This window comes from Cyrtonyx montezumae, unplaced genomic scaffold (genome assembly GCF_038088225.1).
Source record: "Cyrtonyx montezumae isolate F1298 unplaced genomic scaffold, pur_monq_1.0 scaffold_12, whole genome shotgun sequence".
Classification (NCBI taxonomy): Eukaryota; Metazoa; Chordata; class Aves; order Galliformes; family Odontophoridae; genus Cyrtonyx; species Cyrtonyx montezumae.
In genome coordinates this window covers 4,887,514-5,009,409 of record NW_027071848.1, presented here as the reverse complement: position 1 = coordinate 5,009,409, position 121,896 = coordinate 4,887,514, and the positions used below count along the sequence as shown (strand labels likewise).

General features: G+C 44.9%; 5 protein-coding genes across 8 annotated transcripts; 2 read left to right on the top strand and 3 right to left on the bottom strand.

The window, feature by feature from the left end:
• Positions 1-1,276: 1,276 nt before the first annotated feature.
• RAB30 (RAB30, member RAS oncogene family) lies at positions 1,277-38,355 on the bottom strand. The gene is made up of 5 exons (XM_065729964.1): positions 38,279-38,355; positions 10,455-10,555; positions 8,896-8,979; positions 6,187-6,370; positions 1,277-3,520 (listed from the first exon to the last, which is right to left on the bottom strand). The coding sequence occupies exons 2-5, from the start codon at positions 10,545-10,547 to the stop codon at positions 3,270-3,272; spliced, it is 612 nt and encodes a 203-aa protein (XP_065586036.1). The 5' UTR covers positions 10,548-10,555; positions 38,279-38,355; the 3' UTR covers positions 1,277-3,269.
• Positions 38,356-61,041: 22,686 nt separating this feature from the next.
• Positions 61,042-81,185, top strand: PCF11 (PCF11 cleavage and polyadenylation factor subunit). 3 transcript variants are annotated; one of them, XR_010621831.1, is made up of 17 exons: positions 61,042-61,545; positions 65,949-66,074; positions 68,342-68,530; positions 68,950-69,141; positions 70,003-71,111; positions 71,382-71,571; positions 71,656-72,298; positions 72,783-74,230; positions 75,274-75,361; positions 76,040-76,159; positions 76,677-76,782; positions 77,083-77,266; positions 77,643-77,795; positions 78,715-78,807; positions 79,051-79,236; positions 79,488-79,523; positions 80,109-80,162. XR_010621831.1 is itself a non-coding variant. In XM_065729944.1 (16 exons), the coding sequence occupies exons 1-16, from the start codon at positions 61,357-61,359 to the stop codon at positions 80,316-80,318; spliced, it is 5,076 nt and encodes a 1,691-aa protein (XP_065586016.1). In that variant the 5' UTR covers positions 61,043-61,356; the 3' UTR covers positions 80,319-81,185. The 3 variants fall into 3 exon arrangements, 2 of the variants coding, with proteins under 2 accessions (XP_065586016.1, XP_065586017.1); XM_065729944.1 differs by lacking the exon at positions 79,051-79,236 and having other exon boundaries at positions 61,043-61,545; positions 80,109-81,185; XM_065729945.1 differs by lacking the exons at positions 65,949-66,074; positions 79,051-79,236 and having other exon boundaries at positions 61,044-61,545; positions 80,109-81,185.
• Positions 81,186-83,450: 2,265 nt separating this feature from the next.
• On the top strand, positions 83,451-98,140 carry ANKRD42 (ankyrin repeat domain 42). Its single transcript, XM_065729962.1, has 12 exons — positions 83,451-83,495; positions 84,448-84,611; positions 86,145-86,252; positions 86,531-86,650; positions 87,231-87,366; positions 91,275-91,475; positions 92,455-92,580; positions 93,746-93,851; positions 94,442-94,617; positions 95,009-95,135; positions 96,278-96,422; positions 97,573-98,140. Exons 1-12 carry the CDS (start codon positions 83,477-83,479, stop codon positions 97,666-97,668), a joined length of 1,524 nt encoding a protein of 507 aa, XP_065586034.1. The 5' UTR covers positions 83,451-83,476; the 3' UTR covers positions 97,669-98,140.
• A 1,596-nt stretch (positions 98,141-99,736) lies between these two features.
• LOC136044606 (coiled-coil domain-containing protein 90B, mitochondrial-like) lies at positions 99,737-103,886 on the bottom strand. The gene is made up of 7 exons (XM_065729966.1): positions 103,785-103,886; positions 102,142-102,243; positions 101,497-101,538; positions 101,343-101,414; positions 101,207-101,260; positions 100,349-100,463; positions 99,737-99,824 (listed from the first exon to the last, which is right to left on the bottom strand). Exons 1-7 carry the CDS (start codon positions 103,803-103,805, stop codon positions 99,763-99,765), a joined length of 468 nt encoding a protein of 155 aa, XP_065586038.1. The 5' UTR covers positions 103,806-103,886; the 3' UTR covers positions 99,737-99,762.
• Positions 103,887-106,110: 2,224 nt separating this feature from the next.
• Positions 106,111-111,875, bottom strand: LOC136044590 (coiled-coil domain-containing protein 90B, mitochondrial-like). 2 transcript variants are annotated; one of them, XM_065729940.1, is made up of 7 exons: positions 111,792-111,875; positions 108,516-108,617; positions 107,871-107,912; positions 107,717-107,788; positions 107,581-107,634; positions 106,723-106,837; positions 106,111-106,198 (listed from the first exon to the last, which is right to left on the bottom strand). In XM_065729940.1, exons 2-7 carry the CDS (start codon positions 108,594-108,596, stop codon positions 106,137-106,139), a joined length of 426 nt encoding a protein of 141 aa, XP_065586012.1. In that variant the 5' UTR covers positions 108,597-108,617; positions 111,792-111,875; the 3' UTR covers positions 106,111-106,136. The 2 variants fall into 2 exon arrangements, with proteins under 2 accessions (XP_065586012.1, XP_065586011.1); XM_065729939.1 differs by lacking the exon at positions 111,792-111,875 and adding an exon at positions 110,159-110,260.
• Between the last annotated feature and the right edge of the window lie 10,021 nt (positions 111,876-121,896).

Here is a 121,896-nt window from a genome sequence, read left to right as displayed (position 1 = left end):
TCATCCAGCTAGGTGCTGGTCAGAGATGGAGAGATGATTGTCAGATAACTGGGATTTGTATTTTTAAGACTCCTCTAATTTTTCAAATCTCTGATCAATCTGCTACAACACACGTTGTCATTAGCAGTTGAAAAAGCTCCTCTTCTGATTGCAGAGCCTTCAGCGGGGCACCAGATTTGAAAATAAGCCCTCAGTGCTGGGTGGAAAGATGGGCTTTATGTCCCAGAGAGATGTTAGAAAGTAGAGAAAAACACTCCTACAAAGGAGCTGCTGCAATGAAACATCACTCCTTGAACCAGTACTGTGTTTGTTAACTGCACAAAAAAAGCCATTTTGAGCTACAGCTTTGGCTTATTACTTTGTAAAATCAAACACATCACCCTTGCTTCCTTTCAATTTCTTAACAGTCTGCATAGAATTAACTTTGAAAGGAATCACTTCAGATTTGTCCCTGGAGAAGTCAGACGCAACATCGGCCCCACCACAGCACTCCACCTCTCTGGAAGAGCACGCTGCTGTCTGGAGGTGGAGGTCTTGCACACAGATTTGCTACTAATAAGAACCAATGCTTGGAGGTTAGGTAGCCAGCCTCCAAAACAGACCCCTACAGCTTAGGAAAGGACCAGAAAAGGGACCTTGCCTTCTGGAAACCCCTGAGAGAAATCTCAAGAAAGCAAGGTTAGCAGCTTCTGCTGTTTGACTGGTTCAGCCATGATGATGTGTTAAAGAGCACAACCCCCAGAAGTGATGCGAGAAGCATTTGAAAATGCATTGATACTGATATTCAATGAGATTTAGCTGCCCAGCTTTGATGGTTTTGGGAGCCAGGCTGAGGAACCCACTGCTATTTCAGTGGGCAGATTCCTTCCTCCTCAACTCACTTGACCAAAGAGCCCTGCCCTTCTTCTCCATTATACACTATCAAGCCCAACATCTGGAGAGTAAGAACTTTTGTAAATTAAACACATGAAATGTTGATTTTTAACTCAAATGTTACCTTACCTGTAACACCCAGAGTCTTGCTATAAACAGCAGCAGCTGTTTTGGAGTTGTGTGGTCTGCACGAGCTCAAATAAGGCCAGATTTGGCCATCTGGGGAATGCTCAAGAGAAATAATGCTCTTCTAAGCCGTACCACACAACTCAAAAGAGCAGAAGCCATGACATCCCCCACATTTCTAAATCCTCTAGATGAAATCATGAGCAGAGACCAAAAAGGACCACTGCAAGCCAGCGTGTCAGGTGATACTGCCCCAACATGGAGTGCTTGCAGCAGCACTTTGCAAAGCGTTACCTCAATGACAAGCAAGATTTGTACCACAGTTTCTACTTCTTCATTTTTAGCATTAGTCACAAAAGAAGAAAGTGACGTAAAATTAGCAAGAAAATATGAAAAATGGCTATATGGCACAACTATCCCCTCTCTCTCAAAGACACATATCACCATTACTGATCAAAGGCACACCATGATACAACCCAGGAAAATGTGAAAATGCATTTTAAAATGCTACTTTTGTTTTTTTATTATTATTTTCAAGAGGAACTTACTGGCAGCTTTTATGTCGATACAAAAGCTCTGTTATAGCCTTCAGTAAATGCCAAATGATATTAAGGTGATTAACTTTAAATTACAGCACATCACAGCCATGTAATTGCCGAGGGAGATATATCCAAATCAGCTAAACTGAACTCAAACTTCTACAGATCATCTTCCACGTGTGCATTCAATATCTTCCAGTTTTGCTTTCAAGTCAGCGTGTCAATTTGCACCACTCGCATATGGCACTAGAGGTGTAATACAAACTTAGTCACAATTCCACTTCAGTTCTGTAGAAAGAAGTTGCCTAAATAGTTACACATAGCTGGAGTCTGAGATCAAGAGCACTAAGCATCAAGTAAATTAAATGACTCTGCAGCCCTGGATGGGAAAGCTACTCTAGCAGAGAGGGGAGGTCAAGAAGATGCCTTCAATAGCTTCTCAGGGAACAGTTCACAGAATCACAGAACTGTAGGGGTTGGAAGGGACCTCCAGAGATCATCGAGTCCAACCCCCTGCCAAAGCAGCTCCCTCGCCCAGGTTGCACAGGTTCCATAAGGTGACCACCAGATGGGTCAGACACAAAGATGCCACCTGCAACCTGCTGCTACTTCCATTTAGCATTAAAAGAAAAGGAAACCTCTACAAAACGGTATGCCTGCCTTTCCAGCAGGACCTTTTATCTACGAGCTTTATTTTTAACCCAGACATATTGCAGGCTGCCACTTCAACTGTGCTCCCTTTGAACCCTCCTGCACAATCAGCGCACTCAAAACATTCTGGTCACGTCTGGTGCACTTTTTCAGTTCCCCCAATAACATTTCCCAGGGCATATTTCACTTTTGGACATTAATTAGTGGAGGGGCATTTTCTTATTTACATGTTTATTATATTTCTGGGAAATCTTTTCATCCTGCAGTGGATACCAAAGAAGCACAGTTGTTTCTCGCTGTGTTCAGGTCTAGAAAAAGAGGTAATGAGATTTTAATGAACAGTGCTTATTAGTGTTGTTTTCCAAATCAGTCCAGGTTACACATTCAGAGGACAGCAATGTGGTAAGACTACGTTTGGTCTATGGAATATTTGCTGAACTGCTAGCACCAAAGGGAGCAACTGAGCTGTATCCACGTCTTCTCAAACTGCTGTTTGGAAATGTTGAGATATATAACCTTTTATTATTATTATTATTATTATTATTATTCCACGTTCATGAAAGTGCCTGTAGATGAGAGACATAACACTATTTCAAACACCTTCCTCCACAAAGACGGTATATACACGCCCCAGGAATTCACTCAGCTGGCAGCCCGGATGATTGCCAGCACAGTCCTGGGTCAGTGCTCATTGTTGTTGTTTTTTCTTTTAAAAAGGAACAAACACGTTGTTCTGTAAGAGACATTTTGACCTCTTCCAAATCTTCCCCGAGAGAGGCTGCTCTAATCTCCCCCAGAAGGAAACGCGATCGCTCATTTTCTGCACCACGTGAAGCGCTCGTGCAACTCTCCTTTCTTCTATCCCACTCCAGAGACTGCAAGAAAAATTAAATTTGAACCACGTTATATTCTGCTACGTTGCCATGCAGCTGGAGCTGTCAGCCTGCCATGCTTCTAGGTCTGCGACCTGACTGCGAGGAAGGAAGTCAGATGGGTCAAGGCGGAATTCCCTCCGAGGAGACGAATCCCGGCGACGAATCTTCGGGGCCCACGGCGGATTGGGAATCACAAGCCAGCTCTTTAATTAAAATTACAGCAAGTCAAATAGCTGATACTTTTCCCCTCTCCTGGTAAGGGGGATGAGACATTGTTCACCAGGGTGTTCTGCCGTGCCTCGCTGATCAGCCGGCAGGCTAAGTCCAGGAAGAGTTTTTCCACATTATCCGACTCTTTTGCTGAGGTTTCCAGATAGTACATGTCCTGCGCCTCGGAGAACTCTGCTGCTCTTTGCTGGGAGACTTCCCTCTTATCAGCTAAATCAATCTTATTACCTGCATTGATAGAAGATCGTAGAGACGGAATTAATTTGACCTTCTAAACAAAATGAGCAGAAGTTCGGGACACTTTGGAACAAGGAAAAGTTTGGTGCTACATTTATTTCCTTTTGGTATTTAAAGGGGGGCTGTAAGAAAGAAGGAGGCAGACTCTGCAGCAGGATCTGCTGTGACAGGACAAGGGGAAATGGTTTCGAACTGAAAGAGGGGAGATTCATACAGTAAGAGTGGTGAAGCATTGGAACAGCTTGCCCTGAGAGGTGGTGGATGCCCCATCCATGGAGATAATCAAGGTCAGGCTGGACGGGGCTCTGAGCACCTGATCTAGCTGTGAATGTCCCTGTTCACTGCAGGCAAGTTGGAATAGATGGCCTTTAAGGGATCCTTTCAACGCAAAGGATTCTCTAATTCCACAGGCACGGACAGTGCTTTGATGAGAAACTCTCAGTGCTCTCCTTTCCAAGTAATTGGTTCCCTGACTCAGGGTCCGGGTTCATTCAATATCAGTTTATTTAATGGAACATGCCCTGTGAACATCCAAGTCAGTCAGCTTTAATTTAGTACCAGTGCATTTGTTTGCTGCTATCAACTGACATTAAAGGACTTCCATTTTAGTGTCTATTGAAAATTCTCCTGTTCTGGCTCTGAGGTGCACTTAAACTGTCAATTACAGCATGTGAGATGCTAAGTGTGATATTCCTCATGTCATTACAAGCTTTAAGGGAGTCTGGTGCAGAAGGTGCTCTCCCAGTTTAATTAAATATCCCTGAGAACAATCTGGTTTGGAGCACGAATAGGCTCAGGGCACTCAGAGCGAGGTGGGGCAGGGAACCATCCCATCCCCCAGAGCTCGTTTTAACAAGGGGTTGATTAATGTCTCCACCCAACATCCAATATGATTATAGCATTACTGACCACTTCAAACACCATCTTTGTGCCATAAATCCATCCTACAAAGACGATAACGAAGCACAGGATAGAGGGGGCTGTGCCAGGTTACTCAGCAGGTTCAGGAGGAAACCTCTCCCAGCCCTGTGCCTGGAGCTGGTGTGAGCACCCATGGGAGAAGGCAGCATTTCCACTGACAATCCACCTCCCACTGCCTTCCTGCCATCCAATATCCCTCTTCTTTTCTGACCAAGCAATTTTTGGACCCCCTCTATGCACTGAAGTTACAAGTTCTAAACAAATTGTCACTCAAAGAAGTTCATGGGTGTTACCACCTTCAAAGTGGGTGCTTATGGCAGTCGTCATTTATATTTTATACAGCAGATGCAGATAATTAATGTAAAGTTCCCTAAAAATTAATGTATACATTTGCTAGTCAGTAATTATTTCTGTGTCATTTGTACATGTGCCACACTCTTCTTTGGAGTATAATGAGTTCCTTGCATGGAAGCTCCTTAAGTCCCAAGGCTCACTTGCAACACTATCAAGGCATGTAAAATTCAAAAGATCTCTAAGGATATGTTGAACATATTTTATAATGCTCTAGATTTTTCTTGTAAACAGGAAACTACTATAGGAAATGATGGCACTTCAGTATGAAACTTCCTGGATTCCCCCAGGTTACACTCCTATTTCTCTTCATACATTCTTGGACATTTACAAGTCAAGTCCTGGACTATCAGGAACAGAAAGCAGAGAATGGAGAAGCATGGGTAAGCAAAATCACCCTCCTTGTAGCAGACAGATGGCCTGAGGTCTGTTTCAGCTTGAACTGAAGCTGCTATAGATTAACATGCCATTCAGTATTTATTTTTAGGGTCCCTAAAATCCATGCAAAAAATACCCAGCTTTCCATCTCTGCTTCACCCATAAATGCTAAGATGCACACAGCTATTGCATCCTGAGCTGGTTCCCACATCTGAGCCAAGACTACTCTGTCCACAGCCATGGGGAGTATCAGCCTGCACACATCAGCAGCTTGAGCACATCCTCAATTACATGGAGAGATCCAAACTGGGAGTCACAAGGGATAAGTTTGCACTCTTAGCTCTGTAGAGCTGCACAACCAACACTCCAGTGCTTTGTGGGACTGACCCATGGGAATTATCCACCTCTGTGTGCAGTAGCATTATGCTTGAGACAGCACATCCAGAGAAGGGCAGCAAGGATGGTGAAGGATCTGGAGCACAAGTCTTATGGAGAGCGGCTGAGGGAACTGGGATTGTTCAGTCTGGAGAAGAGGAGGCTCAGGAAAGACCTTATCACTCTCTACAACTGCCTGAAAGGAGGCTGTGGTGAGGTAGGGGTTGGCCTCTTGTCCCAGGTAATAGTGATAGGCCTTAAGTTGTGCCAGGGGAGGTTCAGATTGGACATGAGGAAAAGTTTCTTCTCAGAAAGAGCGATAACTCATTGGCACAGGCTGCCCATGGGGGTGGTAGGTTTACTGTCCCTGGAAGTGTTCAAGAGCTGTGGTCGCGTGGCACTAAGGAGCACGCTTAGTGGGCACGGTGCGGATGAGCTGACGGCTGCACTACAGACGGTCTTTTCCAACCTTAATGACTCTACACTGTGACAAACAGCTGTAGAGTCCATCAGCACCTCAGGCTCATCCGCAGGAGGAACGACCCACTTGTGGGTACAGCCCTTCCAGCAGAGGCCACCTTTTTGCCCCCAAGCACCCTAGGTGGCAGCTCAGCCCCCTCCTGGCCGCTTACCCACTAGCACGGTGATGACCTTGTTGCTGGCGTACTGCTCGATTTCCCGCAGCCACTCAGGGAGGCAGCGGAAGGACTCCTCGCAGGTGATGTCGTAGGTCAGTATCAAGGCGTTGGCGCTGCGGTAGTAGCTCTGCGTGATGGAGCGGAATCGCTCCTGTCCCGCCGTGTCCCAGATCTGCAGCTTTTGGGATAAATGTGGGGGGGGGGGGGGGGGTGAGGAGAAAAAATGAAATGTAAAGGCACTGCTTTGACCTGAACGCCTTCCGGGTGCACTGCTGAGAAAGTGCTTTGCTCTTCTCCCCTTTGGCTTCCCATCCCCCAGCCCTTTTTTTGTTTCCATTTCTGCCTTTGCAGATTGAAATGCAAGGCACAACGTCAGCCGGCATTGCTGCCGACTTCCCTGCAGTGCTCGTGGGGCTTTCATGGGGACAGAGCTGCTGGCTCTGCTGGGTGCCTGGGTGATGCAGGCAGCAAGTCTCCTCCTGCCCTGTGCTGTGACCCACAGCAGGGTTTGTCCCAGCAGCGACAGGAAAGCCTCTCCTCCAGCTCTGAGAGTAAAGCAATTTAGTCCAAGATGATGCACTGGAGGGTGGAAAACACAGGGCGGACAAAGCTGAGATCTGCAGGCTCACGGAGGGACTCCAGCACGTTTCCTTCAGATGTCCCACCCTGCTGCTGGCTGCCTCCCTTCCCAACGTGACCCCTAACTGCAACTCAGAGGTCACGAGCTGAACCGCTGCTTGGCAAGCCCTCTATGTCCAGAAAAACAACACTCATTTCCCAATATGAATTGAACTCAGGCCGTTTTCCTAACCTGACCCTCTGACAGCTTTTGGTGGGACACCAAAACCACAACATTTCAAAAAGGCAGCAAAGAAAAGCATTCAAAACGAACACATCTCTGCATAAAAGCACACTGCTCTGCTTCAGCTTCTGGTTTTTAAGCACCCCTCTTAAATATGTGGAACTTAAATATGTGGAAGGCTGATTTTCCAGCCAGAACCCTGTGTACTTTGGGAAGAAAAAGTTAAAAGTATTTGAGATTTTTTCCATATACTCAGCAGCCCACAACAGAGGAAGCCTTTTTCTAGCCCAGTTCCAAAGTCAAACTATGTCAGCTACTCATCACAAATACATTAGCCTGAAACAAGAGCCCCATGAGCAGCTTTCAGATGTGGGGTATGAATTTGAAAAAGTACATTTTTGCAGAGAAAGGAATTTGTTGCTGGCTCACAGCTGCTGGCAGCCTTGGGCTTAATCCCTTGGCGTAGCTGTGTTTAAGTGGCACCTGCAGATAAGGGCCACACAAAATCAGAAGTGACATTACTTGCATATGGGATTCAGGTTATCAACGAGTCCCCTTCAAAGCAAATCCACCTCCAAACTCTGCAGATGGAAAAAGTACTGACAACTTTGTTACAGTTCCTGTCCAGTTATTTCCCACAGAAAAATACCTACAGATTGGCCTAGTGGTTTCCCTTAGTAGGTAAATGCTTTGCGTTCATCGAGATCTGTGAGCTCAAATGTACTGCTTTAGTGTAACACTGGAAATCAAAAGTGGCAGACGGTTTGTTGCTGGCCAGGGATGACTCCACCTGCAGAAAATCCAGTTACCTGGATGTTCACTTCCCGAGAGGCAGCTGATGCTTCCCTGTGCCCAACATTTTATACATACATTCAGCTTCCAGCACACAGGGAAGTGCAGTAAGATCACAGGTGCAGGCAGCAGAGCTGTGTGTTTGTAGCAGCGAGGATGATTATTGGTGACTGGCACTGCAATTACTACCACACTTGTGCAGTCTCTCAGAGCATACACTGCACGTGTATTTGGTTCAGTCAGAAATGATCAGATAGATCAAAAGCCCCTAAAGGCTGTCTGGGGGTACCTACCAGCAAGCAACCCTTAGTAGTCTCCCATATGAAATAGCCTGCATGCTACTCACGCTAGCAAGTCCCTCGCCACTGACATTCCAAAGCAATTTTAAAAGCTAAGAAGTATTTTCCCCAGAAATTCATTTATATGTAAGTCTGAAGACCTTGGTGCATGGCTCTCCTGGATCCCAGAGGCTTTGCAGGAGATGCCACCTGGCACAGAGGCACTGATGGCTCGGGCACAGCTCCATGAGCTCACAGAAGTGCCTCACTGCACTGAGATGTCATTTTTTCCACTCCATGCTGTGAGTCATCCCCGCTTTTCCTGCTCGTTAAATGTTTCTTCTCCCTAGTGCTGCTTGGTCAGAAAACCTCATCTACAAACTCACTCCCTGCCTGCACCAATGCAAGAGGCAAACAGGAATCCTTCTGCCTTCCAGCAAGACCCAATGCTGGTGACTTCTGCTAACTTCAGCCTTTCAAAACCTGGACCTCAGACAGAAGCGAAGCTGATGGGGTTCCATCAGCAGCGGGCAGGACACACAGATGGAGGTTCATACTTCTCTCAAAGGACTTGAACACCAGACAGGTACCATCTCAATGCCTACTGAGCAGGGACAGAGCTTTGCAAGACCTCCCCTCTCCATTTTCTCCCTTACAGTAGGTTCACTGTTACGATCCTGATGAGAGAGGTGCAAATACTGTATCACACAGTATGTCTGGAGCCATGACATGGAGCCCTACAGCCCACGGACCTTCTAGCAGCAGGAGGGCCGAAGCAAGAAAGCCGAACTATCATGCCACCATGTGAATTTATAACCATCATGTTCCTACCTTTACTTTTTCACCATTTATCTCCACAGTTTTAATCATAAAGTCAACCCCAATCGTGGCTCCTTGGCCTGGTGGGAAAAGCCCCTGAAAGAAAACAGTTTTGTTGAAGTTCTGTAGCAATGCAAGACTCCCTGCCCCTCCCTTGCCCAGTTCCCCCAACACTTATTTCCACCATTTAAACAAAACACCCTTGAAGGAGCTGCACTGAAAGGTGCAACTGCTTTCTTTGCTGCCCCAGGCAGTGGGGAGAGAGTCCAGAGAGCTCTGCATGCTGACCCATCCCCACTGCAGCCACTGGGAGAAGCCACAAAATCCACTGCCACCTCTCACGGGAAGTGAACAAAAAATGACATCCCCCCAGCTTTGAATTTGGGGTGGTCCTGTGTGGAGCCAGGAGTTGCAGTCCCTTGTGGGAACCTTTCAACTTGAGATATTCCGTTACTCTATGATGCACAAAGGGAAAAGGAGAGGGGAAAATCCCTTCTGCCTCTTCTCAGTGCACAGAAGAAATGGAAAGGTTTCTGATCCAATTTTCCATTGCCTTGAAAGAGATGAGAACCTGAAAGGAGTGCCTAGGGCATCTGCAGCAGCACCCAAGCAGCTGGATCCTGCTCCCAGAGCACAGCCTGCAGCTGGAAATTCTCAACTTCCAGAAAGGAAGACAGCCAACCAAACAGAACTAAGCAGAGCTTTTTCATTTCTGGTGTCCCAGCTTGCAAAGCTGTGTTGGTTTTGGGGCACAGCCATCCACTACGGCAGCAACAATGCTGCCAAAGTGCGAAGAGTAGCAGCAGTAGATTTTGCAGTTAACCCTTCTGGTCTGACCAGCTTCGTTGCCATCAGCTAGTACAGGCAATCAGAGTGCATGTTTAACGTTATTAGCTTTAAAACAAAACAAAAAACCCCCCATAACTTGTATTTTAGAGCACATCATGCAAACTGAGTTGACATTACAGACTCCTGATTCCTTCCCTGCTGTTCTGTCACCAAAAAAGCAAAGACAGTCCTCCAACCTTTGCACTTTCAGCAACCAGGCAGGTATTGTCTCACCAGCCCCCACTGATACTAAAAGGTTTTTGGGAACTGCTGTATAAGCCAGAAACACAGGGAGCACAGATTTTTTGCCACAAGGCCTCATTTTCCTGCCAGCACCATTTCTCACCGCTTCAATTCATTAAGTGCCCCCATTAACTCTTCAGGTGTAAACCCTAAAGGGTGTCTGATGTTAACAGCAGACCACGGGCTGATGGATAGCCCGGGATTCAGATTAATTAATCGCCTACTGATGGTCAGTGCTAGAGGGAGCTCAGTGCAGCAGCTGCTTGGCCTAACCTAGAGGGATGAGAAAGTTCACGGAGAGAGCATCAGAAGGTCCTTACAGCTAAAGCCCCAGCAGGACCACGTACTGCACCAGGCACGGCTGTAATCCTCATGCTGATACCTCACAGTGGGTGACACAGGGCCACAAGCATGGACAACAAAACCTGAGGAAATGCAGTGCTGCTGGAAACACCCATGCTCCCACCCAACGCCCCGCATCAGCAGGTGCCCAGCCTTACCTGGGTGAAGCGTCGCACCAAGCAGGTCTTCCCCACACCGGCGTTGCCAATTAAAACAATTTTGAAGAGGAAATCATAATCTTCCATACTCATTTACGCAGCTGCAAGAGAGGGAGAATGACAAGTGTGAACCAGAGTGGTGGCTGAAGCGGTGTGCTCACGTTGGCTGTGCAGCTCTGCTGAGGGACAGCTCTGACTTTTGACTCCTTCCCGCTGGGGGAAACACTCTTCCTTTCCCACTGGACTTTATTCCTCCAACTATCACAACAAAGGTCTCCTCAGCACGTGCACACTCTGTAGATAAGGGACACAGGGCTGTCCTACGCTGGTGGCACTGCACAGGCAGAGTCCATGCAGCTCCAGCAACGTCACCGTGTTGCTTCAGCCAGCTTCTGGTTTCCGTGCCATCCTGTGAGTCACTGGTGCTGCCTTCAGCCCAGGGCACACAGAGCTGGGATGGGAAGGGGGGTTGGGGGCGGACAGGGAAACTGGATAAAAGTAAAACCAAAACTTGGTGAGAACAGCTTGGCATAAATGTCAAATGGGAGGAGGAGAAGACAGAAGAGGTGAACGCAGCACACCCACAAGAATCCCTGTGCAGCCCCTTACCTGGATGCTCACACTGGGATTTTGGCACTGTCACAGGGCTGCCTACATGGGGAAGACCTACAGGGCTTCCTTTGGTCACTGAAAGCATGGGAATGTCCAAGCACAGATGCAGGGCTTGGCCAAGCAAGCGATGCCAGACCCACAACTCTTCTCCAGTGCACCCAAGGGTGCTGCTGGAGCCATGGACAGAGAAAAGGGTTTTCTAGAAAATGCAGGTATTGCAGTCGGTGGCAAAAACCTGTCCTCAAGATAACAGCATAGAAGACTTTGGTAAAGGGACAGGTCCACAGCCCGGGTTGTGGTGTCTGAGTGTGGTACCCAATCTACTGGCACACTGAGGTTGTGGATGAGGAGATGGAGCCAAAGATGGGAAGCATGGGGGATGGAGGGTGGTGAGAAAAAAAGATTAAAAAAAAAGAGAATTAGGGAATTGTTGTTCTCTGTCAAACCCCATATAGCTCACAAGGCTGAGTCAGCCTGACAGAGCACAGCATCACCTGATGGACCCAGAGGCCGGCAAGGTGAAAGACCAATGCATCTGCTCCCTGTTAGTGTGACCCCTGGCCTCTTCAGGAGCCTAAAAAAAGGCTAAGCACCCCAGTTAGTGACTAATGATCTGCATCACGCCGGCGGGCAGCCAGGAGGGTGCGGCTGAGTCACTGCACGGCCACGTCACCACTAAGCTGGAGCAGCCCTGAGGATGCTCCGACCACACCTTGCTCCAACACCCAGCGGTGGGACCTCAAAAAGCAGGCCTCCAGATGCTCTCTGTTTGTTTCCCGGGGCTGCTATTTCATATGAGAGTTATCCAGGCTTTATCCAGGCTTCCCCTCGATAATGCAGTGTTAAGAAGGTGTCGATGCTCCTCTTCTAATCAAGGCTAAGGTATTGCTCCCAGCTTTCAGAGCAGCCAGCACAAAGAAAAATGTGATCATCTACTAAAAGCTATTTCAAGACCGTCCAGACTTACTCAGCACTGGATGATTATCCCTGGGATTCTTCAAATCCCAGAGGGCATTGCTACCCTGGAGCGATTTCGTTCATATTACTTGTATTCCAAACAACCCAACATTCAAATTTATCTTATCAGGATCCTTAAAAATAAACTTCCTCTGCAGATTTTTGAGCTCAGAAAGGCTAAATGGTTCAGACATGGCCCAGAGTTATGTCTGATCCCCTTCGTTAGGTTCCAAGATTAATCATATGTGATAATGACCCCCGAACCGGAGCTGGAAGAGAAGCCAGGGAGGTAAAACAGTGTGATGAGGAGATTAAATGCCAGAACTGAAGAGATTAGGGTGGGCCTGGAAGAATTGGAGGGGAGAAAAAAAGGACAAAGAAGAAATCCAGAGCGGGGCTGAGGTTGCCCATCGCTCCCCTACATTCCCCACCTACAAGGACTGGTGTTCCTATGTGCACACACACTGAGCTATCAGTCAGCACTGAACACGAAAACACTGCAGCAGTTTCCCTTACGAAATCTTCTCCTTTACAGCCCAAACCTTTCAGCCCAGTGACCTTTCCTGCTGACTCAGCTGCACGCAACGCTCTCGCTCCCTAGGGAAGATCTCTCAATCCCTGCCTGCTCTCGGCAATACATCACACATTACTTTTATTATTATTTAAAGCATATAACTCTTTTTTCTTCTTTTTCTTTTTTTCCTATTTTCTGTTCTTTTCTGTTTTCTTGTGTTTGCAGGCACAGGGCTAAGCCTTGCATCACTGTTCTGCTTTAGGGCACTGGGGCAGCAGCTAAAAGGAAGGGGTGGGATATTCATCTGCGCCTCGATGAGCCTTCCCCACCCAGCACATCTGTTTAAACCAACACTCCAATCACAAACCCAGCCAGAAACAAGCCCTGTGATGGCATGAACCAGTGGGGTCCAACAGTCCTTCCCCCTTCACCCAGGGTCACACCTACAGAAGCCATTCTGTATTCATGGTCAGCAGGATCTGACCCTCTGCTTTACCCTGTCATGGGCTCTTCGTTGCCTCTAAATGTAAAACTGCACAGGTGATGGAGGAGATACACTCCTATCTGCTTTTGTTCACAAGGCAAGTAGTTTCTCTGTAGCAAACACATGCTTTCGGGAACATCATTTCCACACATTTTAGTTTATTCCCCAGTGTGATGTCCTCTCCCTGAATTTGCTCTGCTTATTTTCCTTGGCCCACTTCAGTTTACTTCACAGTGTTCACCACTGCCCTCCCTACCACCTGAAATAATTACTTTATCTTTTTCCACCCTTTACCTTGGATGGGCACAGAGGGCCATATCTCTGAGTGGCTTTGACCACAGAATCACTAAGATTGGAAAAGACCTCAGAGATCATCCAGTCCATCCATCCACCTCCCATCAATATTTCCCCACTATATCATGTCCCTTAGTACATCTGAACGTTTCTTGAACACCTCCAGGGATGGTGACTCCAACTCTCCCTGGGCAGACCATTCCAGCACCTGACTGCTCTTTTGGAGAAGAAATTTTTCCTAACATCCAACCTGAATGTCCCTTGGGTGCAACCTGAGACCGTGCCATGCTCAACCTCTTTGAGTAACAAATAAATGGAAGAAACACAGGACAGAGGATCAGAAACCATCTGGGAAGTATTAATGGCTCTGAAGTGATTGGGTTCTCCTTCAAATGGAGGCAACTTCTACCCTGCACGTCCCTCACCAGCTTTCACAAGCCTCTGTAGTCCCTGCCCAAAACACGCAAGTATGAATGAGGTTTCGTGATGAAACATCTGGCACTTCTCTCTTGATTCCTTTGCTTGAGGATAACTCTTCATCTCTAAGCCTGATGAGGGCAGACTCTATGATGGTTTTGCCCGTGTTGTTTTGGCCCACAAGAAGAAGCATTAGGACTTCAGAGGAGCAAGACTAACTCGGCTGACCTCAAGGTGTGCCAACCTCTGCACACCAGATCACCAGATAACGCATCCTCAGGGAACGTGAGCCTCCATCTGAAGCCAAAAATCTCTTATGTCTGAAAGAGTGTTTCAACACCTCTGTTTAAGAAGAACAAAACAGAAACAAACTTCATGTTTCTCCACTCCTGAAGAATCTCATTTGTCCCTTCTGAGTTGCAGAGGCTTTTGAGCCCATGCTCACCTCTCGTGGATTATCAATTCCCACAGCCTCAGGAGGTGTCAGAAGGTTTCACTGGCACATTCCACTTACCAGCCATGGCTGGGGAGCACTGGCCCCAAATCAGAGTAGGCCTAGTGCCATGCACGGTCATGCATGACTATACACAGCCAGTTCAGTCCACACTGCAGAGGCTTCTCCACATTTAGGAATAAAAACTGAAACTGAGGCACTAGATGAAGCCAATAACCCCAATAATATGCATTCCAGTCTTACCTACCTTTCAACCCCACGGTATGTGTTAATAACCTACTTCAATTAGATGCAGAGGATCTATAGCTATAGCTAACCACTAGGGCAGGGTGCATTTTGATGTATTTATACAACTCAAAGAACAAAGCTCTTCATCATCCAACAGCCATAAACAAATTTACCTAAATAACTGAAGTTCAAACAGCAGCAATTATGTGTACAGATATCACACTGAATGCACATGCTGTATAAGCAAGGAAATTCACTGCTAAGGCTAAGATTTCAAGCAGAAAATTATCCCTTGCGGGCCAGAAAATTGCAGGGGACTCAGCTCTGGACATGCTGCTGCATTACATAAGGCAGGATAAAATATTTCCATTTCCAGAGCACCTGCCAGCTCAAGCAAGTTCCTGTGCCTGCCAAGCACAAGCCCAGCTCATGTCCTTCTGAGAAGCAGAAGCCTGGATCTCCTCCTGTGCCCTTGCCCACATTCCTGTCTCCTCACCACAAGGCTGAACTTTCCTTTCACTCAAATAGAAAGAATTAAGAGAGATTTCATTCCCATTAAAGCTAGCTGTGTCACAGCCCTGCTCTGTGCTGGTGGCAGCAAAGCTGCCTGCAGGTGGGATCCACACACTTGCTTATTTGGGACCTTTAAACTCCAGGGACATCTTTCCCAAATCCAAAGAGACAGATTTATTGCGTGCACGTGGGGCTGCACAGCCTGGCATTTCCCATCTCCTGCCATTACACTTGCTGTTCCAGGGGAATAGCATGTAGCTGCCTGCACACTGCCAATCCTTAACGTGCCTCTACACCAAGGTCAGTCCCTCACGTGCAGAGAGAAGGTTCTGACTGCAGAAATTCCATACCTTGAAGTGTGATTTCTCAGCCAAAACACAGATGTATATATTCCACGCATGCGTTAGCTACTACATAAAGCACTTCTGTGCTAGGCTTGCCGTGCACTTGCCACCACTAACGAACTCTGTCCCAGTAAGTCCATCTGATGTTCCCAGGAGGCATTAAGCTGCCATACACAGCACAGAGACGTGCAGGGCTGCCCTGCACTCTCAGCCCCATCAGCACTGCATACAGAGTTTCCAACTGGAAAAACTAGTGTACTGTGAAAACCTCAACCCTACCCGAGGATTCTGTTTGGAGAGACTCCTGTTCCTCACGCCTTTGTTCAGGATATTTCCTCTCACAGAAACCAAGTGAAATAAGTGGCATGTCCAAGCTCTCGTGTCTTACAGATGTTTCTGTAATCAATAAAAATACTAAAGCTGAGGGGTTTTGCATCACTCACTGCAGAGCACACAGCTCTCCCCCTTACCACTTCTGCCATGAAGAACTTGCAGCTTCCTGAGCTATTTCAATTGGGTCATACATTCCTTGGCCTCAAGAAGTACGTGCAAGTAACACCCCAGCCAGTGACTTATGTCTCACTAGGTAAATCCAGTACCAATATCATTCCTTAGAAGAGGCCAGAGCAGGAGCTCTGCTTCACTGGGCAGATGCTCAGGAGAGCAGGATGCTCAGATGCCCATGCTCACAACACCAGAAGGCCCAGGTCTGGCACAGCCCGTGAGCAGATACCAACTTCACCCACTTCCACAGACAACGAACTGTAGACTAACCTCTCCATCTGCCCTTTCTGCTTAATGCTCTAGGTTGCAGGTCTCACATTAGGAGCAATTTCTGGATTTTCATGCACTCTTGTTGTTCCCTAATGGCAAAAAGCCTCTGTGTAGATGATGTCCAGTGCAGAGTGAAGTCTTGTATTTTGGATTGCCTTGACCCAAGTGCAACACCTTCCACTTGGCCTTGCTGCACCTCGTTAGGTTCACAAGTCCACTTTTCCAGCCTGTTCAGGCCCCTCTAGATGGCATCATATCAACTACACCTCTCAGCTTGGTGTCATCTGCAAACTTGATCCCATCACCTATGTCACTACCAAAGATATGGAAGAGTATAACTCCCAGTACAGACCCCTGGAGAACCACTCATCACTGGCCTCCACTTGGACATAGAGCCATCACTAACAACCCTCTGGCACTGACAACAGCCTCCCAAACAAATCCTTACCCATGGAACAGTCCACCCTTCAAATCCACCTCTCTCCAATTTAGAGACAAGGATGTGGTGCCCCATCATGTCAGACGCTTTGCAGAAGTCCAGGTAGATGACATCAGTTGCCTTCCCTCTGTCCACCAATGACATCACTCTATGATAGAAGGCCACCAGATTGGTCGGGCACAGTCTGCCCTTGGTGAAGCCACGCTGGCTGTCTCAAATCCCCTGCTCATCCCTCATGTGCTTTAACGTCTTCCGGGGTGCTCTGCTGGCACCAGCAACAAAAGTGGGATTCATGTACTCCATTAATCACTTTTTGTTGGGTGGTTGAAGGATGGGTGGTGCTTGAGTTGGGGACATCACTGAAGATCTCAGTCTCACCAAAGGCTCTTCAGGAGAGATCAGACAAATCAGTACCTGTGGTCCAGAATCCCCACTTAAATCTCTCATCCTCTGAAAAGTTGATTCTTCTTTTTTTTTTTTTCTATCACCTTCACTTTCAACACTCTTTGGCATTAGGAATGGCCACAGAAATGCATGACCCCTCACACAGAAAATAAGTTATTTTCCACCATATTTGAGGACAGAACTGTTCATGATGATGCTCCTCACACAAACAGATGAACTCATCTAATTTCTGCATTACTTCAGAAAAATCACACACATACTACTCGAAAATTAAAAAAAAAATTACAAAATAAATCATTTCTTTAAGACTGAAAAAAAATGCTGATGTGTGCGCCAGTCACTCCGGAGACCAAACTGTGCACTGCACTGCAATGCATTTTTGCATGGAAGAGGTTAAAGAATCAGCCAGCACAGCAGACAGGCTGACTTCCAAATGTGGAAAAATTGCATTGCCAGAAATCCAGCCCAAAAATGCTGTTTTAACCACTCAAAACAGCAGCCTCTTCCCAAATGAAAAAAAAATTTTAAACCACAGCCAAGAATTAACTGGATCACGCTTTGCATGGAAAAGCCAGGAAAGCTTTGTGCATCCAGCTCTCTGCAACAGGGATCAAAGCTGTCCTTCACAGAGCTGTAATTTGGGCAGCTGCCATTCCACCACAGGTAAAGCAAAGGGAAGAGTAGCAACAGCAGCTATGTTACCCATGTCTGGGAATTCCCAAGGGAAACAGCCTTCAGTGTGGTGATACCAATGGAGGAACGATTCAATTTTGATGCAGAAGAAAGGTATGTGGGTACAACACAAAGAAATCCCAAGGTGCATTTGTTCAGGGGGTTGGCACGGGTGTGAACAGCATCACAGTTACACGTGGATATGTTGTCACAGGGTGACAACATTCCCATTAAACATGTGATGGATTAGATTGTTTGACAGCAGCATTCTTGATAAGAGAAAGCTACCATAACTAAAGATCTGGATATCTACAGGAACATCAAATGAGGTCACAAATGCAGAAGTGCTGTGTTTACTGTTAACCAATGACAGAAGTGCCATAACTGTACTGTGAAATATGACACTTTCCTGCTCAACCTTCTCTAGGGAACCTGCTTTATGCAAGGGTTGGACTCTGTGATGATCTTCAGAAGTCCCTTCCAACTCCTATGACTCCATGACATCAGATGGCTTTGTGTTATAAAAGCACGTCCAAGAAAACTTTCTTGAGTTTTAAAGACAATGACATAACTGCCATTCATCACTGGGTTTTGTTTGTGTCAGAGATTGTAGTGTGACTTGTTTTTAATTGCTAATAAGTTTTTGTTTCATAAGATGTTTATGGTGATAATATGTTTGTTTTTTTAATAATAATAATAAAAAAGTTATTTTAACCTCTTGATTTCCACCAACCTGTGGTTTACATCACTTCTCCATCAAACCCAGTAGCAGTAAATTAAACTTCATCTAATCTTGCTTTCACATGTGGCTGAGAGCATTTACTTGCTGTGGCCTGGGCTGCAGGCTCCACGGTGCAGTCAGCTCCTGTGCCATGCTCTTCCATGCCACTCATGTCATGCCATGCTGTGCCAAGCCACCAGCAAGGCCACTCTGGGCCAGCACAATGGTATCCCACAGTTTGCAGGACTTCCACTGATCTGATGGCAATGCTCTGCCTGATATCTCCTCTGCCACTCCTCCCAGTTTTGCACCACTCCACTGATCATTGGGCCCTGGGCTTGGCCAACAGGACAATTCACCTTGCTGTCTGCCCACCCAGCCCATACATCAACAGCTTATCTATGGGGCTCTTAGAGATGTCAGTTTTAAAGGCCCCACTGATGTCTATGCAGACAATATCCACTGTTCCTCCCTCACCTACCAGGCCTGTAGTTTCATCACGGAAACTTAGCAAGTTGGTCAAGTGTGACTTCCACCTAGTGAATCCATGCTGACTACTCCTGGTGTTCTCTCATACTTAGCTTGTCTGGAAATGGTCTCCAGGATTAGCTCTTTCAACAGCCTCTCAAGGACCAAGGTGAGGCTGACCAGCCTCTAGTTCCTTGGCTTCTCATTCTTGCGAAGCAGAAGTGACACTCTTGTATTTCCCCAGACTTTGGGCAACTTCTTCCAGTTGTCATGATCACACAGATGTCCACCTCAGAGAGACAACAGGACCCTGATCTTTGCTGAGGACGAGCTTCACCAACCTCTACTGGGAAGAAACAACAATTCAGCAACACTCCGAAGGCAAGACAAGGCATCATTAAAAAGCTTTGGTAACAAAAACAGAAATTTGGGGTCATGGTAGGTAAATGGAAGATCTTTGCCTATTTCAGCAATCAAAAAGCTATCTGCTGTAGTAAGATGAAAGTTTGCCACTTGCTTAGATCAGACAGCAGGATCCACAAAAAGCTTGGGCTCCTGGATCAGTTGTTCGGGACAGATACACCTGACTTACCAGTAACATTTCCAAGATACAACAATAAATCATCAATATCAGCAGTAAGGGGAAGAAGAAATAAGCAAGAAAACAATCCTCCTTGATGCCACACTTCATCCACTGGGTTACTGTTATTAACATTCAGACAGTTACACCTCCTGAGGAGCAGACAGTATCCTGCTACTCATTTCTGCTAGGTTCAGTCTGCATCCTGTATCACCAGATCTCAGAAGAGGAGATGTGTTCCCTCCCACTAGAGTTACAAGCAGCAAGGCTCAAAGCCAAGACTGCAAAAGCCCAAGACACTGCAGCTGCAGTACAATCCATATTAAAAATAAATAAATCAGGTTTCTCTGGAAAAAAAAAAATAAATACACTGCATCCTCCTTATTTGAACAGCTAACACTTCATGGAGGAGCTTGACTCCTAAATAACATCTCATACATTTTGTCACAGCCCAAAGAGCTATGTCAGCCTTCCCAAGGGCTTTGCTGCATTTTAACAGAATATTTCCAGAATGTAATACTTTTTGAACATGAAGTGATGGAGGAGTACAATAAAATAAGAGTTCCAGACCCCTGTTAAGATGGCAGAGACAATGCAATAGCATCAGTTACCAGAAGCAATTCATAACCCTCAGTCATTTCCACCCAGGAAGCACATTTTACCTGCACCATCGTGTATGTTCTTGCACACACAAACCTCTGCTTCGTAACTAAACCACATGTCCAGCACAAGCATTTTCCCCTCAAAAAATGCTCCCATTTGACAACAAACCTTCAGCTGAGCTGATAAGGAATACACAGGCAGCTGTGCACTTATGCAAAGAAAGGCTCCAGAATATTTTTAACAGCAAGAATCTGCCAGAGCAGCAGATGTTTCAGGAAAACAAGTTGTTCAGAGAGGGAAGAAAGGGGAAAAAACAGAGAGCTGGGCGTAATTTCACAACTGGTTTAAGCTGATTTAAGCCATGCTGCCTCCAAGGGAAGGTCCTAGCTATCCCCAAGTCCTTCCAGCTGCGACTCAATCCTGGGAAGGATTCTGGGGATGAGAGCAGAATGAGATCTTACCCAGCGCAGCTCTAGGCTTCAGGTGACTTCATGGACCCAAATGGCACTGGGATCCCAGGGACAAAGGACAGGCAGCAGCTCCTGAATGTAGGAGAAGACTTTTGGGATCACCAGGTGCAGCCATCAACCTGACCTAAGAAATCCACCACTGAACCACATCCCTTAGGCCCCATCCACGTGTCTCTTAAATATCTCCAGGGCTGAGACTCCACCACTTCTCTATTCATTTTCTGGCCAAATTTTAGCAAACGTGTGGGCAGCTCTCAATGCCGCTCAGACGTTCAGATGGTATATGGGAACTGCTGAATCATGGCCTGAACCACTGACTGATCACCTGAGACAAATCAGCCACGGGGGGCACAGGTGAAGGCAATGCACCTGTGTGACCAGAAGGGGTGGAGTCTGGCTCCACCTCTCCCAGACCCCATTTAAGGGCTGACCACCACCAGGGAAGGATCTCTTGTTGGAGATCCCTCTCTAGTGGAGTCATCTACACACCTTGACCATCGTAAAGGTGAGCCTTTTCTTTTCTGGTAACTTGTGTACCACCTGTATAAAGCCATACGGAAATGTACCGTCCTCCGTGCTATTCCATCTGAATTCCTTTCTTTAGAACTATTCGCTCTACAGACAGTGACAGTGCTTTTCACGTATCCAAATGCACCTCTGAGTTGCAGTTACCCATCCATGGTGGCTGGCTGCAATTCAAGAGCCTCTAGGGGATTAAACATTAAAAGAAAACCTCGAAAGTGAAAACCAGCTCGCAGTGGAAGCCTTCAGCTTCTGATCTCCCACCTGTGCAGACGTTGTTCTAACAGCTTCTGACCAGTATCCTTCCAAAGGGGAAGGGTCCTTCAGCCTCATTATATAGAGCTGGAGCAGCGAGTGGTACCTTGAGGACAACAGCATGCAGAAGCCCACAGCTCCAAGCTTCTTGTGTGTGTGTGCACATGCTGAGTACAGCACCTGTCATAGCAGTCTGGCCCTTATAAATCGTGTCTTCACCTCTGCTCCCAAGCTCAGCTTCTCCCCATCTCCAGCCACCCAGGTAATAAATTATTGCAGAGATTTGCTGATAGAGTTTTGCATTTGCAGAGAACAAGGCGTCACAACTGCAGCTTCTGCAGCAACAGTACTCACTCTCTGGATGCTATCAGCATGTGACAGCCCTGTGACATAGCCCAAGCTCTTCCAAAGCACAGCATGTGAACTCCCTCTGCTCAATGGTTTATTTCTATCACACACAATCTCCCAGGGCTACTCCAACAGAGATACTGCTGGGCTATGTATAAAAATCAACTTAAAATTCAGAAATCATGCTTTCCTGATCCTGATCTCCTGGCAGCAACCCACTGAAGTTTTGACCTCTGTGGAGCTAATATTAGGAAGCAGAAAAATCATTTATGTCTTTACTTACAGCCAACAGGAGGCAGCCCTCTGTGGGCACCAATGCCCACACAATGCCTGCAGCCTGGGAAGAGCTGCCACTGCCCAGAGACAGAGCTCACACCAACACACAGCCACAGAGATGCTGGGTGGCACATCAGCTCCGTGTGTGTGACCATTTTTCTCTATTCCTTAGCAACAGAACAGCCCTGGGGGATGTTTTTTCATGTACTATATTGTCAGGGTTTTTTTTTTTGTTTTTTTTTTTTTGCTGTTGAATCTCTATTTGGCACCCTGGGGAAATTCCTCAGCAGAAGATAGCAATTTTTAAAAGAGAGGATAAATACTGGCACTCAATGATCCTTATGGGTGCCTTTCCAACTTGGGATAACTCTTATGAATCACGGAATTATCAATATCCCCAGCTTTCTCTGGCTCCCAAGCAAACGTGCAATAAAATGCTGCCTAATCTACATGAGAAAAACAAATAGATGTTTCCCAACTCAGTCAGCAATGTGGCTTTAAAAAAAAATTAATCATAGGAAGGAAGGATAAAGAAATCACATAGCTCTGCACTTTCATTGGTTGTCATGGCAAAAGAAAATCCCCAACTCTCTGACTTGTGCATTTTGGAGGAAAGGAAACAACAAAAATGCCTTTTTTTTTTTTAAGCTAGAAGGGAATGTTTTCCTACTAACTGCTCACAGACCCAGGCACTCAGCAAACCCTGCACGGCCAGCAATGCATTCATCTTATCAGAGCAGAATTTCTGAGGTGAGCAGAGGTGGGAGCTCCTTTGGCTGCAACTTCAGGAGCAGGCCCCCAAGAGCTGGCTCCTTCCAGCTTGCTGCTCTCCATCGCCCCTTTCACCACCACAGCCTCTCCTGCCCATTTTATTCACAGCCCTTCCCCACCTGTAAGCCTTCCTCTGCACTCTGCTCCAGCCCTTTGTCTGGGAGGACCCTGAGGGATCATGTTTGTTATAAGCTGCTGGAAGTGATGCTCCTCTGTGGGCCAGGCTCTTTCCTGCCACATTTCCAACCCCCATCCGCTGGGACTGAAGATGTTGCACAATGCACACACAGCTCACTGGAAAGCAGCTCTTTCCCTAATGCAAAACACAAGCTCTCAAAAAAGCAACTGGGTACAGAACTGCAGTGTCACGCTCAAAGTCACCATGTGTGCAAGAGTCACAGGCAGGCAATGGGATGGCATCACTGGGCATCACCACAAAGCTCTGCTGTGATCAGGGGTGCACATCAGCTAAAGGCAAGAGGACAACTGGAATCACAGAATCACAGAATGGGTTGGATCATCCATTTCCAACCGACCTGCCACAGGCCAGCCACTAAACCAGGCACTACATCAGGCCCCGAACAACCAGTCTGGATCCTTCAGCTTTTGTATACGAGGCTCATAGGTTTATAAGGTTGGAAAGGACCTACAAGATCATCTAGTCCAACCATCCTCCTATCACTATCTCTACCCAACTACTAAATCAAATCCCTTAGCACCTCATCTAAACGCTTCTTGAACAGCGCTAGGGATGGTGCCTCAGGAGGCAGGAGATTCCTCATCGTCCTCCTCTGCAGGGACAAGCTCTGCTCATAGGACTGAGCCTCAGATCCTGCGGTATGAACACAGCAAAAGGAGGTTACTTTGCACCCACGATGGGATAAACAGATTTCCACGACTCTTTCATCTCATAAACACTGAATTGTAACACAAAAGCTGCGGCAGAGCAAATACGTTTCATTCTGGCTGGGAGACTTTGCCCTGAGGCCACTGCCAGCTAGTTACATTCACAGCTCAAGATTTTGACACACACTGCTGAAAGAAAAGTGTGTTTTGGTTACAAGAAACCCTGCATTATCAGCTTCTTAAATGAATAAAAGACTTTGACATTTTTCTTTAGGATACAGCTTGTCAGAGGAGATGGCATGAGATGAACAGTCTGTGCTTGTGCCTCTGTGTGGGTATGGAACATCTCCCATTTGTTCCTTCCTCACCATTCCCTAGCTTGATATCAAATTATTTGGACTGACACCATTCATTCTTCAACAGACGAGCAGACTACCCAACGACAACAACTGTAACTCAAAACTGAACATGAGGCCTTTTGATTTAGTCAATCGGTTTCCCCTCTCAGTGTTTCACAAGGAGACCGCTCAGCAAAGCTCTGTGTGAGGGACTTCTGCAGAAGCATCACCTTAAGACTGAAGTTTGAAGGCAGATTTACAAAGTCAGCGTTTGTTCTCCTCCCCAGAGCCTCTTTGCAGACCGTCTGCAAAGCCTTCCACACACACACTGCAGTGAGCCAACTGAGAACAAGCAAATTCCAGCCCTGAGCCACCCTTCCAAATTCCTCTGCTTTTCCATCTTGCTTTCCTCCAAGGGACGAGCCCAAACGCCCACTATTTTCAAGATTGGCATCTTCACCACTAACATGCACTGCTGCTCCTTTTTAGCACAAGCACCTCGGTGTCCCTGCAACAGTCACATAGGGAACAACTGAAATCCTGCCAGCTTGAAGAACTGGATACACGCATGACAAAAAGCTTGCAAAACTGGGTTCATCTGGATTGCAGTATTTGCTTAGCTGAAAGTACCTGGAACTGCTACAGATTATGGGGAAAATAAATATGTTTTAGCTGTAAAATCTAGGTTTAAAAGAAAAATAAAGTGTTGGAAAGAAACTGTAAGGCAGTTTCACAGACACAGCAAGAGCCTCTGGTTGCCTCTGTGCAAAGGCAGAAAATGCACCACTGCCAAAATTACAAAGCACGTGCATATTCTGGCGAAACTGTACTTCGTGTTTGGGAACCTGAATTCAAGGCAGCACAAATGGGGTCGGAGTGTAAATCTTAGTGCCAACCATAACAGGAGTCACCACATCCTACAGCCAAGCCATGCATCAGTAATAAAATACATGCTTTTAACTCACCGATAGGCTTTTGGTTTACTGTCAGAAGCACAAAACAACACCAAGCAATCATGGAAATTCAGGCATGAAGAGTCAAGTATCCCATTTGTGGCACAAAACAAGGAGACTGCATTAAGTGCCATTTGGGCACAGAAATGTAGGTTGGCTTCCACATCAGAAAGATGTGGGAACACAAGAAAGCATATTTAGAGCAGAAGCTGTGGAGCAGGATAAGCAGCATGAGAAAGGAAGGCTGAAAACCAAGGGCACTCCTGAAGGAAAGGAAAACAACTTTAAGTAAGCTGTGTGATGGCAGACCCCAAGTGGAGGAAGAGTGTGTGGCTTGGAATGACTCATGGCCCTGACCAGATAAGTGCCTGCATGCACGGTTAAGGACTGATCTGGAGAGTATTCTGTTGACATGTAAAGATGGGTGGGAAAGTTACAAGAGAAAACTTGTGAAAGTATATAAGGGATGTTAAAACCTGTAATAAATGATTTGGATCCTCCACATCTGAGTCTGTGCCTCAGATGCTGCAGAAAGAGAAAATAAGAAGGCTTTTTGTAGTCTTTGGAGTGGAGAATTTCATTTCCAGTGAAAAAATCCAGGATTTCACTGGGGCAGGTATGTGACACCTTGTGCTTGCCCAAAGCCAGCAAAGTAGAGCTCAAGTATGGTTACGAACATCATCCCCATCATCCTTAGCACAAAAGCATTTTTATCTAGATCCTCACTGTGATGAGCGTGCAGGAAGCCAAAACTAACAATATCATATGGCACTGAGGTTAAATTATTCATACATCATGTTTTTACAACAACCAGCAAGTCAAACATGAAAGAAACTTGAATGCCAGCACGGTTACTTCAGAAAACAAGAGCAGTGTTACAGGTCCTTCAGTGTGGATTCACTGCTGGTCCCACTCTTCAGGCTGTCCTCGCTTTCTGTGCTTGTTGATGGGTTTTATCACAATGTGCACAATGCAAACTTGGTTCACACCAGTCTCCCACATAGATCCCAACACCACAAAAAGGAGTTCTGCTTTGGAAGAATATACTGATGTTCTGGGGGGCTGTTATGTTGGAAGAGCCCTCTAAAAGGTCCAAGGTGCCATTCGTAGAATCAGAGTCCCCCAGGTTGGAAGGGACCCATAAGGCTCATTGAGTCCAACTCAAAACCTTCACTCAGTGTTCAATTTTTGCGAGAAGCGTACACTTTCTATCCTGTATATGTGCCCACGTGGACATCCCTCAGATCTGAACAAACAACTAGGCTATGCACAAACTGTGTGTATGTTTTTCCCCTTTCTTCGTAATTAAGGGTAACTTCTAATCTGTACAGTGATAGCACTCAGTGATCCAAGCCAGGCTGATGACTTCACTGTCCTCCCTACTACACAAAAATCTCTTGGTGAGCTTTTATTTTCCACTTCAGAGCTCCTGGTACACACGAGTAAGATGGGAAAAAGTAACAGATGTATTAGCCCAAGGTCAGACATTTGGAAGCAGCCTCCATGTAGCCAGATCTAAGTCCCATACTCTTTGATAAACTATTTCACCTCTACAGACTCATTCCAACTCAGCTTTGCTCTTCTTAACCATCCATGTACTTTTTCCTGTCTTTCATTCTGCAGTTGTGGCACGTGCCTTCCATTGCCCTTGTGTCATCCTCCCTATACGTACTCTTGCCTTGCTCTGTAACTGCCAAGAAAGGTGTAACAGGGCAAGCATTTTTCTCTGGAACCATTCTGGGTTTTATACTCAGGAAATGTCCCTTCAAGGAGTAACCTTTGTATAAACGTTATTGCTACCAGCACCAAGCAGATAATTATTTCTTCTTGCCACTCTCCTTGCCCACCTCCAGGTGCGGGAACACAGAGTTAAATGTGGCAGCACAGTTTTTCCTTCATGGTCTTCATTGTTGCTCCAGGTGGAGAACTCGCATCCTGCTGCTCTCCAGCTGCCTACATCCTTTCCTCATATCCTTGTGCCATTCCCTTCCTTGGACCCCAGAGAAAAAGCTTTCAGTCCTCATGTAATGTTCTGCAAGCAGAAGATATCAAAAAGATAGTACTTATCATAGAATAGATTTGTAATGGTTGGAAAAGACCACTACGGTCATCTAGTCCAATCATCAAACCACCAAGGCCATGCCCCCTAAACCATGCCACTCAGTACTTCTAGAGGTACAGACATTAGACTTCTGGGTTGCTAAAGCAGCCCTGAAGCTCCAAAAGCTGGTGATACCTCTCTACAATTTCTCCAGCTTAAAATGGTCAACAACCACCTCTTCTTAAAGCCCAAAGCTCACATTGCTCCAGAGGACAGTTGTACCCTCTCCATCCAAAGCCTCACCAACTGGCAGCTCTGGGGCTCACCTAGGTCGTTTGTTTGAAGAACTGGCTTAAACTCTGTTGGCAAGAGAGCTCCCCCACGCCAAGTACATCAGGGAATCCTTTTAAAATGAAGAAATTAATAAATAAAGGATTGCTCCCATTCAGCATCCCCTCACACCTCAGATACTGTGATTGCCTTCTCTGGCCTTCACAGATCTCATCTTGGTTCACTGGCATCCACTCAACAACAAAACTACTGTTAAATGACAATGTTCCATTTGCAACTTCAGGGCTTCTTTTTGTTCTCCCATCCACTGGTTCCCTTATTATTACTTTTCACATTAATTTCACACCCCAGTGTACATAAACCTCAGCATTTATCCCCAGTATAAGAGTGGGCAGACCTGTGCAACAAGCTGTCCTGCCTGCAACTCACCTTTGACCGCTGCAAGGATCTCACTGCTGCTCAAAATGAGTCCATTCCCTGAATTTGTGGCCGTGACCTGTTGTCACCAACCAGAAAACGTTGAGCTTTGTCCAGTGGAAGCTGTGTTTTGTGTTTGCACAGTTCCTCGTCAAGCAATGACAGAAAACACAGGCTGTAATGCACACAAGTCCTGCCTGGTGAACCAGGCCTCATTTAAAGCAGCGAGGCTCCCTTCTTGAGGCCTATTACTCCTAGGTGGAAATGTCAGGTCACTACTCATGCCATTTATTCTGCTCTGGGTCTAATGCACAGAGGACTGCAAACCAACCCTGCTCCACCAGGATGAGATGCTGAGCCACATGCTTTAAACTCCCCATCAAGTTTCTTGGCAACTGCAGCCATGTAGGGAGCTACGGGGGACATGAACAAGTGACATAAGATGCATTTTTTATATTTACAGGGGTTTCTGTGCTGTACATCAGCACTTCAGTGCATTTAATGAGAATAACCCACATTCCCAATAACACAAGTCTTTCACATATGAAATTCAGCTGGTTTCAGAGCACAGTATTTTCCAGTGTGTTCCTGTATGTCACATCACATATTAAGACCCAATTAACACATTCTCACTTTCAAAAGGGCGTACAAATTACAAGCTCTTCCTTCCTAGCAGGAGATGGATGCTGGTTACAGGAAGGCATATCCCATAATAATTCTCTTCCTAAATCACATCACTTGCCCTTGTCCACCTGAAATATCAGAACAAAAAGGCCTCTGTTATTTGCAGTGCCAGAACTACTAGAAATCAAAGCTATTTGCATACTGGACATGTTATCTTTTCCTGCACTGCACTGCTTGAATCCCCATAACACTTCCCCAGACAAAGCTCCATTAACATGCAAATCCCTCTCCTTCATTTTGCACACAAACAGCAGGTCCTACTTGAGATAATATGGTAGGTAACAAAAGGATCAAAACAAGATAGGGTGGTTATAGGTGCCACAGTAACACTTGCAAATCAGCCTCTCCTCTAATTACTAGAGCACTTCTAGGAGAGATCAATTACAACAGTATGGCTGAATGAGATCCTAAAGTTGAAAAATGTACTATATTAAACATGAATGCAGGCATTGATTGCCATCAATACATGTATTTAATGAGGGGTGGAGTTTAGAACTCTCTATGTTCTTTCTATATTTTGCTAAGTATCTAGAAAGACCAGAATCCATGACTCAGAGGCTTTAAGAGTCCCAGCAACACAATATACCCCAAATTTAAAATCACTCAGCAGGCTGTAATTACTCTTCGTGTTTTGTTTTTGTGGTAAAGTTCAGCGTATGCATATGTAACTGGGAGGCACAGGCAGGAAGCCAAGCCTCAAACTGTCCTTTATCAACTGTTGAGGTCTCTGTGAGCCATGGGATGATGGTGCTCCAACCAGAAATAGTAGTTTGCCCAGACCAAGCCTGAAGATAATACAATGCGAGCTCTCCTCCACACCAGGTAAGCTTTGATTGAACACTGCCAACAAGCACCTGAATTTAACAAGCTCCTCTTTCCTTGAAGCGTTATGCACACTTTATTTTTACATGGAAAGCAGTCTTTCACAATCCTGGAGCTAATGACTAGCTAACAGAATCAGAGGGCTCCAAAGAAAAAGCTGTTTCAGCAAGAATTACAAGAAGAATCCGATTTCTACAAGTCTTGTGATCAACAGGCAAGCAAGAACGAGGCCACATTCATGTCTGCATTGCAATGAAGGTGGGCAGGCTCTTCCCATTCCTGTTTGGCTGCAGATGCATGGTTACTTAGGATATTCATCCCTGTCCAACAAAAGCACACGTAGCAGCAACACATTTCTTCCCCATGCTCCCACTGCAGATTCCAGATGCAGCTACTAATTCGTATTAGCCACTTTCCAACCTCCCCAGGCTGACTGTTAATAATTCTGAGCTCTTTAAGGTTCAGCATTTGGCCAAGAGTTCAAAACCTCTTTGACATGTGGTCTCAGATGGCAAACACAAAAGCTGATGAACCTCTCATTAATAAACAATTCGATAACTCAAACCTCGTGTCAAGTTTTTAAAAGCAGTAAGGTGTGATACTGCTCTGGCAGATTACACCACACTCAGTGTGGTTTCTTCTTAAGTACCTTTAAGAAGCAAATGAGAACATCTCACAAAAGGTCCAGATTCCCTATCTGATCTGTGAATGGGGTTAACAGAGAATCTACCACCTCTCTCCTGTGACAGTGTTTGGGACCTACAACAACAGTTGACTTCAGACAGCCCAACCTTGGTGCCTACAATTCAGAGAAGAGGACAAGGCTCCATCACTCAGAGAACAGAGCCAATCAAACGTAACAAATCCTCACCAAACACCTTTGCAAAGTGATTTACACTACCAAAGAGGATTTAGAGTTAACGGGATTCCAGTTTGAGTGTAAATTCTCTGGGCTGCACTTCCAACTCTTTTGGACGTACAGAGCAAAGTCCAAGCGACTGTGCCTTCCGCCTCTGTAAGAAGAGGACATGACATGCACTGTCAGCCAGGCTGAAAAATCACCAAAATCGCATTTATGTCCCACAGTTTTGGAATGATGATCTTCAGAAGTACACACGCTCAGCAGGATGGAGAGCACATGCTCTGAGAGCAAACAGTGCTCTTTCTGCTTGACTGGGATTGAACCCACACTGCCGTGCAGTGGGACTACAAGAAACATGTCTCATTTTGCCTGACAGTCACTTTAGCTCCAGGAATCCCAGATCAACACAAAGCTAAGTCACAGCTCTGGCAGTGATAGCTTGACTCCTCACTCACCTGCTCGTGCCATCCTCATCACACACAGCATTATTTCTCTCTTCCTCTCCTCTGCACACTGCTGCCAAACGCATTACAAAACCCATCACGCAGCGCCTTGCCAAGAGCTCGCATGACAGTTCATAAAATTCTTTGGAGTTCTTCCAAAGGAAATGCCCTGCATAAGCTGGAGTTATTATTGTCATCTACAGATTAAGTCCAGTTCAGAATTTGCTAGTGCTCTGTGTGGAGACCGAAGATGTCTGAAATATTGATCACCACGCAGCAGAGGCTGAGCTATAAGCTTCATTAACATTGCCCATAACGCTTTCCATCAGAGCATACAATAAACCACTGATGAATATTCAAGGCATCCCTCTGAGGTTATCTCCATCTTACAGATGGAGATGACCAGGAGACAGAAAGTTTGGGAGTACCTCGCCTTTAACGATGAAGCAGTTAGAGGGGGAGACCGGGGTTGTTTTGCCCCAAAGGCCGTCCGGAGAAAACTGCAATACAGGTTGTTCTGCAGTGAAACTAAAGAGACTTCATTCTATAAATCACTACTGCTGTTCCCCCACACCCCCAGGTACAGCACTCCTTACTTTTACTACCACAGCACCAACCAGCTGCAGCCAATCCAGAGTCTCACAGTGCAAAGCAGGGACTGACAGAAAAAAGTCTTATCTGAAAGATCTGTGAGTGTTCAGTCTGGAGAAGTGAAGGCTTAGGGTGACCCTACTGCCCTCTACAACGGCCTGAAAGGAGACTGTACTGAGGTGGGAGTCAGCATCTCCCAGCAATAGGATGGGAGGTAATGGCCTCAAATTGCACCAGGGAGGTTCAGGATGAATGATCTAAGGAAAAGCTCACTGTCAGAAGGAGCAGTGTGGCATTGGCACAGGCTGCCCAGGGAGCTGGTGGAGTCGACATCCCCAGAGGTGTTTAAGAGAAGTGCAGACGTGGCACGGAGGGGCATGGTTTAGTAGGCATGGTGGGAATGGGCTGATGATCTTGGGAGTCTTTTCCGACCTTACTGAGTCTACAGCCTTACCTCTGGAATTAGAACCCAGCTGACAAACAAACACAGGAGCACTCAAAAAAAATGAGTGACTTAAAAACCACATCAGAAATGAAACCACGGGCATGGACCACCCAACAGTGACCACTGAACAAGAGATATTTTCACAGCATCCCAGCATCTCCAAGAACTGACGTCGACAAGCAAAATAAGGAACATCACGAAGGATGCGGCGACACAACAGAAATCACTTTTAATGCAGTTTCACACATTTTTCTGCAAGGAGTTTGACATTGAAGTGGAAAGTCCTGGGTACTAATGGCCATTCTGCAAACTGATGCAGCGAGTTCACCGCCGTGCTGACTGACAGCTGAAGTAAACAAACATTAATTCTCGCCAGGTTTTTCATCCCTGTGGCGACAGCTTTAGTAAAACTGCACAATTTAATGAGACACTTTATTTAATATTTATTTCACAATCAGCCTCCTTTACCCGAACAGGATTAGCCTCAGCCTGCAGTGAATGCACTCCTTGGTTATTTAGCCGTGCGTGCCAACACTCAGTTTATTCTGATGTTCTTCCATTTATCAAGAGCAAGCATTGGATTCTGCACCTGGGATGGGACAAACCCATGCACATACTGGGGGATGAGAGACTTGATGATCGCTGTGGGTCCCCTCCAATTTGGGATATCCTATGGTTCTATGGATTTCTAAGTAGAGGAGGCTTTTGAAAATTAAAAACCAGCTAAGCACCTGTGTGGCTGCAAAGTGAACTGGAGACACTGTTCCAAGAAAGCTAACTTAGCAAAAATATAAACTAATAAGAAAAAAAATAAGATTGCATTTAACAAGTAGTTTCCTAATCCAGCTACACAACAGGTTAGGGACAATACCAATACAAACGGGATGGCCATTGACAAAAGACTGAAGGTTTATGGTGTGTAAGACCAAGTTATTAGTGGTGGAAGCATATTGGTGCAGCAGCTCCATGAGGAGCTTTAAGAATTCCCCACATCAGCAAGAAAGGGTCGGTCCCCACCACGAGGACCAACTACCAGCACAGCCAAGTGCACATGTAATGCAATGTGGCTTTTCTAGATGATTGAGACAGCTAAACTGCTTAAAATATACTATGTACATAAATAATATATTTAATATATTATATAGCATACAATAATAATATAGATATGTATGTAACCAGAAGAACTAAAGAAACCAAAATAACTAACAAAATTAGCTTCCAGGATCTGCAAGCACAATTGGAATATTGAGAATTACCTAAGGATCACAGCACGGACATAAGTTGGCTTTCCAGTCTGTGGGGGAGGTAGACAAGAATGGAAAGCAGGGTTGGGTCCTACACCACATATATGCCATATCCATAAGGGGACATGGTTGGCACTTGGCAGCACCCAAGAGCACAATAAATAACCTTATTCCTACAGACATCACAGAGCAGCTCCCAACCAAGCCGCACACTCATGCTCCTCTGTCATAAATAAGTCGACCACTATCTCTTTAAGAGCTCATATCCCACAGTTCCCATTTGGCTGCTGAAATTAAAGAGTTAACAGAAACCTGACATTATTTGGGGGCTTCTGATTTGCATACACACACATCCATCTATTTGAGCAAACCACTACTACCATATTTTTGAAATGTGAATACTGCTGGCTGGAAGAAAATGGGCACTGTTCCCTTTTTAGAAGGAACAAACTGTTCAGAACAAGGCCAAATGCAATAGAGAAATCAGGCACCAACTCCGCTTCTGATGTTTCTGGTACACATAGCTCAGGAACTGCTACAGGATTTTTTTTTATATACCCAGCACTGTTTGAGAACTGCCCCATAACAGTCCCTGGAGTAAATATTTACAGCCGGACATCTGCATTATCAGATGCATATGTAAGAAGTTAGAGCACAATGCAAAATTCTGTTGGTTACAGTATGGAGAGACTCTGGAGGCAGCTGCTGCCCGGAGGAGTTGAGGATGCTATGGATACTGACTTCACCTGGGCAGGTGTAGGATAGGTAACAGGGAACTTGCTGCCAAGTGTTGAAACTGCCCCTTGGTAGTGGAATCCCTTCTCTGTATTCATGCCACAGAACCAGAGGGATTACAGAGAGGAGCAGCAGAAGCCATTACCCCGCGGGTTGAACTTGCAGCCTACAAACCTGCAGGTGCCCCCCTTTATCACAGGCTGCCCAGTCCATGAATCCAAACACTGAGAGCAGACATCCCAGGGTCCTCAGGAACCCAGAGCCTGTCCCTGTGCCCTTGTGAAATGTACACATCACTTCTGTCTGTGTTGGGGGTTTTAAATGAATTCATTTCTGCAGCTTTATCAGAGTGAATACCTTTTCTCCACAGGATGTGACACACCACAGACTGCAGGGGAGACATGAGAATAAAACGGCTGTTATTTCTCCTAACTTCTTTCTCAAAGATGAACTGATATTCTCATGGTAACTTCAGAACAACAGGGAGAAGCTACCTGAGTCTCATATCCAAACATTTTATTCATCTCAGAATGGAATAATCCCATTTCTCTCATGGAAATACCACATAAATAGTGAAAGCTTTTTTCTGGCCCTGCCATTTACTTTTCAGGTATTTTAATTAATAGCTATAGAGCATGAACCAAACAGGATTCCTTTCAGCAACAGGCTCTTCCTATCTCTGATCCCAAACCTCCACCGTTAGGGAAGGCAGAATTTAAAATCCCCTTCTGTTATCTGTAGGCAACAAGAAAAAAAGGCAGCAAAGAGCTCTGTTTGCAGCACAGAGACCACTTACTGGATTTGTTGAGGTCATTAACGGGAAATCAGGTTGTCCAAGAAATAAGTTGCATATACAAGTTTGTCTTTGTGTGTTTCTAAGAAAGGAAGTTATTTGGAGGAAGTATTCCCAGTGCTGCACCCACAACTGCCATTGAACGCACCACATATCAGACCCTGGGTGCACAGAAGATAGCCCTACAGAGAACCTCTCACTGATTACAAACGAAGCTGGCTCCCTTTAGAAACTGGTTAGATAAAAAGCTTTGACTGATCTATTTTCCATTACTCTGAGTTCAGGCAATGAAATTTAAATCACAGAGAAGCGCTAATGATTATTTTTCAAGTCAGCTTTTTTATTAGTGAAAGCACGATTCGCAATACAGCAAAACCAAAATGTGGGCAGCTGGAAACATGACTTCTTTTCTAATCCCAGCAATACCCTTCACTCGGCCTTTGATCATCTGGAGATCTGAACGTTGGCATTCACCTCCAAAACGAAGGCACTGATCTAAGTCCTGAGCATGGTTCTCAGCTTTTTCCACAGTTCTCATCACTTCTGTACCCATGGATGAAAGGGTATTTGGAGCAGAAGGGCAACTGCTAGAAAGAGGGGTTGACAAGATTTACCTTGTCTTCAGAATTACCCAGTGCAGGGCAGAGCATGACTTGCTCATCAGACACACCATTCTTTTTGCCCACCATCTTTAGCAGCCCCTTTCCCTGTGGCTGCACACAAACAGCACAATTGAGCTCTCTGTGACTTCTCAGCAGGTGAGGAACAGCCCAGTTCAACCACGGGCTGGGCTCACAGGGCCCTGCATCATGCTCCTCCCTGAATCCAGCACCCCTAGCAGGACAGAAGCACCCAGGCACTGCCTGACTTCAGCACACTCTGGTACCTCTAACATCTTCTGGGCATCCTCTGAGCTTGAACAGGACACTAGCAGATTTTAGTGACACCCTACGTAGTTTAAGCAACTTCAAAGCTTACTGAAGGTTTCTTCCTCCATTTGTACAGTGTTCCCTCATTACTTCAGGAAAGTGATAGCTAGGTTAGTCTAAAGAGGTGGCTCAAATTTTGCCTGAAGTGCATTAGGGAAGAGCACACCTCTCTGCACAGTGGGAGAGCAGTAACTCCAGGTGAGGTGACAAACAGCAATCAACTCTCACGCTGTTTGCAGCCTCAGTATCCTTCCAGAGCTCAATGCAACAAGCCCTCTCATCATTTTTATCAAATCAAATCATATCCAACTACCACACAAATCTCACTAATACCTTGCCTTTGTCCTACATTCAAAGCCAGTGCCTAATAGCACGGATTAGTTATGAAACTACTGTAACAGTGACATACTTTCAGGTGGTGCAGATTCTGTTTCAGTTCCGACAAGGGACACCGTGTTCAAGTCCTGTTCTGCCCTAATTAATTCAACATATTAGCACCTGAGAAATACTCAACCCAACTCTCTCGATTTAAATCCATGACCAAGAGTCACCAGGGCTGCAGACAGACATGACAGGACAGCTGTTTCACACAGTAAGAAAGCCATTAAAAATAAAATGAGGAGTTAGTCAGCTATTGACAGAATCAATGGGAGGGAAGGAAGCTAAGTGACTTACTGCAAAACAAAATCACAGGAGCTGAAGAGTGAATCAAAACACCACCCTTAGGTCATATAATGCTCGGCACCAGCTCAGCTTGGGCTGGAAAACACATCTCTGCCCAAAGCTCTGTCTACACTCATAGATGGTTTTAGCACTGGAAATCCACTTGCAATAGAAAAAGGTGATTTTATTGCCTACTAAACCTCCAGCTCTCAAGCTCTGCAAGCACCCATACAAGCCTCCTGGTTTCAGCAGCCTCAGCTCTGCTGGGTGTGCCCTGCCCACATGCTCCTGCAATGCTGGTCACACCACTGCCATGAATTTTTGACTGTCCTACAGCCTGGGAGCTGTTGGCAAAATGCAGGAACCAGCCCCTGCCATGTTTCTCACTCCTTGCTGAGAGCAAGGCTTGCGCTCACACTGTTGCTCCTGCCCTAGAACAAAAGAGAAAGAAGTGTTTTAAGAATTAGAGAATGTATTCAATTCCCACCTATTCTAATTTCTTGTTTGAACTGGATGATCTCCAGAGGTGCCTTCCAACCCCTACAATTCGTTGATTTTACACTTTATGGGGCTGGGGAAAAGGGGAGAATAACAGAGAAAAGCTCCATAACCCTCATCTTCCCTGCCCATGCCCAACAGTGAAGCTCAGCCTCTGGCACAGGACCCTCCCCTCCACCACCTCCTCCTCCAGAGGCTCATTTCCTCCACAGACCTTAATTCTTGGCTAGGAAATCCATAGAACTGTTTGAGTTGGAAGTGACCTTTAAAGGTCATCCAGTCCAACCCTCCTGCAATGAGCAGGGACACCTACAGCTCCATCAGGAGCTCAGAACCCCATCCAGCCCAACCCTGGGTGTCTCCAGGGACAGGGCACCCATCACCTCTCCAAGCAACCTGTGCCAGTGCCTCATCCCCCTTATAGTGAAAAAGATCTTCCTTACATCCAATATAAACCTCCTTTCTTTTAGCCTGAATCTATCTATTACTCAAAAGGAAAGAGCTCCAGCTTTGTATTTGCCCTGGATCACTGAGCTTCTGAGTGATTCTCAGCCTTTGGTCCACTTTAGTGTCTGTGGCTGCAAAGCAAAATTTCACTTACACATAGATTTCTGCACTACTTTTATCTACATCTTGAGTAGCTTGGAATACCAACACACAAGTTAATGATGTCACAAGCCCTTCTAAATTCAACTAATAACAAAGCAAGCATCGATCCCAACACACCTATGTAAAGATAAAAGTGCAAATAAGGATGAAAGCAGCAATGCCAGCATCACCATGGGAGAGTCACTACACTTAAACCACAAAACCAAGGACTTCTCCTTCCTTCAAGTTCCCTATCACCACTTCCCAGAGCAGATCCCAGGCTATGCTCACAAGTTATCACTTCATTCCCTGTGCCATCCTTCACTGCTAATGAAAGCACTGCTGTAACACATCCCCTTTACAGCCAAGAAGGGAAACCCTGCATTAGGCTGCCAGTTCCCTCCCTTGTAAAATAAAGAGGAAAATGGCATTCCAGGAAGTAAGTAGGGTTAAAAAAATGGAACAAGAAAGGCAACTCCACATGCTGTTGATGCTCTTCTCGGAATTGGAGGAAGGAAGAAGAGGACCTTCCCTCGCTGCAGCAGCAGCAGGGTCGGAAAGGGGTAAAGCCCCATGGAGCACCACGCTGGACAAGTATCTTTGCATTTTGCACCAGCACAGCAACGTGCAAGCAAAGAGAGCGCAGCAGAAGGGTGCACAAAGTTGTTAAGTTCAGAGCAGCTGCCCTGCTCGTGCTCGTACGGAGGAAGAAGGCTGCGTTTGACAGCACGGAGGTCGGAACGAGGAACCGGGCAGCTCGGAAACGGAACCCGAAATCTCAGCACGCAGCTGGGACACGGCCCCAACATCCAGCAAAGGGCTTGGAGCGAGGGGACCCCGCGGCACCAGCGACCTCAAAACCTCGAGGAAACGAAAGGAAGAACAGAAGATGACATCTTACAAACGAGAAAAGAACCAAACTAATAAGCAAACACCCCTCGACGCGATTTTTTGCGAGGTCGCTCCTTTTGTTCGTCTCCTTGCCAGCCCCGTCACAGTGCAGCACGAAACGATGGGAAAGAGGAGAAAACGATCACAGGACGGTACCCGCAGGCACTCAGGCGGGGACACGCGGGACACTGCCCCGTCCCCGTCCCCATCCCCGTCCCCATCCCCATCCCCGCCCGGCGCTCCCCGGGACGCGCAGCGCTCCGTGCCCGAATTATTTCGGTCATTTGTTTTTGTTATTTTTTTGTTTTCTTTCCCCAAATTCGGCTTTATTCCCCTAAGTTCGGCTTTTTTCCTTCAGCCCGGATTTTTTTTTCCTTTTTTATTTTTTTTCCCTCTCCCCGTTTTTTCCCAAGCCCGCTCGGCAGCGCATCCCCGCGTTGGGCAATGCACCGTGCGGACAAACGCATTGAAGGGGAAGGAGGAGAAGGGATGGAGGGGGGGGGAAGGAGGGAGAAAAAGGGGGGGGAGCAATTCAACAACCCCAAACGAAACCCTTTCCAAATCCCACGCGTTCTTAATTATTTTTACTTAATAAATATATAAATAAATAAGAGGAGCGCGGCACTCACCTGGTTTGGGATTTTTCCTCCCTCTCCACGACCGTAAAACGAAGCGGGAACCGGGCACAGCGGGGCTTTTCAAACCCGCCCCCCCCCTCCGGGGCAGGGCGGCCCCGCTGACCCCGAGCAGGGTGTAGAACCCCGGGATGCGTCCGACGCGAGGAAAAGCCTCGGGGAAGAAGGAATGGGGAGGAATGTGGGGGGGGGGGGGGAGGGGGCGTGGTGCGCCGGTCCAGCACTGGCGCAGCCCCACACGGGCACTGAGCGGGAGCAGAGCGCAGCCCCCCCCCTTAACCCCTCCCCCCCTCCCCCGCCGTGCCCGGCGCCGGCAGCGGCAGCGGGAGGCAGCGCCGCGCGAGCACAATGAACGGGCGATGACATCACCCTCTGGCCCGCGGGGGCGGCGCTGCGTTCCCATTGGTTGGAGCAAAGCATTCTGGGAGTTGTAGTTTTTCCCGCCGGAGCGCCGTAAGGAAGAAAGGCGCCACAGGACTCGGACTCCCGGCAGTCCCCGCGCCGCGCAGCCGCCAGCTGCGGCCGTGGAAGGGGGGGAGTAGGCGGTGGGAGCCATGTTGGTGGCGCGGGTGCGCTTTAGCGCAGGAGGAGCAGCTGTGAGTCGTGCGGAGGAGCGCGCTGCTGTAGCGGCTCTCGGCCGCGGGGCCCCGAGGAGGTGCGTGCGAGGCGGGACCGCGCTGCGCCGTTATTAGCGTCGCGGGGGCGGGGGAGGCTCTCGGGGGGCAGCGCGTGTCCGTGCGGGGCCGCGGGCGGCTGCAGTGGCGCTGTGCGGCCGGCAGGGGGCGCTGTGCTCGCTGCTCCGCGCGCGGTGGCGCCGTGGGTTGGGTGGGACCGTGCGGTGCGGGGCTGCACGTGGATGAGCCTCGGGGTCACTCCCAACGCCGGGCCGGGATGGATTTGGGCGAGCTGGCTTGTTTTCCTGCCTTCTAAGCAGCGCATGCAGCGTCACGTTGGTTAATCTGTAATGACACAGCGGCTTCTGCTTTTGGGACGTGGCTCTGTGCGCTGAGCATCACTGCTGCTTGTGTGCTGCTCCGCGTCGCTAAATGGGGAACGATCCCTTAAGTCTCTTAAGGGAAGGGGAGATCTCTTGTTATCGCTGAAATAATCTTTACTCAAAAGTGGTTGTGTTGTACAGTGTGTTAATTAACGTGGTTTCTCGTTACAGCTGATTCCTGTGTAATAAAGTGATTTATTCCTTCGAGAAGGTACTCTGCTGAGAGGAGTTGGAGAGCTTTGTAGGTTCCTGGAAATAACAGGCCAAAGTCCGATAGTGGTATAGGTCAGGAAAAAGTTCTCCTTTTTGAAAGTATTTTGGCTCCTCCTGGAGGTAAGTGCAGTGAATTCCCCAGGATAACACCTCACAGAACTGTGCAGTGTGTTAGCCTGTTTTCCCCACAGTGCAGTCAGATGGACTATCATGAGGTGCTACGTAGTTCACATCACAAAACCTAAACCTCGGTGTCTTTAAATATTTGTTGGTGTTGTAGCAGTGCTTGCCATTCTTCTCTCTTTGAACCCACGTCCCTCTTGTGGAAGAATCTGAGCCAGCTTTATTCCTTCACCATCTTCCCACAAATGGCCAGAAAGGACAGCACATGCACCTCACTTAGCTTCTGCACATAACTCCACTGGATCCAGTTTTGCTGCATTCATCACAAAATAGGGGACCGTAACGCTCTGTTGCCACTATAACTTCCAGATGTAGTTTTATACATCTGAAGAATTCTGAATTAAAAGCATCACTATGTTTTATTTCTCTATGTGGATACTTCTAGCTTTGCTGCGGGGTGGGGAAAGCAGGCAGTGTTATATATCAGAACAGCTGTTGTCGTTAAACTTTAAAACAAAGCCTATGCTTATGTTTGTGTGAAGCTGATACCAAGTAATGATGGTAAGTAGTGTGATGGAGGGGGTGTCTTTTCTACAAATGACAGGAAACATGGATATAAAGTTGCCCAGGATGAATCCTTTGACCTAGTAACTATGTACTTTGCTTTCATATGTTAAGTATTGCTGGATATCACTTACAATGATGCCTTCTCTTCTTTCCCCTGCCTTGTTTCTGTGCTGCTGGTCTGGATAGGAGGCAGGGATCTCCTGCTTTACAGATGAAATTCCTTCACTGTTTCACTGTGTTTCTTTATCTGATGACACAGATGCTGCTGATGTCTCAGTGAAGTGAGAATTGATGTGAAAAAGTAATGAAAGGAATGCTTGATGTGCCAGACAAGTAAAACAGTTCCTGAGTTGTATAGCTCACTTCAATGAGTTCAGGGGTACCCGATGTTTTTCAGGGGCTGGATTCTGCTGGTCACAGCTTAGAAGATTGTCATTTTAAAACCTGTGTTATCTCAAGCTTAGATAATCTTTCTACAGTGTTCATCTGGAAGTGTTCACACCTGTGTACCTTCTGACCCAGTAAGTGTTAGTTGCAAGAAGGTCTTGATTGCAAGATCCACAAGAGACTTGTAGCCACGTTCCAGAAATAAGTGCTGTCGCAGTGTGGAAAGACTTAAAGTGACCAAAGAACAGAAGGCCTGCCTTCGTTGTGTTTTAATACATGGGTATGCTCTGGTTTAATGCAATTTATGGAAGCTGCTTTAAGTATCTGTATGGTCCTGAGCCTGCTAAGTCGTTATGTTTGTCTGTACTTTGCTGTGCTGGCATCCTGCACCACAGAAACCACGGGTTTTCCTTGATGCAAAAATGCTTTTGGTCTCAGGTAAGCAACAGCTCTGCCCTGAGAATCAGGAGAAGCAGCTGGGAGTTGTGGGAGATGGTGCAGAGAATAAGTAAGAATGTGTGATGTGTTCATCTTCCAAGAAGCCATTAGTACATGTTTGTGTGCTTTCCTTGATTTCATTGTGGTAATTTTTTGCTTCTAATTAAAACCTGAAGGATTTTGTTGCTGTCAGTTCAGCCTTCACTGGATGATGTAGTGGAAACATGCCTACGGTCTGCATGAGGGATGCACACGTTTACAGTGTGGGGTGTAAAAGTGTTCCAGGATACGTTTTAAGGTGCTTTGTTTCTGTGGAGTCACCATTTGTGTTGGCACAGCTTGGAAACGTTGGGCTTCTCTCAGTTCCTGTGTATAATTGCTGGTCCTATGTCATTGCCAGCACACAGGTCAGCTGGGTGTGAAGGCTTTCATAATGGCACACAATCTATATTTCACTTGGCACATAAGTAAGTAGTGAAGTTCCACTTTGTTGCCTGTGGTACCTCTGGATGAAGGAGGAGAGTTGTCAGGCACGCTGCTGCCTTCAGACCTGTGAATAAAGCAGGTATGGGTGCATTAAAATGCTCTGATCTCGGCGTTGGAGAAGCTGCTGTGATGGTGTCTGATCTGAATGCTTTGTGGGGAAGTAACAGCTTCAAGGTAAGGGGTGGGGTCAGCTCGGTGCCATAGGTAAGTACCACTGTGTGGTGTTCCAGGTGTCAATGATAACGATTCAGGAAGATGAAATACATGTTCTTCAAGCAGTGAAAACTTGGGAAAACACGGGTGGGAATGGGAGGGTGATGTGTCTTTTTAAGCATGGTAAATGAAACTGTAGGGAAGCAGTTGTTAAATTTCTGTAAGACCTCAGGGTTCCCGTGTTAACTTTTTGTTATTGTGTTTTTCAGCACAAGAAGAGCATCTTGAGGTGTTGTGGATACGTCCTGCAGCTCAGTAGCAGTAACACAACGTGGGGCATGCACAGGCTGCTGCAAGTCCTGGCTTCACAGGAACTGGGTTTAATAGAGAGGAAACCTCAGGTTCTCTTGGAACTTCCATGAATTTAAGTGAGGGCTCGTTGGCAGTGGTGATAAAGGAAGTTACTTCTATTTCTGACTCTGGTCGGGGGGGGATGATGATAGTGAATTTAACCAGGATGCTGTGAGGGGCCTCAGCACAAGTGCAGGGTTTGGGTCTGGGAGTTGTGGGGAAGCTTATTTTCCCAGCTAGCGATGGCAGAAAATTCCTGAGCAGTGGGAACGGACGAGTTGTGCTGCTCAGCTGAATAAGGATAGTTCTCCTGAGACCATCCATAGAACCACACGGTCCACAGCCACCCACAGGGCTTTGTTCTTGGTCAAATGAGGTAATACTTCATGATTTAAACAGCATTTGTCCCACCCAGCTCCTACAGAGCTGTGGGGACTGGAGCCCTGCCCTGAAGATGTGCTTCCACACACCTGGCTGGGGTCCAGGGCTGGATGCAGGCCCTCTGCTTGGCTGTGTCCCAGCTTTCACCCACCCTACAAGAACCTCAGCACTTCAGAGCAGGACATGCTAATGCTGGTGTAGCAGCCCATAAGCTGACAGATCCTTCAGCACAGTGCCAGTTTTCATGCTTTTGAAAAATGAGGGGTAAGGGGGATAGGTTGGGGTTCATTCTTTCATGAATCACAGGCTGTTGAAATCCAAAGTTCTCTGAAAATAACTTCCTAGGGAAGTACATTTTAGGAAATGGGTGTGATTAAGGCAGTGGGAAAACATAGCTGGCATTTTTTGTGAAATCATGCACTGCTATAAAGGCAGTCCTGGAACAAAGCTGGTAGTGCTGGAATCCCTGCTGAGGTATAATGGTGTGCTCACATTGTCGGGCAGCTCAGATGCAGTGGCAGAAAGATGTGTTGGGTTTGGTGCCATTCGGTTGGAAATCCAAATGTTTGTAGTATGAGCACATGAACAGCAGTACAGTCAGAGCACTCCTTAACACACATTTCCTTGGGGTAAGTAGCAGTGCCATGTGGAAAACAACACCCGGCTGCCAGGAGGTGTCACTTCATAGCATCTCTTGAGCTGGAATCCCTGATGTTGCTGCTCCTCCCTTTGATGGGGGGTTTCCCCAGATGTGTTGTCATTCGTTGGCCCTTTCCCACCTCATTGCATGCTCCACTTTTCGTGTTTGGTTTTGCCGTTTCTCCACAAATACCTCTTCCTGGAAAACTGAGAATAGCAGTAAGTAGCTCAGGTTGCTGGCCAAGCTTCCATTGACGTAGTTTCACTTGCTGCATTCTGTCAAGTTATTTACATGCAGGATATAATGTAGTGCAGTGCTGGTAAGTGCTAACCTTTATGTCTGGCTGCAGTGTACATAGGTCAGGCTTACCCAGGCTGCTTCCTGCTGTGCCTTCACTGCCTGCTCCTGCAGGTCTTGGTTGCACTGTTTCATGAAGGAGCAGCATTCTCTGCTCTTGCAGAAACTACAAAAAGGATAGGATAGGGTCAGTGGTTTTCCCTGCTGTGTTGCACAACCCAGATCTGTTCTGAACCTTGATCTTGCATACACAAGCCCTCAAGTGGAAGGGATTATCACATCAACTCTGGTTCAATATAGGAGAGTGGTTTCAAAACTAGCAGAGATGTTTGAGATTGGCTGTTTACATTACCTCTCTGAAAACAGAGCTGCTGTCTTACTCCCTGGTTCTGAATTCATCTATACCAGAGCTGTCCATGTGTGTGCATTCCCCAAGCTTTGAATTCCAAGGATACAGCTGTATGATGTGGACTGGGTGGTGCAGCCCTTGAAGGGGCCTGATGTTATCTTCTGCCCTTTGCTCTCCTGTGTCACACTGCACTGTTGCTGGAATGCCAGCAGGTCTGTCTGCAGCAGCAGCCCATTAGCAGGGCGTCATATGTCCAGCCCTTTGCCTACTTTAGCCCAAGTTGGAAGTGTGGAAAGTTTGTAGGACTTCTCTAAAAACCTGGAGGGGGACAGTGAGGTGGATTAGAGTGTTCACAACAAGGCAGTAAAAGTAAAGGTGGAGTTTGTTTTGTAGGGGAGCTGCAGCAGCATATCCCTTGTGCATGTGATTGTTAATGGTGTTTTTCTGCTCTAGGTCTCTGATGCATGGCTGCTGAATGTTTTGCTGCGTGCTGCCTTCTGACCAGGCTTGAGGAACTCTGATGTCCATGAGCAGCTTTGGTAATGCTAGGTGCACTCAAGCAAACAATGGAGAGAGCTAGAGTGAGATGTGGAGCAGGTTTCCCAAAGTTTTCTCCTTTGTAACTGTTACAGAGGGTACACATTGTATGATGCAATTTCTTACAGTTGGGGATTTGCATGTTACATCTATGCCCCTAGCCAAATACACCTTATCTATTTAATGGCAAGGTACATTTGCACAAAGAGGATTGGGTACTCAGCCATTTCATATACAGAATAGGTATTTTCCGTTTTAGTGTTTTTGCAGTGCACCCTGAGCAATGGATGTAATCTACCTTGATTTCAGCAAGGCATTTGACATTGTCTCCACAGCACAGAGTCCAGTTGGAGGCCTGTACTTAGCAGTGTTCCTCAGGGATTGGTGCTGGGTCTCTTCCTGTTCATTGTCACAGTGATGAGGGGATAGAGTCCATTCTTAGCAAGTATAGCAAGACAATACAAAGCTGGGAGGAATGGCTGACACACTGGAAGGCTGTGCTGCCATTCAGCAAGACCTGGAGAGCCTGGAGAGTTGGGCAGAGAGGAACTAAATGAGGTTTAATGAGCAAGTGTAGAGTCTTGCACCTAGGGAGGAATAACTGCATAGTGGTACAGGTTGGGGGATGACCTGCTGGAGAGGATGACAGGTTGGCCATGAGCCAGCAGTGTGCCCTGGTGGCCAAGAAGGCCAATGGCATTCTGGGGTGCATTAAAAAACGTGTCCAGCGGGTGAAGGGAGGTGATTCTCTCCTTCCACTGTGCCCTGGTGAGCTGTCTGGTACAAAAAAGACAGGGACTCCTGGAAAGAGTCCAGCGGAGGGATACAAAAATGATAAAGGAACACCTCCCTTACGAAGAAAGGCTGAGAGACCTGGGGCTGCTCAGCCTTGAGAAAAGAAATCTCAGAGGGGATCCACATCTATAAATATCTAAGGAGCGGGAGGCAAAGGGATGAGGCCAAACTCTTCTCAGCAGTGTGTGGCGATGCAGTGAGGGGCCACAAACTGAAGCATAGGAAGTTCTGCACAAATGTGCATGGGAACTTCTTCACAGTGCAGTGGCGGAGCACTGGCACAGCTGCACAGAGAGCTGGTGGAGTCTCCTTCTCTGGAGATGTTCAGGACTCACCTGGACACCTACCTGTGCAACCTGGGCTAGGGAGCTGCTGTGGCAGGGGGTTGGACCGATGATCTTTGGAGGTCCTTTCCAACCCCTGCAGTTCTGTGGTTCTGATTAGAGTGCAGTCAGCCTCAGCACAGTAGAATTTCTTGCTGTGCGAATGTGGTTACTGTCTGCAGTCTGGCAGTGGTGAATCGTGTCCTCTGTGAGCCTGTGCTTTCATTGTAATGGTTGTCTAGCAGTTTTTTAGTCATTTCTACTGGAGTAGCACCTGCATCCTCAGAGGGATAGTAGAGGCAGATGCAGTCCTCCTGTGAACTGTGAGGAGGGTGTTGCACAGACAGGCAGGTGCTGCTTCTCTTCATGGACACAGAACAGTGTGTCACTAATGAGTTCGTCCCCATGAAGTTCTATTAACCTCGTGCAGATCCTTGCCAGCTAAGAAGCTCCTGCTTAAGTCTTGAGGAGTGAGGTGACTACTGACCCAATGCTAACCAGCTAGATGAAGTTAAAAGTATTACATATTGCCAGAAGAATTTATGTGATGAGGTGTTGCACTTTATAGAAATCAGAAAGCAGGGGTTGGCAAGGAAACATAGAGAAGCGTGATGGTCCAGACCCCTGACACAGCAGCTCCCTGCTGAGACAGCTCAGGTAGGTGTCCTAGACAATACAGCTTGTGTGAATGTTTCTGCTTTGTTGAAGTTTTTAATCCCATCTATCTTTCCAGCTCTCATCCCTGAGAAGGTTCTTTGGCTGTGGATTAACCTTGTCAGGAGAACCAAGGCATGTGACATGCTTGGCGACAGGAGCAGGTACGTGTGGGGGCTCTCACAAGTTTCTGTCAACACCTCAGCATTGGAGCTCTCCAGAATGGATAATGTTGCTGCCATTCATTCTGAGTGGTTGCTACCTCACTTATTTGAGTTTTATGCTATCTGAAATATCCCAACCTCTTGCTTCACTGTCTGAAGGTAAATTTAGGCACCAGTCAGGACAGCCAAGATCCTTGGCTTGGAATATGCCTGCCTTCCTGTAACACTCAGTCATACACTCTGGGGTGTGTCGTTCTGCACTGTAGGTGTGATTTCCCACTCTTATTCCTCCCAAAGCCACCATGCAGCTGAATTACCCAGTGCTTAGGTAGGTTCTTTAAATGCACATCTTTCAGGTAATGCGGGGCACAATGGGACAGCTGCCCCTGGGCTGCCTGGAACTTACTCCTCAGCAGGCAGCGGTGTAGTGTGAAGTACAAGGTGTTCTGCTTGTGTCCATCACCCATGAAGGGCTTCTGGAGTTGTCACCATTTTCTTTCTCTGTAACACCCCAGTTGTCCACGTTTGTTGTTTTCTGTAGTAGTGCTACAGAAGGTGCACTACTACTCAAGGTGCTGAGCTTGCAACACCAATGTGGCACTGCTCTTTTGCAAGTGGACCTTCAGAGAGGAGTTGAGGGGGAAAAATGTTGGGTCCTTTCTTACATTTTAGTCGGTGTTTCAGTTAATAACCTGTAGAAAAGCCTTCCATTTTGGACTGTCATTTTTATGCAGAGGCCAGTAAGTGACATTTCTTAGGCATTCGTTCCGTGCACTTATGTTACAGCTGCATGTGTTTGCACGTACTCAAATTTTCATATAGAATCCTTAGAGTTGGAAGGGCCCTTTAAAGGCCATCTAGTCCAACTCCCCTGAGTGAACAGGGGCACCTCTGCTAGATCAGGTTGTCCTGGGCCTGATTCAGTCTCGCCTTGGAAGTCATCAGGGGCAGAGCATCAACCACATTACTGGGAGCCTGTTCCAGTGCCTCACCACCCTCACTGGTAAACACTTTTTCCTTATATCTAACTTAAATCTTCCCTCTTTATCCTTGAAGCCATTTCCCTTAGTTCTATCACAACAGATCCACACAGAGGTTTGTTTTTTCTTCCCTTCTTTCCTTTTTTCCTTCACTTAACCTAATGTTAAAGTTCGGCCACAAGCCATGAAAGTTGTTGAGCTCAAGCTTCAGAGGAACTGGGTCCTGCAGTGGTGCCTTCAAGGGGTAAATCACTTATGCCTCAGGACCATGCTTTGTTCTGGATGACTTCTCTCAGCAGCTCCCTCGAGTTCCTAAACTGATGACACCCATGGTTGAATAGTAGATCACTATGGTCATGTGCCTGAAGCACCTCACAGACAGAAGTGCCAAGTTGAAGGCATCAAGGGAAGGCATAACACAGGTGTTACTGGAAACAGAGCAGCCACCACTAATGTGCAGTAGTGCAAAGGCTTTGCAGCCAACACGGCCCTTTTTTACAGTGTTCTTAACACATATCCCTTGGAAAACTATTTAATAACATTTTTAGAGAGGAGTTTCAAATACTGAAGCGCTTTACCTTTGTAGTACTGCATTTTAATGTGCTCGGATGCAGATTACTACCAGTGCCATTTCATTAAAACTTCTTAATCTTCTTGTAATAGCCTGTGACTACTAAGATACTCATTTTTATAGTTAATTTCTAGCATCACAGAGAAATATTTGCTGTCCTGAGTCCAAGACATAGAGCAGCTTTGTGAATTCTTTAGAACAGAGTAACAAATTTAATAGCCTAGATTATTAAGACAGGGCTGTTAGATTCACGTGTTGTTTTAAACAAAATGAATGTGTACACTCACAGAGTCTGTGTGCAGACAGGGTTGGTTTGCTTGTCTATCTGCTTTGCTTACAGAGTAGCAAAGAGAATGTGGATCATGTTAGCAGTCAGAAGTCCTCATCTCCCCCATCACTGCCTCTTGTGGGGATGTGTCTGTATGCACAGAACTGGCAGTGCCAGCAAGGACTGGCTGTGGCTGCCATGGGAAGGAACGGTGTTCCTCAAGTGCAGGACCAGAGTACCCTTAATGCTGACAGGCAGGGAGAGGGGCTCAGCCCTTCCCAAGGTCCCCACTGCTCGGGTCACACCTCTGAAGCCTGCAGTGTACCCAGGTACTACACAGTGCTGCAAAATGTGTGTCAGATTTGTGTCTCTCTTTGCTTTGACATGAGGGAGGCTGTTCCAGTTCCTGCTTCAGTTCAGGACTGAAATACGTGTATGCGAACTGCTGAATCACAGCCGGAGCCACTGATTGGTCACCTGAGGTGAGCACCAAGTCAGCCATGGGCGCACAGGTGGAGGTGATATACCTGTGTGAGTGGAAGGAGCCTGGCTCCACCTCTCCCAAACCCCATTTAAGGGCTGACCACCACCAGGGAAGGATCTCTTCTCAGAGATTCCCTCCCACGTGGAGTCTCCTGTGAGCCTTGTCATCCTGAAGGTGAGCCATCTTCTCTTTTGTATTATTTGTATACTATCTATATAGAACTACTCAAAATATACCATCATCTATACTATTTCTTTGTGAAGTACTATCCTTTGGAGTTATTTACCCCACAATACGTGAAAGAAATAATGGAATAAATTGGTAGTGCTCTAGCACTTGTTAGGGGCTGGGTTTAGGAAAGTGATAGATTTGTGCATAGAATTACTGAGGTATTACCAGACTTGAGGTGTGTAACACGTGCCTGGTCTGTAGCTTTACTACTGAGAGGACTGTGCACATCCCAGCAGCTCTTACCCTGCTTTGGGAATCTTGGTTTGCAGAACACGGGCTAGCCAAAGCCTGATCCCAAACGTTATCTGTGTGTGGATATTTATTCTCATGTGGAACCCCTCTACTTCTGACAGTTAATGACTAAACAGTTAATTATGTGAGAATTATAGTGTCAAATGGGCCCAGTTCTCACACTGCATTCCAGGGAAACTGATTTTTCTCTTGAGATGTCTGTTCCTCTCAGGTGAGTACAAAGGGAGCAGAAGTTAGAACAGCTCAGAGGTACCTTCCTTCCTAGCTTAGGTGGGTCTTACCCAGCACGTCTGCTGGCTGATGTTACTAACATTGAGTAACACCCACATCATCTCTGAAGGTGTGTAGGTGTTTATCATGTTTCGTGCAATCTGCTATCACAGCTGATGGCACAAACCACGACAGTTACTTATATAATTAGCAGATAGTCATTAACTTTTGTAAAATCAGTAGCATTCCACGTGGGAGCAATTGCATGTGTGTTTGTAGTTCAGGCTGCTGTTGACTGGGGATCTGTTAGGATGTTCCTAATGAACAGTAGTAGTAAGTGATGATGGAAAATACCATGTCCTAATAGTGAGTGTTTGTTCTGTGTTTGATGCTCTGTTGTGAACTCTCCTACTGAAATACCTTTTCAAACAATATTGGGGGAAAAAAAAAACACATTTGAACAAAAGCTAAAACATTTCAATCTTTGATATCAGTTCAGGACCTGTATTTTCAAAACTGAATTCCTGTCTCAAGTGCTCAAAGTCACAACAAATACCAGCAGTCTTCATTTCAAGTGGTTCCAGATGAGTAGCATGCATAAGGCCTTAGTATTTGCTACAGTAGATAACTCCCTTATCAGTTTGCAGAAATAGAGCAATCTAGAGACCAACTCCAGCAGAAGACTGAAGATTTCCAAGGCATCTTCCACAATGGCCACAAACAGCAGATGATTTCTGGCTTTCCCTTCCACAAAACGCAGGTAGCAGCCAGCACACATGAGCAGGATCTGCGTCCTTGTCTTGTGCAGGGCTGGAGCCTTTTGAACCAGTTCCCAACACTATGTCCAAAGTGCAGGAATGGCGTCAGGAAGATAAAACGAGGTTATTGCAGGCAAGGGTATGTTCCTTTCCAGCCTACAGGAGGCTGTGCACAGCTACCTGCAGGGTTTTGAGTGTGCCCATTGAGCTCCGTTTGAGGTTAATGATGTGGAAAACCTGGTGTGTGATTCCCTGCTGCAAGGACCTGCTGGTGTTTGTGTGGGCTTTCAGGTTATGGAAATGACCCATTATGTATAAAATAGCCTCTTCCTGTTTGCAGTGATGCAGTGGAATACTGAGTCATCTGTGTACCTTTAGCCTTCCCTGCACAGCCTTTCTCATTTGCTGCTTTCTCTGCTTTGGGTTGGTGACTGGGGAGGAGGGTTTACTTGAACTGGTTGCAGTTTTATTGCTTCTGCATGAATTGCTGCACTTTCCTGCTGAAAAGTTTTGAACTCCATCCCTTTTGATTGCGATTACAATAAAATGATAAAAAAAAGAGCTGTGTCTGTTTGTTAATTTTGGGACCGAACACTTGCATTCACTCTAAGCTTAAGTTTTTGATTCCCTAAAGCGGGGTTAAATAAAATCCTATCAGCATTTTAGCCTTTATCTTTTCCACAGAGGCGGCGAGTTCTGATTTGCTTTTGTTTTCCATACCATGGCCAACCCATGTGGTGAGGTGAGGTGTGGAAGGTCATGCTCCACTCTCGTCATGATGACAGTGTTTGTTGCACTGATAGAGCTGAACTGTAAAGAAAGCATGTCCAAGAACTGTGGCAGATCTGTGGCTCCAGTGTGAGGTTATGTCCATTTATTACTCGTATAGCCTGGTTCAACTCCTAGTGTGCTTTCAGTTCCACCTCCTAAATGAAGAGTTATTTTTTAGTAACAAAGCCCTGTTGTCCAAAATTCCATTTGCCCATGAAAACAAACCTCAAAGATCACAGTGCCCTGTGAATGCCTTTTCTGCCGCCTACACAGACCCCTCTGGTTTGCAGGACTTAGAGCAATGTGTTTGTATTCCTTGACTCTGTGCCTTAAGTGTGTTGTGGCAGTAACCGCTCCTATCCTTTTCCAGCACCTTGTGGGCAGCTTCCCCCTTTGCATGTGGACTTGAAGTGGCTCTTGCCCCATAATCTTGCTTTGCACTGCGTTACTGCTCTTCTCATAGTGCAGTGCATGCATGGGCCTGAGAAGTTTGGCTTCAGCTGGGGGAGCAGTTCTTGCAGAGCTCTGCTGAGCTGTGTTTCTCTGCCTTTTGGAGCGAGCCCCTAATGCCACTGAACCTCTGCAGAATGGCATCTGACCCTTCAGGGGATGAAATGGAACAGAACGTAAATCCTGTCATCAAGGGAATTGTATCCCTTGTCTGCAAAACGTAGCACAGGTTTAAGTAAAGCATGATGGTTGCTCCCATTTCTTGCCAAGGCAGAATCTTTCAAAATTTGTGGCAAGATGAATGTGACATGGTGCTTTTTCTCGTGGAACATTTTAATGGCAGTGCTCAGTTTTCCCAGAGGGACCTTTACTTTCTCGGAGCAGGAATTTGTGGCCACTTAGCTGATTTGAATGTACCTTCTGCCAAAACCAACGAGAAGGAGTGGATGGGACGGACATCAGCAATAGGGAAATTGTGACACGTCTGGAGAGAGCGCGCGCTCAGAGGAGGAGCTACTTCTGTTTCTAAAAGCAATGTTTTATCTGCACAACAAGCTTTGCTTTCCTGCGGGTGTCTCATCTCTGCCTCGTGGCAATGCTACGAAGATGTTTCGTCTTGTGATACACCAAGGGAAAGAGAACTGACTGTAGTGAAGACGCCTATTCACAAGATAAATAAACTCCTATTTAGCTGAATTAACACAAGCACTGCAACCAGCTGGGACTGCAATGATTAAAGTCTTTGCAGTTATTACAGGGTTTGGTTTTCTACTGAATCAATGCATGCTGCAAACTAAGATGGAGGAAGGAAGTATGTACTGGTATGGTAGCAGACAAAAATACCACTCACTGCTCTTCTGCTCCTCTACGAGTAATTGGTGGTGCAAAACACAAGTGTATGTAAAAAATGGCAAATTTTCAACACGCAAAGATCAATTTTAGAGCTGTAAAGGTGCTAAGCAGCACGCAGAGCGCTTGTCCCAAAGAAATTTAGCTGAACCAAGTACCCAGGAATCCAAGGGCTGTCTGAAAGCAGCAGTGAAGCTGGAGGGCAAACTCTCATCTTCCTCTTCTCACTTGGTCCATCCAAAATGAATCATAGAATTGTTGTAGAATCATAGAATGGTTTGAGTTGGAAGGGACATCAAAGATGATCCAGTTCCAACCCCCTGCCGTGGGCTGTTGCCACCACCACGTTGGGCTGCTCAGGGCCCATCCAGGCTGGCCTTGAGTACCTCCAGGGATATTCGCAAATTTAATGTCAAAACATGGCCTCTTTCAAGGCACTTTACAAGCAAAGAATAATAACACAGCTGCAATTTGGTGATTTCTACCATATCTGTATTGAGTTTTGAAATGTGTCTGAAAATGAACACAGTGGAAATAGGGCTCTGCTGTCCTGAAGTGTTTTAGGAGAGTTTCCTGGAAAAGAGTGCTGGGATGGGCACAGCAGCAGGTGCAGGAGCATGAGACAGACAGAGAAGGGTGTGTGTGTACTATCTGCTCTGGTAGCAGGGACCCAGCATCACATGTATTGTGTCACCAAGCCACAGTCAGAGAGGAGGAGGGAGAGCCCTGCCTCCTATAGCTGCTAAAACCTGAACGCCATCCCTCAGAGTGAAAATCCAGCGCTGTTTGCAAACTGCTGTTGGAGATGATTCAGCCACCATCTGCAAGTTACATCTCTGAAAAGACCTTTTGTTACTGCATAAAGCAGTGCCAGAGAACAACATCATACTGCTACCGTGGAGTAACGGTGGGATTCAAAGCTGTGGCACTGGCAACGTATGACTGCGTGGCACTGAGCTGAGCAGTCTATGTGCATCACTGAACTGGCTTGAGACCAAAATTCACTCTTTATACCAGAATCACAGAACTGTAGGGGTTGGAAGGGACCTCTAGAGATCATTGAGCCCAACCCCCTGCCAAAGCAGCTCCCTGTCCAACAGCCACCAGTGCCCATGATATGTTCACCATGTCAATAAATGAGTATCTGAACAGGTGCTGGGTTCCCCTGGTTAAAAAACAAAAGAGACCTTTGTTAAATTCTAAGATAAGGTTAGAAAGAGAATTGTTTATGTAACCTGGTTATCTGCTGTATTCACTTGGTGACTGGATAATTTAGATCTCTTTGTTGTCTTAATTAAAACTGCCACCAAAATCATATAAAATACAGCTCACTGCTTTTTTTTTTAATCAGTTTGGTGAAATTAAATGTAAATTAGGCAAGCAACACGCTTTGGGAGGTTTATGTAAGCACGCTTTCCCTTTGTCCATACCCAGGACTCAGGATCTGTTTCAATTCATCACACAGAAATGCAGCTCATGGGCTCAGAAGGCAGACAGCAGCTCTGGGGCGAAATCCTGGGCCTCCTGTGTAAGCCTCCCCAGGCTGCAGCATCTCTGGAATCACAGAGCAGGATAGTTTCCATCCTGCACTGCTGGGATTGGAGCTGTTTTTCAATTAGAAGCACATGCCTTTGGACGTGCTTGCACACCTTTCTTCGCCTCCATTAATCAATACAAGATAAACAAATTGCCAAATATATTTGCCCATAATGAACACCTATGTTTGAAACAAGACCGAGCAGGGAATTATGCAGAGCAACAGCCAACCTCTGCAGGGCAAAAGAGCCACGGCTGCTCAGCCTACTTTTCCAGCCTGCAGTACCTGTTCTGTTTCTGTCTGTTCATTTTCTATATGTATTTCTGTTTGTTATTATCGTGCTCCTTGGAAGACTCACCCTTAAACTTTCTGTTCTGTTCAAAGCATTCAGGGCTTAAAAGTGCTAAACGTGCTCAAGTAAAAATCTGTTTTCTGGAGTTGAGTGTTTTGGGATTTGCTGATTCTACCATGCTGCTGATGTTATTCTACGCTTACTACCACCCAAATGAATTTGCCTTCCTGTAGCTGTCATGCAAAATTAGAATGTGAGTTCCTTAGGTAAAAGCTGAAAATGGTGTTCTGCTGCCCAGTGCTTAGTATTTTCATTCACCCATTTGTAAATCAGGACTGCATTGCAAAACGTAGTGACTTAAATGTAAACCCATTGCTACACTTTTGCCTGGAAGCATCAAGGTGCAATCACGATCATTCATATTTACACAAGCTGAGTATGTAGGTAAAGACTGACACGAGGGCAAGGCAGAGAAAGACTCCTGAAGTGCCTCACTAGCGCCAAGTTGCACTGGGCCACATTCATCAGTTGCGTTTTTCCCCTTGCAACACCTGTGTTTTTTCAAATTCTGCAGCATTGGGGCCCATTTAACATGTGTGGATCTTCTCCAAAGCCTATTGCTGCCGTTATTCATGTGCTAGTGTGTAAGTTTTGCAGCATTTCATATGGCATGGGTGGAAAACAGGTACGGGTGTGCTTCCTTATTCCTAATGCAGAAACAGTGTGAGGTGAAAAAAGGGCAAAAGGGGAAGCAAGAATTTCTGCTGAAATGAAGAAGAAAAACCAGCTCCTGATGATCTGTTTTTTATCTGGATAGATCCAGACTTAATTTGGGCAGCCCATTGATGTGCCTGCTTACTGCAGGGTCCCACTGCACTCCAGCAGCTTGTCAGTACATACAAATACAGAAAACCCAGGGCATCTTCCAGTATCGGGATAGTTTCTGTCTCCTTTCACACCACTGAAGTGGTTAATGACAAAACTCATGACTTTCACCCCTTGTCTATAGGTATGTAATGCTGTGCCATACTCGCCAGGCACTGGAAGCACTATCCAAGGCATGAGCTGAGCGTGAGGAAACTGCCTGAAGCACTGCTGCCCTTGGCATGCCTCTGCCTTGTAATCCTCACAGCAAACCCCAACCTGTCTGATGCTCCCAGTGCAAAGAGACACCTTAATGCCTTTCGGGTTGTTTATGATTAACTAGTTGAACAGTGTTTACTGGAAGCATTTTTTTGGACGAGCACAGCACTGCAAATAGTTAGCAATATTTGGTAGCTCCTTTCCTTCTGTAGCACGTAGAAAAACTGTTATTGGAGTTTTTGTTAGCAACCCAGTCGGATGGATGGTTAAAGCAATTGGGAATCAGCACAGGGCTTTTGTGGTGCTCCTGAAGAAGAGCATGATCATTGAGATCCTCTGAAGATGGATGAAGACAGCTGAGAAGCCAAGAGCAGCATAAAAGGTGTGTAACAGTGTCCTTCTGTTTACTCTGGCCCTGCAAAAGATGAAGCTATGTGTCATGTGCTTAATATTAAATGTACTAAACAGGTTGCTTGGCTCCTCTTTAATTCTTTTAATCTTCTTATGAGATATGGAATAGGCTTAAGTTGAAAACTGTTCTTTAATGTAAAGGGTTGGGGGGGATCGCTTCCTTGTCTGTTTTGTGATGCCAAAAGCTGTCCCTAGGAAGGCTATTCCACCCAGCAGGTAATGCCTCCTTACTCAATAGCCACGATTCCTGGGAGCCAATTACAATCACAGCCGCAGGAAGAGTCAGAGTGTAGTTGTTAAACCTTACAGTCCCCACACAGCAACAGGAAAATCCTGTTTGAAGAATAAGGGAAGAACCCATTGGAGACCACAAGAGAGACTGTGCTGGTCACGCTGCCACTTCTCCATGCATTATATGGCTACCTGGCTGCAGGTGACCAGAGACTCTGGCCCAATGTGGGTATTATTATTTTTTAATATTCTTTTACACAGGGAGACCATGCAGACTGGGATTAGGAGAGATGGGTTTCTTGGAAGCTTTTATCCTGTTGTTTGATGACTACACAAGATCCAGTCACTGCGAAAATATTTGTGTTATGGGCCATGCATGCTTGTTTTATTTTGTCTGTGTGTGTTCTTTGTTGTTGTTTTACCAGACTGAAAACCAGAGAGGGAAGAGAGCTGCTGGTAGTGAGATGAACAGCAGGGCAAGTCATCTTGGGTGGGAGGGAGAAAAGAGAGATTGCCTGTTATGTATTAGTGTTGCTGGCATGCAGCTGTGCTGAATAAGAAAGAGGGAGAATTTCTTCATGGGGAGGGTGCACGGGCATTGGGACGGGCTGCCTGGCACAGCGGCAGAGTCCCCATCCCTGGAGGCATTTATGAGACGTGCAGATGTGGCACTAAGGGACACGGAGCAGTGACAGGATGCAGAAGGTCAGGCTGATGGTTGGGCTTGGTGACTTTTAAGATCTTTTCCAATGTAAATGATTCAAGAGGCTTGGACTAGATGACTTCCAGAGCTCTCTTCTAAGCCATATAACTCTGTGATTCTGTCATTCTACAATTCCATACATCCACAAAAAACTTTCAGGACAATAAAAAGTGATAGTTGGTCTACTAGTGTAAGCAGGAACCCCAGATCAACACTTCCCGGTATATAAGCAAACTAGAAGAAATTTTTAGTCAAGAATCACGACTTTTCTTCCCAGAAAAACACCCCGAGGAACAACATCAAATTAACTTCACAGAGGTTCCTTCTAATCTAAGGAAAGAGCCAGAAGGAACATACACCACCCATCGGATCCGCTGCCTTCAGGGAAAACTACTTTGCATCTCAGAGACAACCGTGCATTTTCTGAAAGGCAGTGTTCTCCTGTCAAATTAAAGAGGATCTTAAACTTTGCTAAGGAAATAACATATATATCCTATACGTATATAAATGCTTCAGCAGGAGGGCTGGACTCGATGATCTCTTGAGGTCCCTTCCAACCCCTGCAATTCTGTGATTCTGTGATTACAATTCCTTTATATATATGTATGTAGTAGGTGACAAAGACATCAGCAACATAAATTTATCAGAAAAAAAGATCTCAAATCAATTAAATGCTTGTTTGAGTAAGAAGATACTCAGAGAGGGTAAAAAGCCTTAAAGATAGGCAATTTATTAGGGCTTCATGGACAGCAGCAGCTGTGTTGGCTGCACGTGTGTTGTGTGAGCTACCTGCAGCTTTTCCAGTGGGTTAATGTAAGGCAAGCAGCTTTCATGCCAATGAGGAGCACGGTCTGATGGGTTCAGCTCTTGGAAGTAACAAGTTAAAGACCAGTCATCTTCAGTTCCTTCAGTCTGGAGCAGATGAAAAGTTGTTTGTGAGCACTTGGAAGATTATAAGGAGTAGCTGCCACCATGGATTCATCAGTGCAGGTACATTTTTTTCTAAGCCAAGCTAACACTCAGGCATGAACCATCAGGGGCACAAATAGAGAATGAGAAGCTGGTGAGGCAGTCGGTTTTCTTCCAAACAGATCTGGAAAATAAATGGATCACAACACCCATCCATCATCGTTCAAACCTTGCCACTTCTTTTGGTGCCAAGAACAGCATCTGCATTGATCTCAGCAGCCGGAACAGGTCTCTGCCCTAAGGTGGATCCATATGCTGTTGATGTATGGCAGGGAGACCAGAAAGAGCATTTCGGGCTCTGTATAGTTGGCTGCACAGAGCTGGCAGGTTACAAACATTTTGAAAAGAGGACCTACAAAAAACAGTCTCCCATGCACACTTCATAACATTCAGTAAGGATTCAAAACAGAAATGGCAGAATATACAGCTAATCCCTCAGCTAGACACAGCTGTGATCGGGATGGGAGGGCAGCTCCCAGCAGCCACAGCCTCCAGCAGATGCAGCTGACCACGGGATGGTTGGCACGTGGCTGTGCTCTATTGGTCAGGAAAGCAGCTGCTGCTTGGCAGCTTACTGCAGCGAGGGCTAACTGGTGGGTGTGATGTGATGTGATAGGTGCAGCTTGGGTTGGAAGAAGAGCTCCTCTCATTATCTTTCTGAAAAATCGCTGACAGAGTGTATTGCTCATTGCCCTCCTCCTAAAAGAAATACTGGGCTCTGAATCAAAACGTTTTGAAAACATATTTTAGTAAACATGCCTTTAATCCTGATATGTGTGTTCCAGATAATCACAGCTGCTCTCCCTCGAGCCATTAGTCTGCTTGTAGGGAAGGCAAGGAGAGCAGGCCAGAAAAAATGTGAATTATTTATGTTCCTGCTGAAAGCACAAGTCTTGTCACTACAGCCTTGCTTGATCGAATGGATCTACAGAGACAGTTTCTGTAGCAACCCAGAACCTCACCCAGCAGTCACAGGTAATGCAAAGCAGTCACAAATATCTGCCTGGGTAGCTGCAGATGACATGGAAATGCCAAAGCAAAATATATTTGGGCCTTGAGCCCTTCATTCTCCAAGACCCAGGAAGACTTTTCAGACTAACTCAGGAACTGCTAACAACCCAGCTGTGACAACACAGTGTTTCGGGTTACACCAGCCTTTGTAGGAGCTCGGCGTACTCTTTATACTCTTTACATCTGCTCAAACTGCTGCTGACCATGCAAGCCGCTGTGGTCTCAGGCATGTGATGGTACACAGCTAGCTTGAGTCAGAGGCCTACAGTCACAGTATTATATCAGACACCAGAGTCGTTAATATCCAAAATGTTTCAGGGAGCTCACGTTTATGTCACTGTGTGTACTGTAAATTGACAAAGGGATGTGTGGATTCAGCAGTTTTATCCCTACCTGTCATTAGCCATGGCTCTTGGCTTGTTGCTGTTTGCTACCCATCTCAATGAAAACGTTATGGAAATTATGAGCTGTCGGGAGTGTCTTGCAAAGCTTTGAAGTATATTTGTCTAGACATATGAAACATATTTTTCAGTAAGTCAGTATTTGATTTTTTTTGTAATTATCAGCATATCGAATAATCTGTTACTGAATACATTCAAGTTGTCTTAATTTCGGAGACCATGAAAAACAAAGCATGTTAGAAAAGCTACAATATGCTGAGCTTCATACGTACAAAAATGTTAGCAGATGGTTCCTTCACTGTGCATCTCCACTTCCTCACCACCAGCACTGGAAGAGTAAACTGAGTTTTTTGGGGGTTTTCCAGAGTTTGCATTTCCAGTGCTCCTCCAGTTTGACTTTACAAACAAAACCGGGCTCTCCACATTCAGAGCAACCCGGGTGCTTAGCTCTAAATAGGAGATAATCCAGCTATAAAAAGCTTGTGGTTATTTGAGAGAGGTCAACAAGGTACAACTCTAAATGTGAATAGAAGTGTGAGAAGTAGCAGGAGTCCTACACAACCTGGACAACAAGCGATCCGACTGGCAGGGCTCGGAGGCATGGCTTATATTTACAATTTTGCTGACTCAGCAATGCCAGGACTTGAACAACACTCAGCAAGCGTTACGTTTGTGGGCAAAAACCTTAAGATGCAGTTTCAAGAGAAACATCCCTTGCAGTTTTGATGGAAGCAATATATTGCAGCAATCTAACTTAGGTCCCATCTCTAAGAGCTCTTCCACTGTAGCTGCACCAGCAAACTTTCTGTTTGAGGCAGTGGTGCAGATGAAGGACTGAAGGATAATGCTTATGAGCTGCTTCGGAGGCTTGAAGGGAGAGTACTTCCCCTTTTGGGAGGAACCACAGAGAAACACTGTCTGCTTCCTTAAGTGAATCTGGGCTGGAGAACAAAGGAGTTAAGCTCACGTACAGTGAGGTAATTTGCATCTCATTAAAACGATGTTTAAAAATCTACAGTGTTTGTCTCTTGTAGTATCTGTGTTTTTCTTTTCTAAATGTGAAAATTGTGATTGATTGATTGATTGATTTTACTATACAAGAATAAAAGTTGTAAGGCCATTTCTGGGTGCCAAGAGAATATTTTTGTTTTGTAGTTTTCCAGATAGAAAACAGTTCAAAGGAATTTTATTGAAACTCCCCAAAAAATTCCAGCTCAAGCACAGGAGAAGCTAAACTGTAGGTGTCACTGACAGTACTGAATTCTTGGATGGCTTTTTACCCTGACAAATGTTCTCATGTAGCACTGTTATATCACAACTATCCTGCCAGATTTCCTTAGTTATCGGTTGCTGGTGATTCTCAGTTTGAGTGTGCCACTACTAGGTCTGCTCCTGAGGCTTTTTGTTGAGCTTTGTACCACCAAAAGCTCCAACTGCATCTATGTAAAAGAAAGACTGACTGACAGCTATGTCAGCTGTGATGAGAAGAGTTGCTACATAGTTGTTCCAGAAGCATTTCTAATTAGTGATTTCAACAACGCTGATGGGATGTCTTTGGTTCTGGGAGGTGGTTTCCAACACACAATGTATAGTGAATGCTTTTGCAGGCAAAGATAAATCCACGTGTTAGACATACTGCTGGTATAACACAGTTCAGAGACAGGTTACAAAGCTGGGGAGGGGTCTGGGCCACAGGTTTTACGGGGAACAGCTGAGGGAACTGGGATTGTTCATTCTGGGGGAGGCTCAGGGGAGACCGCTGTCTACAACTTCCCGAAAGGAGTTTATGGGGAGACCGGGGTCAGCCTCCCCTCCCAAGTAACCATGAGAGAATGGCCCCATGCTATGCCAGAGGCAGTTCTGGCTGGGTATTAGGAATATTTTTTTTCTCTTCGTTATGGCTTCGTGTAGAAAACACTTTGCTACAACTTTATTTCCAGGGCTTTATTACAGCTTTATTATTATTTTCGGGCAAACCTCGTGAGCGGGTTTTGTTACTACGACTACAGCAGCCCGGAAAAGCACGAAATGTCGCTGGTGCCTCCCCGCGACGTGCTATAAGCCTACGTGGGATGAGCGGGGACCGCTCCCTCACGCTGAGGGCACCAGGCCGCGCTCCCCGGGAGGAGGGAAGCCGCGTTGCCACGCCAACCGCCGGCCAATGGCGAGCGCTGCCCGGGGAGGGGCGCGGCGGGAGGGTCGCAATCGGTGGGTGAGGAGGAAGGGCCCAAGCGCCAATCAGAACTGAATACGGAAAAGGAAGGATGGACGGTTGGGGAAGAGCAACCAATCGCAAATCCGGACGCAGGGGAGAGGGTGGGGCTTCAGCGCGGCCAATCGGCGGGGAGAGAGAGGCAGCTCCAGCGAATCAGATCTGCGCCCTTCTTGCCGACGCAATCAGAAGGCGGGGCGGGGGTGGTGTCAGCCAATGGGAACGCGAGGAAGGAACAAAAGGGGCTTTCCAAACCGCCGCTGCTTTTCCTCGGCCCAATTTCACATGACGCAACGGTTGGAGGAAGCGGTTCACGAGTCGTAGCTGCCTCCGCCATTTTGTGAGCGTTGAGACTGAGCCGGCGGCGGTCGGAAGCGGCGGCGGCGGCACTGACGGCGGAGCTGCGGCCCGGAGGATGCGGTAGAGGAAGCCCAGCGGCAGCGGCGGGGGGGCGGCGTCGCTCGGCGGCGGCGGCAGGGGATCGCGGGGAGGGGGCCGTCGGTTGGTGGGTCGGGTCCTGGTGCGGGCCCCGGTCGGAGGAACATGTCGGCCCCGGAGAGCAGCGCTGGTAGCAGCGAGGCCCGGGAGGACGCGTGCCGCGATTACCAGTCGTCGCTGGAGGACCTGACGTTCAACAGCAAGCCGCACATCAACATGCTGACCATCCTGGCCGAGGAGAACGTGCCCTTCGCCAAGGACATCGTCTCCCTGATCGAGGCGCAAATCGCCAAGGTTTTTATATTCCACCGCCTACTACTCCTACCTATACTGCTGGGGGGACCGGCCGGGGCCGGGAGAAAGGGAAGGAGGAGGCAGGGAGAGAAAGAGGGCTCGAGACGGAGTGAGGGAGGCAGCGGGCCCGAAGATGGCGGGGGGAGGGGAGCGGGGCCCGCAGGTCAGAGGTGGCCGTGGGGGGAGCAGGGAGAGCCGGGGGGCGGGGGGGGTGGCGGGGGCAGTGGGGGGAGGACAGCGTGGCTCAGGAGCGAGCGCGGCCGTTCCCCGCCCTGCTTTCGTGAGGGCCGACCCTCCTCTTGTAGGGCACCCGCCGCAGTCGCTAGGCGGGGACGGGTTGGGGTAGCAGATGCGGCCCCGTGGGGTTGGGGTAACAGACGCAACATGGCGGCCCGGCCGGGAGCGGGCGACGCCGCGCCCTTGGAGCTGGGATTTCCTTCCCCTTGGAGCTGGGTTTTTTTCCCCCCTCTGGAAGGTGGTGTCGAGACCGTTGCGATCTGTTGCGTAGATAACGATTGTATGAGTGCCGGTAGCGAGAGCCTGACCTTGCTGGAGGGTTTTGTTGTTTTTTTTAATGTATTCCTGGGTGGAGTTTTTAGCGTGGTAATCGTCCACAGAAAGGCGAAATATAGTGTTTTTTAAGTATCTCTTCTAGTTTGGAAGATAAGGTTGTTTTCCCAGTGTGATCCCTGTCAGACCTTAACTGTAGGGTGTCGAGGGGCCTTTCCTTCCGGGGAAGTTTTCAGGTGAATCTGCTGTGGGTAGGGAAGTGTGTGTGGCTCTGGTGGGGTGGTTTTGTGCTGTCTGCTTAGAGAAAACGACGTGGGCTTGGGGTAACCCGTTTGGCTTTCAGGTGGCTGTGCCCTAAGTGAAGTTAGTGCTGCGTATCTTCCACGTGTCTTGGTTAGAGAGGTTTATTTAGTGAGGATTGGGAAGAAGAAATTCTCCCCGACTGTAGAAACCACAGCAGCCTGTAGGATCCTAACATGGCGTCTGAAAGGCACGTGATATAAAGGAAGGGAAAGAGGAGGCTCTGTCTGAGCCCAACCCAGGCAGTTGCTGACATCAGTCAGCCCACAGCACACGGATGGGGGCGGGGGGGGGTTAACTGCACCTTTCTAACAGCAGCTTTCTGTAAGGAAAGGGTTAATCCTTCACCGTGTTCCTGCCAGTCACCCCTCCCCTGTTGTCTCCCTTGCTCCTTCTAATACCAGGCTCCCTCTAATATAGGCTTTTTTCCTTTGGCTTTAAATCGCGGTTTATAATGGTGAGAATTGTACTTTCTAATGCTTTGGAGGGAAAGATCTCTTTCGTTATTTAATCTGTCTTTCTATCAATGCAGGATGGCTCTTTAGTGTTCCGCAGACCTCTTCCAGTCTAGTTTTAAATGCTACCGGTGGCCAAGTTTTGCCATTCCGTGGGGAGGTGACCTCATAATCGAATAGATCTCACCATTATATCTCCTAAAGGGCAGTGGTTGTATATAATTTGTGATAAATATCAATGCTGTCAAATTTCTTCATTTCTGGGTGTTTTGAGCCTGCCCTGAAGTGTTTTCCTTCTTTTTTTGTTTTTAAAGATGTCTTAAATCTTGTATCAATGGTTAGTTCTGCCTTAGTTACTGTTTGTGACTGTGGTTTATTCAAGGCAAGTTCTTAGTTGTTTCTGGGAAAGTGCTCTCCTTTGCTAAGCCACTTTTAAAAAGTGTTGCCTGGAGACAGTTTGTTTAGTGTAAAACTTGAGTGGTCTGCTTTACGATTTAATAAATGGCTCTGAAATGTGTGACTGGTATTATAAAATATGTAAATAAAAAGTGTGAAATATGTATTTGTCTTTTTATTTACCATTGTATAGTGCAGAATTTGTTTCTGAGACCCATTTTGTGTACAAAGTTGTTTTTTAAACAAAGTTTTTTTGCAAGTTTGTGACTCGGTTTGATTATGATTTGATTTTTCTAAAAGCTGAAACTTTTTTTTTTTAGGAAACTAATAAAAAAAAGCCACACATTTCCAACAGTAGCTTTCATACATTATTTGAAAGAGGAGTGGGAATTCTGTGGTGCTGAGCTCAGCATTAGCATTGTGTTCTGGTGGTATGCAGAGCCTCCCTGCTGTTGGTTAGTGCTGTGTGGGTCTCTTTCTTGCTAGGGGGTACTGTATAGATCGCCTGAAAACAAGACGTTCAAGTCTGGGATTCCCTTGTGTGGTTATTGGAATGTGGGCTAGATACCTTAACATAATAAACATTTCCAGAAATAAAGACTTAAATAACCCAACTGTTTTTAAGTCATGGTTCTTAGGTGGTACCACCTGAGTACCTGATATTTGAAAAAGGCCACTCTGCTCAACTAATGCTGTCACATTTTGAAGTAGGCTTCCTTACTACAATTGCAGTGCTTTTCTGTGTGATTACTTTTAACCAGTCACAAGCACATGAAATTGTTAAACTTGTTACAGTGCCTTTGCTATTAAATGGATACTCTGGCATCTCCAACTGAAGCTTAGCTTGAGTATAGTGAGCTATTGGTGAGATGGGAGAGTGTAGTATGCTCTGCTAGTCGCTCCTGAGCGTTTGTGCTGCAGAGGCAGCTCTTTGTTTCCCTAAAAGCTGACTTAGAAAGTTAGAAATTGTACACTGTCACTTTTTTATGAAGGAAAGCAGTCACAGCTTAGATTAGTGTGTTAATGTGTAGGCTGTATTAAGGAACTAACCAGTATTTCACAGACATGTTAATATTAAGCAGCTTCACATACATTTTTTTCTAAGTTGGAGAGATGCTCCTATTCTAACACTTGCATATTAGCTTCTTTACAGCCTGCTATTTGGTGAGAGGTTCAGCATTCAGATTAGTGTGAGTGGTGGAAACCATGTTCTTAATGTACTGCAATTAGTTCTAGCTCAAGTGTGCACTTTTCTGTCTTTTCATGCACAAAATACATTACCTGACTGCATTTAGGTTTTTTCTGTGCTTGGAGGCAGTGACACCCTCCCCCCTCCCATTAACAGGAAACTGTCCTTTTCAGTGTTAAGTTTTGGGTCATGGTCAATTAATATACACTTAAAAGTGAGGAGAGGTGATTTACCCATATAAAAGTTTTGTTGACGCGGTGCCCTCCTGTGAACCACTTTAACAGAGAAGGATTTAAATCTAAAATTGTAAAGCAAGAGGGCTTCCCCACACTTAACTGGACAGTGGGGCTGTGAAGTAAGGTGCTGGTGATCATCATCTGAGCCTGTCCTGCTTTAAAAGAACAATGAAGTTACTCTGGCTTTATGCTGAGTTCCCGGATGGTGAATGGGACTGTAAAGTACTACGAGTGGATGCTCCTGTGTAAGGGGATGTTGGTCAGCGCAGAGCTTGTGGCAGTGGCTTTCACGTTGTCCTCTTCAGCTGTTTGCACACTGATGCTGTCTGGAACTTTGCTGTGCCTTCTGCTCATGGAAACCAGCAGTGGGCATTAAAAGCACCTTGACTGGGGCCAGTAGTGCTTTTGGTACCTTGGAAGTTGTAGCTGTCCGCCATCCATGCTTCTGTTTCACAGATGTGCTACAAGTTTTGAATGTGGATTTAAAACCAACAAAAAAGACCACTCAAGCCTCTTCTTGTAGCAGAGATGTATCCAGAGCATGAAGACTCCGGACTGTGAAAGTTGTGTTTGTGATTCCTGTGCTTCCCTGTTTCTTTACCCAGTCAGCTTGGTGATTGGGTTTGGTCTGGATTTAAAACTTTGTTCTGTCTGCGCATCCATCTCAAAACCTGATTGTGGCTGCTGACAAGTGCCAACAGAGACTGTGACTCCTTGCTCCCTTCCTTTGGATTACAGTGGTATAGTTGTGACCTTTTCTGCGTGTCATTTGTGGAAGGACTGTGATGTTCGACATTTAAGCTACAACTGCCGAAGTTCACTAACCTGGGCTGTTTGCAGGAAGCCTGATTTGTGTTCTGTGCAGTGGAGAAAAGCAAGTATTCAGGAGGTCCAAGTGATAAACAATTTTTTAGAAGTTCTTTGAAACACTAGCAATGGCTTCCTGCTTATTTAAAGTTACTTTCTCCAGTGGGTTTTGAAAGGCTGCACTCGGTAAACTAGCAGTAATACTGTCTTGTGGGCTTCTTTTTTTTCCCTTTTTTTCACCCCAGAGCTTTGAGACAAACAGAATAACCCAAGGTGTTCCTTTTCTCTGAGGTAGACCCACCGCATTATACTTTGAACTGAGTATTGATTTTCCAGATTTAAGCTTTAAAGTTTTTGTATAAACAAAAAATCCCAAGCAAATCCCTTGGTGTTTATAGTGGCAACCAAAAAGAGAGGTCTGTATTTCTGGGATTGGTAATCCCTTTATTTAAATAGCTTAAAGTATGTTTTTGTTGTACTAAACTTCTCAGTTTCTTCTTATTACTCCAGGCTCCTGCATCAGAGAAGCTCCCTGTTATGTACCTTATGGATTCCATTGTCAAGAATGTGGGAAGAGAGTATCTTACTGCATTTACTAAAAACCTAGTTGCAACATTTGTTTGTGTATTTGAAAAGGTATATACATTTTCAGAAAAGTTCTGTATTTAAGCAAAGTTGTTCCTGGTAAAATAAATACATGCTCTCAGCTTTGGGTTTTCTTGGGTGCTGAACCAGAAGTACTAATGTTTTTTTTTTTTATAAATAGCATTACTGTATCTATAATGTGGAGGGGTATTCCTACTGTTGTCAAACCTGTGAGTTAAGTTAGCCAAAAGATGCAAAGTCTTCGTGAACTTGTGTAATTTATCCAGGCAAGGCTTGACTAATTCTTTTTGATTGCTGCTTGCTTACCTGGACAAACACTTTGTAATGTGAATAGTTATTACGAATTGCTGATTCATTTTTTTAAGGTAGTAGTTAGTCTTTATATCAGGAATATACTGAGAATCCGTTTCTTAGAGATTTTTCTGAGCTTTCTTGTAGTTAGATTTGTCTGATTTGCTTAATTTTTGATGCGGAAAAAGAGCATTTAAACTGAAGAATATCACTAGGACCTGATATTCTTACTCTTTAAGTGGTCTGTGATTAAAAAATACATATACGTGGTGGTTGAGGGGGGGAAGGTTGTGCAAGTATATTGTTGCTTTGTTACATTAAACATGTCTTAATTTAATTCAGTGTTGTAAACTGCTGCCAAATATATATATTTTTTATTCTTTAAACCCAATGAAGTAATTGTGCTTATTCCTCAGTGAGAATGGCAAATCCAAGTCCAGCTTTTGAAAGACTGGACTTGAGTGGGTTTAAGTTGGATCTGAAGTGGTTAACTTCTGTTGGGTTCCTGTACGCCCTAAGAAAGTGGCACTACATCTGAGAGAGATGAGTGGAGCTTTGGCGTATTTGTCATTACTTACCAGTGAGGATCTGCGATCCCTGTACGCTTTGTATCTGGTTTTCAGGTGTACAATGCATGACTAAATGAGGGATAGATTGTAATAATGAGCTCAGAAATACTGAACTCCTGTGTGTAGGGTAGACAGGCAGACTGTCTTATTTTTTTCTAGTTTTACTTATTTTTTCTAGTATTGGTTCATGTTCTTTCAGAGAGTTGCATTTAAGCTTGCACCTGAAGCTCTGGGTAACTCAATTGCTCAGTTTTGTAGGTAACTATCTATGAAGCTAACTAGAACTATTAAGTTTATATTATCTATGTAAAGTGTCAGTCACTTCAGATAACTGAAGATATCTCAAGATGGTATTCTCACACTGACATTGGTAGAAATTGTTTTATCAGTAAATGATCACTAAAGGTATCTTTAAACAGTTAGCGAGGTCAGGAACTGGCTCAGTATGGCAGCAGGTTTTGCAGAGATCTTGATTCCCTCACACTGAAAGTTGTGTAGAAGCACCCTCCCACCCCCTGCTAGCTAAGTATGAATTATTTTTATTGAAGTTCCTGCCCTTCTCTCTTTCAAAGAACTTCTGAACTTTCTGGACAGCGTGTCTTGCTGTGGCACCTTAAAATAAAACTCCAGCCAAAAAAGGTCTTTACAGGGTCAATATTTAATGCTTGAATTAGCACATTTGCTGCAGGGCAGCTGCATGTGTTTTGTTAGCAAACATTTTCCATTTATTTAAATGAACTACATGAGTTACAAGATGAACTGGATTTGGCTTTAATTTGAATTTTGAACTCAACTGTCATGAAATGATCCAGACTAATTGCAAAGAGAGAACATGAGTGCTAGTGCTACCAGTACGCTTGATTTGTGGCTCACAAATGGGTCTGATTTTGCAGTTGAACTGAAATGTACTTGAGTTCATTTTGACTAATACACCTTTTGTTGGATTTGTTGGGGGGAAAAAATTCAGTGATTAAACAGCTGAACAAAACACCTTTTCTGTTCAGAAAGTTTGTTGTTCTCTGATTTGTTTGATGTTGCTGTATGGCACTCAGCACAAACATTTAAATTATTGTATTGTTTCAGAGGCTTTTTCTTTGGATATTTTTGTTGCTGTATTTTTTTGACAGAAATTGGCCAAGTAAAATGAGAATTTTGATAATGGAAAAGCTGAAAGAAAGTTCTCAGAGAATGGTAATACACAATGAAACCTTCAAATAGCCTTGAAATGATAGTTCCCCATTTGAACTCCTGTTACAGATTCTGTTGTTGGTGTAGATGTATAATCTGCACCACTTAGCAGCTCCTTGTAGCCAGTTCATTGTGTTAGAATGATAAATATAGTAAGAATATAAAAACATGACATCTTAAGGTATACAGAAAAGTTTTAAGTTGTTTTATATTAACTTAACAAGCCATAGAATTGTTTTATTGTTTTAGGTGGATGAAAATACTAGGAAAAGTTTATTTAAATTACGCTCCACATGGGACGATATTTTTCCTTTGAAGAAACTATATGCACTTGACGTCAGAGTCAACTCATTAGATCCTGCTTGGCCTATTAAACCTCTGCCCCCAAATGTGAATACTTCTAGCATCCATGTGAATCCTAAGTTTTTAAATAAATCGGTAAGTCTTCATACCTACTGTCTGAACAGATGGCAAAACGTAGTTTGTGTTGTTTGTGTGCTGCTTTTTGACAAATGTAGATCAGAATGATGCATCTGATCACTGGAGGCAGGTAAGAGGAATTTATGGAATCGAAATATTAAGGGCCTTGGCTTTTGTGTCTTAGAACTGAATTCTGGATTTCTGAACATTGATTTATGTTAAATGGCCTATCATATCAGTGGCGTATTTAATCCTCTCACAGTAAGCAAAAGCTATAGGAGCAGAAATTTTTAAATGTTGTTTGTTTTTTGCATTAAAAATGCAGTTCATAACTTGTACAAACTAAGTCCCAGTTTTATATCATGCTAACAGTTAAGGGAGATGGAGTTACCTGGTTCCATTAAGATGTTAAATGTAACCTTATGTTCTGTTTTTAGCCAGAGGAATCTACTGCATCTACCTCTGCTGCCACTTCTGGTGCCTCTACTCCTCCAGCTGTTCCTGAAATACAAAAGAATTTGACACAGGAGCAACTGATAAGACAGCAATTGCTTGCGAAGCAAAAACAATTGTTAGAGCTTCAGCAAAAAAAGTTAGAGCTGGAGTTGGAACAGACTAAAGCACAGTTGGTGAGTAGAGTAGTTGGTGAACGTCCATAGTTGTGTTTCACTTTGTTTGATAGTACCTTAACTGCTATCTTGGTAACTGCAGTTAAGTTTAGACAAGAGTAGCTATTTTAGGACTAGAGCAGCACAATTGATCTTGTGCTCTAGGCCAGTAAGTATTATATAAAAATCTTAAGAATTGCATTCAGAACAGGTTAAAAAAAGGTTCATGGTCTTCTGTTCTTCAGAGTTATGTCTGCCTCTGATCTGTCTTCTACCTCTTCTTGTGACTCTCGGCAAACCGGGGCTTTTCGAATATATTTCCTCTTAGAAAATTTAGATGTCCATAAAGAACAGGGAATCCTGATTGTTGGGGATGTCAGCGCAGTTTCTGTCCTCACTGGGCTGGGTTGGTTTGATGCCACCATCTGAAGGTGGTGGCAGTTAAGCTGTCTTGTTTATACATTTGTAATTGAAAGTCCTCTTGTGTTGAAAGTTGGCGAAACATCTTAGAAGTGTAGAAATTAAAGCATATGAATATACTTGGCCATTTAGTCCTCTTGAAGATGTGGACTGTACAAAAAAAACCTGAAGCTGTAATGAGATGTGCGTATGTTGCATATTTTGCAGCATTGATGTTGTAGTATTGTATTGTTGTAGTATTGTTGTAGTATTTTACTTGAACTTAAATCTTTGTGATGGTACTGTGTTACTTTAATACCTATGATTAGGAATTAATGGGTCATTTTCAGTTAAATGGATGAATCTCAGCTTTCAAAACATTTCTATTTACAGTTTTGTTTTCAAAACAGAACACGAGCATCTCTGTGTAGGGTCATATCATGCAGTTTAATGGTGTTTTTTCTTCTTTTCACCTTATTTCAGGCTGTTTCTCTCAGTGTTCAGCAAGGATCATCTGCTATGCCTTCAGTTCCAACACCGTCCAAGCCACATGTGTCCCAGACACCTCACATGACAGTTAAAACACCTAATCAGACTTCTCTGCAATCTGAAAAGATCAAACCATCCCCAAGTCCTCCACTTCACGATGTCAAAATAGTAAATAGGGATCCTCGACTTAATAGGATGTCTCAACATTCTTCTCACGCTAAAGATCAGTCTCATAGGAAAGAATTTCCACCAAACACAACTGGTCAGTCTGATACCAAGGCAAGCAAAACTTCCCTGTCTGAAAAGCAAAACTCAACAAAACAAGAGAAAGTGAAAGCAGGCGAAAAGACACAGAAGAAGGAACCCGATCAGTTGGAAACTAAGTCTAAATCACCCTCTCCTTTGAAAAACAAGCTTCCCAATACTAAAGATGCTAAAACCCAAGAATCTGAAAGCACAAAAGTATCTGAAATGAGTAAACGGGATCCAAGACTGAAAAAACATCTTCAGGAAAAGCCGGAGAGCAAAGGGGATGAGGTGAAGGAAAAGAGGAGAAATACAGAGAAGAAAGAAAAAGATGAACATAAGACATGTGAACATAGGCCAGTAGGCAGCAGGAATAAAACAGTTAATGGTGTTGTTCAGAAACAAGATGTGACTACAGAAGAATCGGAAAAACAGGGTGGAAAACAAGGGAGATCCAGTAATAGAAAGCGGTCCCGATCCCGCTCTCCGAAGTCACGGTCACCATCTACCCATTCTCCAAAACGAAGAGAGAGAAGATCACCCAAAAGAAGACTCAGGAGTTTATCTCCCACTTCTTCAACTCCTAAAATTGCAAAGATACGTCAGATAGGTCCTAAGCAGTCTCACACTGAGGAAACTGCACAAGCAGCAAGAGATGAAAGAAATTCTAATAAGCGAAATGTTAAACAAGAAGTGCGAGATCCAAGGAGGGTGAAAAAAAGTCAAGAAGACAGGCCCCAAGAAGTAGCAGGCCAGCATTCTACAAAAACTTCTCCAGATCCAAAGGAGAATGCAGAGAATTGGCAAGGATCCAAAGCAGGCAAGAGGTGGAAGTCCGGCTGGGAAGAAAATAAAAAGTAAGTTACCATCTTGTAAATGAATTGTAGTCACTGGAAATTCTGCACTTGACTAAAGTACAGTCAGGTTTGGGAGGGAATGTTTAGGCTGTCCATGTTGTCAAAAGTTCTTGATCGAGATTCAAGACTAGTTTGTGGTGAAATGTGGTGGTTATGCATCCTTTTCCAAGCTGATAGTGATGTTTTACCATGGTCAGTTCTAATTGGGGTGTAATAGTTTTATCCTGAATAAAGAACTAACTTATGCTTTAAACGTGTTCCTATTTTCAGCTCGCAGCAGACTGAAGAACACCAAGCAGTTGGTAAATCCCCTCACCAAAGACACCGAGAAAACTGGTCTGCTGCTAAGGGAATTCTGTCTCCCCGAGCACCAAAACAGCAGCACCGGTTAAGTGTGGATGCCAATTTACAAATTCCCAAAGAACTGACGTCTGCAAGCAAAAGAGAATTACTTAAAAAGGTAATATTGATTGTCTTTGTAGAAGTCTGTTGGATATGGTTGTGCTTTGCTTTTCTTCTCAGACGTCCAAACTTTATGTTACAGGCCAATGACCGCTTAGCATCTGGTGAAATAACACAAGATGAGTTCCTTGTGGTAGCTCATCAGATTCGGCAGCTGTTCCAGTACCAGGAAGGGAAGCACAGATGTAATGTGTGGGATAGCCCTACGGAGGAAAAAGGCCCTTTGAAAAGGAAACCTCTTCTATCCGATGCAGAGCTGACGTACTATGAGCATAAGGCTAAACTGAAAAGGACACAAGTTCAGCATTCGTTGTCAAGACTTGATCTCTTGGATCCTGATGATATTTTGGATTATCATGTACCGGACGCGTTGCTTTCTGGCATGGACTGTGAGCAGGCGAAAGCAAAGCGTGGAGTGCGGTTTGAAAGGAAAGAACCTTTTGGAGAAAGGCCAGGGCGGCACTCTCCTGTGAGCGGCACGAGCAGACCCTTCGGGGATAACCTTTCGCCACTTGAGGGTCGGCGGAGGCTTGAAGAGCAAAGTGGTACTAAAGGAGGCAGGGGGTCGAAGAACTTTGATCCTTACGACAACTGGGGAGAGTCAGATGAATTCAGAGACGCTCTCAGGCAGCAGGGAAAAGGTCCACCAGAGTTCCAGAAGATAGATAGCGATGCAGTCTGTAGGTTTGATAACCGTGAAGAGAGACAGCTTCTTGGGAAATCGGGTATGTATGTTACAGATGTTAAATAATTAGCAGTCTTCTGCCGAGTGGTTATCAGAGAGTTGTAGGAGATGCATAGTCCAACCCTCTGTGCTAAAGCAAGTACCCTAGAGTAGGAAAGTGCCCAGGAAGGTTATGAGTATCTCCAGAGAAGGTGACTCCATGACCTTTCTGGGCAGCTTGCTCCAGTGCTCTTTAACCCTCAAATTATTTATTTTCTTACATTTGTATGAAACTTCCTGTGTTCCAGTTTGTTCCCATTACGCCTTATTCTGTCACAGGGCACTGCTGAAAAGAGTCTGACCCCTTCTGTTATCCCCTTGACTGGCTGACCATGCTCTTTTTAATGCACCTTAGGTTTATCAATGGTCTTGTTGGCTACAGGGGCTTACTGTTAATATGTGGTCAACCATTTATCGACCAGGACACCTGGGTCCTTCTCCACAGAGCGCCGTATCTCTTACCTTCCTTTTTTCTTTCTTTTCAGGTGTTCGAGATGAACCAAGATCACCATTCAATGAACGTTTCAAAAGAGCTAGATATGAAGATCCAGATAAAGAGCCATTTCCAGACAGTCCAGGATCAAGATTTGGAGGCATCGAAACAAAGCCGAGAATAAGTGCACTAATGGAAGACAGACCTTTATTTGATGGTTCCCCTAGACCAACTGCTGCAAGAGTTGGGGCAGATGGACAAGGAAGTACTTTTATTGATAGTCCTACTTCTGGTTCAAATTCTAGAATTGATGGGCCACCTGGACAGGATGCTCTGAGATTTGAGGGGCCTATGGTGAGGGCAGGTGCATCTCAGTTTGATGGACCCCTGGCAGGAGCAGGAGGAGCTGGAGCCCTTAGATTTGATGGGCCACCAGGGCAGCTGGCTGGGGCTCTCAGGTTTGAAGGACCCCAGGGGCAGGTTGGTGGAGGAGGTCCTTTGAGGTTTGAGGGACCTCTTGGGCAGATAGGTGGGCCATTGCGGTTTGAGGGGCCTGCAGGCCAGCCTGTGGGTGGTCCTAGATTTGAAGGACCTGGAGTTAGTCTCAGGTTTGAGGGACCCCGTGGTCAGCCTTCAGGTGGCCTCAGGTTTGAGGGACCTCACGGTCAACCTCTGGGACCTCGAGGTCAACCAGGGGGTGGTCTCAGGTTTGAGGGACCCCATGGTCAGCCCTTGGGGCCTCATGGTCAACCAGGAGGTGGTCTCAGGTTTGAGGGTCCACATTTACAGCCATTGGGGCCCCATGGTCAACCTGGAGGTGGTCTCAGATTTGAGGGGCCACATGGGCAGCCTATGGGGCCACATGGACCATCAGGAAGCGGGCTGAGGTTTGAGGGGCCACACGGACCGCCAGGTGTAGGGCCCAGGTTGATTGATGGACCAGTGCACCAGGGAGTTGGTGGACTTAGATTTGATGGCCCTCTGGGACGGACCGGTCCGAGATTTGATGGCTGTCATGCTGGGTTTGATGGTCAGCCTGGACAGCTGTCTCTTTTGCAAAGATTTGATGGAATCCACGGGCAGCCTGGCCCAAGATTTGAAAGGGCTCCTGGCCAGCCCGCGCAACCACGATTCGATGCAGCCATACCTCAAAGATTTGATGGTCCTCATCAGCCAGCCTCAAGGTTTGACCTTCCCCTCGGCCTTCATGGTGCACGCTTTGAAAATATAGCTAGCCATCCTGCCTCAAGATTAGAGATGTCGCCATATGGACAGAGCGGTCCGTTCAGTGACCATCCCGGACAGGGCTACAGCGGACCAGCACATGGCATGCAGTTCCAAAGGCCTGAAATGTTTGATGGTTCAGGACCAAATTTCAGTGGGCCAGCTGGCCCAGGAGCACAGAACTTTTCATTGAGAGCATCTGGACATTATTTCGATGATAAACTTCAGGGTCCTCAATATGGAAACTTCAACAGTATGTCGATGGGAGGTCATCAGGTAAGAACTGATTCTAGTAAATAATTACTCTAGTACTTTTATGGAGACAATTAGCAGTTTTTCTTCTGAAGACTTTTTTTTTTTGGCAAACTGAAAATATTATTCTTAAGAGGTGCCAAGATGATTCAGGGAAAGAGGCATGCACTGCTGTTTAAGAATTTTTGGTTTTAGAAATTAAGAGCCCGTTCTTTGCAGCTGAGAATATAGCACTGAAATTAGTGGCATTAATTTGGTAATGAATTGGGTAATTGGAATACTGTGTTTTTACAAGTTCTCTCCAAATCATGACAGATTACTGAAATGAGTAGATATGATTACTTCTTCTAAGAGGTGTAGGATTAAACTGGACCAGAATAATAATCTTTTTGAGTCATGCATAACTTGGGGGCAGTTGAGAAAAGATGCGGGCTGTTGAGGTATAGCTTCTGAAGAATGGCCTTGGCATCAGCATGCTTTATCAATTCAGTTGTCCTTACTATTGCTTGTTAGAAGTACTCTCTTGAAAAGGAGAAAACGATATTAGTAAATCAGTGAAAATGATGTCAATTTTTGCAGTAGATTACATATTTTAGGGGACATATTACAAGCATGCTATAGAAATCCTTTTTCTATCTGAAGTTTGTTGCAGCTGGCTTGGTGAGAAGCCCATCTTTCAGGATGCATGTCATATGATGGGTACTACCTCAGTTATTAGGTAAAACATAGTAGTGACCTTGGTTGATGAATGTTTACCAGTTTCTTTTTTGGTGAAAAGGGTCAGTTAGAAATCCTGTGCTTAGAAGACGTGCTCAAAGGCTGGACAGGAAGAGCAAGAGTTTTAGCTAACTGTTAGGCAAAATGAATTCCTTCTGATGTTCTTCTGACAGGGAATGGAAATGATGCTGAGGTTTGGTAGTTGGAGGATCCTTCACTGTGAAACTGACAAAGAAAACTAATGGAAACATTTAAATATATGTAGAGCTGGGAAAATATGTAGAGGTTAATGATACAATAATTAAAAACAAATTGCCTTGAAAAAAATACTTAAATGCTTACTTATACAGGTTTCGCACATGTCTGCTCAGCCAGGACCTTATGGCCAAGGTCAACAGTATTTACCAAATCCTGGAAGCTTTGTTCAGAACCCTGCAGGTACTGAAGTAGTTAACACCCTTCTGTGTTTTTTGATCATTCTCTTTGTTCATGACCACAAAAATAAGCTGCACTGTGGTGGTGTGATGGGTCTATGTGCACTGGGGAAGCCTTCTCTGTGAGATAGCAATAGATGTGGTTTCTGGAGTAATGTCATCTGTTTAGGGAATTCCCTCAAACGGTGAGGGCTTTCATTAACTGCATGGTTTTGGTATGTAGTTACACTTTAAAGCAAAACAACAAAGAAACCACCAAAACCACGCTTCGGTCTGCTTTTTGGATGGCAGGAAGGCACCTGGATTGGCCAGGATGCATAAACATTCCCAGTATATTAACTGTTAGTAATAGAGCTCTTCTAACAAGTCATAAACTGTTTAAGTAGAGTGATTCTTGTTTCATGCTTACACTTCACAAGAAAATGCTATGCTTCAATAAACAGTATCCTGTGGCAGTATCTGTTCAAGGTAGATAGCTTCTAAATACTTTAATTGTGAAGGAAGTTGTAAGGGAGGAAAGGAGGCAGAGGCTATGTGTGAAGCGAACTGAAGTGGATAAATAGATTGAAGTTAAAGAATGGAAGTGAAAAAGAATGAAAGAAGTTGAGAAATAAGCTGATGGAAGTGATTTTTTTTGATGCTAACTTGTGAGTGTTGTGACAGTTTTGTTTTCCTCTCCTAGGACCCCTTCCACATTCATATCCTGACAACCACCTTGGTCAGCTTGATGTCAATGAGTTGTTTGCTAAACTGTTGTCAACAGGAATCCTCAAACTGTCAAAAACGGATTCAACTTCAGCACGTATGTAGATTTCATTGCATCCTAAGTATCCAGTTTATGCATAGCTGAGTGCAAAGTGAAGTGTAAGAACGTTTTGGACCCTTGCATTCTTCTTTCTCAAATGGGTTTTTGTCTGTGGTAAACTGCTTGGTGCATGCGGTAACGTGGATTATTAACTTTCTGAATATATCTTGTTTAATTTGTAAATTTAAGCTATCTGGAGCACCCAGGGCTGTTTTTGGTGCCCTGCCTCTGTAACTTGTTCTTGATTTTAATCCAATTCTTGTCAATTTCTGGAATATTTGTCTGCCTGAATACTGAATTTTAGTGCCAGAGGCTTAGATGAAATAGTGCCATTTCAAATTGAAGTTCTGAGTAGCATACTGCCTTTTGTAAATAAGACTGACTCAGCTGTTACAGGCTTGCAGGTTAGCATAGTCGGATCCTATTTATTAATAGTTGAGTAATGTTCAGTAGTACCTTCTTTCTTTCTGAAAATGAACTGAAATTTTGATAAAGTTGTCTTTATGCTTTAAAGAAGCCAATGAAACTTCGGCACAGCCAGCTGCTGAGGAGGAGGATGATGACCAGGGTGATCACGATGTCCCGGACCTTACAAACTTTACAGTTGAAGAACTCAGACAGTGCGTATTGTAGCATGAGCTTACACTGCTCTGGGAGTAATGGCATGGTGGTATCTAGAGAGTTAATCCAAGACAGTTAATAGGCATGACATAACAATACTAGCGTGTTCCTCGTGAGTAGTTAATGCTTATTTGAATGCTTTTAATTGACTTACTTGAATGCTTTCAGTTGACTGTGTTGTATGCTTTAACCTTACAGGAGATTGATGCTTTTCTTCTGCTCTTGAGGTCATATTAAATGACTTCCTGAGAAACTTCCCGTGTGTCAGTAGAAGTGTTAACTTGTTTTTGTTCTTCTAGGCGTTACGATAGCGTTATAAGTCGACTGTACACTGGAATTCAGTGCTACTCGTGTGGAATGAGATTTACTACTTCACAGACAGACGTTTATGCAGACCATTTAGATTGGCACTATCGTCAGAACCGTTCTGAAAAGGATGTTAGCAGGAAAATCACACACAGGCGGTGGTACTACAGCTTAACGGTGAGTGATGCAGCGTGTGTGAGACTAAGGGCTGTATCTGGTTATCTACATATGTGCTGTGGGATTGCACTTGGAGTTGCATTGTCATTGGAGCTTGGTCATCAGTGGTGTCTTCAGTATTTCAAGTAGTTCTCATACATACCTGCTGAAACGCAGAGGGCAGTTACATGGTGAGCTATAAGCAGCTTCGAGTCCTGCTTTTGTTGCACTGAGAATGGAATGAAAATCGAAGGGTAACATCCTTTCACAGGACGGTTTCAGTTTTAATGAACTCGGATTGATTAAAATTGTTACTTGCACGATTCCATTTTTTTCTAAAATGTATTTTTGAACCATTTGTGGCTGTTTGTGATTGCAAATCAATACTTTTCCTTAGGATTGGATTGAGTTTGAAGAAATAGCTGATTTAGAGGAGCGTGCAAAAAGCCATTTCTTTGAAAAAGCTCATGAAGAAGTACTGAAGACACAGGAAGCTGCGAAGGAGAAGGAGTTTCAAAGTGTCCCTGCTGGACCAGCTGGAGCAGTTGAGGTGAGTTTCAGCTTGCTGCCTTAACCTATATGGGCTATTAGTAGACCAAAGTCCTGTTTTCATGCAGACACTTGTTAAGTTTTGCATTTGTGTGTGTAATGTTTGTTTCCTGGTGGCAGATAGCAGTATAAGTAACCAGTAGTTCAGGAACTTCTGTGCATGTTGGCATTCCATGATTGAAAGGTAGAAGAGGCCTGTTAGTTTATTGAATGTTTCCATAGGAGGCATAAATCAAGCAAGCTGGAAATGGTTGCTTGTGATTCAAGTAATAATAATCTTAACTGAATTTTTGTTACCCTAAAACACACACACACACACACACACACACACACACACACACACAAAAGATGTTTTCTGTACAAGATGGGCATTAAGAACTGTCTTAGTCTTCTAACTTGTAAATAAACTGCACATCTCTGTTTCAGTAGACCAGTGGATATAGCAGTTAAATGCAAATGTTTTTACATGCTAAACCTACATGAAACTAAGAGACAAAGTCATAAAGGCGTTTGTTCCAGTTTTTAAGAAGTACCTTTCATGCCTTGTTCTCAGAGTTGATTCTTCATTTTGCAGAGAATGCTAATGGTGTTAGTAATTCATATACAGCTCTCACTCTAATTCAGAACTGAGTTATGGGAGGATGCCATAAAACTAATTCCTGCACCAGATTGTTTTAACTGACAGGAAAACAACATTAGATTGATAGGAGTGTCTAGGTTCTTCAAGTTGCTCATTCTACCAAATTTTTGTTAATGTTTTCTTAAAGTTATTTTTAAAGTGTGGAGGTAAAATGTTGTAGTCTTAATATTGTTATATTAATTCAAGGAAGTTTTATGTAACTGTATAACTAGCCAAGTTTGTGGTGTTCAGTAATTGCTTTAATGACATAATATATCATGCTACTTCAATAACTTCTCAGAGGTGTGAAATCTGCCGAGAGCAATTTGAGCAGTACTGGGATGAGGAAGAGGAAGAGTGGCACCTAAAGAATGCCATCAGAAGGCATGAAAAGGTAATCTAATCATATTAAATGTGGCACTCATAGCGAAACAGAAACGTAGCAGAATTATAGAAAGAAATAGGGCGCAGTGATCTCTTTTCTGCAGGATTCCCCTATTAGTTTTCCTGTTTTTAAGTACATAAATATCTCAACCTTAGGAAATATTTGAAGTCCTGATACTGTTAGTACAGACTCACTAGGCTTCCCTCATACTGTATTGCTAAAAGAAAAATGAAGCTGATCTTCCCTACTTAGCATTGAGTCTGCCTGGATTACTGCTTCCACTTTTGGGTGTCTCATTACAAGAGAAACCATGCTGGAAAGGACCCAGTGGTGGAGCCTCTCCTTCTTTGGTGGTCTTCAAAAGCCAAAGGATGTGGTCCTGGGCAGCTTGGCTCCAGATGTCCCCTCCACCCATTCTGTGATTCTGTGAATGTTCCCGTGAGTGTGGGTGTCAGTTTTGGTGCAATTTTTTCTATATGCAAATAATTCCCTATTCTTACAGGTTTTTGTATGGTAAGCTTTCCTAAATAAGCATATACCAAATATTTTCCCAATTATGTTTGACCCTGTACTTGAGCAACAGATTGTTGTCCTGGAGGAACTGTGTGATTTGTATTTGACCCTGTTCTGTTCATGACTGGTGCTTATCCTGTATTTGTAATGTATTTAAATGGATAATTATTTTTCAGATCTACCATCCATCATGCTACGAAGATTACCAAAGTGTAAGAAAATCCTTACTTTTTCTTTTTAAGTTGTTTTGTTTTCAGTTTGTTTGCTTGATCGCTGTCTTTGTAGAGAGCAGTCTTCAGAATCGGTTCCTCTTGCATGTGACTAGGCAGAGCATCAGAGACCCTGGGAATGCCAAGTTTGTAATGCAGAGTTAGAGTTAGTTAAGACAGTATCCGTGACAGCTTTTGTGTCATATAAGTGAAATCGTTATGAATTTATTGTTGAGTAACATATATAATCTTAGGAATTTTAATAAACTGAGAATATGTATGTTAGTATGTGTTAAGTTTGCTATGACTTGGGAGCTAACAGTTCCTTTTGGGTGGGACAGTTGACAATATTTTATGTTAGCGTATTAAGCTTTTAATCACGGAGAGGATAATGCAATTTCAAAGTAATTATGAAAAAAGTAATGTTATTATATAGTAAACGTGTTTAATTAAGATTTAGATAAATAGAAGTTCCAGTTTTGAATGCTCTGCTGCCCGTGTGCTTGCATGCTGAAGACAGGAGTGGAATGGAGGTAAAAATGGTTGTTTTAATGATGTGTTAATGCTGTGTGAATGTTTGTTTTATAGACCTCATCATTTGATTGCACACCCTCTCCCAGCAAGACCCCTGTAGAAAATCCCTTAAATATTATGTTGAACATTGTTAAACAGGAATCAGAGGAGTCCTGTGACTCACCTCAAGTGAAAGAAGAACCTGATGATGTCCCTGCTGCCTGTGCAGAAGAGAGCACACCTGCATCTATAGATGTTAAAACCGAGCCAGATGAGTCTGTTTAAATTGAGGTTTGTTTTTTTACAGAGGAGCTCCTGCGTTAATTCTGGAAAGCAGATACTTTTTATAGGAAATTAAAACATTCAGCTGAGGCAGGGCCTCAGCTACTGTTTGGTTAATAAATACATTCTTGTATTTAAATTTTATTGCCTGCACAGTTTCAGGTGTCATTGTGTGAAAGTTCTGTAGATGCGTGAGAATTGAATGGGATTGAAATTGTATATGTAAAAAATGTACAATTTTCACTTGTGGAAATGTAAATTATAAATAAAACATATTTTTGCTATATATGGAGTGTAATGTTTATGCACACCATCAAATGAAGACAGTGTTTCTGTACTTTTTTCAGTTTAAACGGAAATAAAAAGACCTCAATTTTTAGACCTCTTACGAATAAGATTCAGAAAAGTGAGAGCGAGCAACTTCCTTCAGGTATCTCTTAAGTTGGGTGATCAAGGGAAGCAGTGCTGGAACTTCTCAAGACACAAAATCCAAGGTTTCTTTTCTTTTTAAGCTTACTTGAACAGACTTACATATCCAGATATTAAAAAATAAAATAAGCAAAAGACCATTCTGGGTAGGATGACAGAATTTAACCAAGCAACCAGAGTGCTTGATGGTGAACACAAGTGCCAACAAACCATTAACAAACCAGGATGCCTGGTAGTTGAGACATTTTTAATAATTTTTTTCCATTAGTCACACATAAGAATTTAATACAGCTGAACAAACTTTTCTTTACAGGGGGAAATGAATCTAAGAATGCTCATTTGAATTTTTTTTTTTGTTGTTGCTTATGACTGGATTTAGGTGGTAAACCAGATATCCTGAGATGTTAATATTTCTTAAATGTAATAAATAAAATTAAGCATTGATCTGTGTGAATCTCTTTCTTTCAGTAATGCGTTTGTGTGGTTGGGCACGTTGTGGGAGTGGGCAATAAACTGTCATACAGTGTCTTGGGATAGACACACTTTTTGCCAGGTGTAGGGTGGATTTCTTCTACAAGTCAGTGTCGCTGTCTTAGTGTTTTGCTCTTGCAGTGGAGATCCAATTTCACCCCAGTGTATGGTGTAAGCAGAAGTAATCAGCTGTGAACTTGATGTTGGTTGCAACACTTCCACCTTTGCAACCAGACTGTGGGCAGTAAGCCTATGTCCTCGTGTAAGAGCTGCAGTGAGAGGTTGGATATTAGGAAAACTGCCCCCAAAGCAGTGAGGTGTTGGCACAGGCTGCCCGGGGACGTGGAGGGGTCACTGCCTCGACGTGCTGTGGCACCGGGGAACGTGATGAGTGGGGATGAGTTCGGCAGTTGGACTGCGTGACCGTGGTGGCCATTTCCACCTTTGCGATGCTGAGAGGAGTTAGAGCAGCTTTCTAATATCGGGGCTAAGCTCAAAACGGACCTATGCGGCCGCAGGGCCGCCATTTTCCTCCTGTGAGGAAAACCAGAGCCGCGCCCATAGCAACCCCGCAGCGGCGTGGAGGAAGGAGAGAAGGGAAAGGGAAGAAGGAGAGCCCTATTCCGGCCGGTGAGAGCGCTCCGCCCGCGTCGTGCTCCCTTCAGCCTCCCCTGAGGGCCGAGCCCTTCCCGCCCCGGCCCCCTCCCCCATTCCCGCCTCGGCCGTGTGGGGGACGCCCCGCGGGGCGGCGGTGCCCGCGGCTCCGGCTGCACTCGGTTCTTTGGCCCGTCCTTTTCACCTGAAATATCCCAAATTAGTCAAGTTATGGAAAAATATCACTCGCTTTCCAAACAGGTGTGTTTTGTACAGGGTTTGTGTTAACAGCTGGTCATTGACCTTCAGTCCCAGTCGAGCTCGTGGTGCCTGAGCCATGATACCCATCTGCACGCAGGCATAGGTCACGGCCACCTCCGCACCGGCGTGGGATATTGCCCAATCCAGAGGAAGAAAGAGGGCAAGATTCTTCTGGATTAAAAAATAATAATAATATTGCCTTGAACCCGTAGCACTGGAACGTGGTGTTAAGCACGTCAGTGCTTTGGCAAGCGGTGTTGTTGGCTTGATCTGACTCTGATGTAAGTCTGCGTCATTGCGCTGAAGTCTGTAACACTCACTGGGCATCGTGAGAAGTTGCTTCGTCGTGGGAAAATTAGGACCTAGTGACACTCTCTGTTTAAAATACACAACACCAAACACTACGTGTATTTAAGTATGATTTAAAAACATGAACCAGGCGACCCCTGGAGGACCCTTCCAGCCTAGAGCTATTTGATATTGCTGCTGCTGTTGGTTCATGCAGTATTTTGTGCAGGGCAGTGGTACAGCCTGGCTTAGGGAGAGTGGGAGTGAAGTGATGAAGCACCAGGGGTGTGTTACAGCGCTCGGCTTACTGTAACTGTTTAACTCCCTCTTTTCCTATCTGTAGTAATGCTAAATCTGTCCAAGCACTACTGTCATGCTACAGATTACATTGGAATTAGTCCAATGCAGGGCTACAGAGATGATAAAGGGCCTGGAATACCTCTCTTGTGAGGAGAAGCTGAGAGACCTGGGGCTGTTCAGCCCTGAGAAAAGAAGACTCAGAGGGGATCTGATCCACAACTATAAATATCTAAGGAGCGGAAGGCAAAGGGACAAGGCGTGTCACTCTTCTCAGCAGTGTGGTAATAGGATGAGGGGAAATGGCCACAAACTCAAGCATGGGAAGTTCTGCACAGATGTGTGTGGGAACTTCTTCACAGTGCAGTGACGGAGCACTGGCACAGCTGCACAGAGAGGTGGTGGAGTCTCCTTCTCTGGAGACGTTCAAGACCCACCTGGATGCCTACCTGTGCAACCTGGGCTAGGGAGCTGCTTTGGCAGGGGGTTGGACCGATGATCTCTGGAGGTCCCTACAATTCTGTGATTCTGTGATACTGGTAAACAGTGACAGCTGCTTTTCACTGTATTTGGTGCTTTTATGTATGTCATGAACCTCTGAGCAGCAGCTCATTGATATGCTTTAACATTTTTGATCTCACATTTCTTAACAGTTCCAACTATTGTCTCTATTTCTTCTTCATGGGCAGGAAAACTGAGGCTCTAATGCTGTAAGACCAACATTTTGTTCGTGCTTGACTTACAGAACAGCAACCTGGCTCTTCAAGACTTCTCACAGCCTGATATTTAATCAAAGAGTGTTGGTGCATTTTGGTTCCAGAATGATGACTACTCCAAAAGGTGATTACTAATTCTTTTGCGTTGCTCGTATGCTTAGCTATCTGAAGTTAGCCACCCCAGCTATTACAGCTACTTATTATTACATCTGCTTATTACATCCCTTATTTTTGTTGGCAAATGTAGGCAAAATGCCAAAATGTTGCAAGAGGATTTAGATATCCTACTCCCATTGTGTTCAGTTACACTGTCACTCAGTAACAAGGCCTGAAGGAAAATATAGACTATTTGATCCCATGGCCTGGTGATGGATTTTTTTGGACCACACTGCTTTTGATTCTGCACCACTGAAGTCCATGAAAATGTTATTGAATTTAGTGGGAGTAAAATATGGGGCTGCTAACAGAATAACCTGTGCCAGAGTGATGCTGAGGGTGTAACAGGAGAACAAGGTGGGATGACTAACACTTTGTATGAAGAATTGCTTTCATGTATCAGCTTGAACCGATTCCTCAGTCAAGAGCAATGACATGGGTCTCTGTGCTGTTTGCATGGCTTGCCTACCTGGTGAAGGCCCCGGTGCCCCCAGCACAGCGTGCCTTGCTGTGCCACGTCCTTGGGCAGCAGCAGGGAGCGTGGCCCCAGGGAGCGATGATTGAGAGCTGGTTTGCCCCTGAAGGTGTGGTTGATGAAAGAGGTTGTGATGCCCACAGCTTTGGAAGAGAGTCAGTGTTGGGGTGGACTTGATCCAGTATTTGAACGCATAGGTGCAGTTGCTCTGTCCTCTTCTCCTTTTTCTGGGGCTGGAGGGGATGTGACTCTTTCAGGTTTTTGAATGTTGTTTCTGGGAAGCACATGTGGCTAGGGACCCCTGCTGATACAAGTTACTCTCTTGTAGGTTGCACTTTTGGCTGGTTCTTGTGAACTGTTACCTTGATGCTTCTTTGATTCATCACTTCTTTCATCTCTCTGAAACGTGACTGAGCTGCCTAATGCTTGTATTATTCCTCACCAGATGTCAGGAAGAAGCAAACTTATGCTAGTGTACACGAGGCAGTGAAAGCTGGTGATGTGGAACAGCTTGCATCACTGATAAAATGCGGAGCCTCTATTGACGAGGTGGATTTAGTCCACAAGTTCACACCATTGCACTGTGCTGCACACTCTGGAAGCTTGGAGGTAAAATATTCTGTTAGTGTTCGAACACGGCAAGGTTTTCTGTGTTAATATTTTGCTCTTTTGGGAGAGGCTGTACACAACATTGCTAGCTGTGATCAAGCTAGATCAATAATCTCTGCCTGTTCTTTGTTTTCCTGATTAAATGTATTCACTAAGGAAAGAAGTACAGTTTTTTAGGATTTAGTTTTGCCTTTCTGAAGCCCCAGGCAGTTTATGAAATCAATGTTGTCAATTTTACAAGATCAGAGGTTCTCTTACTCCAAGTGAGGTGTGCCTTATGGCCTCCCTTCTAGTCTCATTGCCTCCTTTTGTCCCTCTTGTGTTTTCCTCTTCACTCAGAACGCTTGGAAAATCCACAAGGATGTGTATAATGTTCTGAGAGTGATTGAACCAGGTGAGAAGTGACACAAAAATGTTTGTTCTGTTACCAGTGTTCTGTCCCATGCCTCATTCTCTACAGAAATAGTTCAAATACAATTCATTTTAATAAGTGAGAACATTGACTACTGATGCAGAAATGAGCAGGTACTTGCTGCATGAATGATTTGGTTTCCAGAAGGACTGAGCTGGTGCATTCAACACAACATTCACCTTCTTGTTACAGCTTCCTTGTGCAATGTTTATAACAATCCTACTGAAGCAGCAGGCTTGTAAATAACCATATAAAAAATGAAGTCCCAAAGGAAAGAATGTAAAGCTCTCTAAATTTGAGAATAATAAGTGCAGTGCTGTTACTTCATGGTACAGAAACTGTCAAGAAAATGCTGATGATTGTGTTGTCAACCCTAAAAATAGATTGCTTGTCCACCCTTATCTGCCTCTATAAATTCTACCATTTTCCATTTAAGTCTCCTGCTCTGCAATCAGTGTATTTGAGTTTATTAAATTATCTGTTGCTCATTTGTTACTAAGCTCCTTGGTGGGAAGAAACAGTGAAGGAAGCAGAGCTGGAGACTAGCCTAGAGGAAGACAGTAAATAATCATGATGTATAACAAAAAGCTTTAACTAGTTTTGTAGCTTGCTTTTTTTTTTAATAGTTGTTTAAGCTTTCTGTGGAAAGCAATAACACCTGCTGAAAAAAAGTGAATAAAGCTAAAATAATGTGAGGCAGGGTGAGAAGAGAGAGGGGATTACATATACCTAAGCAGCTTAATGAATGAATTGGGGCTTTACACTTGATTCGTGGCACGTCTCCTACTGTTCATTTTAGCTGGACTTCAAGTGAGCATGTTTGCACCTTTTTACCCAATGATTTTACCTCGTGCCACATGAATGCTCTCACAGATTGCATTTTAAATCTGGAAAAGTCAAATCAGAAGCCATACTGTAAAGTCATTGCAACTAGTAGGTTGGCTGTGCTTTCTGTACTCTTGGAGGAAGCCTTGAAGCAATCTCATTTCCTAGTGGCTGATGCTGTTTTAAATGCAACGTCTACTGTTAGCTTACAGTTAAAATTTGCCTCAGACACATTATAAAAATAGTTAAATAAGAAGAGTTTATTAAGTAAAAGGAGCTTGTTTTTGGTTGGGCAGTGCCTGCACTGGTTGCTCCAGCATGGTGCTGATGTGACATGTGTGACAGTCAGAGGCTGGACAGCAGCTCACCTCGCAGCCATCCGTGGGCAGGATGCCTGCATGCAGGTATGTAGGAATATTCACTCTCCAGCAAAAGTAAGGCAGACCTTTGGTTTGGACACTTCCTTACAAAGATCAGTGCTCCTACTGGAGCTGGATCTCATCTCTGTGTCTTTACAGCTGGAACCAAGTCACTGGTAAAACAAGTGCCCTCATTTGTTGCTAACAGATTTATTTTGTGTGGTGACCCCAGAGATACCCAGCTGATCATTTCAAGTCATCCTGCGAGGCAGTGTTTGCTCTTTCAGCTTGTGTACTGAGCTCAGGCTTTGCATTTCTTGTAGGCTTTGTTAATAAATGGAGCAAACTTAGAAGCTCGAGACGACCGTGGGTGCACTCCGTCGCACCTGGCTGCAGCCCATGGGCAGTCCTACACCTTGCAAACCATACTGCGAAGTGGAGCGGTGAGAGACTTGTACTTGCAGTTCCCCGGTGCACAGCCAGCCTGCTGCCCTTTTCCATGCCAAACCCTCACTGAGGTTTAGGACCTCCGTTGCTACATTCTTGTTGGTGACGGTGGGAATTTATTTTTAGTGTAAATTTCCATTTTTTAATTGTAAGAGGTGTTAGGGGAACGATTCCAAAGTGGAGAGAGAAGCAGTAACATGGAAAAAACATTTGGATGGGAAAATCACTAAAAGAAGATCAGGTGCTATGTTTTTTTTTTTTTTTTCAGTTGGACAAATCCTTTACAATAATAGATGGTAAGAGAAATCCGGTTGCATATTTAAGAATACTGACTAACACAGTGATAGAAGTATGTCTGAAAACATACCTTGCATGTATGTTTTATTTCAATAAAGCCAAGAACTCATAAGAAATACAACATAATACAACATCTTATGCTACTTTCACAGCTGAAATTTGGAAATATATTTGATTTCACTTAAATAACGTAGCACAATGAACCACTGATTCCTAGTTAGAAAATATGTCTTGTGTCTAAGCTTCATAAAAAAAATTAACAGGCTGTCTTCATTTTAGAATGCAAACATTGCAGACAAGAATGACTGGAAGCCTGTTCATTACGCTGCTTTTCATGGTCGCTTGGGCTGTTTGCAGCTTCTTGTTAGATGGGGAGCATGCATAGATGATGTGGATAGTGATGGAAACCTTCCAGGTACGTCAAGATTAATCGTTTGGTTTTGTAACCCTTGTTGTGTATGTGATAATTATAGCACATCATAAAAAATAAAACAAACACAAAAGAACAACACACTGGCAGCATTGATAGGACAGTAGATAATGGTTTGATAGGACAAAGGCAGACAGGTTTAAACTAAAAGAGGAGATTATATATTAGGAGGACATTATTTATTCAGAGGGTGGTGAGGCCCTGGCACAGGCTGCCCAGAGAGATGTGGTGCCCCATCCCTGGAGGTGCTCAAGGCCAGGTTGGATGGGCTCTGGGCAGCCTGAACTAGTGGGAGGCAGCTGGCCCACGTCAGGGAGTTGGAACTGGGTCATCTTTGAGGTCCCTTCCAACTAAACAAGACATTCTGTGATTCCATGACTGGAGGTGTTCAAGGCCAGGTTGGATACTGCTTTGGTCTAATGGGAAGCATCTCTGCCCATGGATGCTCTTTAAGGTCCCTTCCAAACCAAACCAATTGATGACTGTATGATTTGTTTCATGTTATCAGCCTTGTTATTCCATTCTTATAGTGATGGGGGAAGACATAAATCCAAAGCACTCGTTGATTGGCAGCAGTATCCTGTTCAGCTCCTTCTGCTGCTGGCAAGGCTCAGAGCTCATGGGAGCTGGCACAGCTCACATCAGAAGCAGGCTCAGCCTGACTGAGTGCTGTGTAGGTGGGCATTCCCTGTGCCTGTGCCAATGGAGATCACAGGAGGAGAAGGGCAGGTGGGGCAGCAGTCAGGTTCTGCTGCTATCTGCTCCTTCTTGGATGCATACCAAACTTGAACAGCTGTGCCTGTGTGATCAGATCCTGGCATGTTTATATGCAAGTTTTTGCATTCAACTATTTCTTAACTGGATTGGTAAAACACTTGTTCTCTTTTACATCTGATTTCCCTGTCTTGATTAATTCTGTATTATCTGTAGTCTGTATGCTTTTCAAAATCATGTGTGTAGCCTTTTAGTGTAAAAAAAATGAGCACTCTTTGTTCCTTGGCCTTCATAGTTTCAACACTGACCTTTTGCCTACCACGCTACTGCCTCAAATTACTCTGTAAGTTGAATGCTATCACTGAACCCTATGTTCTTGTTACATCATTTCCCCTTTAACATTTGCCTTCTGTTAGATTATTTGTTCCAAATAACATATTTTCTTCCCTTTTTTTGGAGGTTTAGATTTATCTTTTAAGATCCATTTAAAAATATTTTATCCTTTGCTGAGCACCATTTATCCAGAAAACTGCTGTCTGTGTTCTGCTCTGCAAAGCTGGGTTTTGTTAAAGGGTGTGAGACGCCTGCATCCAGGACATCTGGTGTAGTGGCTCAGGCAACGAAGGATCGTGTTGTTAGGCACTCTGGTGACAATGGAGAAGGTAGCTGTGTTTGCATTTGGGTACACTTATTTTTATGGAGAGATGGTGAATACCAGCACAGTTCCCCTCATATGCTCTGTGCATACTGGTTGGTCAAGAATTTTTTTTGTTATTCTTCTGAAGCTGGTTTGTCCAGTCTTTGCTATACTTCATTTGATCCTCTTATCACCCAGAAGAAAGAAAATCCTTTGTAACACTGCTAATAAAAGCTGTAATTCAGCTTCAAGATTAGCTGGCCAGTGCCATCATTTAACCTGAAAGTACTGAAAGGAATTTACTGAGGTTGCAATACCATGAGCTTAAAACTTGAGAATTGTAGGACTGCACCTTTTGCACATTTGTTATGGCAGAGGCTTTCATTACCTGCAGTACGTTAAGTTTTTTTGGAGGAACTATGGCTCACTCAGTGCCCTGAGTGGGCTGTGTTCATTATTTCAGCATTTGTTTTCTCTCCATATTCTCTTTTTATTACTGTGCTTCACTTACGTTTTACTAGTTAAAAAGATTAATTTAATCATAAATACCATATTAATTTAACTGTAGTGCAACACCTGAATTTTTCACAGTTGCAGTTCTTTCTCTCCCCATTGAGATAGCAGCAAATAACATCGGTCTGATTTTATAGGAGGTGAGATGAAATGTGGAGAAGTTTGGATCCCAACACCAACCATGATAAAGATTTTCAAAGTTCTCAGCACGAAGCAACATATTTTATGTTAGCATCACAAAACTCTTTGGCTTTGGTCTCAAAAGCAAGTGCTCAGCATGTCTGAGATGGTCTGGCACTGCTCCATGCTGGGCACTAGCTGCTGAGAAGCACACGTTAAAAGCATATGACAAATTCCTTTATGTCTTCTACAGCTTCCCACTGAAACTCTCTGAAAAGACACAGACACAGTAGAGCTTTTTAGGGTATTTTTCCTGTGCCATTTTTGCAGAAGACCTCAAGTTTCTCTGTCTCCTTTCTGCATAGGATGGGCACTTAATAACATTTGATCTCAAAAAGTGAAGTTTTATCCCTGAGATTCTTATGTATTTGAAAGTGGATTTGTAAAAGTTGATACTTTTTTTGCACCAGCTGACCAGCAATCAGTGCTTAACTTGTGGAAAGGTGATAAATTACTTTAAAACTTGTAAGTATTGATTTGGCAACACGAATATTTGTGCCTAAAATGAAATTGCTGTTGCAGTGCAAATTTACTGACTCCAGTAGTCGTAGAAGGGCTAGGATTGGAAGGGACCTTATAGATTATTCAGTTCCAAACTCTTCATTTCACTTCTTCCTAACTAACTCACCAACTAAAATTAGGACAATGGGAAGAACTGCCCTGATTTCAGCAGAGTTCAGATTTTCTCTTCAAGTTTTAGCAACCTTCTGTAAGTGTTGTCATCGTGCCATAAAGCATATATCTATTACCTTGTAGAGCATTAATGCTCTGGGAAGCTGAGAATGGTTTGCTTGAATGTGCTAGAAGTTAGCTTAAAGTGACTTAAGTGGCTGTTTTTTTATTTGTCCTGGATTATATTTAGCAACTGTGAAGGTAATCAGAAGCAGCTAACCCTTTTGCCTGCAGAATGTCAGCCAGCTTTTACAGAGCATTTTGATGGAGTGATAATACATATTGAGTTAACACATGGAGCAGTAAATGGAGTGATAGTCTAAACTGCATTTATTTTGTAACTTCTCATTAATGGGACTAGAGACTGTGATTTATTTCATAAAAATGGACACGTATTTTGTACCTCTTACTTTGTTTTAGGCCCAGCACTCTACTGGTATTGAATAACTAAAGTTCAGTGTAGCCTAAAGGACAGGGCAGGAAGCACCTCTGCTCTGTCCTGTCCTGGGACAGAACAGCTCCTGCCCACAGCAACTGGCCACAACTGTAAACATTAAAAAAATGTAACAGAAGCATAGTATCAATACATATATGTATTATTGGGAATATGTATGTCAGGGGGTGTACCTCCAAAGCTCTGCCTTGTAAAGTGAATGTGACAGCTGTTTTACAGATAAAGTAATGGAGCTGCAGAGGTGCAATGCAGCTTGTTTGGAGTGGCACAAGTGGATGTGGGACTGAAACAGATGCCCTAACTCCTAACCAAAGACTCCCTTTGCATGCCCTCTGTAGTCTTCCTAGGAGAACGAAACCAGATCACAGCTGCTAAGGAATGAGATTTCATTCCATGGGGAACATGAGACCCCACCAGTGCCCCCCTCTGTGCTCTGGGGTCTCTTAGCAGTGTCATGTGGGTTGGCTGCAGTCAGCTCTTCCAGGGAATTTTCTTTGCAGATCCTGTCCTTGACAGCTTTCTTTTACCTCCTTTGCCTGTAGCTGAACTCTGTTCTGGACAGGAGCTGAGTATTCCCTATCCAGCTGGCTGCTCCCTCTTGTGCAGGGTTGGATGTCTAAAGTGCTGGTAGAGGAGCTAGATCTAATTGGTAGTGGAAACACTGCCTTCCTGGTGGTCAGCAATGCCCTGCTCTAACATACTTGGCTTCCCCTTGTGCTGCAGCTCATCTGGCAGCAGTGGAAGGACACCTGCATTGCTTTAAGTTCCTGGTCAGTAAAATGGCCAGTGTCATGCACATGCTGAAAGCCAGGAATGACCATGGGGAGACTCCAAGGGACTTGGCTGAGCGGTTCTATAAAGACAATATTCTGCAGTATATTGATGGTGTGGAAAAATTGGGGGAGCATCTAGAGACACAGGAAGGTGAGTAGGAATCAAATGTTAAAAGTTGATTAAACTTTGTACTATTAAAATAGGCATAGTAATTCTATGACACTCTGAAATCTTGTACAAGCAAAACTGTAACCTTTATATTACCATTGTAAGGTACAGCTGTGGCACTTACTGATAGCTAGACTGGGATACTCAGTACGACCTTATAAATATTATTTACAATAATCAAAGTAAAGCTTCTCAGATTGTGTTGCACTATGAATACCAAGTTGCTCATCTTCCACCTAGACTCCAGCAGATATCCAGAATCACTGTATGATTTTCATGAGTTTGCAGATTTTCCTGCTAATGATCACGAATAACTGCTTAGCCTGGAGAGATCCCACTGAAGTTAAGGTTACTTACCAGGAATACTACTGCAGTCAGCATAGCAAAGGATGCAAGGGTGGCAAGGTTTCTAAGGAGGATGTTGAACAGAGCAAGGATATGAGGATTGCACCTTCACCTCTCCTCCAGGTGCTCACTTTCCATGTCTGCTAGGCTTTTGTCACTGTGCTCACAGATATACACACACTCTCCACCTATGAAAAAAACCTAGAAAAATCAAATTGCCTGCATCAGTGGTTTCTAAGCAAGAAGAGGTAATATAGTTTATATATTTGCTTAGACTATGGAAATCTGAGTATGTAGATGACTACTGTTACCACCAGTAATTGAACATTAACTGTAAAACAAAGGTATATTTGTCATTTCAGATTTATGAAATGAACCTCTTAACTGTATAAGATGCCTGTAGCCATAACCAAGACAGGTTTAGTCAAGTCCAAGATGAACAATCCGAGATTTGCAGCTGCATTTTAACAAATTAAAAGTGCATTACCCTTGCTAACTACAGCTATGGAACATCTGTTAGTGAGTTGTTATCATAGAGGCAAGTTGTTTGAGACAAACACGAGCATGTTTAGTGGAATTTCTGGCATCTGTTCAAAAATGTGTGTTTCATTTTCAGTTTTAGCTTTCCCAGCCCATGATGCTGCTTTCAGAGGGGACTTGTTAGTACTCAGAAGATTAGTGAGATGTGGAGTAATCAATATTAATGAGCGGGATGATAAGGGATCCACTCTCATGCACAAAGGTCAGTAATTATGATCAGTGTTTGAGCTTTTTACTGTTTGCTGCTGGCTTCTTCACTTACGCTTTCAAATGGCTGCTCATTAGATAAACTTAATGAAAACCAGCATCTCATTTCCTGAGGGCTCAAAGAGCAAACATTTTATGATGTATGCATGCGTAGGTGTCACTTTAAAAACAAAGTGACCAAGCTGAAGTCAAGGTAAAGCAGTTTGTTTTCAAAAGAAAACAACATCCCCATTATTAATTTTTTTTTAATTGGGTGAGATGTTATTTCCAGAAACATGGACTAGTTAGGCATGGCAGTGATTTGTACTGTGGTACGAGCCTTTATTCACCCAACATATTGGTACAGAGGAGATGTGTTATGAAAACCACAACGAAGTAATGTGGTAGTGCACTGTGCAGGCAGCAGCATTTCTGGTATCTGACACCTTGATCTGTAGTAGAGTCCTAGCATGACAGTGTAACAGTCTGCTTGTGTTTGAGGGTTTCTTAGTAGTGTTTGAGAGAAGAAATGGCAGAGAAAAGATAGAGGGAGGTATTCTTGTAATATGCTTTTAACACTATTTCCCACAGTTCTTTTTGATTAGAGAAAAACAATTTTAAAATTCCTTCACATTTCTTGCCACAACCTTTTCTTGGAAAGTTTCTAGCCAACAGTTGTTTCATCCCCAATTTTTACTTCCAGTGTTTCTGATATGGCGAAATTCATGGCTGATGGTCAGTACATTTCTTTATTTCAGTCTGACACATCTCTAAATTGGGCACTGTCAGAAGCAGGTTTATTTTTCCTTAAGAAAAAGGCTCTCAGATTTCATCCAGACATGCCAAGGACCGTCTCCCATATGTGACACATCATTACTGGGACCATGTGGGGTGGGCAGTAGCCGTGCTGGTGCTTGGGGCTGAGAACATTCAGTTTAGCTCAGGTACAGCAAGAGTTGCAAGTACATTTCAGGGACCAGAAAAAGGCACAAACACACACTGCATGATCTTCCCATGACTTGAGCATCTTGAAATATATCCTTCTCTGAAATAATATCTCACCCTTGTGGTCTTAGTGAAGCCAACCTCAGGCGTGTTAAACCATGACAGAAAGGGGATGTAAGAAGTTCAAGGTGCTGCAGTTGTATCCAGCTGACTTACATGCACCTTCCTTCCCACAGCTGCAGGACGGGGGCATCTCCATTGCTTACAGTGGTTGATTGAAATGGGAGCTGACTGTGACATTACCAATGATGCTGGGGAGACTCCAAAGGATGTAGCCAAGAGGTAGCAGAACATGTGATGTAGCTCTGTCTTTTTTTTTTTTTTGTAATTTATTTTACTACTTAAATATCAAGCCAGCTTTGTTGTAATTGCTCCTGATTTTCAGTGATGAAGCAAGAACTGATCAAGCCCTTGAATTACAGCTCTGAGTGATAACCAAAGCCACACTGTAGCTGCAAAAGACTGTAAATTTAATTTCATTTGTTTTGAGCAAGGTCAGACATAAAATATGAAAACTAACTGATAGGATAATTGTGAGCTTGTGTGCTCCAGCTGTCCAAAGTAAATGGGAGCTAGAGAAGGCTAGCTGATCTTTAATGTAATAAAAATGATGTAGTTGCTGATGAATTCAGTTAAGAAATCCTACAAAGGAAAATATGTTTCTTCATCATAAAAAGATTTCATTGTGGCAGAGTACTATGGAGAGGAGATTGCTGCTCACAGTTTGTATACCAAGGCTTCCTCGAATCCTGAAACTCTCTCCTCTAAATGGGAGCATGAACTGTTTCAGAGTTTCTATCTCGTGGGGGGCATGGCTGTGCATTTCAAGATTACAGAGTTATATTGGTGTAGGTTAACTGTTCTCTGTGCAGATTTGGCCAGCTTGCAGCTGTGGAACTTTTGACTCAAAGAACTGGGGACAGTAACTCTAGTGATGAAGAACTGGATTCAAGCAACATAAAATTTTTTGAAAGACATGGTGTGGAAGGGAGTACAGATAGCAAAGAAGACTTAATCTTGGATAAAGCAGAGAAGAGGAACGCACGCAGTAAGCATTGTCTGTCCTCACTCACTAACAGCACTGTATTTCTAGTTGCACAGTTTCTATCAGCTGCCACGTTTTTTTCTGTTGTAGAATGAGTTTGTTGATAGGATCTCTGTGACTCTGATTACCCAAACGAGTTGTGGAAGGTTAGGTAGGATGGTACAGGACAGTCAGAACATAACAGTTACAATCCCTGCTGCTGAAACCACGTTGGAATGCTCTTTGTTTCTGAGAGCTGTGTGCTGTGTGGGTGCCAGGTATATCTCAGTGCGTGCTGAGCAGTGTGGTTACTGCTCTGTGTGTGTGAGACTGTCTCCCAGACTGTTGGACTTCAGCATGAGTGTCTTCAGTTGTTTCCATGCATTTTACCTACCTGGAGAACCCTGTCTTACAGTAAGGGCCTATCGCAGGATTCAGGAACTTCAGCAACTTCTGGAAATTGCCTACAGCAACTACAGACAGCTGGGAGGAATAACTGAGGAGGAGAGGAAGATGAAAAAAGATGAAAAGGAGGTTCAGAAGTAAGGTCAACTTTATAACATGTCCCACTTTGAAGCCTTCTTTAAGGCTACCTTACACTCAGGTTGCTTCAGCCATTCTGTCTTTTCCACTTAGCAAATTTAGCCACACTAAAACAAAAAGGACTTCATCCATTTGGCCATCTGTAGTCTCCTGCCAACCCTGCAGTACAACACAAGTGATTGCTGGCTGGATTACAGCCTGCACAAGAAGATAGCCCTGATTCTACCTCTACCTGTCAAATATTTTGGCTACTCATTGTTCTCAGTCCCTGAAGATGAGTATGTCCATTAAGTGCTTGGACCACCTCAAACCAATGCCTCAAATGATGTGCCATTAGTGGAGGTCAGAGAGCATCCCTAAGTCCACCCTGAGCTTTTGAAACTGAAGTACTGCTTCTCAGGGTACCTACAGAGACCTGGGTGCAAACCCCAAAATACGTACACTGTGTGCCAGAAAACCCCATTACTTTAACATTTATTGTCCATAACACTGTACTTGGTGAACAGCAGGAACTGCCACGTGAGAAGGATTTCTAGCAGATTTTGAACAGGTCTCCTACCTTTGTGGCTGTGCTAATTCACTGTGGCACAGAGGAGAGGCAGCTCAGCTCCAGATGACTCAGTTGCTGCGGTCAATTAGTGATATACAGGAATAGATCAGAATTAAGTGGTAGCAAACCGGTTCTGGGAAATTCAGTTAATTTAGTAGCTATTGCGAGTATGACTGATGAGAACTTATGCAACTGTCTCAGCCAATGCTTCAGCTTCCTTTCAGTAAATGTCAAGCAGGCTCTCGTTTGATCGTTCCTCATGTGCTCGTACCCGGTCACGCTAGGATGTGTGCGGAGGAGCCGGCTGCTGCTGGGCGCGGAGCTGCGTTTCAGCCCTCCCGCTGGAGCCCGGCGCTGCCTCGGTGTGCGGGGAGGTGTCTCCATCTCGTGGTCAGAAGCACCCAGCACAGCCGCTGCGGGGTGGGCGGAGCTGCAGAAACTAGAGCTTTGTTGCATAGGGGCCCGAGCCAGGGGCACGCTGCATTTGTGCTGTTTTCTGCTCTCACTAGTCTGTTCCTTAAAACACGCGTGGAGTGGCCGGGGCACGGCTGGCTGTGCTCGAAGCTGGTTTGTCCCCTTTGCTTTCGGCAGGGCCGTGAGGGAGCTGGAGGCGCAGCTGGAATCCGAACGAGTCAGGAGGGAAAAGCTGGAGAGCCAGCTGGATTGCTGCCGCGCCGAGATCGGCCGCCTCAGGGAGAGCCGGGGGAGAGCCCGCAGCCCCGCTGCTCTGCCTCTGGTGAGTGCCACCCTAAGGTGCCCTTTCCCGGTGTATGGGACGGACAGCAGTCCCACTGCTTGTACGTGTTGTCGCTAAGATTCTGAGATGTGGTGCTTGGAAATACTGGAGAGAGTATGTTAACAGGACACTGAAGTGAGCCTTTGCTGCATCCTGACCTGAGGGCTTATCAGTTTCTCTTTGTCCCTGGCAGAGAAGAATATGAATTCTTCCTATTAAGAAGAGGGAGTGGAAAGGTCCTTGATTGCTTGCATGGTGACTGGCTGTTCATGTTGCTGGGTAACTAGTGCCCAGTTCAGACTGGAGTGGCGACTTCAGGAGCTGTCCCCTCATTCCCCAGCTGCCATAGATCCTAGCAGCTACCACGCATTGCAGGATCTCTCTTTTGCATCAGAACTCTCCTTCAGAAAGGGTTTTTTCTCCTCCCTCATACCTCAGACTGGAAATAGAGTTAGTGGAGGCCTGTAATACAGTGTTCCTGTGTGCAACAGCTGAATTCAATAATTGGTCTCATGTCACCTTAAGCATCAGGCTCACTGACAGCAAAGATGGGGCAGACAGGTTGAATCAGCAGGTAGAGACAGAAAACATATATGCACGTGTTTAATCAAATGTGACAATAGGTGAGAAGTTCACATACTGAGTTTGGAGACAAGTAGAGCTGGCTTTTCAGACATCGCCTCAAGATGTTGTGACAACACTGCATTTTTCAGCTCTTAGGAACATTCAGCCTCAGCTGCTGCTGGCTGTGTCAGAGCTCCAGCCAGCGGTGAGGCCCTGTTGCTTAACAGCTGCTCTGACCATTGCACTGCTGTGCAACTGTTCACAGGGTCCTGCTATAACCTCTCTAAAAGTGGAAGACTTGAATCGCTGGCAGCGTGGGATGAGCCCAGCTAGCCATTAGGGTAACTGTGCTTACATGTTGCAAGCTGAGACAACTTTGCTTCCAAATCTGCTGTAGCCAAGGGGCCTTCACATTTTACCCTAGTGCAACTGCTATCCTGTGCCCTGGGGCTGTGCTCTGTACCAACTTCCACAGAATACAGCATGCTGTGGTTATTCAGAGCCATGTATTTTTAAAGTCTGTCTCATGATGTAGCAGATTTATGCCATTGCTGCTTAATGGCTGTAACAATGCCCTTTGTTTCAGGAACCTGAGCCCACCTCCATTTCCTGCAAAGAGAAAAAGAAAGTGAAGAGGAACCCAGCCTGCAGCCACGGTGGAGTGTTTGTGAGGCTGCGCTGAGGAAGGGGCAGTATCCACGTTTGTAGAGCCCAGTTCTGCAGATGAGCTGTGGCTCATCAAGCTTTCATGTCCAGGATAGTTTAGCAAGAGCTTTGCAGATTGGAACACCCCAAAATTCAACTGCATTAATACCATAGGTCCTCAGCTATGAAAAAGGTATCCTCACCTACTAGTCTGCTTGGAACTGCTGTCTTAGAAGAGAAAAAAATGAAGAACGCCCCTTACAGCTCAGACAGGACCTGCAGTATGGACACGAGGAACAGCGTAGGGGTAAGTCCTTGCAGAGCACCAGCTAGGTGCCATGCTGCTGACTTTCCACCTCCAGCACATCTGTGTGAGCCACGGAGTGGCTGCCATGCAGTATTTTGACTGTTTTGATGTAAATCATAAATCCTTGTGCTTGAATCCTGATTTGTCCTTTCCTCTGCTACGCAGAGCAGCTTAATCACAATAAGTTTCAAAGTTACTGAAAAACTGTGTGTGTGTGCAGTAGATGGGGGGCGTGCTCAGTAACAAAGAGAAACCCAGGAAGTGGATCACAAACTTCAGGGTGTGTGGTGGTGATGGTGGGAAGCTGCCAGATGAGATTTGGTCCATCACTGTTGCTGCTGTTCCCATGTAGGAACAGCGCAAAAGATTAGCCTGAATCTTCCAAGGAACTCCAGAAATGGTTACAGCATGTATGAGGATGGATGTGTGACTATGCAGCAGTCACATGGGCCAAGGGTCCTTGTGCTGGCACTCCACACCTATCCCACTAACACACACAGCAGAAAAAGCAGCCTTATCTTACTGTGCTCTGTGTTCAAACAGCACTGTGCTCATTATAAAAGCCACATTTGTACAGTCCAGTCATCCATATTCAAATCTCACAGACAGCAAATGTAAGAAATCCATTTTATTTTCTTCAGTGTACACATTAAATAGGTCATGTATGCACAGAATATAAGAATTTGCAGGATACCAGCAACAATAGAACTGCAATTCAAAACTTGCCACTCCCCACTACTATAACATCTGTAGCCCACAAAGTGCTTACTCTGAACAAAGAGTAATTCAGGATTACAAGGAATCAAACTAAGCATTGGCATTTGTACCCCAAATGAGACTGCTTCAGTTTTGCAAGGCATCCCCCCATCACATCCTGTCTCTGTGCCTCAAGAAGTCCCTGCTGTGGGCAGAGGGCTCTGCCCCTGAAGCTGAGAGTCCACGTGTCCCACAGCATCGCAGACTGCTCACAAGGAGCACTTCAGTGGCACAAAGCAGATCCCACCCCCAGAAAATACACACAGGTTTACTGAGAATACCCAGCACTGCTCGAAGGGAGGAGGTAAGAGCACTTATCTGTCCCAGGGCTGCCCACAGTCACTGACAACAGTGGCATTTCCCCTTGGAAGGAGGAAGAGAAGTTCTCCCATTCTGCTGACCTCTGGGTTTCTAGAAATTTTAAGGGATACTAAAAATAAATAAGTCCATAGAAACATTTCAGTTCTAGACCAGATTTTAAATTTACGTGAACTGCTTCTTAAGAAAAAAAACAAAGATTCTTTAGAAAAAGGCCTTGGAGTGTGTTTTTTTAATGTACATACGTTTATGTTTTCATACATCTTTATGAAAAACCAAAGGACCAAGCTGCCACCCATCAAACACAGGAACAAGCACCAGGCTCCCATCAGTGAGGTCACAGCCTGGGTCACAGTACATCCCTAGGAATCCGCTGCAGTTCTCCCATATCACTAATACTATTTGGAAACAGAAGTCCAGTATTTCCATAGGCATACTGAATTTCCATCTGGAGTGGAGATGAGTGCTGGCAATGTCATAGAAGACAAGAAACTTGATTCTCAAGCCCATTAGGGAATGCTTTCTGATTGAATACACCGTGTCTTAGGAAATACAGACATCACTCAACTGGGGACAATGAAATACTACCATTATCTGCCAACTTCTCCCCCATATTAGTGTTACAGTCAGAAAACATGTCAGTGCACAATAATCTGAACAAGGAAACTGGAACTGGAGATACCACAGTGATCTACAGCGCAATGCCTGGCCGCCCCTTCACCATCTCCACATCTGATGTGGCCATTCAGTTCACATCTGTTTCCAGAACCTGTAAAACCCCAGTGCTATCGCCAAGCAAGTGAAAACCGAAGCTGTTAAAAGAAAGAAAGTAGTAATGAGATGAATGCCAAACTGTATCACATTCTACACACAAGAAATTAACTGCGTGCAGATGGAAGGATGGGGACTCAATGCCTCCTAAATGTCCTCAATTGCTGCAGGTGCGTAACGGAATGATGTTTAAGATGTGGTATCCTCCACAGCAGCACTGCCTGGACAGTGAGATGGGAGGTCAGACTCAGCAGCCTGCAGAGCCATGTTTTCAGGACTGGATAACACAATAGACTACAGTAATTTTTTACTACTGTTGCCCACCTCTCAGAAATGGTATTACGGGAGAGATGGCTGTATCAGGTCTCAGTTAAATGTAATTAAACAGATTTTCCTCTGAACAAAATGAGAAGCCAACGACACATATCTGACGTAACACCCAAATCCAGTTATCTGCTGCTACTCTGCCCAACCCTTGAATTCATTTTGCACGATGTTGAATAAGTCTTGAACTTGACATGTCCAAATTAAGCTCCTGCTACTCAGCCCCGTGCCCATCACGTACCTGCCAAGTAACGTATCGTATCCAGTTTATTTGATTCCATGACTGTTTTTATGGAAGCTATTTCAGTGTCAATTTTGTTACTGATCTCTGAAATAACACTGTTGGTACTTGAATCCTGAAACATTAAAAGAAGGCATAAATCCCACGGTGCTCTCAAGCTCTGAGCAGTTTGAGAAACCAAACAGGAATATCATCCCATGAGCAATAACAAAGAGAAATTTCCAATCCATCGATGAAGATATGTAATTTTTGAATGACTTTAGAAGTCACAGAGCAGCACTTATCACCATCCTGGCAGTAGATTATAGATGAAGACAGGAAAACAGAAAAATGGGTATGATCTGAATTTTAGCTGCAATACATCATGTACCTCTTAAAGGAGACATTCCACTACGTTAAGTAGCATCCCTAAATTCTTGCGAAACAAAGGTCTAAGAATTCATCAGCCTTATCCAGAAAAGGGAGGTGATGCTGAAAATGGGAATCATCCCTCAGCAGCCTCAGGCTGCACAGCCTTCAAGGAGTTGAGGACTCTCAGCCCCTGAAATGGTTGTTTGGCTGTGGGTACCCAGACAGTCTGCTTCAGCTGTCCAGCTCATCAGTTAGTGCTGGAACGGGCAGCATGGCAGAGCACAGCCCACCAAGGACAGACTGCACAAAGGCACTCTGGAAGTGAGAGATGAGGCTTGTGTGTCATCCTCTGCAGGGATGGCATTTAGTGCATCCCACAGACACAGGCAATAAACACACAGAACACGCACAAGTTTTATCACACACAAATCTATTGCTTCCATGAAAGTCCTGTTACACCCAGAGTGTAACTGTATCCTGCTCAATATAAGTGAACTCAACCCTTACTTTTTTATGAAACTCTGTAGTTGCTTCCATCAATTTCCTCTCTTGATCGGTAAACTGCAGATAAAAGATAAATTAACAACTGTAGCGAAGGAAAATGACACAGAACTCATAACAGTATCTTCACAGATCAGCTTACGATATCTGTCACTCTGCTCCTTTCCAGGTTTATGTCTAGCTTGCTGTCTGCTTGGATTTTACTGGTTTCATTCTTTAAAACAAATAAAGCTGATGACAGTAACTGTTTTTTTCCCCAAAACGAGTGAGTGCATACCTGCTTGCTGTTTACTTACCATTAACTGCTGCTTAATTTGATCTAGTTCAATTTTCATTTTCTAGGAGCTGAGAAGGAAAAGAGATTTTATAGCTTCACAAAACTGCTGACCAAACGGATCAGCTCTGCAAGCTTTACTGTTGCGTTCATGTAATTACTGCTGTGATTTTCTCCCAACAGAGCAATGTGCTCTCAATTAAATACCTTAACTAGTATGCTCTAGTTAAACAGTCTGCTCGAAATTTTGCTCAAAATCATTGCTGTAAAAACATACAGTGATGATTCTGTTATTCTGAGACTAAAAAAACACCAAAATGGGTGTCCAGCAAAATTAAAAGATATCACCAGTTTAAATAACAGGAATGCCTGAATACTCTCCCTGCACTGTAAGGTTAATGTTGACAACACTTCAAGAATCACCCTTAAGTAATACAGATGATTCTGTTTTTCTTCCCCTCCCCCTCAGAAGAATTAAGCAAATCTTATAAAGCAAAATATATTTCTGTATGATCACAGAAGCTGTAATGTACAAACACTTCAACTTTGACAACAGCATCCAGCAATGCACCCACATCAAATATTCTGTACCACCAAAAACGTGCACTAGGGAAATCGTAGTGTATTTTGGGGTATTGAATGCTTCATTAAAAATATTTATTAGTACCTCATTCTCTGCTCTCAAGTTTGCAAATTCACTTTTCTCCAGGATGACCATATCTTTTCGAATGGAGCCCAAACGTGCCATGATCTGCTGCAAAGTTATTTCCTTGGAAACAATGAAATATGCCAACGGTTAAGTTCCAAACTGCCTGATAAGCAAAGGAAGGGATTTTCAGGTCTTACATTAGGAAATTAGCTGCAGCCAAGCATAAGCATGGGGAGACTCTCCACAATAAACAGCTTATAAACTACAGAGTTAAAACAAAAAACAACATTAAGGAAGAAATGGAAGTTTAGAATCCTGAAAGCAGTACTCCTTGAAGTGGCAGAAGAAAGCCCTGCTGTTTAGCATGGAAGAGTCTGCTTTCAGCTAACAGGATTTCTCAGATCCTACACTGAACTAAATTCCTTAAAATATGCTCTGTCTGTACTTCCTCTGATGTCTGAGTCTATTCCACTCAACACAAAGTTTTCACCATTTCTGGAAGAACTTCAGGGGTGCTCGCACCAAGGAGCTCACTCCCTTCATCCCATCTAAGCTTCCCTCTGATGGAAAACACAAAGACACAAGTTCTTGCCTTCTTTTTGAGACTCACAGAAAAAAATGTAAATTCCATTAAGCATAAAGGGCAGTAAAATAAAAACCTGAGCAAATAGAACTCCACAGTTTAAATAAAACAGCAATCAACACTTAATTGCATTAACTCCCTGAAGAATGGCACATAATTTCAGCTTGCACAGCCTTTGTGACTAATCATTAAAACCAATACTGCATACCAGAGCTTTATTGTGCTGGCCAAGGTGCCCAGCCTACAGGGAGCAGCTAAACTTTTTATTGTGTCAATGTGTTAAAATGAAACTGTCATCACCTCAGGAGAGGGGCCACGCTACTTAATTGAATCATTGCCTGCAGGTACAATCACAGATGTGACTCTGAATGAAGGAGACAACTGAACGCTCTGCTTGAGCACAGGCTGAGCTGTTGATCAGCCCAGAGCAGCCAGGTGTAAACAAGCAACCAAGCAAGCCACAGCCTGCACACCGTTCCTGAGGGCAAGTGACATGCCACAGGTGATATTTGGATGGCTAAAATCTCTTCTTGAGTTCACCCTGCCCTGTGGGAACGCTTCCTGGGCCTAAACTCCACCTAAGTCAGGCCTGGGTAAGGAGAATGACAGTCACTGGGGGCTGCAGTAACAGTTCAGCACTGCATGACCACATGGTGGTGCCTCTGCCCACATCCCAGACACTTTCTGCTGTCATAACAGATATAACTTACAGACAGCTGTAACTTCGTAGACTGAAATGCAGTGCACAGCTCTAATAATAGCTACAGGTTATGAATAAGGAAGTAGGACAAATACAGAGCATCTTCCTTGCATTTCTCTTCAACTGCTTTAAAGCACAGTTCCAAGTCTGGTTTCACGTCAGAGCTCTAACGAAGCAGTCTCTGTATTATGTCTATACCACGTGGCCACATTCAGAAAGCACTTCTGTGAGATACTGACACTCAGTATCACTCTGAAACCCAGAGAAACCCATCTCAGAAAGGAACTGATGGTATGACGGAGAGCTGCACTCATCTTTTAAATATGCAAACAGTGTCCTTATACAACACTGTGTATATACACTGTAAATAAACGTTACCTGCTGAGCCTGGGTAACCATGTCCTTATAAACTGTCTCCAAGCTGACATTTGACAGGGTTATTAATGCAGATACGATGGTCTCTGCTTGTTCTTTTGCAAAACCTGAAAAGCAGGTGAAGGATGACACGTTCAGATCATGTCAGAGAGCAGGGTGAGGGGGAGAGCAAGAACTGCATAACAAATTGGACACTCGAGTGCTGCATCCTACAGAACAATAGAACTGGAAGACAAGTCTACACATAATGAAAGTTTTCTACAGAGGTATAAGGACATGCAAAACTGATTTAAAAACTGGTGCATCCATTGCCTGCAGAATGAATTCAGACTGCATGATTTTTGCTTGCTGAAGATAAAAATGACACTTTGTTGGTACCTTGGTGCAATTTCAGAGCATTTAAAGAGAAAGCATAGAGAAAGGAATCAGCTGTCAAACTGGCCAAATCTGACTCCGTGCTGAGAGTTTCCTTCCAGCAATCTCACTGATGCCTTACATTTCAACTGCTCCATTTCATAAACAGGGATCAGTTAACTTTTCATTGAGAAATCCTTTCAAATTAAACTATTTAGAGACACAGGACACCATTCCCTTCTGATTTATTGGAACTATCAAGCCTTGCAACACTGCACTGCTAAAAAAAACTATGCAAAATTTACGAGTTGCCTTCCACTGCCTCAGGGAGAGCCGGGGGAGAGCCCGCAGCCCCGCTGCTCTGCCTCTGGTGAGTGCCACCCTAAGGTGCCCTTTCCCGGTGTATGGGACGGACAGCAGTCCCACTGCTTGTACGTGTTGTCGCTAAGATTCTGAGATGTGGTGCTTGGAAATACTGGAGAGAGTATGTTAACAGGACACTGAAGTGAGCCTTTGCTGCATCCTGACCTGAGGGCTTATCAGTTTCTCTTTGTCCCTGGCAGAGAAGAATATGAATTCTTCCTATTAAGAAGAGGGAGTGGAAAGGTCCTTGATTGCTTGCATGGTGACTGGCTGTTCATGTTGCTGGGTAACTAGTGCCCAGTTCAGACTGGAGTGGCGACTTCAGGAGCTGTCCCCTCATTCCCCAGCTGCCATAGATCCTAGCAGCTACCACGCATTGCAGGATCTCTCTTTTGCATCAGAACTCTCCTTCAGAAAGGGTTTTTTCTCCTCCCTCATACCTCAGACTGGAAATAGAGTTAGTGGAGGCCTGTAATACAGTGTTCCTGTGTGCAACAGCTGAATTCAATAATTGGTCTCATGTCACCTTAAGCATCAGGCTCACTGACAGCAAAGATGGGGCAGACAGGTTGAATCAGCAGGTAGAGACAGAAAACATATATGCACGTGTTTAATCAAATGTGACAATAGGTGAGAAGTTCACATACTGAGTTTGGAGACAAGTAGAGCTGGCTTTTCAGACATCGCCTCAAGATGTTGTGACAACACTGCATTTTTCAGCTCTTAGGAACATTCAGCCTCAGCTGCTGCTGGCTGTGTCAGAGCTCCAGCCAGCGGTGAGGCCCTGTTGCTTAACAGCTGCTCTGACCATTGCACTGCTGTGCAACTGTTCACAGGGTCCTGCTATAACCTCTCTAAAAGTGGAAGACTTGAATCGCTGGCAGCGTGGGATGAGCCCAGCTAGCCATTAGGGTAACTGTGCTTACATGTTGCAAGCTGAGACAACTTTGCTTCCAAATCTGCTGTAGCCAAGGGGCCTTCACATTTTACCCTAGTGCAACTGCTATCCTGTGCCCTGGGGCTGTGCTCTGTACCAACTTCCACAGAATACAGCATGCTGTGGTTATTCAGAGCCATGTATTTTTAAAGTCTGTCTCATGATGTAGCAGATTTATGCCATTGCTGCTTAATGGCTGTAACAATGCCCTTTGGCTGTAACAATGGCTGTACAATGGCTGTAACAATGCCTGTACAATAACAATTTGGCTGTAACAATGGCTGTACAATGGCTGTAACAATGCCCTACATCCCTAGGAATCCGCTGCAGTTCTCCCATATCACTAATACTATTTGGAAACAGAAGTCCAGTATTTCCATAGGCATACTGAATTTCCATCTGGAGTGGAGATGAGTGCTGGCAATGTCATAGAAGACAAGAAACTTGATTCTCAAGCCCATTAGGGAATGCTTTCTGATTGAATACACCGTGTCTTAGGAAATACAGACATCACTCAACTGGGGACAATGAAATACTACCATTATCTGCCAACTTCTCCCCCATATTAGTGTTACAGTCAGAAAACATGTCAGTGCACAATAATCTGAACAAGGAAACTGGAACTGGAGATACCACAGTGATCTACAGCGCAATGCCTGGCCGCCCCTTCACCATCTCCACATCTGATGTGGCCATTCAGTTCACATCTGTTTCCAGAACCTGTAAAACCCCAGTGCTATCGCCAAGCAAGTGAAAACCGAAGCTGTTAAAAGAAAGAAAGTAGTAATGAGATGAATGCCAAACTGTATCACATTCTACACACAAGAAATTAACTGCGTGCAGATGGAAGGATGGGGACTCAATGCCTCCTAAATGTCCTCAATTGCTGCAGGTGCGTAACGGAATGATGTTTAAGATGTGGTATCCTCCACAGCAGCACTGCCTGGACAGTGAGATGGGAGGTCAGACTCAGCAGCCTGCAGAGCCATGTTTTCAGGACTGGATAACACAATAGACTACAGTAATTTTTTACTACTGTTGCCCACCTCTCAGAAATGGTATTACGGGAGAGATGGCTGTATCAGGTCTCAGTTAAATGTAATTAAACAGATTTTCCTCTGAACAAAATGAGAAGCCAACGACACATATCTGACGTAACACCCAAATCCAGTTATCTGCTGCTACTCTGCCCAACCCTTGAATTCATTTTGCACGATGTTGAATAAGTCTTGAACTTGACATGTCCAAATTAAGCTCCTGCTACTCAGCCCCGTGCCCATCACGTACCTGCCAAGTAACGTATCGTATCCAGTTTATTTGATTCCATGACTGTTTTTATGGAAGCTATTTCAGTGTCAATTTTGTTACTGATCTCTGAAATAACACTGTTGGTACTTGAATCCTGAAACATTAAAAGAAGGCATAAATCCCACGGTGCTCTCAAGCTCTGAGCAGTTTGAGAAACCAAACAGGAATATCATCCCATGAGCAATAACAAAGAGAAATTTCCAATCCATCGATGAAGATATGTAATTTTTGAATGACTTTAGAAGTCACAGAGCAGCACTTATCACCATCCTGGCAGTAGATTATAGATGAAGACAGGAAAACAGAAAAATGGGTATGATCTGAATTTTAGCTGCAATACATCATGTACCTCTTAAAGGAGACATTCCACTACGTTAAGTAGCATCCCTAAATTCTTGCGAAACAAAGGTCTAAGAATTCATCAGCCTTATCCAGAAAAGGGAGGTGATGCTGAAAATGGGAATCATCCCTCAGCAGCCTCAGGCTGCACAGCCTTCAAGGAGTTGAGGACTCTCAGCCCCTGAAATGGTTGTTTGGCTGTGGGTACCCAGACAGTCTGCTTCAGCTGTCCAGCTCATCAGTTAGTGCTGGAACGGGCAGCATGGCAGAGCACAGCCCACCAAGGACAGACTGCACAAAGGCACTCTGGAAGTGAGAGATGAGGCTTGTGTGTCATCCTCTGCAGGGATGGCATTTAGTGCATCCCACAGACACAGGCAATAAACACACAGAACACGCACAAGTTTTATCACACACAAATCTATTGCTTCCATGAAAGTCCTGTTACACCCAGAGTGTAACTGTATCCTGCTCAATATAAGTGAACTCAACCCTTACTTTTTTATGAAACTCTGTAGTTGCTTCCATCAATTTCCTCTCTTGATCGGTAAACTGCAGATAAAAGATAAATTAACAACTGTAGCGAAGGAAAATGACACAGAACTCATAACAGTATCTTCACAGATCAGCTTACGATATCTGTCACTCTGCTCCTTTCCAGGTTTATGTCTAGCTTGCTGTCTGCTTGGATTTTACTGGTTTCATTCTTTAAAACAAATAAAGCTGATGACAGTAACTGTTTTTTTCCCCAAAACGAGTGAGTGCATACCTGCTTGCTGTTTACTTACCATTAACTGCTGCTTAATTTGATCTAGTTCAATTTTCATTTTCTAGGAGCTGAGAAGGAAAAGAGATTTTATAGCTTCACAAAACTGCTGACCAAACGGATCAGCTCTGCAAGCTTTACTGTTGCGTTCATGTAATTACTGCTGTGATTTTCTCCCAACAGAGCAATGTGCTCTCAATTAAATACCTTAACTAGTATGCTCTAGTTAAACAGTCTGCTCGAAATTTTGCTCAAAATCATTGCTGTAAAAACATACAGTGATGATTCTGTTATTCTGAGACTAAAAAAACACCAAAATGGGTGTCCAGCAAAATTAAAAGATATCACCAGTTTAAATAACAGGAATGCCTGAATACTCTCCCTGCACTGTAAGGTTAATGTTGACAACACTTCAAGAATCACCCTTAAGTAATACAGATGATTCTGTTTTTCTTCCCCTCCCCCTCAGAAGAATTAAGCAAATCTTATAAAGCAAAATATATTTCTGTATGATCACAGAAGCTGTAATGTACAAACACTTCAACTTTGACAACAGCATCCAGCAATGCACCCACATCAAATATTCTGTACCACCAAAAACGTGCACTAGGGAAATCGTAGTGTATTTTGGGGTATTGAATGCTTCATTAAAAATATTTATTAGTACCTCATTCTCTGCTCTCAAGTTTGCAAATTCACTTTTCTCCAGGATGACCATATCTTTTCGAATGGAGCCCAAACGTGCCATGATCTGCTGCAAAGTTATTTCCTTGGAAACAATGAAATATGCCAACGGTTAAGTTCCAAACTGCCTGATAAGCAAAGGAAGGGATTTTCAGGTCTTACATTAGGAAATTAGCTGCAGCCAAGCATAAGCATGGGGAGACTCTCCACAATAAACAGCTTATAAACTACAGAGTTAAAACAAAAAACAACATTAAGGAAGAAATGGAAGTTTAGAATCCTGAAAGCAGTACTCCTTGAAGTGGCAGAAGAAAGCCCTGCTGTTTAGCATGGAAGAGTCTGCTTTCAGCTAACAGGATTTCTCAGATCCTACACTGAACTAAATTCCTTAAAATATGCTCTGTCTGTACTTCCTCTGATGTCTGAGTCTATTCCACTCAACACAAAGTTTTCACCATTTCTGGAAGAACTTCAGGGGTGCTCGCACCAAGGAGCTCACTCCCTTCATCCCATCTAAGCTTCCCTCTGATGGAAAACACAAAGACACAAGTTCTTGCCTTCTTTTTGAGACTCACAGAAAAAAATGTAAATTCCATTAAGCATAAAGGGCAGTAAAATAAAAACCTGAGCAAATAGAACTCCACAGTTTAAATAAAACAGCAATCAACACTTAATTGCATTAACTCCCTGAAGAATGGCACATAATTTCAGCTTGCACAGCCTTTGTGACTAATCATTAAAACCAATACTGCATACCAGAGCTTTATTGTGCTGGCCAAGGTGCCCAGCCTACAGGGAGCAGCTAAACTTTTTATTGTGTCAATGTGTTAAAATGAAACTGTCATCACCTCAGGAGAGGGGCCACGCTACTTAATTGAATCATTGCCTGCAGGTACAATCACAGATGTGACTCTGAATGAAGGAGACAACTGAACGCTCTGCTTGAGCACAGGCTGAGCTGTTGATCAGCCCAGAGCAGCCAGGTGTAAACAAGCAACCAAGCAAGCCACAGCCTGCACACCGTTCCTGAGGGCAAGTGACATGCCACAGGTGATATTTGGATGGCTAAAATCTCTTCTTGAGTTCACCCTGCCCTGTGGGAACGCTTCCTGGGCCTAAACTCCACCTAAGTCAGGCCTGGGTAAGGAGAATGACAGTCACTGGGGGCTGCAGTAACAGTTCAGCACTGCATGACCACATGGTGGTGCCTCTGCCCACATCCCAGACACTTTCTGCTGTCATAACAGATATAACTTACAGACAGCTGTAACTTCGTAGACTGAAATGCAGTGCACAGCTCTAATAATAGCTACAGGTTATGAATAAGGAAGTAGGACAAATACAGAGCATCTTCCTTGCATTTCTCTTCAACTGCTGTAAAGCACAGTTCCAAGTCTGGTTTCACGTCAGAGCTCTAACGAAGCAGTCTCTGTATTATGTCTATACCACGTGGCCACATTCAGAAAGCACTTCTGTGAGATACTGACACTCAGTATCACTCTGAAACCCAGAGAAACCCATCTCAGAAAGGAACTGATGGTATGACGGAGAGCTGCACTCATCTTTTAAATATGCAAACAGTGTCCTTATACAACACTGTGTATATACACTGTAAATAAACGTTACCTGCTGAGCCTGGGTAACCATGTCCTTATAAACTGTCTCCAAGCTGACATTTGACAGGGTTATTAATGCAGATACGATGGTCTCTGCTTGTTCTTTTGCAAAACCTGAAAAGCAGGTGAAGGATGACACGTTCAGATCATGTCAGAGAGCAGGGTGAGGGGGAGAGCAAGAACTGCATAACAAATTGGACACTCGAGTGCTGCATCCTACAGAACAATAGAACTGGAAGACAAGTCTACACATAATGAAAGTTTTCTACAGAGGTATAAGGACATGCAAAACTGATTTAAAAACTGGTGCATCCATTGCCTGCAGAATGAATTCAGACTGCATGATTTTTGCTTGCTGAAGATAAAAATGACACTTTGTTGGTACCTTGGTGCAATTTCAGAGCATTTAAAGAGAAAGCATAGAGAAAGGAATCAGCTGTCAAACTGGCCAAATCTGACTCCGTGCTGAGAGTTTCCTTCCAGCAATCTCACTGATGCCTTACATTTCAACTGCTCCATTTCATAAACAGGGATCAGTTAACTTTTCATTGAGAAATCCTTTCAAATTAAACTATTTAGAGACACAGGACACCATTCCCTTCTGATTTATTGGAACTATCAAGCCTTGCAACACTGCACTGCTAAAAAAAACTATGCAAAATTTACGAGTTGCCTTCCACTGAGGTGTAACTGCATTGCTTCAGCTCCCCTGCATTTTCAGGATTACTTAGGATTTTGCTATCTCATTTTGTTCTCACTGTTAGGAACTGTCTTTCCCACATGGATGTTTAGAAAACATGAAGAACTTCACACATCTAAGAGACCTGAGACTGAAAACTCAGGCCTGCAGCAAGTCTGACAGACATTAAAAGAATCTCTCAGTTTCGTGGCATTCACAGTTTTTTCCTTCAAAGCCCCATCACTGTGATACCACAGCATTTGTAGCAGTTACAGAACAAACAAACTGAGTAACACACTGCAGCAGCATCAGACTCAGTTCTAAAGGACCTCCAAGGAGAAATAGCTGAATGAGTACTTGGGGTAAGAAACATCTAACGTGCTGTCTTGGCTGCCTGAGGAAAGTGGCAAATACAACATCAGTTTCCAGAAACAGTTCCAGAAGATACGTAGGGAACCACATGCTGACAAGTCTGACATGCATTAAAAAACAAAGAAACCCAAAAAGCTCCTTGCTGGTGGACTACTGGGAGTCTTCTAAGTACTTATACTACTACTGGTAGGACTGTAATTCTTTATTCCCACAAAAGAACTGTGGCAGCACCAAAGCAATGGAGCTGAGGCCAGCTTCTGCATAAACAAATATTCTTCTACACTGTTAGTGAAGCTCCATCAGAAAGGATGGACTTGGTGCTAACCAGCCAACCCACAGCTCTTCAGGGACTGCATTAACATGGAAAGGATGTTAAATGTATTATGTTCCCTGAGGGGAAGATGCTATGTAAGTGTAACCTACAGCTACAAAAGAGGCAGAGCTACCCTAACAGTCTGTACGGTTACAGAGCACATGCTTCTCTCTGCTAGAGGCTTCCAAAACACACAGCAGTGGTGTGGGGAGAACTGATCACACTCCAAGCAATAGCACTTAAAGCTTTCCTTTGGATGCCTTCACAGTTTCCACTTACCGTGGGTTTCCAGATCCCGCACTAAGGCATGAGTGTCAAAAGTTACCTTCCTCTGCTCCAGGGGAGTGATTTCAACTCTCCTGACATCATACGAAGTCCTAGGGAGCGTGGCAGCGAGACCTGGAAGCAACAACACGTGCTTTAAGCTTAACACAGACAGCTCAGCGCCCGACCCGGTAACTTCACTTTCCTTCATCGCAGCAAAACCGCAGGGAAACGGCAACAAAAAGCCCTTGCTGACGGTCAGCTCACATCCATCTGGCTCCTCACACAACCCCTCAGCAGTACTCTGGTTACGCAGCCTTCTAAATGCTACTAAGGAGAAAGTGCCACGCGTGAGGACAAACCTCCAGTGCTTTTTTCACGTGGCACGCACAAAGCACCACACCTGCACTGCGTTAGCTCCGCGCGGCCCCGCACTCCGCCCGACAGCATCGCTGTTACCTACGAGCCGTCACTCCTCAGGCCACGCTTGCTTGGAGCCTCCCTCACCGCCGGCTCTCCTCAACCCTCAGCCTCCTACCTTACCGAGGCCTTCACTTGGAAACCCTTCCTCGCTTCGCAGCAGGCTCTCACCTCTCCGAGGAGCCGGAGGCAGCAGGGCCCGAGGCGGCCGCGGGACCCACGCAGGGAGCGGCCGCGGCCACGAGCGGACAACACCACGCATCCCTCCGCGCGGCGCCACCACACCACTTCCGGTTAGAGCCAGCATGCCACTTCCGGTCAGACCCAGCACGCCTCACCCACTACTCATGCGCTCTCTTCCGGCCGAGCCCGCGGAGGATGTCGGGAAGCGTAGTTCTTAATGGAAGAGACGGGGCGGCTTGTAGGCATGCGCCTCGACGTCTCCTCGCCGTCGCCATATTGGCCTGGGGGACGCCGCACTGAAAGTGGGGCTGTGCGGCCCTTCGTCCTTATTTCGAGGTTCTCATTAACGGCAGCAAATGGTTCTGAGCGCAGGTGTTCAGGACGCTGGAGTTTGCTGTCAGCTGTAGCAACTCGGCCTCAGTGGGTTGGGACTGCTGCATCCCATCCCAGTTGTTAGGGCCCCATCCAGCCTGGCCTTGAGTGGCTCATGTCCAGCTTCCCATCCTCCAGCACCTCCACAGCCTTTTAAGCAGGGCAGTGCGCTATGCCTTCATCCCCCCATTTGTACCAACAGTAGGGCTTGCTGGCACCCAGCTGCAAGACTTGGATCTGTTGAACCTCATGAGATTCTGGGTGGCATCCTGTCCCTCAGATGTGTCCATGGCACTGCGCGGTTTGCTGTCATCCCTATACTGCCTGCCTTCAGCCCACAAGTGCTTGTGGGTAGGCAGAACCCAGAGGAAAGGCAGGCTGTGTGCAGCACAGAGCAGTTCAGATTTGTGTGCATTCAGGCATGAAACATCTGTACAAGAAGTGCTCACAGGCCAAGATCAGCTCTGCAGGCTGCTTTTCCATCTACTGAAAATATGGGATGTAGTGACATGAAAGCTGAATGTTAACTGTACACACAATCACTAGATAGACTTTGGGAGAAGAAAGCGGCCCAGAATGTCTCATACATGTGGGCTTTAATGCTCATGTACAGAGTTCGAGTTAAGACTTGTGATGGAGAGGTCTGTGCAGAAGCTGAGGGGCCATTATTTTCTCCCAGCTGCATTTAGATGATGTGAAATGCTCCTGATTTCTCAGAAGCAGAATCACAGGGGTTGAAAGGGACCTGTGGACATCATCTAGTCCGACCCTCAGCTTAGCCTGCTTTCCCCTGTTCTCTAACCTGCACTTACTCTAGCCTCAGAGCACTGCCATAGCCAGCCTAGGTAAACCAGGCTCTGCTTTCCTCCAAACATCCCCAACTTCACATGCAAAACAAGACTCCAGTTCTTCTGAAAGGTGAAACTGTAACTCAGGGTCCTTGTGCATTTGAACTCTGAAGCTTTCAAACTGCAGCCTGTTCTCGTTTTACTCCCTATTGGAGCAAAATCCAGATTTCACAGCCTCAGAGTATATTTGCAAAATGGAATTCTCTTTCAGCTTGTACCACATGCAATAAAATGCTTTAGATGCTCTCAGGCATCTGTTGTAGAAACCCAAGGATGCTGAAGGCACATCTTAAAATAAATATGCTGACCAATAAAACAAGATTGCTTATGGTACTTTTAACAAAGCTTCTATCTGAAATAGTAAACTTTGAGAACCACTATATAAGTTGGATAAAAAAAGATGTATTTTAGAGTAGCCATCAGCAACTGTGGGATGTCTGAACTCTCCTTCTGTGCTTTTCCAGAGGCCTGATGCTCTCACACACGTTACAGTGCAGTGCACATATGCATTTGGGCTGTCAGGGCAGAAAAATCTCCCTGGTGGTAAAAAGCATTTTAAATAAATGACCTCTTGGTTTCCAGTCACTCAAAGGTCCCCTTTGCTGTTAGTTGACTTCATGAGCTGTTCGTCTCTGTTCAGTGACAGGGGTTGTTTCAGTGGACTGTTACGGGGCAGTTGGATCCTGCTATGTTTCCCTCTTTTGTAAGAGCCAGATGGGTCAATCTTAATGTATCCAGAGGCATTTCCACTTTTGCTGTGTGACTTTCATTTGGAGGACTTTGAGGATGATAATGAGGATGGAAATAAGATGTCTGTGGGATAGCTGGAGTAGGAAGCACTGCCATTGGCAGCACTTGTTTAAACTAAGGGTAATAAAGAAGGCATGCAGCCAAGGAAATGGTGAGAGGAGGAAAGCAAGCATGTGCTACCTGTGCTGAGGTTTAACTCTGCCATTCTGCCATGGTAACAGATGCAGGATTCAGCAGAAATGCTCCAACAAGCCTAGACACCGAGTTTCCAAGTCAACAGCTCTCTGTGCTGTCAAGATACAGACGTTAGAAAGAAGAACAATAGCAACAAAAAGCTGTCACTAAAGGAGAGGAGCCCTGAATCAGCGATCTCTCCGTGGGGACATCATTGCTCAGCACTACCAATGTCACACCAACGCTCAAGCTGGCAGCCACTCCTTCGGCAGCAAACAGCGCTTTTCCATCTCTCAGGACAGAAAGGCTGAGTGCGTTTCTGCTGAGTCCACCTTTCTACTTCAGGCAGACCGTGAACCTGCAAATTGTGCGTTTGGAAGCTGTAATTTCTGACAGCACGTACTGAGAACTGAACTCAGTTCTGTTTAGTAATGCGCAGCTGCTTTGGAAATAAGTGAAGCTGCCGCAGCTTTCCATGGGAGGGCAGCAGCCTACAAGCAGACAGGGGCTGTGCGTTCAGCCCAAACCACCTCGCGTGGGGAAAGGAGAGTATTGCTGGGAACTGCGCTCGTAGAAGAACGGGCTCTGATGTCTCCCTTGCTGTGCTGCTGGAACAAAACCAGTGTGCAAGACACAGCTTGGGAGGCAAAGGTAAGTGGGACAAGCAGACAGCTGGTGCCTGGACGACACTTGCTGTCGTCTTGTCCTCTAATCACATCAGCACTGGTTGGTATTGTGTATATTTAGGAACATGTGATTTTCACAGCATCAGTCTCTTTTCCCATCGCAACTCAGGGCAACATCTTGCTCTGCCTCTGTCTTGTGTTGCACAGGCAGCTGCACCACTGCTGGCTGCTAAATGGGCTGCTGTGCTTCAGCGTTTTGCTATCAGACATCTGACAGAATTTCATTCTCATCTGCCCAAGGTACTTTACAGGCAGGTTGTTTCAACCTAGCAGCTCTCCAGGGCAGCTTAAGCTCTGCTGAAAACCCACAGGGAAGGGCTTGTGCATTCCATTCGGTTTTGAACTCACTGGAGCTTATGAACCAAATTATAATTCAGAAATATACTGCGATTAAGAGCTGAGTGCCAGAATAATGCCAGTGCAGAACTGTCATCAACAACAAGATGGAGTCTATATTCCTCATATAAAGGAGTTCACGGAGCCATACTTTATGGGAAGCTTTCTTCCTTCTTGAGTATTGATCGGTCATTTTTACAGCTAGATAAGCGAATTTCCAGCAAATGAGATTACTCTGGAATAAATACACAAGCAGGGGCAAAAGGAGCCTCTGGTAGGCTAGATCACTCTTCTTTGTGATTAATTTAGTTACATGAGGCTTAGATCAATCTAACTGAATTTCATTTATGTAGATGGAGTGTGGGCAGTGGACAGGCAGCCTATGATGCTCTGGTTGGCATTAGTGACACTCTGTTGACTTACTTTGTATCTGGAATAACATTGTTTGAGACTGTATTAGGTTTATGTGGCAAGGTTTTGGTAGCATGGGAGCTCCAGGTGTGAACTCTGTGAGCATTGCCTGGTGTCAGAACAGAGCAGCTCCGGCTGTTTCGACAGGGACCCAGCTCTGGGCAGAGCTGAGCCATGAGAAACCTGGATGCACCTCTGGGAGACTGGGTGGAAGGGAGAGGAGCAATGCTGTGCAACAACTGGGTGTGGGGGGTGAAAAATTGGAGAGAAGCAGCCCTGCAGCTCCCAAGGTCAGTGCAGAAGGAGGGCAGGAGATGCTGCAGGTACGGTACAGAGCTTCCTTGCCAACCCGGAGAGGCCCATGGTGGAGCAGGCTGTCCCCGTGCAGCACTTGGGAACCATGCAGAGCAGTGCCTGAAGGGTGAGCCCTGTGTTGCAGCAGTGTTTGGAGAGCCTGTGGGAAGCCCACGTAGGATCAGATGGCATCCCGAGGGAGAGACCTGTGTGGTGCAGGGGCAGAGTGACCAGGAAGAAGTGGCAGAGATTAAATGTTGTGGATTGCCCACAGCCCCTGTTTCCCGTTTCCCATGCATTGCCCTAGGTCAGTGGAGTTGCTGCAGCCAATGTAACCATACTGACTTGTATCGACAGGAGCTGTTGTTCTTCTTGGCATTCCTGTAGTACTCAGAGTCCAAATCCTGTGTGAACATCTCTCGATTGTGAAAAGTCAGTATGTAGATTCTGCTTATGGTGGAAGGAAGTGCCATTCTAGTACAGAAAGTAGGGAAGAAAACTTCAGTGCTGGGTTCACAAAATCTTGGAGTGGTGGAGGCTGGAAAAGACCTCTGGGTCTGTCTGGTCCAACCCCTGCTCCAGCAGGGACACCCAGACCACAGTGGCACCACATTCAAACCTCCAAGGAGGAAACTCCACAACTTCTCTCTGCAACCTGTTCCAGTGCATAGCAAATAAGTGTTTTCTGATGATCAGGCAGAACCTCATGCGTTCCAGTTTGTGCCCAATACTTCTTGTCCTGGCACTGGGCACCACTGAAGGAAGCCTTGCTCCCTCCTCTTTGCACCCTCTATCCCTTTGAACCGCTGGAGCCATTAGGACTGTTGTTGCATGGTTACTGGCTCAGCCTGGCTAGTGCATCATTACTAGGATGTTGGCATATCAAGTTGTTGTATTATGCATCATCTTCTGCCATGTGGATTGGGTGCACCAGGCAGCATCCAGGTCTTTGGCAGCCTGGTTTATTTCCAGTGAACTGTTGACTACCTCTGCCATAATTTATTCCCTCAAGCATGAGATGCATGAGTATCAGTCTGCTTACCTGGGCAGTGGGTAACTGGCTTTCACAGTCAACAGGAGCACATCCAAAGGCTGTGGGTTCTCCTTCCCTTTTCAACTGTTTTGTCAGTCTCAGTGCTGCTTAGGGATCCTTGCTCCCAGACTTCCCTGCTTTCTCACTCTTGACAGTTGACTGCAGTATCCCAACACTGGAGCATCCAGGCAGCAATTCACGCGCCTGGATTGTGGCTGTAATCTTTCTGCACAACTTGCAGCTCCTTTAGGTTTAGGACCTGAGTGTTTTTTTCCCTTCTGAGTGACTTCTGTCCCTTCTTCCTCCTGCTTCTATTGGTGCTGGACAGAGAGGCTCGGCAGGCACAGACCAAGCCCCAGAGCATTGGTAGTGGTTGCTGGGTCTCACTGGGTTAGGCAGACCATCTTTCTTTAGGGGAAGAACGACGCTGATAACACACCAACATTTTAGTTGTTGCTGAGTGGTGCTGTACAGAGCCAAGGACTTTTCAGATTTTCAGCTTCATGTACTGTCCTGCCAGCGAGGGAGCTGGGAGCATGAGGAGCTGGGAGGAACAGAAGTAAGATAGTTGGCCTCAACTGATCGATAGAGTATTTCATACCATGTGAATAAACTGTACAGCTGAGGGGGAGTTGGCTGGCGGGCAGCTGCTGCTTGAGGACTGGTTGGGCATTGGTCTGCAGGTGAAGAGCAGTTGCATTCTACATCACTTGTTTGTAAATATATGTATATATAATTATCATTACTGTTACTTTATTCCTTTTCTGTCTCTCATTTTCTCTGTAAGGTATCTCACGCAGCACAGGAAAACCATCAATGCCAGGGCCATAAGGCAGCCCTAGTGCATGGCCATAGCAGCCGGGCTTCCACTTAGCTGCTTGCTCACTCTGCTTGCCACGGGGGGAGAGAAAACACAAGGAAGGTGAGACTCATGGATCAAGATAACAATGGCTTAGTAGGGAAAGGAAAAACTACTAGCAAAGACAAAGAAATAAAATGAGTTTATTCATTACTTCGCATTGGTTGGAAGGTGTTTATCCACTTCCTGGACAGCAGGGCCTCAGCATGCATAATGGTTGCTTGGGAAGACAGATGTCATAATTATAAACATCCCTTCTTCCTTTTCCTCCTGCACTGTATGGTATGGTGTATCCCTCTACACTGCTGGGGTGTCTGTGTCCCCTCCCAGCCCCTTGCCCACCACCCACAGCCAACTCACGGCCTGAGGTGAGCAGAGTAGGAAAGAGAGAAACCTTGGTGCTATGCAATCTCAGCTCAGCAACAGCCAAGACACTGATGTGTTAACAGCACTGTTCAACCACAGATCTAAAGCGCAGCACCAGATGGGCTCCTGTGGAGAAAGTTAACTTCTTCCCAGCCAGACCTAGTACACCTGCCTAGCAAGATCCCAAAGAACCCAGATAGTCTGGAGGAGCTGGCAGAAATTCATAAATGTGCTCAGAGAAGTTGTGTTCTTGTTTACAAGCCATTATGGAGATGGATGTCAGCTCCCATTATTTCCCAAGGAGATGTATTTTAATGGCTCCTGAAGTTGCTAGAAATTCTAATGGAATTTGTAATACTTTGCCTTGCCTTTCACGGTGCACTTGTACTGTTTTGAGACCACACAGGGGTTGCTGTGTTTCCATGTAGGCACAAACAGCACCCACTTAGCCACAGTGCTCTGTGTGATGGGAGCAGCTTGCAGACCGTTGTTTTCACAGATCTTATTGCTTGAATAGATTATAGTGAAACTAAGAGCTTTTCACAAAGTGGTCAACTATTTATGAGACTGGAAACATGGCAAATATATTTCTTTGCAAGTTAATGTGAATCCAGCTGGGATCTTAAAAAATTTAACAGACAAGCTTCTAAAATGTACTCTTCTTGCATCAAGACAAGTGGAGACGTGGAGATATCTCCATTTAGAGCTCCCTCAGCGTGCAGGGAGGGTACACTCATCCTGAGCTGGAAAGGCTGTGTCAAGGGGGACGTGTCACTGCAGCAGCTCCTCATTTCTAGTTGCTCATTTCATCAGTCTGCCTGGCAGCCCATCGTGCTGCTAACTACATTTGCTTTTAAGGACATTTATCTTCTGAGCAGTGCCGTAATGGTGCCACCACCGACTGCAAAATGGCACAGACCTTCAGACGTGACTGCAGCGAGTCATATGTGCAGTTGCATAACAGAGTTAAATGAGGCCGTTCTTCTCCCTTGTTCCAGGTACTGCAGACCTTTGTCATCTTGCACAAATGTTAATTATATATGAAGTACCTAAAACACCAAAATAAGAGATCCCACACCAGACATTCAGTCCCCAGGAGCCAGTCTTAGTAGCTAACCGAATTACAGGCTTACAGACCTGGTATTGCAAACACGCACACGTTTAGGTAAGTTTGGTTCACAGTTGCAAGCTTAGAAATCAAGCATGGATTCACTGCAGAACTGTTAGACTCATATGCTGGCAATCTAAGATGTGTTTTGTGGTAGTTGAAATTCATTGTTGATGCTCAAAAACCTTTACATATCTTTTAAGCTCTCATCATTTAGTCCCTCCTTTGTTACAATTCATGAATAGTCTTCGTTAGAGGCCAAGAGCACACAAGCAGTGCTAGCAAAATATTTCTGCATGGGTGACCTCCAGGTTGGCTTGTGATTGTAAATGGGAATGAATGAGCAAATAGTTCAGATGTAATTTTGTTATCCTACTAAAGAAGCAGAAGTTCACTGCTCAGATGTTACACTGATTCCCCAACAAACAATCCCATTTGACATTGCAGTGTTCTTTTCCATTAGCATTACAGACTTCAGGTAACCCAGATGCAGAAAATGTAAGCCACCTGCCTGACCAGGCTGTTCTGCTTGGTAGGGCCAATAGGGTTGTTCTAACAGTGTATAAGATTTATGGGTGCTAGTGATAAGTCTTTTTAATAACCAGGTTGTATTTATTTCAGCATCCCTCTCCAGGATGAATTAAAGCATAGTTCTGGAAATTTGAATGTACAGTGATTTACCCTTTTCAGTTCTTGCAATGGAGTTATGTGTTTGCCATATCAAACTCCTTTTAAAATGAGAAAGTACAATTCTGAGAGTTGTGAAGAAGAGCTTTAAGATACACGTATGACATTGGAACTGTATGAAACAGTTACTTTGGAAGAGGTACATTAATTCTGCATCAGTACCATGTAAGCATGCACAGGGACATGAAGATTCATAGAATCATTAAGGTTGGGAGGGACCTTTAAGACAGTCTAGTCCAACTATCAGCTTATCACCACCAGTCCCACTAAATCATTTCCCTGCGTCTGCATGTTTCTTGAACACCTCCAGGGATGGTGACTGCACCCCCTCCCTGGACAGCCTGTGCCAGTGCTTGACCACTCTTTCTGAGAAGAAATTTATCCTAATGTCCAACCTGAAAGGACCCTTCTATCATGCAGAAGCAGGTTTCCCAGCTGCCAGCACAAGGTTGGAGCTGAGTCAGGGTTTCAGACTCCCTTAAGATACCTGTTTTCCCTTCCTGAAAAAATGAAATGCTTCTCAGTGCCTACAGGACACTGAGCATACAAAACCGAGCTCTCTCCTGCCAGAGCAGACAATTCTAATTAAAACTTACATCAACCTTCCAGATCTGATGCAGCAGGAGAATTACTTCTGAACTAACTCTGGTAACTCATCATTTCCAACCTAAGTCTGTTAGAGAAATGATGCTAGAGATCAAAAGAGCAAAAAGATCAAATGAGGGGAATGCCGAGGGAAAGCTGGCTTGGGGAGGGCTTGAGGTGAAGTTCAGACTGCTTTACATTAAAATTAGAAACTCATAACAGAGCATGGCTCTGTCCAACAGATGAGGTCTTTTTATCAGGAGCAGAATGTGAACGCTGCCTACTGGTGCCATGTACAGAGGGAGCAACTGAGGAAACCACATGGCGACACTGCTCAGAGCTCTGTGCTTGCACAGTGGCAAAGGCAGGAGCAGCACAGAGCCCTCTGGCTCTGATCCCAGGCTCTAGGCACTTCCTGGTGTAAAATCTGTTTCCTTTCTACAGTTCTATCATTTGGGCTGAAATGTTCCAAATTTGGAGTATGGAAAAGGCTGAATTAGAAAAAAAAATAAAATCAGGAAGGTTGGTTCAGGTCTCCCTGAGCAGGCAGCTCTGGTACTGCCACATCTTGAAGCAACATGAGGATTTTAGCAGGGCATGATGCTGGGTTAAAGCCTTTGCTGTCTCCATTATCTCGTTATTGAGTATGCTTAGTATTGCAGTTCTAATAGTGTGTGTATAAAACATGTGGAGTCTCTGTATACACACAGTATGTGTATTAAAGCTGTACTGTTGAGAAGCACCCAACCTCTGTTTCAATAGCAGGTGTATAACACATTATACAGAACACTAAAATAAAGCTGAAGGAGGGATTGTTTTGTTGGGAGATATTACTTCTGTTCTCATTCCCATTTTCTTTTCCTCCTTGGCTTTAATCTAAACTATTAACCTGGGAGCATACCTCAGAGCCCATGGGGAATTTCTGAAATATCCAGGAGGAGTGCAGAGAAGCAATTCTTGCTTTATTTTGTGTACCGAGTATGTTTGCTCCTCTGTGCTCGGGATAAT

What these genes read in the sequence shown, in the direction of transcription:
- RAB30 (XM_065729964.1), bottom strand. Translation starts at nt 10,547, where the DNA reads ATGAGTATGGAAGATTATGATTTCCTCTTCAAAATTGTTTTAATTGGC. An exon ending in TGGTGCGACGCTTCACCCAG is followed by an intron (nt 8,980 to 10,454) that starts GTAAGGCTGGGC and finishes GTTTTCTTTCAG; the next exon opens with GGGCTTTTCCCACCAGGCCA. An exon ending in TAAATGGTGAAAAAGTAAAG is followed by an intron (nt 6,371 to 8,895) that starts GTAGGAACATGA and finishes TTATCCCAAAAG; the next exon opens with CTGCAGATCTGGGACACGGC.
- PCF11 (XM_065729944.1), top strand. Translation starts at nt 61,357, where the DNA reads ATGTCGGCCCCGGAGAGCAGCGCTGGTAGCAGCGAGGCCCGGGAGGAC. An exon ending in TGTCGATGGGAGGTCATCAG is followed by an intron (nt 74,231 to 75,273) that starts GTAAGAACTGAT and finishes TTACTTATACAG; the next exon opens with GTTTCGCACATGTCTGCTCA. An exon ending in AACGGATTCAACTTCAGCAC is followed by an intron (nt 76,160 to 76,676) that starts GTATGTAGATTT and finishes TATGCTTTAAAG; the next exon opens with AAGCCAATGAAACTTCGGCA.
- ANKRD42 (XM_065729962.1), top strand. An exon ending in CACACTCTGGAAGCTTGGAG is followed by an intron (nt 84,612 to 86,144) that starts GTAAAATATTCT and finishes TTGGTTGGGCAG; the next exon opens with TGCCTGCACTGGTTGCTCCA. An exon ending in CCAAAGGATGTAGCCAAGAG is followed by an intron (nt 93,852 to 94,441) that starts GTAGCAGAACAT and finishes TTCTCTGTGCAG; the next exon opens with ATTTGGCCAGCTTGCAGCTG.
- LOC136044606 (XM_065729966.1), bottom strand. Translation starts at nt 103,805, where the DNA reads ATGGTTACCCAGGCTCAGCAG. An exon ending in TGGTTACCCAGGCTCAGCAG is followed by an intron (nt 102,244 to 103,784) that starts GTAACGTTTATT and finishes ATTGTTTCCAAG; the next exon opens with GAAATAACTTTGCAGCAGAT. An exon ending in ACTTGAGAGCAGAGAATGAG is followed by an intron (nt 101,539 to 102,141) that starts GTACTAATAAAT and finishes CTCAGCTCCTAG; the next exon opens with AAAATGAAAATTGAACTAGA.
- LOC136044590 (XM_065729939.1), bottom strand. Translation starts at nt 110,179, where the DNA reads ATGGTTACCCAGGCTCAGCAG. An exon ending in TGGTTACCCAGGCTCAGCAG is followed by an intron (nt 108,618 to 110,158) that starts GTAACGTTTATT and finishes ATTGTTTCCAAG; the next exon opens with GAAATAACTTTGCAGCAGAT. An exon ending in AAATTAAGCAGCAGTTAATG is followed by an intron (nt 107,789 to 107,870) that starts GTAAGTAAACAG and finishes TTTGTTTTAAAG; the next exon opens with AATGAAACCAGTAAAATCCA.